The 143,710-nt window shown below is 37.4% G+C and overlaps 4 protein-coding genes across 5 annotated transcripts; 2 read left to right on the forward strand and 2 right to left on the reverse strand.

The window, feature by feature from the left end:
* The first annotated feature begins 6,038 nt into the window (after positions 1-6,038).
* On the forward strand, positions 6,039-16,951 carry LOC121420285 (zinc finger protein 37 homolog). The gene is made up of 4 exons (XM_041614862.1): positions 6,039-6,132; positions 9,302-10,652; positions 11,953-12,072; positions 14,519-16,951. The coding sequence occupies exons 2-4, from the start codon at positions 9,338-9,340 to the stop codon at positions 16,555-16,557; spliced, it is 3,474 nt and encodes a 1,157-aa protein (XP_041470796.1). The 5' UTR covers positions 6,039-6,132; positions 9,302-9,337; the 3' UTR covers positions 16,558-16,951.
* Positions 16,952-28,904: 11,953 nt separating this feature from the next.
* Positions 28,905-56,692, forward strand: LOC121420288 (fasciclin-2-like). Its single transcript, XM_041614863.1, has 17 exons — positions 28,905-29,345; positions 36,002-36,139; positions 37,239-37,412; positions 38,288-38,437; positions 39,442-39,576; positions 41,277-41,559; positions 42,491-42,695; positions 43,549-43,705; positions 44,746-44,939; positions 45,873-45,966; positions 47,528-47,695; positions 49,046-49,201; positions 50,030-50,152; positions 52,149-52,279; positions 53,625-53,832; positions 55,067-55,289; positions 56,121-56,692. Exons 1-17 carry the CDS (start codon positions 29,276-29,278, stop codon positions 56,182-56,184), a joined length of 2,673 nt encoding a protein of 890 aa, XP_041470797.1. The 5' UTR covers positions 28,905-29,275; the 3' UTR covers positions 56,185-56,692.
* Positions 56,693-61,097: 4,405 nt separating this feature from the next.
* On the reverse strand, positions 61,098-80,020 carry LOC121420289 (glutathione S-transferase alpha-4-like). 2 transcript variants are annotated; one of them, XM_041614864.1, is made up of 6 exons: positions 79,807-80,020; positions 73,982-74,033; positions 64,201-64,333; positions 63,120-63,276; positions 62,048-62,191; positions 61,098-61,390 (listed from the first exon to the last, which is right to left on the reverse strand). In XM_041614864.1, exons 1-6 carry the CDS (start codon positions 79,894-79,896, stop codon positions 61,262-61,264), a joined length of 705 nt encoding a protein of 234 aa, XP_041470798.1. In that variant the 5' UTR covers positions 79,897-80,020; the 3' UTR covers positions 61,098-61,261. The 2 variants fall into 2 exon arrangements, with proteins under 2 accessions (XP_041470798.1, XP_041470799.1); XM_041614865.1 differs by lacking the exon at positions 79,807-80,020 and adding an exon at positions 75,832-76,013.
* A 12,831-nt stretch (positions 80,021-92,851) lies between these two features.
* On the reverse strand, positions 92,852-100,281 carry LOC121419626 (cholecystokinin receptor-like). Its single transcript, XM_041614083.1, has 2 exons — positions 100,056-100,281; positions 92,852-94,023 (listed from the first exon to the last, which is right to left on the reverse strand). Exons 1-2 carry the CDS (start codon positions 100,279-100,281, stop codon positions 92,852-92,854), a joined length of 1,398 nt encoding a protein of 465 aa, XP_041470017.1.
* Positions 100,282-143,710: the final 43,429 nt, after the last annotated feature.

Here is a 143,710-nt window from a genome sequence, read left to right on the forward strand (position 1 = left end):
AGCCTGATAACTCCTTGGTCTAGTTACGGACAGTTCCCCTACCCAATAATGTATATGACAGCAATAATGAACAGAATCTCATGTTTCCGACGAAAAACACAGAAAAAATTTCCGCTCGCTTCGCTCGCTCCATTTTATTATATCTTTTATTTCCGCATGTCGCCGACATGATCACGGTATCGCCATTAACAAGGCCATACATGATTATCATGATGTATACTTATGAATACAAGTGAACCAAGACAAAGACATACGTTTTCTTACAAAATATGTTTTACCAATATGAAAACCAAAATGACGGAAAACGCTAAAATGTCGGTTAGCTCGCTCCGCTCGCTCGTAATAATTTATGAAATTCCATAAGTATCTAGTCTCCTGTTCAAGGCCGTATTATGAGTGTTACGAATAGAAGGACATGTAGCATCGACTAATACTTGATTTACTAACAAACTATTGACAAGAAATGTATGTTTTGACGGGAAAACGCGAAAATTTCGGCTCGCTCACTCCGCTCGCTCGTAATCATTTATGAAATTTCTTAAGTTTCTAGTCTCTTGATCAAGGCCATATCATGAGACTTACGAGCAGAAGGACATGTATCATCAACTAATATGTAATCATTACCAACAAGCTATTGAGAAGAATTGTATGTTTTGACGGAAAAACGCAAACATTTCGGCTCGCTTGCTCCGCTCGCTCGTAATTATTCATGACATTTCTCAAGTTTCTAGTGTTCTGATCAAGGCCATATCCAGGCGCGTCCCAAAAAAGAAAAAAAAGAAGGGAAAAAGGAGAGGAGAAAAGGAAAAGGGAAGGAAGGAAAGGGAAGAAAGGTAGCTTTGTGTTTTTTCTATTTATTCTTTATTTTTTTCTCAAAAGAGAAACTCCTTCACTCTTCTTGCTTTAAATTCATATATGAATTTTGCTTCCGCGCTGCGCGCGGTTAAATGACAATATTGAAGTTCTCCATTGTTCCCCCCACCTTTTCTCTAACCCTGTTTTTCCACCTCAGCTATGTGCTTCTTGCCAGTTAAAGTTAAAATTGTATACATTAGGGCATGAATTTGAGTAAGGTTAGGCCGAAGTAAATGTATGAAGTTATCTTTTTTTTTTCAATTGATCGCGCAACTTCTGGTCTGGTCGGCTCCGAGCGGGTAAAATCTTTATATCAGTTTCTGCCGTCACCTCCATAAAGTCAGCTTCTCCCGCTTTTCAGCTCATTACTATAAACAACCATAATTTGGGGGCAAACAGGTTCCTAATTTAAAAAGAGGAAGGTATGGAATTCATGTCGTATTAAATAAAAAAGTACAATATTTTTTTTATCAAATTGTATTAAACTTCATGTCATTTCCCTGTATACATTCATCTCCTGTCCTGTTTTGCGCCCTCAGTCTGAAATTTTGAATGACACTTAAGTTTCTTTATATTCAAAATGAAGCGCTTCAGGATAAGTCAAAAAATTAATCATCCTTTATTATATAGATAGATAATTTCAATAAATCACAGAAGTTTCAACTTTATGCGCACTATTTTCCTTGTAATGAAGTTCAATAATCTTAGAAAATCAATTGAATTAGAGACGACTGGGTATTAGAGATATCTACATTTGATGAAACGTCCGCCCTTTGAAATTTCAGAGTTTCATTGCTCATCGCGGGGAGGAATATCTTCCTCTACCAATCTTCTCCTCTGTTTTGCGAGTTAAAAATATGCACTGATGCTAAATTGTTTGTAATCAAATCTGATCTTTCCAAAGAAAGTTTCAATATATCTTTGAGAATACCCTTTTCTCGGGACCCTTTTTATGGCAAGAAAAATTGATAAATACCTTTAGCTTCCGCGCTTTGCGCGGAGTTATTATCATTTTAATTTCCTCCATTGTATACCTCTTTTGTGCGTTTACAATCACTTTTGAAAACAAGGTTCAAAATCGCAATATAGTCAACCGAATTGGAGGTACTAGAGACAAGAGAAACGGCTCCTTTTCATGTTAATTTATGAAACACTAAAAGCTTCGCGCTTCGCGCGGGAGGGGGAAACTCCCCCTCCCTGCACCCACCCCCTAGGGAGCGCGCTTCGCGCGCTCTGTAAGTGTTTGCACGCTTCGCGTGCATTTACCGCCCCCTCCAAAATGAAATCCTGGCTACGCGGTTGGCCATATCATCATGAGTGCTACGATCCGAAGGACATGTAGCATCGACTATGATAACAACAAACTATTGACAAAAGGTTATGTTTTCAACGCAAAAACGAGAACATTTCTGCTCGCTCGCGGGTCATGACCGCACTGTTACATACCCATCCCCACTTAAATGTTATTGTCTTATTTGCAGCGCTGAAAAAAAGAAGAAAAAAAAATCATCACTCCCCCCCGCTCATCACTTTTTTAGAGACTGGGCGGGAGATTTAAAAAAAAATCAGCTCGAAAACCCCCCCCTTTCAAAAATCCTGCGTACGCGCCTGAAACAAACTATAAATGAACAGGAAAAATGAAAAGAAAAAAATAGAAGAAATTGACAGGAAAAGGGGAAAAGGGAAGAAAAGATAATAATAGAAAAAAGGGAAAAGAAAATGAAAGAAAAAAGCCAAACAAAATGAAGTGAAAAGAAATTATTCAAACAATGCAAAAATTGTTTGTTGGATAGAGAGAATTTTATGTTTAAATAGATTGAAATCAATCCATGGAGGCACCAAAATAATAATCTTGAATAGTTCTCGGTGATTTCATCATGCACCATTTAAAAAATCATACTTACTTAGGAGCTAGGTTGTTCACGAATCATTTTTTGAACTAGGCGTCGCTACTATTACACTCATAAATAGATGTTATTTGGTATGTTTTGCAGATTTTTTATTTAATTAAAAAAGAATGTATGTAAAAGGGTTAATGTATGTAAAATAATTGGGTTCGTGACTACTTTGTTTTATATGAAGTAAAGGTTCCTTTTGATCTATGGAATAAAGTGAAAAAGAAGAAAACAGAATTAGAACCTTGGTAATAAAATCAGAAATTATTTTTCTTCAAATCTAATTCTATGTATCTGCATAGCTAAACTGATCTATAATCGTAAAAGATTGTAACTGAGTCATTCCGGTATTTTAATTTATTTAGTTCAACTGTCACTTTTTCCGTTTTTTTAAATGGGGGGGGGTCTAATTTCGTGTTCTTGTTGCATTTCAGTTCTCATGAATGACTAAAATATGAAAGTACGTACACTGTATGTCAAACAGGGGTGGACGGCTGGCGGCGTTTCTATTGACCAAATTAAAGAGAAGGTATCAGATCGTAATCAAACACGAACTACTTTCAGGATCCTAAAATAAGTTCAGTCAGGGGGCCAAAAGGAAATTGAAAACGTCCAAAACCTTAATACACCAGGGAGCTATATACAGGAGAGAGACTGGAGTGGGGAGGGTCAAGAAGAAGGAAGAGAGAGATCGAGAGAGCTCGTGGGATGGAGGGACCTACTTCTTGATGCTAGTTGATATCAAAGCTTATTACCCTGGGATTGCATCGGCTTCCCAACACATCCTTCAAGGTCAAGTCCACATCAGAAATTGTTGAGTTGAACGAATAGAGAAAAATCAAACAAGCACGACGCTGAAAATTTCATCAAAAAATCGGATGCAAAATAAGAAAGTTATGACATTTTAAAGTTTCGCTTGTTGTTTTACAAAACAGTTATCATGCACAACTCAGTGATATGCAAAAAAGAAAGTCGATGATGTTCCTCACTCAATATTGCATTAGTTTTTACTAGTGTGACCACCAACTTGTCTAAACCATAAAATGTTATAACAATGGTAATTCAACATGTTCAGTGAGAAATAAAACTTTGGTAGGACAATGAGGAAAAAACTAGAATATTTCATATAAATGCAAAAGAAATACTAGTATTTTTTTTTTTAATAATATCACACTTTGTTACCAATAATGCATACAGCATTTCCAATTATTTCAAAGCGGCAGGATAAAAGAGCATTGTAGATTAAATGCCTTGCTCATAGGCATAGGTGCCGCGGCCGGGGATCGAACCCCGGACTCAGCCAGGCGCCTTAGACCACACGGCCACGACACCTCCACCTCCAGTATTTTTTTTTTTTTAAACAAGTGCACACCTAGCTAGCAATAATGCATATAGCATTTCCATTTATTTGAAAGCAGGATAAAAGAGCATTGCAGATTAAATGCCTTGCTCCTAGGCATTGGTGCCATGGCCGGGGATCGAACCCCGGACTCCATGTATAGCCAGGCGCCTTAGACCACTCGGCCACGGCACCTCCATAAGTGACGTCATCAATCCCCACATTTGCATACCGAGCAGGATGTGCATAATTTATAACAGTGAGATTTTTTGGTAGAATTTTCTTAATTTCTTGTGTTTTAATCCTTAGACCCCGTGGAAAAACAGTACTAGCCTACTGTCCATGGGCAGAGCTGAACCGGGTGTCCTTCCGATTTCACTATTTCTCATGTCTATTTGATATTGTTGTTTGTTTGTTTATATATATATCTGTTCTTACTTGCTATTTTTTATATATATATATCTTGCTTTTATATTTTCCTTTGTACGCTTATGTTTTTAGTGTGAATTTCGGTAAATAGATAAACATAAATACAAATACAAATAACTGTTATGTAAATTTGAGCGAAACTTCAAAATATCATAGATTTCTTATTTTACATCCAGTTTTGATGAAATTTAATTGTCACGTTTATGCTTGTTGGATTTTCAGAATTTTTCATTCAAATTGACTTTCGTTGGGGTGGACTTGACCTTTAACTAAGTAACTTTATTCGTCGGATAAAAGCAGAGAGGAGAGGCACAAAAAAGAATTAAAAATAAGTTAAAGCCTGTGTATAGCTTTGGTAAAGGGTCAATAATGTGATTGATAATCGAATATCATCTAAGATGACAGTCTTACTGAAGCGTAGAGACCGTTAGATATTTTTCCAACTGCACTTCTCTGAGAAAATTTCAAATATTCAAATCTTGGATATATAGCGCCCTCTCTCGGCGATGCTTGTTTTGAATTTAAAAAATGGGCATTCAAGCACTTATCTTATAAATTTAGTGATTAGATATCCAAAAGTTACAGACAAAGAACATATCTTGAAAGTTTCAGCCCATTCCATGATTTGGAATAGGATTTAATTGAAAGACAAAAACACACAGATATTTTAATTTGATCGGGTGACCCGATCAAGTTAAATTTCCATGTAAAATCGCCAAATTTATCCTGTAAAACACATTTTCATTTCATATCCTCCACATCATAACTGTTATAGGGCATATCGATTCATATTAGCTAGCAATGAATTGGAATAGTGATAGGTGCATTTTGGTGGATTTACCAAAACTATATAGTGAGTGATTGTATTACCGACCGGCCTTGTATTACCGAACGCGCGCATCATATGCGTCAGAAAATAATCAAATACGCTCAAACCTTTGCAACTTCCTTCCAAAGGGAACTTAAATAGAAAAATGATGAAAAATTATCAAAAACACAATGTCGAAGTCTTTATATCCTCAAAACAATAAAATATGGTCAAAATAGCTAATCAGTGACTTTGTTGTTTTCCCAACTTTTCCCATAGAAAACACACGTTCGGTAATACGATACCTTTTCAAGTGACCAAAATATTTCACTTGCGAAGAGGGGTCCGATTGGAAGCTGATGTCGTAAAAATGAAAAACAATTTCGGCAAAATATCTGCATGTTTATATTTTGTAGGTATTTGTGTATTTATGGTGAAAGTTTTGTGAATTTTATTGGAATAATGTGTTTGATATGATCAAATTCATGAAAAGTGTTCGGTAATACGATCCACTACCATACACAAGCTTTAAGTCTATTTTACTGTACACTGTATTTCTCGACATACGATGGAGATATAATTTTTTTTTTAGAAGAATAAGAAGAAGAATAATAATAAGAAGAAGAATAAAAGTATGAGGAGAAGGAGGATCGGATTTTTTTTATTATTACTGATTCCAGTTGAAGCCCTCTACGACCGTTATTCAATAACAAACTTGCAAAGTGCTTCGACTTTTTGTCTTTACTTTAGTTTTAATGTCTTTATTCTGATTTATTGTGGCATGAATATGAATCGAGGAAAGTTAGGTAAGCTCAAATTGGATCAGTGTCATTTTTTAGTACAGGAAAAGCTCTTTTTGTCTCTTTTTCGAAGGGATTATTAAGATCATAGAATTACTAATGTACGCCCCACGTACTGGTTTTTATGTTGGATGTTCATGACGGGGTGTTTTCGGACGGGGGGGGGGGCGCTAGCCAGGAGGCTTCTAGAGAGTAAAAATCATTTACTAACGTAAATTACTCTCATACGAAGCTAACCCAGGGAACGCCCGCTATGCGGGCGGGAGCCCAGGACCTTACCAAGGCCATGTAATTGACCATACGCGAGACTAGCGTGAAGTATGGTCAAAATAATTCTCTGAATAAATAATTAAAGGGATAGTTCAGTCTGACAAAAAGTTTATTGTAAAAATAGCAGAAAAAATAATAAAAAATATTGCCAAAGGTTTGAGAAAAATTCATCATATAATTAAAAAAATATTAGAATTTCAATTATTTGATTTGTGACGTCATATGCGAGCAGCATTCCTACATAGCGAATGGTAAAAAAACAATAAAATGCCATTTTCTCAGAAAATTGAAAATAGTTTTCACTGTACCTTTTGTATATCAATAGACAAATCATTTCGCATCCGATCATGAAAAGAAAACAAAATTAAGTCATCAGGAACCATAAAAAAATTGAAATTCATACATTTTTTTTTACATAACACATGAGGCAGCTGCTCGTTTATGACGTCACAAATGCAAAATTTTGAACTCTAATAACTTTCTTACTCTTTAACGGATTTTCCTCAAACCTTCACTAATATTTTTTATTATTTTTTCTGCTATTTTTACAACAAAGTTTTCTTCAGGGTGAACTTCCCCTTTAAAACAGAAATCAAGCACTTACCATGAATGATTATATGGATGAAGGTCTAACGAGTGGCAGTTTCCTGACATCTAGGCACAAACTGGAACCTCAAAAAAACGAAAAGTTCTCTCCTACCCCAGTCTCGATCGGCCATTTTTGTTATGAATCGTAACAAAATGGCCGATGGAGACTGGGGTAGGACTAGGAGAGAACTTTTCGGTTTTTTGAGGTTCCAGTTTGTGCCTAGATGTCAGGAAACTGCCACTCATTAGACCTTCATCCATTTAATCGTGGTAAGTGCTTGATTTCTGTTTTAACTACTTATTCGGAGAATTATTTTGACCATACTTCACGCTATCCTAGTATGGTCAATGACACGGTAAGGTAGCTGGGCTCCCTCCCGCTATGTGGGCGGGAGTTCCCTGGGTTAATACACTCATTCAATGAACAAGGTTATAATATAACCTTGTTCTCAGTTATATCTCCATGTGTGGCAAAATAATGGTGGCAATGTTTGGCTTAATTTCTCTTTTTATATGGGACAAATGCTTGTTTTTCTTACACTGTCAGTTTTCATTACAGGCATTCATCATATAACTTGGCTCTTATGTAAATTTAATTCTTGAAATTATTTTTTTCTTAATTAAATATAGAGATTGAAAAATGAAAATTTTCTTGCCAATCGCCATATTACTTTCCACCACTAGAGGGCGTACACAAAAATATGCCCAAAATTCAAGTTTTTGAGCGCTCTGGTGAATACAAAAATTATTCCCAAGTTACTAATGAAAAATAAATTGCAACTGTATGGAAATCAGTAATTTTGGTCACAAAAGTGATATTTTAATGATTTTTCAAAGTGTGTGCTATGTACAGCATTGGCATACCATAGTCCTACCTGTAGATTCCCCACAGGCAGGATGGTTGCAGTGAACAAGTGGGTTAATACAAAGCCAGGGCTTCTATTCTATACATGTGCGTGTAGGCAGCCAAAACCTTAAACTTTCGCCCAAGAGATTTTTACTTTCTGAAAGATCCAGCCCTAAATCATGTACATTGGATACAACTTCATTTCCGACATTTCTATGCTATGGATTTTATTTTTAGACAAGAATTCATTAAAAATACGACAAAAATTCATGAAAAGAAGGAAGAGACTTGCTCGATGTTTACGCCGCCATCTTGTTTTCTATTGTTCTTCACCCACGTTACGCAACGCAAGCGTCTGTATCGTTTGTTCGTTATTATGGTCGTAGAAGGTTGATCAAGGTATCAAATTGCTCAGAATTATGTTATCAATGCAAATTTTTGAAATGCTTAAAATGACCTGAAACGTACCCACAAATTTTTATAGGCCATTTGGAGGAATTTTTAGCTTTGACGAGCACATCATGACCTTTGATGATATTGACAGTTGACCCTTGACCTGAAGTTAATGTGATGTAAATATTGTTAATTTTTGATAATTGATATTGAAGATATGATCAAATTAAGAATTTTACAAAATGGCGCGTAGATGACGTCATCATGATCATATGACCGTGAAAAGCTTCGTATGCCGTCTCTATGATATACTCTATAAATGACGAAAAAAATCAGCAAATTGATTGAGCCAATTCCGAGAAAAGTTGGCGACAAACATAGGTGCGAAAAATAAGTAATAAAGAAAATTCTGACGAAATTAAGAGGTGATCTGTCAAAGACATACCACCTAAAAAGAGGAAATTCCAAGTATTCTTTCTTGAAAGTGAGTGAAGTCCTGCTACTACTCAAACTATCGCTACTCAAGCCATATTCAGCTCATCTCATCTGGTTTACAGTCCTTTTCAGGACTTCACTCACTTTCAAGAAAGAATACTTCTAATTTTCTCTTTTCATCCTATCTTGTCTTTCCATTTCAATCTTTCTGCCTGTATTTCTTTCCCTTCTTCATACTACACATGGTGAACTGTAAACCTTCTCCATGTTAATTTACATTGTTTAAAAATAATGCATAACATATATGTACATTTATATGTTACAGAAATGTAAAAAAGTTCAGCACAACACTTTTGCAAAGCAACAGTATTGTGTATGGTTAGTTTTTTTTGGATGAGGATGCTTCATCCAAATAAGTTTCCAAATCCACTATCTTGTAAACATCAATAGACATCAATTTAGTTACATGTAGCATTAGAACTATCTCTTGTACTTGTTACATTTAAACCGGTGAAATGCCCTTGGGCTCATGTTTGATCTTTCAGATACTTTGTGTGGACAATGTACTCATGCTCTTCATGATGCTGTTACAAATAGAGAACACAACTTAACGAAAGATCTTATTTATCATTTTCTATGTAGGGCAACCTATCCAGATCCAGAGTTGAAGCGTATTCAATGGAGGGAACAGAATATACAGTGGAGCCCTCAGTTGAAGGTACCATGACAATGAGAAAGGCAGCATCACCATGCAACATTCCAGTGGATGAAAAAAAATCTTTAAGGAAAATGAAACCGTATGGATGCGTGATGTGCAAGAGAGCTTTTAGTAAAGCATTGAACTTACAGAAGCACATGATGGAGGCACACGGCGTAACAGAAGAGAGCGATGGTGACGATGATGATGATGAGGTGGTAGACGAGGACAAGGGTGATGCCAGCCATGCCCAAAATCAAGATGGGGACAGAATCAACGTCCTTGCAGATGCAGCTGCCAGTGTACTCGGTGAGTCGTGTCATATCTCTGGGGCAGACAGGGATACCAATGATCCCCTTTCATGTTCCAATCCAAGAGATGGCACTCAGGGGAATCCCTGGATGGATACTCACAAAGCAGCATCAAACTCTGATAGAGGGGGAACTAGTTCCACTGGGCAGGTCCAAACTGCAGTACTCATGAACCCCGGTGATATCATTGCGCAGGCTGCAGTAGGTGCCCAAATCATTGTCGATGCAAAGAATGTATGTAGGTCAGAAACAAAGCATTCAGGCAGAGAAGAACTGTCAACTGTAGAAGATGTTGCTTTTTCCGGCGATCATGATCATGTTGAAGTGGCAAGTGATGACGAATCAGTATTTTTTCCTGAAAATGCTACAGGTGTTGTTCGTACTGATGGAAAAGAACAGTGCAATGAGACAATATCACAAGTGCCTCCTGTGTTGTTGCACATAGACAAATCATCTTCAAAGATAGCAACTCCGGAACCAAGAAGATCACCACCTGTCAAGACTGCTGGTGCTTCCAAAGCAACTGGTACATGTCAGGAAGATTGTGTCTGTATCAATGTGGACGGGCAAAATGAAAAATTGAAGAAGAAGCAAATAACAACAGCAAAATCATCTACAAATAGATGCAGGAAGACATCTCATACCAAATGCTCCTTCATAAATAAAGAATCATCTGCAGCAGAGCCAAGACCCGGGAGTGGGGCACTTGAAGGAAGCTCACAGGAAGCTGATCATGCCAACCTACAGGACATCCAGAGAGTTCAAAGGCCCAGTCTCCGAAGGTCTACGAGGTGCTCAAAGAAAAGGGTAGACAGTGATTTCATCAGAGAAGGAGAGAGGAAGACGGAGATGAACAGATTGAAGAAGGTCGACCAAAGGAAGATGGAAAAGAAGAGGAAACAGGAAGATCGGAAGGGAGAGAAGGAGGGAAAGAGACAGGAAGAAACCGAAGAAGATCTGCCCCAAAGTCCTCAAGAATGTACAGGTGATAATTGATTTGCTAATATCGGTACCTACCTTATGAGGTTCATAGTGATAAGTGGCAGGAATTTTACAAGCAAATGTGGAAATCTTTCAAAAATCATATATTGGCTTTATTTCAAATATAGATTGAGGTTTTGGATTTTAACTCATCTGAAAGTAAACATTTTCACATTGGACCCCCAAAATATGCCAGAGTGGCTTCTTGTAGAAAAAATCAAACAGAATTAAACTTTTATTTTAAACTCATTTTCTATTCGACAACATATTTTTTAGAAAAAAATTGAGTTGAATATAAATTTGAAGGTCGTCATATTACATCAAATTAAAAGAAAATATCCAATCGCTGGTTTCACGGGGAAAAGTTTAAAAATGCTAAATTTGTGCTGTTGGACAAACTCCTGACTGACCGTAATGTGACTGACTATGCTCAAGGTTGCTTTTGATACCAAATTCATTTATTTATTTTAGACTTCTATGGGAAAGTTATATTTGGCTGGTGAAAAAAAAATTGAAGTTGTGTTTTGATGTGATTTTGATTTGATTTTGAAGCTATAAAGAATTATTTGGTCAATGTTTTATGTGTTCTTTTTTAGCTTATGAATGCAACTGACCAAATTTGCACACTAACCCTTGCCATAACCTACAAAATAAAATTCTCTGTGAAAAATAACCTCATAACAAATTCTAATTATGCATAAACTCAAAGTCTTATAAAAGGACCCCCCATATTTTGTTAATTCACAGTCTCCTTGTGAGATTCTGATTTAATGTACTTTATAAACAGCATCACATTTTTTAAATGTATTTTATTTATTGTACTATAAACTTTTTATTTATAAGCCTATTTTGTTTTTCAACTTTTTTTTGTCTTTTCAATGGAGATTGTCAGTGACTTTGTTCTGGTCATGAACACAAGAAAATTAAGGTGGTACTCTGGTAGCCATGGTTTAATAAAACATAAGAAATATATATTGTATATTTCTTATGTTTACTATTTTTTGTTCCTTTTGCTTTCTTAATGAAGAAAAATACTTCAGTTATCATTCCCAGACAATTATGAATGATTTGGGTGTCATATGAGTTAATAAATTGAATGTGTTAGGGATTTGTGCTCCAATTCGCTTTCCATAGTTAAACCACAAGTTTAAACCCGAGTTTTAATTAAACCAGACTTCACAATATGGGTCAAAGAGTTTAAGTAGAAGTAATAATACGTTAAATAATTTGGGTTAAAAACAATCAGCCCAGCTCACCCCCACCCCTAAATCTTATATACATTTCTCTTAATATTTTATGTTTAGCCAAAGGAACTAACAGGAAAAGGAAGACTTTAGAGGAGAAATTAGCTGAGCTTCACAGAGCCCATGAGGAGACAATGAAACTCAATGCCTTTGTTCAAAATATCATCTCTGATGGTTCAGGTAAGAGAAGAATTCCTGTTTTAAGAACAATGAAAAAAATAATTTTGAGCTTTTGTATCATTCTAAAAATGTTACATTTAGGAAGAATAATAATAAGGTAAGAAATTCCATTTCAATATTAGCCTACAGATATGCTCTTACATTCAAGTTGCTTGCATGACCTTTAATGGAGAATGAAATCTGAGCATGTTAGTGTAGATCAATAAAGGTTTGAGCACAATTGGACAAGCAATAGAAAGTTTTGAATGCCAAGATCATTAAACGCTATGGAGATCCTCCCATTGGCAATGCGACCAATATCTGTGATGTCACAGATGTAGAACTCTCCACTTTGGACACTGAAAATATACCCAAAAATATCTCTTTTTGTTCATTCAAATAAAGTGACAAACAATTCATCCTTGATTATGTTGTGATACCTCTCTTTAATGTAATGTGATAGAAAAAACACCTGATAGACCTTTTAACCCTAATACTAATACTGCTGCCAAACATGATTCAAATGTAGTCGCTATGCATTTTTCTTGAATTTCTTCTCCATTTACCTTCATCTTCTTAAAGGACAAGTCCACCCCAACAAAAACTTGATTTAAATGAAAAGAGAACAATTCAACATGCATAGCACTGAAAATTTCATCAAAATTGGATGTAAAATAAGAAAGTTATGGCATTTTAAAGTTTCGCTTCATTTCACAAAACAGTTATATGCACATCTCACTCGGTATGCAAATGAGGAACTGATGACATCACTCACTCACTATTTCTTTTGTATTTTATTATAATATATGAAATATTTTTATTTTCTCGTCATTGTCATGTGAAATGAATTTTCATTCCTTCCAGAACACATGGAATTCCATTATTTTAACATTTTGTGCTTCAGGTAAGGAGGTCCTAGTCGTCAAATTCGTAAAAATTGAAATATCGTATAATTCAAACAATAACAAACAAAAGAAATACGGTAGTGAGTGAGTGACATCATCGACTCTCTCATTTGGATGAAACTGGCTCGTTCATATGACTATTTTGTTAAAAATAAGCGAAACTTTGAAATGTCATAACTTTGTTATTTTACATCCGATTTTGATGAAATTTTCAGCATTGTGCTTGTCTGATTTTCTCTATTGATTCAAATCAACATTTTTCTGAGGTGGACTTGACCTTTAATAATAATAGAACACCATTTGTATACCACATTACACCTTACTGAGGTCTCAATGCGCGTTAGGAATAAGAAATAAGAAAGGATGAGGGAAAGCTGCTGGTAGTGCTCTGATGATATTATTATCAGTTAAATGAATACCGGTATGTTTTCAATGCAGATTTAAATTGCCCACTTGTATCAACTTGCCTTAAAGTTACTGTGTGGTATACTATTCCAGAGTTCTGGCACTGCGTGCGCAAACCCCCATTCAACATAAAACTTTGTCCTGAATTGAATTTATTGGATTTCCACAATCAAAATAAAAGTGTACAAAGTGAGCATTTTATAATACAGTGGAGCCCGAGGGGATAGCAAAAGTAAAGATACTTTGGCTAGTATTCTGATATCAGGTTTAACTTAAACTCAGGTTTAAAGTTGTGGTTTAAAGAGAAATGCCAGTAGTTGCAGTAAACACTGATTTCATGAGTAAGTCTGTAAAACCAGGCTTAATTGTCAGAATATCATCGAGGATCTAGATCTGGTACAGTTACATAAACTGAACTTTGTGTAATCTTGAAATCTACGCTGAAAAATGTCCACACCGAAGATCACCAACACAGATAGGCACACGTGGGACAGTGTATATTATATTGCTGGAATAAAGACCCGACGGAAGTGACCGAATCCGCGCTTATTTTGCTTATTTCTCAGCAATTACACAATTTCTTCCAGAATCCTTTGGCACATATTTTTTATTCATACAAACAGACACTTGGGTGGTCATATTATTAGATTCTGTCAAAAGTAATTTTGAGATCGTTACCAAAACTGGAATTTATCTTTAAGTATGGATAGCCCATTGTTACATAAATCACTAATGGTATAAGATATCATATTTCAGCTCATTTGGCTCTCGAATCATTCATAATTGCCTCGGAAGTGTAAATAGATTACTGTCTTCAACATCGATGAATCAGGAAAAAGCACAGTAAACATAAGAAACTTTATAAAAAATTTGATACTTTTGGCTTTCCATACTTAAACTGCAACTTTAAACCTGAGTTTAATTCAGTTAAACCTGACTTCAGAATACGGGCCATAATATCTAGGTTATCCCCTACATTAAGTACACATGCAATATAAAGTATAGTTAACCATTTCAAGGTAATAAGACAATAAATATCACTAGTAAATTTACAATTAAACATAATCATGTCTTAACAATAGGTACATTAAATAAATATTATAAATAAAGTAAAGTAATCTCTTACTTCTTTCCATTTCCACTCCCAATTCATTCAGATGCCAAGCTAGCATCGAACCAGAAATCCTCCACTAGCAGAAAGCGAAAATGTAACAAATCAAAGACATATGACTGTCTGAGCTGCCAGAAGAAGTTCCACGTGCTCTCTGAGTGCATAAACCACATGAAGAAGGCGCACCTGCCATTCAAGAAGCAGTGTCCAAGAGAAAGTGAAGGAGAACCTGCTTCGTTGGATGTCTCGCCCTCTCTTGAAGTGGAGGAAGATAGCGGCGTTGAGGAGGTGTTGGCGCCTCACCAGGAGAACAGTGCTCCCAAAAGGGAAAGAGACACAGGAAAAGTGCCAAAGATCCTTCAGAAGAGAAAGAGCTCTGGTACAGTTGGAGAATACGCGTGCGATTACTGCAGTGAGGTCAGCAAGACCTTAGAGGGACATCGGTTACACATGACCTCCCACTGCGGGCTTGTCGAGGAGAAATGCCACAAGTGCAAGGTGTACGAACCTCGACCCAGTGCGGCTCAGATTGAAGCGATCCAAAAGTCTGTTGAAAAAGTCAGAGAGCTGACGGAATCCAGTGGTTATGAGTTCAGGCATGGACGGCAGCTGATTGAGCAGTTTCTTCAGTGCGTCGTGTGCGGCAGCTGCTTTGCTGTGTACAATCATCTTCGGAATCATATGAGTCAACATAAAGCCATCGTGTGTCAGGTCTGCAGTAGTGTGTTTCCGAGCACAGAGGCCTTGGGGAAGCACCTCCCCCATCACAAGACGGGTCCCTTGACGTGCAAAACGTGTGGCCAGACTTTCTTCTCCTCTAAAACACTTCTGACGCACATACGCAGCCATAGCAACAAGTTCAGATGCAATGATTGTGGTGTGACATTCAGGAATCGAGGCAATCTATTGAAACATCAAAAGCAAAGCCAGGTACATGGGCATACGGGAGGAGTAAGGTTTATCACACAATCAAAGTATGATGGAAAATCAAAAGTAATGTGCACATTTTGCGAAAACCTGTTTTGCTCAGAGATGACCCTGAGACGTCATATTGAAGCTTTTCACCCTGAAAAGGTTGATGATCGAGGGAAGTATGTATGCGAGATCTGCGGGGCTGTCAAACACAATCATAAAACTCTCCAAGCTCACTTGATATGCCACAATGAACCCAAGCAAAAGTGTCATATGTGCGATAAAGTTTTCTTGCGACCAACCAATCTTAAGAATCACATCCAGCGCGTACACGAGCACAGAAGGGAATTCACCTGCCAGTACTGTGGCAAGTGTATCTCCTCGAATATGAGTTTGCGGGATCACGAAAGACTCCACACGGGCGAGAAACCATTTAAATGTGTAAAATGTGGCGAGAGTTTCCGTCTTCGGAAATCTTATCAAACCCATCTTCAGAGTAAACACTTCAAGGACAGGTCCTTCAGGTGCGATCAGTGCGGGAAGGGTTTCTTCACCCACCACGCGCTCTACAAACACAAGAGGATTCATACTCCAAACGTGTGGAGTGTGTGTCCTGAATGTGGGAAGCAGTTCAAGCGGAAAGATCTCTTGCAGTACCACGTGGTGCAGTATCACCGTGGTCATTTGCGGTGCTCGAAATGTACGCGACGCTTTAATTCCGAAATCTCCCTGAGGTACCACATGAACAAGAAGCACAAGATTAACCTTTACCTCAACAACAATGCTGAGCAGGATGATAGTGAATCCCAGTCACAGACATCACCTGCTGTCAAGGATGTTCCTTCTCCAACTGTTAGATCAGAGAACTCGCCTACTGCCCAAGCAATTTCTTCTCAATCTGATGCACCAGAAGACCCGTCTTACATCTCACATAGTTCTGCCAAGAATATTATCGCTGCCACCTTGATCGATGCCAACTCAAAAGATAGTTTTACAGATGTGGTTTTGAGCAGCAGTGTTGGTCTCCCATCCACATCTGTGACCCTTGAGACTTCTCATGCTTTACCAAGACCATATGCTACAGACCAAAGGCTGAGCGATCCTACAAACGTAGCCATCTCAACAATATTTTCACAACTCTTCGAAAGAAATATTGGCTCTGTTCCAGAATAGTGATTCAATTCTAATGATATTAATAATAATATGCAACATTTATATAGCGCTTAGTACAAATGTTTTAAAGCTCTGCATACCATTACCTCAGCTGTAGCACAGGTACCCTAATCGGGCACTCGAGCATTCAAGGAATTTCTTCCTACCTGGTACCCATTCACTACACCTTGGTGGAGATTCACAAATGTAGAGAAACGCCTTGTCAATGGACGCAAGTGCTTCGTTTGGGATTTGAACCCTGAACCTTGTGGTTCAAAGTCTGGAGACTTATCTATTAAGCCACAACAGCACTATGAGGTATTGTAGAATACTCAGTATTATCATCTCAATATTAAAGGAAACCAAAACCCAAGAAAAGAAGCAATCTTATTAGAAAGAGTAAAATGAGAGGAACAATCTAAAAAAAAGTTTCATCAAAATCGGTTATGAAATAAGCAAGTTATGGACATTTAAAAATCTTGTTGTACTTCCTTTGGGATCCTCAAATTGGCAAACTTCCTTAAAAATTGCTGATTTTGTGGACAATTCTCCATTTGTTTTGTACACAAATTTTCAGATTTTCCTCATTATCTTTCAAATTGCATCTTGCCTACTTCTGAGCACAACATATGTCATGGGAAAATATAATTCACATCACATATGTCAAGGTCAGTAGGAGATAATGTGAAATATTGAAAATAAAGGGGAAAATCTGAAAATTTGTGAACAAAACAAATGGTGAGTTGTCCACAAAATCAGCCATTTTGAAGCATGTTTGCCAATTTGAGGATCCCCATAGAAAGTAGAACAAGACTTTTTAAACGTCCGTAACTTGTTTGTTTCAAAACAAATTTTGATGAAACTTTTTTTTTATTGTTCCTCTCGTTTTAATCTTTCCAATAAGATTGCTTCTCTTCTTGGGCTTTGGTTTCCTTTATTCCACGAGGCTTGCTGTATGAAGAATGTACAGCCATTAAAGCAGCTTATATTGATTTGGATCGAAGTCCCAGACAATCCACATGTACTACCATAATGGCTCAACCCATCAGGGCCCTGTCTTACAAAGAGTTGTGATTGATCCAATCAATTACAACTATGGACGGCCAGCAACATCAACATGTGAAATGCAAATTTGTTCAAAGTGTATTCTAACTATGATGTATATTCATGCAGTCATTGCTTTCTTGAAAATTCAATGTGCTTCTCTTGGTAAACAAAGGACATTGTGCCAATCTCCTATAGAAAAAATTATGACACTGATGGATTTCCATAGAGTTACGATTGATCAAATCAATGGAAGCTCTTTGTAAGATGGGGGCCCTGAAATGCAAATTTGTTCAAGTATATTCTAGATATGATGTATATTCATACATTCATTCTTCTCTTGAAGATTCAGTCAGTGTGATCCTCTTTATTTACTAGAGAGATTGTGCAAATTTTATATAGAGAAAATTTATGGTATGGATGGATTTCCATACAGTTGTGATTGATTGGATCAATCGTAACTCTTTATAAGACAGGGTCCTGGTCTTTTATCACATTGGTTCTTAGTGCCATTTAGATTACACTACACTTGATCTAATACCCGCATAGTCTAATTCTTGTTGATCCCATCTAATCCCCAAATAGTGGAATTTCCACTTTGTCTACTATTGTTTTTTTTTTCATCTTTTTGACTGAATACTGAACTCATATGCTATACATCTAATGATCATATCTAGACAGAGCACTACATCAATTTGATATTAGACAAACTGGGTATAGCCTGACTTGGAATGAAACAAAATGTAATTTGGCCAAATTCATTACAAGTAGAAGAATTGGTTGTAGAGGAACAAGGATGAGACCAAATGGAAAGATGACGAAGAATTTACAATTGAAACTGCCAGAACTATTGAATATGTTCCTTGCCATCCGAAATATTTCCTTATTTTTCACAAAAAAATTACACAAGAGTCAACCTCATAAATTACAGGACACCAAAACCCAAGAAGAGAAGCAAGTAGTAGTACATCATGTCTTTATTAAAGATCAAGAATAACAAGAACCAGGCTCGGCAACCTATTAGGTTGGCTGGCAGGTCGAATTTACATTATTACATGTACATGATACAGAAATCACAGTACATTATACGTTATAATCATAATACATTCTTATATTACTTTTATTACTGTTATTGGAAAGAGTAAAATGAGAGGAACAATTCAAAACAAGTTTCATCAAAATCGGTTATGAAATAAGCAAAAAAATCTTGTACTTCTGTTGGGATTCTCAAATTGGCAAACATGCTTCAAAATGGATGAGTTTGTGAGCAACTCTCCATATGTTTTGAACACAAATTTTCAGATTTCTCTGTTTATTTTACATATTTCACATTATCTCCTCCTGACCTTGACATATGTGGCGTGAATTATATTTTCCCATGACATATGCTGTGCTCAGAAGGAGGCAAGATGCAATTTGAAAGATAATGAGGAAAATCTGAAAATTTGTGTCAAAAACAAATGGAGGGCTGTCCACAAAATTTTGAAGCACTTTTGCCAATTTGAGGATCCCCAAAGAGAGTATAACAATACTTTTTAAACGTCCATTTATAACTTGCTTATTTCATAACCGATTTTGATGAAACTTTTTTTAAATTGTACCTCTCATTTAATACTCTTTCCAATAAGATTGCTTCTTCTCTTGGGCTGTGGTTTCCTTTAACCATTTGCATGAATACCAACCGCTTTATTTGGAAAGGCTCATGCAGACATGATAGAATGGCAGTGCCCAAGAAAACTTTACACCATGTACATGATTCTATGTACATGTAGAGTCTCGGTAGAACAGGATGATTATAAGCTTTGCTCCTGAAGTGCATGTGGGTAATATGTGACCAGGGGGCCATTTCATAAAGCTGTTTGTAAGTTAAAGGGGAAGTTCACCCTGAAGAAAACTTTGTTGTAAAAATAGCAGAAAAAATAGTAAAAAATATTGGTGAAGGTTTGAGGAAAATCCGTTAAAGAATAAGAAAGTTATTGGAGTTCAAAGTTTTGGATTTGTGACGTCATAAACGAGCAGCTGCTTCATGTGTTATGTAATATAAAATGCATGAATTTCAAATTTTTTATGGTTCCTGATGACTTAATTATGTTTTCTATTCATGATCGGGTTTAAAAATGATTTGTCTATTGATATACAATAGGTACAGTGAAAACCATTTTTAATTTTCTGAGAAAATGACATTTCATTGATTTTTTACCATTCGCTATGTAGGAATGCTGCTCGCATATGACGTCACAAATCAAATAATTGAAATTCTAATAACTTTTTAATTATTTGATGAATTTTTCTCAAACCTTCGTCAATATTTTTTATTATTTTTTCTGCTATTTTTACAATAAACTTTTTGTCAGGGTGAACTTCCCCTTTAAGAGCGACTAAGAATGACTGGTGATCCTTTTTGTGGTAAATAATATTTTCATTGGCGATGGCTTGGCGCGTTAGAAAGGTTCACCAGTCGTTCTTTAAGTTGCTCTTAACTTAGAATAGCTTTATGAAACACTCACCTGGGAGCCATTTCATAAAGCTGATTCTTGGGGTAAATCTTATTGACCATTAAATGTTCATTGGTGATTATTTAGAGCGTAAGAGAGGTTTACCAGTCATTCTTAAAGTCGCTCATATCTTACAAAGAGCTTTATGAAACACCCGCCAGCAGTAGCGCACGATTTTTGAAAGGGGGGGTTCAACCCGAATGAAATGTTGACAACCAAATAAAAAGTCTTCACCACAAATTTTAGGTCATTTTCTACCAAAAAATAATTTGACAAGGAAAAAAGTCTTCAACATTTTTTTAGGGGGGTTGGGTATCAATCAAATAAAGGACGGGGTTAAGCACCTGTAACCCCCCCCCCCCCCTCCCCTCGCTTTTAACAGCACCCTTTGGTTGAACATCAGTTTGTAGCATATTTTTTTTTAATAGTACATTTATTCCCTGCCCCATGATAAGATTGATGTACGAAACGTACATGGTCAATTTTTTTTGCGGACGATTATGCCCCCCCCCCCCTTTGGAAAATCCTAGGTATGCTCCTGTTCAGTAGAGCCATATTATGTCCTTTTTTTATTATGTTGCAATGTGTACTTTTTCTTGAAAAGCAAACTATTCTCCTTCCTTGTAACTACAGTATAATAAACTATATAAGCTCTTGTGTTAATACTTCTTTATAATAAACAGGATGTGCCTAATTAGTTTGCCAACTTAGGAGCCGACTTGATGACTCTTTTAGGGAAACTTTATTGGTTTCTAATCCTCTTTTGTCACCTTAACACAGTATTAGGGTAATTGTGCTTCAATATGTTGACTTAAATCCCTCTTTCTCCAAAATAACATTCTATGGTGGTGAATATTCCTTTGTATTGAGGGTTAGACTCCTTGGCCCATATTCTGAAGTCAGGTTTGACTTAGACCATGGTCTAACTCTGTGCTATAGAATTATGGAAAGCCATAAGTGTCCAAATTTATATTAAGTTGTATGTTATGTTTACTGTGCTCTATCCTGATTCAACGATGGTGAAGACATTCATCTATTTATACTTCTAGATTTCAGAGTCAAATGAGCTGAAATATGATATCTCTTTTGTTACTGATTTTTGTAACAATTGGCTATCCATACTTAAACCACAACTTTAAACCCGACTTCAGAATACTGTAATATTGTGCGACTTTCATGTGGATATTTTCATGCCAGGTCATATATTTTGTTTAGCATGGCTGCAAGAATTGTTGATCAACCAAATTAAAGATAATAATGTTGACAATGCATTGCGTGAATTGGTATTTTTCAATAATGTGACAGAGTCCAAGGCGTAAGCACGGGGTGCTAACAGAGTTTTTCATAAACACTTGTCATCTACCTTTTTCTTCATTTTGATTGGCTGAGAAGTACTGTTACTATGGTAACTGTAGGATAATAGAGACTTTGTTGAGTAAATAATCTGACGGAAATTTTCTGCGTTTTGCTTCTTTTATTTATTTATTTTTTATTGGCTTAGACTTGGCCTTTTCGCTGGAGGGTGAGAGAAATATTTGGAGGAAGAAAGAGGAGAAAAGTGGGTATATAAAGGGAGAGGAAGAGAGAGAGAGAGAGAGCAGACAAGAGAAAAGGAAACGGACAAGTTGGCTACAAAGTGTGGATAATTAATTAGAGGGAGAAAAAAAAATAAAAGGTTAATAAGATGTTGAGTATTTAGGGGAGGATACAAGCGAGAAGAAGAGGCAGACAATTGCAAGTTGGCTACAGAGAGTGATGATAACGGAAGAAGAATAGATGGAAGTTAGAGGGAGGAAGAGAGAGAAAATAAGAGGTGAATTAAGGGTGGGACAGGAGAAAGAGGAGTGGAAAGTTGGCTGCAGAGTGAAGGTAATGATGGAAGAGGGGGAAAAAAATTTGAATGTTAAGGGGAGAGAGAGAGAGAAAAAAAAGACGGTGATATGGACAAGTTCGCGACAAAGTGAAGTTGATAATGGACGAAGGAGGGAAAGAAAGAAGTTTAGAGGAGAGAGACAAAAAATAAGAGGTTGAAATATTGAGGGAGAGAGAGAGAGTAAAAAGAAATAATAGCACAGGAAAAATAAAAAATCGCAAGTTATACCAGATTTCAAAAAGGGGGATAAAGAATTACCTTGAAATTATATACCTATATCGATTTTCGTACCCGCAATTAGCATAATTGAAAGAGTAGTGAATGCACGTTTGATGAAATTCATAGAAAAGAATAAAGTATTGTATAAACACCAATGTGGTTTTAGAAATGGATACAGTCCGAAACCTTCACTGATAAATCTGATTAATAAAATTACAAGATAGAAAAATGGTATGTTAACAAATTGCCAAAATTTTATGTTGAGATTATAAAATCATGAAACGAATCCACAAAAGAAAGATGATTTGTTACCGAACACACAGGGTATAATAAATATATTGTATATATCATTATCAACCATTTTTCTATAGAGATTGGTACGCTATAGCAAAACAATTTTTCTGAAAGATATTCGTATCGAAGGAAAACTTTGTATCTATTACGAAACTGAAAGAATATTTTGAATCCGAGAAAACAAAAGCAAGAGCCCTGTTTGAGTATTCTAAGCTACAAAGGGCGATACCGAAAATGTGGTTGAATGATTTAACAGATGGTTACAATGATAACGTTGGAAATTCCAAAAATACAACTGAAGGGAAAAGAAAAGCAATAAGTTCTGTACCAGCAAGCTATTTTACCACAATTTATTATCACATGACAAAACAAACGACGCTCCTATATTGGGATGACTTTGCCGATAATCCTATAAATCACAAATATGTCTTTCAGAGAAATTTGAAAAATATATGGGAAAACAAATTGAAACAATTCAATTTAAACTTGTTGTATCACTTAATTCCTACGAAGAGGATGTTGTTTTTATGGCAATTGGATAATGATGATAAATGTAAAGTTTGTAATATCAAAGAAGATATAATACATGCTTTTTTGTATGTGGTTTGGATGGGCATTTCTTTTATAATTTATTCATAATGATTAAACATGTGTATGACGTAGACCTTTGTTTTCATGTTGATATTTTGTTGAATAATTATAAAGAAAAGAAGATCGATGATAACATAGCACTTTGGACTATTTAAAAGATGTGAATTTTAAGAAACTTGCATAGAAAAGAAGAAAGAGAAAATAAATTATGGTTTACTTTTGTCAAAGAATTGAAAATAAGATTCAATAAGATTCTGAGGAAAAGAAGAAAGAAATGTATAATTTTCCTGTTGCTTTGGAAATGTATTAATGAGTTTTGTTTAAAAACGATGTGTATATGAAATGATTTTTTTAAATGTTTCGTTTAATATGTAATGTACTATTCCGTGTAATTGTACCTGACAGTAATATTTGGTAATACATTCGATTCCAGGGGTGGATCCAGCCTTCGCCAATGGGGGGGGGGGCGGAATTTTAGTTTCAGCCATATTTTCCCCGATCGGCTGCTCGAAGATTTTTTGGTTTCTTTGAAGGGGTAGTCCTAATAGTCACTTCTTAGCTTTATTCTTAAACAATTGAGCGCGAAGCGCGAGTGAAAAACTTCAAGATTTAGACCTACTGAACGAGACACTCTATATTCATGTTTTGTAAATCATGAAAAGGAAGAGTAATTGCAATTACATCAATAATGGGAGCACAAAGCGCGAGCAGATTTTTTTTATATTGTGATCTGCAACTGGATAGGCCTAAAGATTTGAAGAGAGATCAAGTTGAGTATCTGAATAAACATGCACGCGCGTGTAACTATGTTTAGACCTAGAATCTAGGCATTCGAAATGCATGTACATCTTTTATCATTAAAATCAAAAGCGGACGCAGAAAAAAGGTCAATTTCAGTTTTATATTTCTAGCACTTTGGGGGAAATTATGTGAGATGGATATGAATCGCACTTAAATAGCTGATACTTTTCTTACTTTGAGGTTTGGCATAGGACCGCGACATCCTTAGGGCATGTCATCAAATGAAAATGACGAATATCTTCCTATTCATCTTCCTAAGTGCAAGATGAAAGAAAATGGGCACTTTTAATTATTAAATTAATATCTTATTCATTAATGCCTAACTTGAGGGCACGAAATCTGATGATATGGCCTGAAAACTGAACATTTCAAGCACTTTTGTACAATGATTCAGTTAATATATTTTCAACCACTAATACGAGCGCAAATAGCGAGTCAAAACTGTTGATAAATTGTCATGGAAGGGGGATTTTAAAAGTAGTTTGCCCGTTATTGAGACACGTATCTCGTCAGTCAAAATACGAGCGTGCAGCTAGCGCTAGCTGATTCATTTTGACAATGGCCTGAACAGGAATATTTTGAAAACTTCAGTATGTACACTAAAATAATAGGTACCTGATAAATCAAAATTTGCGAGCGCGCAGAAAATGTTAATATTCAGACCATCAAACTGACATTTTTACAGAGCACTTTTTAAAAATAAATTTGTAAATCACACAAAATAATGAAAGTTCGATTTCCGAGATGAAATATGGTTTGCCGTGTATATTGACTTCCAAACTTGATATTTAAACTCCATATTGAACAAGATATGAGCATCACTTAACAGGCAATGCAAGTGCGGAGAGCGAGCGATATTTTTTGTAGTGACCTGAAATATTCTTTTTATTTTCGAAGTCTTCCCCTCATCTTATTTTATTCACTCGTCTTCCTCATTTCCCCTGCGCTCCTCCCCTTTTTCTTTTCTTTTTCTTTCTTTCCTTTTTTCTTTTTTTTTTGCTCCGCCAATAGGGGGCCCTGGGCCCGCCCCTGGATCGAATCCGCCTATGAATTCCATTCAATAATGCATTCCATTTCTAGAGCACTGGAACTCTGAGAGGACAGTCTAGATGGCCTTTTCCCCTTTGCCAAGTGGGAGGGGGGAGAGCGCTCCAGAGCGCCACGGCTCTCCTGCAGCTGGATTGGAGCCGCGCCCTCCTCTTCGAATTACTGGTGCGGTGGGGTGCTACCATTCTGATCCGGGGGGGGCACTTACATTGACGAGTGGATACCATGCGCGACCAAAAAAAAAAAAAAACGTAAAAAGGATGTCTTTTTCGCGATAGGGCACGTTACGTATGTAACGTGATAAGGGTGTCAAAAACACAAAAATAATGAAAATAGGGTATCTATTTTACTAGGAAAATTACGTGTATAGGGTCGAATTTGCGGGGATGATAAAACAAAATTAAAATGTTTTATAAAGGATGTCGTTTTTGCCCAAACACTTCGTGTTTAGAGTCCGATTTGCACGAGGTGTAGAATCGAAGGTGGGGTCGTACTAGACCAAATAAGGTAAAGCCGACGACCGAAGGACCCGTTACAATAAAACATTCCTGTACTTGTTTAGGGGTTCATTTCAAGGAATCATTTTGCCAAGAACGGTTTTGTTTCCAATATTTGTTAAGGGCAGTGGCGTACCGTGGGTCATGGGGGGCACCAGCAAAAATTTCGGGTCACTTAGGGAGCGCGCGAAGCGCGCTCAGTTGTCAGGTATACTGACCTAATAGAGATATTAGGTCATGCAGTGCCATTAAACAAATATGTATCTCACTGATTAAATAATGCGAGCGCGAAGCGCGAGCTGAAAATTTTTTGATATTGAGGGCTAAGAATTGACATTATAAACAAATTGTCTTGTAATCATGATACTTAACTGTCTCGCTAAACAAACAATGCGAGCGCGAAGCGCGATCTAAAATTTTTGTATATACTGACCCTAAACAAGGAAATTTTAAGGATTATATTTTAGAATCCATTAAGAGTATAAATATCTCACCATAGTCATCTAATGCTAGTGCCATCCTTTGCTGATTTTGTTAGAATTACATCTAAACATAGTCATGAAGCACCTTTTGTAGTCATGTAATCATGATTATCATACGCATCTTACTAATCAAATACTGCTAGCGCAAAAGCGCGAGCTGAAAATTTGGAAACATAGACCTGAAGAGGGGCATTCTAAGAATTGTTTGTAGGAATTCTCTAAGACCCTACGTATTTGACAAACCAAATGATGCGAGCGCGAACCGCGAGTTAAAATTTTTGACCCCAAACATGGATATTATAGTAGGAATCCATTAAGTCAGAGTATACATATCTCACCATAGTCATCTAATGCGAGTGCCAAGCGCTTGCTGATTTTGTTAGAATTACATCAAAACACATGGAGCACTTTTTGAAGTCATTGTAATCATGATTATCATACGCATCTCACTAATTGAATACTGCGAGCGCGAAGCGCGAGCTGAAAATCTAGGAAATTCAGACATGAAGAGGGGCATTCTAAGGCTTGTTTGTAGGAATTCACTAAGACCCCACGTATTTCACTAACCAAATGATGCGAGAGCAAAGCGCGAGCTAAAATGTTTTGATATTCAGATCAGAAAAATTGACATTTTAAGGACTGATTTTAGGAGTTCGTGAAGAGCAGAAATCTCACGAATCCACTAATGCGAACGTTAGCACGGACAGGAAATGTTTTATATTAAGGCCTTAAAATAGGGCAATAACTTTCAGTAGTCATGAAAAAGAAGAATGTATCACTACTTAAAACAATAATAACTCTAATTGGGAGGAAATATATTATTTTGTTGTATAATGATTTGAAAACGGGAGGCTTTAGTACAGCAGGTTTATATATCTCGTTAAACAGTCTATGCGAGCACCAGGAACAATGAAGACACAATTAAACAATAATGTTTCATAAAGTTATGAAAAAATGCTTCTTATGTTATAACATAATATAATATAACACTATAACAAACAACAATTTCTTCTTTCCCCCACTACGTTTCTCTTCCCTTTTCCCTCTTTTTCTCCTTTTCCCGTTTTTTTTTTTGGCCAGCCGATAGGGGGGGGGGGGGGAACGTCCCCCCATAGTTATACGCCACTGGTTAATGGTATGGTTTCACACGCCAATACTTGTTAAGGGGTGCATTTTCAGAATATGGAAATTACGTGTTTAGGGTGCTTTTCGAGACCTCATGGTCGCGCATGGTATCCACTCGTGAATGGAAGGCCCCCCCCCCCCCCCCGGGATTCTGATAGACTGCCGATTCCTGTTATTAATATTCATGCACGGCATTCATGCCAGGGGCTGGTCACATTGAAAGTCCTTTCTGATGGAATATGCTTTTGAGTTATACATGTATATATCCCGGATATGTATCGACATAATTGAAGACCGGAGAGCATTTTTTTCGCCCCCCCCCCCCAACCGCGTAGCCAGGATTTCATTTTGGAGGGGGCGGTAAATGCACGCGAAGCGTGCCAACACTCCCTAGGGGGTGCGTGGAGGGAGGGGGAGTTTCCCCCTCCCGCGTGAAGCGCGAAGCTTTTAGTGTTTCATAAATTAAAATGAAAAGGAGCCGTTTCTCTTGTCTCTAGTACCTCCAATTCGGTTGACTATATTGCGATTTTGAACCTTGTTTTCAAAAGTTATTGTGAACGCACAAAAGCGGTATACAATGGAGGAAATTAAAATGATATTAACTCCGCGCGAAGCGCGGAAGCTAAAGTGTTTTCTCAATTTTTCTTGCCATAAAAAGGGTCCCGAGAAAAGGGTATTCTCAAAGATATATTGAAACTTTCTTTGGAAAGATCAGATTTGATTACAATTTAGCATCAGTGCAAATTTTTAACTCGCAAAACAGAGGAGAAGATTGGTAGAGGAAGATATTCCTCCCCGCGCAGAGCAATGAAACTCTGAAATTTCAAAGGGCGGAGGCCATGTAGATATCTCTAATACCCAATCGTCTCTAATTCAATTGATTTTCTACGCCGATTCATTACAAGGAAAATAGTCCGCATAAAGTTGAAAATTCTGTGATTTATTGAAATTATCTATCTATATAATGAAGGATAATTTTTTTGACTTATCCTGAAGCGCTTCATTTTTAATATAAAGAAACTTAAGTGTCATTCAAAATTTCAAACTGAGGGCGCAAAACAGGACAGGAGATGAATGTATACAGGGAAATGACATGAAGTTTAATACAATTTGATAAAAAAAATATTGCACTTTTTTTTATTTAATACGACACGAATTCCATACCTTCCTCTTTTTAAATTAGGAACCTGTTTGCCCCAAAATTATGGTTGTTTATAGTAATGAGCTGAAAAGCTGACTTTATGGAGGTGACGGCAGAAACTGATATAAAGATTTTACCCGCTCGGAGCCGACCAGACCAGAAGTTGCGCGATCAATTGAAAAAAAAGATAACTTCATATATTTACTTCGGCCTAACCCAAATTCATGCCCTAATGTATACAATCTTAACTTTAACTGGCAAGAAGCACATAGCTGAGGTGGAAAAACGGGGTTAGAGAAAAGGTGGGGGAACAATGGAGAACTTCGATATTGTCATTTAACCGCACGCAGCGCGGAAGCAAAATTCATATATGAATTTAGAGCAAGAAGAGTGAAGGAGTTTCTCTTTTGAGAAAAAAAATAAAGAATAAAAAGAAAAAACACAAAGCTACCTTTCTTCCCTTTCCTCCCTTCCCTTTTCCTTTTCTCCTCTCTTTTTTTCCCTTCTTTTTTTCTTTTTGGGGACGTTTTTTTTTTCGGGGGGGGGGGGGCGACCGCGCCCCACCGCCCCCCTGGCTACGCGCCTGCCCCCCCCCCCCCGATCCTGTAGAAACAGGGTCTCATTTCGACGTTAAAATCAAGGAGCTTCAAACAGAAGCTCCTTGTTATAACCATGATAACCAAACAGATCGGAGGCATCCAGCAGCTGAGCTCCAGAAGGGTGGCCCTGGCATTACATTGGTATTGACGTTTCACCAAAACAATTGCTATCGCTACTGAATTAAATTATATTCTACCTGCCTGTACTAGTAAGCTATATTTTCCTATTTGGAGACAATTCAGGTTATATCACCCCGAACAAAATAATCGTCGCATGATTCATGGGGAAAGCTTTCGAGTTGTTTCTCCATTGTTACATTCCAGCGCACATGAACAATAGATAGAGCGAACGAAACCCCATCACAAAAGCCTTTCAAACCGTTTTTACTGCCGAACCGTACTATGCCGTGAATATCGCGATGACGAAAGAGCGAAACGGTTGATGACTGTCGTGTAACCAGCTGATGCGGCGAGAGAGTGGGGACATTTCCGGGATAGTATTGGACAGTTTCAACTCATCCTTTTATCCAAATGAGATGTAAACGAGTGAAGATGATTATAAGAACATTTCTGATTACGGCATTCCTTGCCAAATTAGGAGGTAAGTGCTGAATTCACCACGGTTTACATTTCCCAGTTCCACTTAATAGGCCTCTCATATTTTCTGGGGAAAGAGTTTCTTCAATGCAGTGTTACATGTATTTGGACTTGGAATGGCGAATATAAATAATGATTAGGAGGGGGGGGGGGGGTATACATGTATTCTCCCGGATCCCTATTCTCTTTTTTTTCTTGAAGTAGAAGATTTTTTTTATTTCTGTATCATTGATTCGAACCAAGGAGATACAGGTGATATCTCCTTGTTCGAACTACAGAAAGGCAAGGAAGAGTGTGTTGCTTGCAGTAGAGTAGAATAGAGTCTAGACATATTTTTCTCAATGTCTGTGCATTTTAATTTTTAAATGGATTGTAATTAGATCAACATCATTCTGTGAAGCTTGATAATCATAACATATTTTTTAATATTAGGTTTATAGATCTAGTTCAACCTTATCAATCCTGAATTGACTGAACCATTTAATCTTTGAAAATGGTAATTCCACATGATGCTGCGGGACGAATTAGTCTTTGTTTCACAGAAGAAGAAAATTAGAATATTGGATATTTCCTAATAAAATACAAAATAAGTATTGATTGGAATGTGGATTACATCATCAGTCTCCTCATCTGCATACTGATCAGGGGTGCATAACTGTTGATTAACTAACAGTGTTAAAGGGGAAGTTCACCCTGAAGAAAACTTTGTTGTAAAAATAGCAGAAAAAATAGTAAAAAATATTGGTGAAGGTTTGAGGAAAATCCGTTAAAGAGTAAGAAAGTTATTAGAGTTCAAAATTTTGGATTTGTGACGTCATAAACGAGCAGCTGCCCCATGTGTTATGTAATATAAAATGTATGAATTTCAAATTTTGTATGGTTCCTGATGACTTAATTTTGTTTTCTTTTCATGATCGGGTGTGAAATGATTTGTCTATTGATATACAAAAGTTACAGTGAAAACCATTTTCAATTTTCTGAGAAAATGACATTTCATTGATTTTTTACCATTCGCTATGTAGGAATGCTGCTCGCATATGACGTCACAAATCAAATAAATGAAATTCTAATAACTTTTTAATTATTTGATGAATTTTTCTCAAACCTTCGGCAATATTTTTTATTATTTTTTCTGCTATTTTTACAATAATCTTTTTGTCAGGGTGAACTTCCCCTTTAATCGTCTCAATAAAGACAATATCATCAAATGCAGAACCAGACTGAGGCTGTCTTACTGTTTTCATGACTTGAATTCATGCTGATTTCTGTTTCTTTGTTTTGTATAGGCCTATTTAATAACAACATATTTATGGGCCTACAAATTATAGGCTGTACAATACATATACCTCTGAAGGCCCATAATTACATGAAATCCTGCTGTTCTACGGTTTCTACGTAGCAAACAGTCCCTTTTGTCGTGTTTGCAGCACGTATAGATCTACATGTACAATGTAGTTCAAGCATGAATTATGTACAGTCACATGCATTGTACATGTATAGCAGTATGAAAATATGTAGGACTAGTTATAAAAATGTCATGTACCATTATAGCAATAAATATTTCTCAATTCTCATATAATTTTTATTATTGATGTTATTGTCATGATTATTATTATCATTATCATTGTATCATTATACATGTAGTAGTAGTATAGTAGTAGTAGTAGTAGTAGTAGTAGTAGTAGTAGTAGTAGTAGTAGTAGTAGTAGTAGTTAGTAGTAGTAGTAGTACTAGTAGTTCATGTAGTAGTAGTAGTAATAGTAGTAGTAGTTGTTGTTTATGATAATAAGCATTCAATTCAATTCATTTATTATCTCTTTCAATATTTTTACATTTACAACTATAGTTCAATAGACATATTTACAAAATATAATACATAAATCATTTCTATAATACAATAATGCTATGAAATCGAAAGAGAAGGAGACCAACTAAAAAGCAGAGCTTGTAGGGTGAAGGCCCCCTTTCATAAGTACATTTTATGAATAAAAATATGATAAAATAAAATAAAATAAGAAAATAAGAAAAGCATTAATTTATATAGCGCAGCTTTTATATGGATATTCAGCTGCGCTTGTTCAGAGCTCTTTTTACTTATTTTGGTCTACATATCATATTTTCTTAACTATTAAAAGAGATATGTTTTTAATTTTGATTTGAAGAGAGCCAAGGATGGAGAGCTTCTTATATCAATTGGTAGGCTATTCCCCCAGGGGGGGGCACTCAGTATATAATGCATAGTGGGTATGTGCCGCGGAGGGGACCCCCATTTTCACACTCAAATTTCCGTTCCAAGGCATAGCATTTTTGCCTTGTTGAGAAAAAGAACAAAGAAAGCCGCTCCAAGGCATAGCATTTTCTTCTTATCGAGAAAAAAGAAGAGAGAAATCCGCTCCAAAGCTTCGCATATTTTTCGTTACGCCGCTCCGATCGCATTGAATGGGCCGCAATTTTGGTGAAAAGCGGCCGCAGAGCTCCCCCGGCGGAGGCCGCGCTAGCTGCATCATGCAAACATGACCGTTCCATAGGGATGCATACGCACTCACACGCTGGCGATCCGTTCCAGGGACCCCCGTTTTCACAAAAAATTGTCGTTCCGAAGCCCGTTCCGAGGACCCTCCTTTTTACAATAAGCCCGCTCCAAGGCCCCCGTTTTTTGTCTCGCCCGCGGCACACCCCCACCACATTTTTGGTCGAGTGCCCCCCCCCCCCCCCGGGGCTATTCCATAGTTTGGGGGCAGCAAACTAAATGCACGATCACCAAGTGTGACTTTTGTTTTGTGAAATGGTATCTGAAACAATAATTTATCTGAATGATAATGATATTAAATAAAAATACTTCTGCTACTACTACTACATGTACTACTACTACAACAACTACTACTACTGCTACTACTACAGCTACTACTACTACTACTACTACTACTACTACTACTACTACTACTACTACTACTACTACTACTACTACTACTGCTACTACCACTACTACTACTACTACTACTACTACTACTACTACTACTACTACTACTACTACTACTACTACTACTACTACTACTACTACATGTACTACTACTACTACTACTGCTGCTACCACTACTACTACTACTACTACTACTAATACTACTACTACTACTACTACTACTACTACTTCTACTACTACATCTACTACTACTACTACTACTACTACTACTACTACTACTACTACTACTACTACTACTACAACTACTACTACTACTACTACTACTACAACTACTACTACTACTACTGCTACTACCACTACTACTACTACTACTACTACTACTACTACTACTACTGATGATAGTGAAAATAGTGAAAATAGTGATATTAATAAAATTATGAAAATGATTTATAATGGTGATCAAAGTTATTTCATTTCTAATAATAATCATAATGGTAGATAATGTACGGCCTTACAGGTTTAAGCTGTCTGTCCACTGGTAGCTTGCTTATTCATGCTTTCTTAGCAATCAGGTACAACCACCACCATTATGAGGTAGTCGTAGTAGTAATTAGTAAGACTATAAAGAAATTTAAAAAGGTGATGGAAAATTGATCCCAGTTTACCTTCATACAAGTAGGCCTAACTGTTAAAGACGTGTGTACACTTCCCTGAGGCAATTCTGTTTTTATAATGAAAATAATGGTTGCACACTCGAAAGAGCCCTGGAAAATAATTTTAAAAAGAGCCCACGAAAATGCCCATTCATTGCAGTGTTAAAGCTAATAATAATAGTAAGATACTTGTGAGAAGTGGCCCGGAAATAAAAAAAAAAGAGAGAAAAGATATACACTTAGGTTAGTACTGCACTGGAAGATCCAGAAGGGGGGGGGGTGCAGCCAGCCCTTGTCCCCATTTTGAGAAGCAAAATTTAAATTTGTGAATAAAAAATGCCATTAAAACAGAAGAGTGCCCTCCTTATGAAAGTGAAAACCTTTTTTTCCTCAGAAAAATACTGTAGTATGGTACTGGTAAAATGCAAATCCAGTAGAAAACCATGCTTTATTTGATGAAATGGCTCATTAATTGTAACTTGTAAGATTGGCAGATCTACACTGTAGGTAAAAACTAAAAAATGGCAGTCAATATGGCAGCTGGGTAAGAATCAACCACCAAATGTTGTACTTGTGCACCCCCCCCCCCCCACTTCCCCCTGCCATTTTATTTTTACCCTTGTCATTTTCACCTTTTTTCATGGCGTTGTCCACCTCAGATTTACAGTTGATGATGTAGTCTGCAGGCGCAGACCCTGATTGAAACTTTGATCAACAAGTTGGTCTTCGTGCAGTCAACACGAGCCCAATAAAAACCTTAACTTCAACCTGAAATTACGAGAGGGGCCTTCTGTGGATCTATGCATTTGTCCTACATACAGTCTGCACATCCAGACCGGCGACACGACATTTGCTCCTGCGACATGTGCGCCTTTGTTCTTAAAGGAGAATGAAACCATTGGAACAAGATAGCTTGTGTGAAAACAGAAAAATCAAAGAAACAGATCAACAAAAGTTTGAGAAAAATCGGACAAAAAATGAGAAAGTTATGAGCATTTGAATATTGCGATCACTAATGCTATGGAGATAGCAAATTGGCAATGCGACAAAGATGTGTGATGTCACTGATGAACAACTCTCCCCATTACTTTAGTATATATATTTCACTTGAATTGCCTCTTTTATCACATCTATCCATACATGTAGATCATGTGTTCTTTCTACATGAGGGCATGTAGTACATATTTTTTAAGAATACATCATGGATAAAGAGTTTGTATCATCATAAGAAAAAGCAAATAGAGACATTTTGAGGGCATTTTATAGTCCACCAAAGGGAAAGTTGTTCATCAGTGACATCATACATCCTTGTCGCATTGCCAATAGGAGGATCTCCATGGCATTAGTGATTGAAATATTCAAATGCTCATAACTTTCTCATTATTGTTCCGATTTTTCTCAAACTTTCTTTATTCTTATTCTTTGATTTTTATGTTTCTACATAAGCCTACTTGTTCCAAAGGTTTCATTCCCCTTTAATATCTCAGAGGGCATAGAGTTAGAGTTATAGGACTGTAATAGAGTTTTTGGTACAGAATGAATGATGAATGAATGAGTGAGTGAGTGAGTGAGAGAGAGAGAGAGTGAATTATGGAGGTTAGATATTTATGTTTGGCTTAACATGCAGATTTTCCATCGAAGTAATCGTCGCCGGAGCAAATGTCATGGAACCATCCAGACAACCTTTCCCTTGAGCAAGGGGTCTGTATAGCAAAATCATTACCCTTGTTCAACGGTAGCTGCTTCTGATCAAATATTGGACAGTCATATCATCATTTGGGTCGTGTGCAGCTTATTGAAATCAAACTTCACTTCGAGGACTTTTTGTTGACTTTGCAAGGAGATAAGAATGCTCTGTATTAGGCTCTTATCAACAATGATGTTTGCTCAAAATTGGTGGAGAAAAATGTAACATTGCAGTGCATATTGACTTACAGTTTTTTTTTAATCAACTATTTTCTCTGCACTTTTGATGAATGTTAAAGTTGAAAATTTGAGAAATTATTTATTTGGAGAAAACTCAGAAAGTCTTGTAGCCCACCTGTGCAAAAAAGCTTCATTAAAAAAAAGTGGTCTGAGTCCCAACCTACCAATGACTTGTGTTACAGGAGGCCAGTTTCAGCAAGTTTGTGCTAGTCTTGCATGAAGAGTGAAGACCCACTTGTTGATCAAACTTACTGTAAGTATTTTTAATCAGGATCTGTGCCTGCAGATAAATACGTTTGCCATGTTTCTCTAAAGTTTCTAAACCCTTCTCCATCTGTTTTCATCCAGACAAGTACAATACCAGTGTACAATTGCTGTGCATCTTTTACATTAACTCTTCATGGTGAATCCATCTAAGCTATTAGTATTTCTGACATACTGAGTGACAACTTTGTTACAAATGTTTAAAACTTGGCTACTGAACCCCTGTCCTATAACTTGTTTGACATACTGTACAAGTATTGATCACTTTACCATCCTTTAAATTTCAATCTGGCTCAGAGTATATTGCTAATTTGTCAATGCTCTACAAGCCATCTCTAGGGTACAGTACTTCAGATACTTTTACCAAATTGCATATTGTTTCTAAATCTACAAATTTCAAGAAGGATTCAGAGTATTCATGATCAGCAACAAAGATACTCTCTTCATTCTGCAGGTGCTCCTTCATATGTCATTCCAAAATCCAGAAAACAGGCCGGTTTCACCGAGCTATTCAATCTCTTGCCCCCCCCCCCCGTGCAACAAACTCCCTCCATCTCTTCGAAACCTCTCTTCTCTTGACCTCTTCAAAAAAAATCTCAAAACACAGTGCTTTGTTTCCTCCAGAAAAAGAGCTGTATAAATCCAATAATAATAATAATTATTGTTATTACTATTACTATTATTATTATTATTATTAATTATTAAAGTCCGAAGTTAAGTGCCTTCCAGTTGTTTCCATACATTGTCATTCAGTTTGTATCATACATTGTACATTGTAGACATACATGTAGTCCTGTCTACAGTGCCTAGCTGTAGTACAAGTTTGTTGATTTTGGGAATATAATTTTTTTTTAATACTACACCTGTAAATCATTATTTTTTCTATTTTCTGAACAGATTCACTGATTGTGACTCCAAGGGAATCCTATTCCAGGTTTGAAGGCGATAGTGGTTTCTTCTACAAATGTGAGAACCCTGATATCAATGGTCCGCAACCGAGGTGGGAAGATCAACAAAGCAATGCTATAACAGCCGGTAAAAATTTTCATTTTCATTTATTTTTCAAATTTGGTATCTTCTTAAATTCCTTTTCGTCATTTCCTTTTTACATGTACAATCAGGGATGGAACCAGGATTTTTCAAAAGGGGGGGGGGGCACATTTTCCCGTAGAAAAATTTGACAAGCAAAAAAAAAAGTCTTCACTTTCGTAAGTTGGGGGGGCACACTTATTTTAATGGCATTTTTACATTACAAATTTTTATTGTGCCTCTCAAAGGGGGGTATGGGCCGGCTGTGCCCCCCCCCCTGGTTCCGCCAGTGTGTATAATGATAATACATGTCTAGCATTTATGACGTGCCAATTACATGTATCTAGTTGGTGGTGCACTGTATTGGGTAATACTACTTTGTTATATTCATGTTTTATTGATTTTCAAGAATGCACAGTTATGCTCAGAAGATTATAGTGAACCCCTCCACGAAATGCACTCTGTCATGCTGTGAGTTGAATTCATGTAGACAACAACATTGCAATGTTCAGCATGCCCAGAGAAAGAAACTTTCTGGAATTATCATCTGACTTACTCAACAATGGAATATCTAAAACATGGCAGAATTAGAACACTTGAAGTATTTTCATTTTCTGGTGGGGTTCATTGTACATGTACATGTATATTTCAGGGGTGTGAGAGTTCAGATTTTTATCTGATTTCATATTTTTTGTTTTGATTTTCAGCTGAATTTCAGCTTATATTTGGCTTTCCTCTGTACAAAAAGTATGGGTGCTCTTTCTATTTCAGACTTTTTCAATACTCTTCAGCTTTTTTCATATCTTTTTATTTGTGACCAATCACACCCCTGATATTTACACGTCGTTGGCAGTGATTAATGAACAATCGGGATCCTAATTAAATGATTGGTTGAAATCTACATATTAGCTTACATTTACATATACATGTAATGTACATGCAGTCACATTTGCTGATATTTTACTATTGAGTAGGTTTATTGACCTATCACATTTGAATTTTATGCAGGACTTTAAATTACTCAAAGGCGCAAAGGGGGCCCGAAAAATGGCACGTGCCCCCTGGATCCGCACCTAATATTATCTTTTCATTTGTTTTTTTTCAGGGAGTGGTAGAGTGTACGTCACTGAGACAGAAAGCTCTACAGAATGTGCAACCCCGGACACGCTCTGTCGGTTCACCCGAATCCATTTTAGAAACGTTTTGAGTGGCGATGCGGGTCTCTATTCGTGCCAGGCACAAGGGCATCAAACGATAACAAGAAATGTTCAAATCTTCAGTGAGTATTTTTAATAAAGATACCAGGGGCCTGTTGCATTAAACTTTTGCCATAAAATCTGGCAAATAAACAAAAACTCAGGCAAACAAAATGATGCCATTGAAAATTGCACATTAAAAAACTCTGGCAAAAAAATTTGCCAAAAGTTTTTTTATGGCAAAAGTTTAATGCAGCGGGCCCCAGTTGTGGTAACGACTGCAAAATACATGTAAGTTTAAACAGAATCCAGTTAAATGACCACCAAGGTGTTTGCATACGTTCAAATAAAAAAATATGTGCCAAATTCCAGGATTGATGCCTCTGGTCAGCAATGCAGTGATTATTTCATGAAAACTCCAGTTCATCCAATGCTCGAGAATTGGTTTAATATAAAAAATAAGGTTTTATAGCAAAAGAAAAAAAAATTATCTTCACAGGGTACTACATGTTGATCAAATTAAATTTTCATGTGAGATCGCAGAATTTATTAATGCAAAGAGAGAGAGAAAAATACTTGGTTAATGTATGATAAATAGGCTTTCCACTTCTTGTCTTTACCTTGGGATGGGGGGCGTCGTGGTCTAGTGGTTACTCTGGTCTTTCAATCAGAGGGACGTGGGTTGGAATCCCAGCCGTGGCGCGTTTTTTTTTTAGCAAGAAATTTACCCACGTTGTGCTGCACTCAACCCAGGTGAGGTGAATGGGTACCCGGTAGGATTTATTCTCCTTGAATGCTTTTAGCGCCTATGTGGCGGCTCAGCTACAGCAGAGGTAATAATATGATACCAAGTATCAAACGCAGTAGAGTATATATGCAATTATAATAGCTGTGCTATATAAATGGACCATATTATTATTATTATATATCTTGAACCATTTTTTCTTTTCTTTTCCAGAAAACATTGAATTTCCTCTCTATGATGGCGATGAAGAGGAGCAGTCCCTTATCTACAATACGACCTCAACAATCTACTGCACAGCCAGGCCTCTCGATCAGGGAATGGAGATGTTTTGGACGAAAGATGCCGGCTCCGTCGGAAGTCCAAGTAAAATACCATGTTTTAGGCATCTCTTTCGACAAGCACTTTAAAAGGGATGCTCCGGTTGGAGATATTTATATTGCAATAAAAAAGTGTAAAATTCACAGAGAAAAATGCTGAAAATTTGATCAAAATATGATGGCAAATAATTAATTTATTGAATTATTATTCCGGTAAAAAAGTTATTGGCATGTCTTCATTAATATTAATTTAGGTGGGCTAGTGATGTCATATCCCGACTAGCTCTTTTGTATTTTTATTATATGAAAACCTTATTAAAAATTTTTCTACCAAGATGTTAAAACAATAGGATTGAAAACTGATCAAGGGCATAAGTTATTTCTTGTTGCAACTTATTTCATCATAATGGAGACACATCATTTGCACATGAAAAAAATGAAACAGTTATGATTTCTTGTAAAAATATAAGCAAAAGGAAAAAGGAGATGTAGAGTTGAGACTGATCCGATCAACCTCGACTATGGACGTTCAGCAACATCAACATGTAAAATGCAAATTTGTTCAAAATGTTTCTAAGTATTCAGTGTGTTTGTTTACATTTTGTGCAAATTTCCTGTAGAAAAAAAGTTATAGATGCATACAGTGGAGATTGATTGGATTAACTGTAACTCTTTGTAAGACGGGCCCTAATCTCTCATTACAACTACATGTATTTCACTCAAATCCAGCTAATCCTAACATCAGAGATGCCAAGTTCAAAGACCAGCTATGTGTGAGATTTTCTGTGAATCTGAGTGAGATCACAGACATTGTGTACAACGTATATGGGGATAGGCTGTGATAGTTGCGTGAGACAGAGATTTTTGGGGATGAACAAGAGTCCAAAATGCTTGAGTCTCACGCATATTGCGTGAGACTTGGTTGCTCTGTAACATGTCAGAACTTTATGCATTTATCATCCTATTCCGCTTTTTTTCTTTTTAGATTTTCCTCTTTCAATTCATAACACCTCAAATGAAATCTCCTCTCATTTCTCCCTTCTCTTGCAGCAAAATTCATTGAGGCGTTTGGCCAGCTCACTGTGAAAAATGTTGAAGTTGATGATGAAGGTGAATACGGCTGTACGGCCCATTATCCAGAAACAACTCTGAGTGTTGCTAAGTACATCACTGTACACGTACAAGGTAAGAAAATCTTGTTCTCTTTTGAAGGACAAGTCCATCCCAACAAAAAGTTGAGTTGAATAAAAAGGAAAAAATCCAACAAGCATAATTCTGAAAATTTCATCAAAATCGGATGTAGAAGAAGTTACGGCATTTTTAAGTTGCGCTTAATTTCACAAAACAGTTAAATGCATATCCAGGTTGGTATGCAAATGAGACTGATGACATCATCCACTCACTATCTCTTTTGTATTTCATTTATTTATTTTATAATATGAAATATGAAATATTCTAATTTCTCCTCATTGTCAAGTGAAACAACTATTAATTCGTCACTGAACATGTGGAATACCAGTAAGCACTGTTTAATACTAAATGGTACAGTCAAGTTGGCACTGTTCCTATGGTAACTGTCGGATAAAATGGGACTTGTCCAGGGATGCCACTTTTCCGTATTTATACGGAATTCTGTCTTTTTTCCTGCTGTCCGTCTTATTTCCTTATCTCCAACTTTTCCTGTTTTCTGTGTACTAAAAAACGTCGGAAAGTCCTCCTTTTTCCCCCTGCAACTATCACGATTGCGATACATGTCGATCGACCGAGTGAAAGATATTTCCCCGAGATATTTGCTTTTATACATTACATAATTTATAAATGCGTGCACTGCCCACTACGTTCATTGATTTATGCTTTTATCAAGGCTTTTCGATTGAAATCCTCAATATCCTGCCCAATCAATGCGAGCGACAAGTTCGGAATGCACGCACACATACAAGCGCAAAACAGCGGCACGAATCGCGATAAAATAGCGACTGGTAATATACGTCTGTAAAAATGATGACGTCATACAAGATGGCAACTTAAAATGACAAACGAAAGGATCGAGGATGAATATGTTTTGATCATAATTTGAAAGGAATTAGTGGTAACTGCTGTATAAGGTACGATATTTCTGAATTTTATATATTTTCTCGTGAATTTGGATGTGATTGTTTTTCCATAATGTGACATTTTATGTACCAAAAACGATCCAAAAATCGGTCTGCCGAATGTTGGATCTAACGTTACAGCTGCATGCTGATACGGTACGTATCCCAGGGAGCTCCGGCCCGCTTCGCTGGCCGGTGCTCCCTGGTACTGGGTTAGCTGATTGTCTTTATGTACAGGCCAACAACTCTTCAGTCTATGTATTGATGAGTGGAGCCAACGCAGTTCAGCGGAGGAACCAAAATACAGAGACTGAAGCTTTTACTAGTTTATCGTTCTGTTACTTTAGAAACACACAACTAACTACCGTCAGTTTTTTCAAACCTTGGCTTCAATGGTAAGAAGCCACTTGCCCCCCCCCCCCCACATTCTGAGGTGGGGGATACCCCCCCCCAAAAAAAAAAAAAATATATATATATATTTTTTTTTTATTTAATTTTTTTTGTTGTTGCTTGCTGGCTTGTCCAATTTTTTTACCTGTGTCCATCCCAAAATGTAAGGTGGACCCCCTAAATTTTTGGGCTTCCTCCGCCAATGCCCCGAATCACTGATCCTGGACACTGTCCCTGCCCGCGATAAGTTTCAGTATTTTTGGAGGACACCTAGTGGCATCCCTGTTGTCGGCTAAAATGTCGGACAAGTCCTTTCATGAAACGCTCCTTTGGTTTCCTTTTGTTCTTGGATGCACTGTAGTGACTGTACATGTATATTAATATTATTCTTGCTCCTCGTAGTTCCACCTAAATGGGCTGGTACCCTCCCAGCCCAACGGGATGTTGTCATCAACTCAGACGTGACCCTGGTGTGCGTGGCCACTGGACGACCCGACCCACAGGTCACATGGACACATGTGATGGGTAGCGACCGCGAAGAGATCACCAACATTCCAAATATGTACGAGTTGTCATCTGTTGGAAATAGGCAACTGAGGATTATAAATATTCAATTGCCGCAAGACGACAATGGAATCACGATCGAATGTACAGCAAGTAACGACCCTTTAGGAGCAAGGACAAGGTATGATATGTTCAGGCCTTGTTTGTACTTTTTTTTCATTGCTATGATAATGATATTGATTTAACCCGAAATAGACTGGGCTATTTCGACACCTACATGTAAGAATACCCTTATGATCTCGGCCGTCAATCGCGTGATCGCAACGAAACTTGGCACATGCGTTACCCATAGCATAATCTACAAAACTACAAGATCAAATTCTGCGAAAAATGTCATTGCTAATTTATGCATAAAATTTTGCTTTTATTAACTATATAATGCCCCTAACATGCTAATTTTTGGGTACACAGACACTTTATATGAATCTGATCAAATGTACTTCAAAAAAAATTCAAAATCACATTTATTTTCTTATGTATTTTATTGTTTTCTAAATTTCTTATGTATTTCTTTGTTTTTCAACTTTCTGTTTTTTATTGTTTTTCCAGTGGAAATTGTCAGGGACTTTATTTGGACCATTAATATAATGGAATTAATTGATTTCAGTCAGTAAAAGGAAAATAATGATACATTTATGAATTTTGGCTAAAAACTCTATTTGCATTGGATTTGTACACAAATTCACGTTTTTGTGCAATTTTTGGTCTGCATGCACTTTAATACGAAATGTTGCGTAATTTCGGAACCGTGTAGCGGGGGTCGCAAATTTGGTCTCGAAAGTTGCGCGAGACTTGAATGAAAACAGTCAGTGAGCGATGCGGTCAAAAAATTTCTCGCGGCGGATATATCACAAAAAATGTCTAGGGGGGGGGGCTGAATCAGCCCCCCAGTCCTTTTTAGGGTCAAGTTAACTAACTAATTTCCTGATCCGGATTCCAGTAAACAAGTTTTAAAGTGTAAAGTGAGAACGGGGTCTTGCTGTATTTTCATTAGTAGAAGTAGAATTCATTTCATCAAATTTCTTTCGTTAACTTATCTTTTCATCTTTCAGCACTGCAATCACGCACACCATCGAGCTCAATGTGCTCGTACCACCTGTCCTTACGCAACAACAGATATACACCGTTGATGAAACCGCTGAAGGAGGCAATACAAGATCTTTTGAATGTGCCATTACTAACTTCCGTTCGGAGGCTACCCTCTCGTTCAGACGTGGGGGGCTTACCGCCATGCATGAGCTGGAGCTAGGTTCTCAGGTATTAATAAGGCCTATTGAATCAAAAAATTTTATGTTGTTCTTATCTGTCTGACCGTCATATGCGAAAAACAGGGTTGCTCTATTTTTTTTTTTTTTTGCTTTCGTTTAGACCAAAAATATATAAATGTAATGGTTTTGTGAGAAAATGGTAGATTTTTGTGAATAATTTGCTCAAATTTATAACATGAAAAGGCACTGAAATACGCTATTCCTTTACATAAATAAATAATCCTGTTTCCCATGCATCATTTTCTTTCTGCCATACAGCAAAGGTATTAAAAAGAAAAAGAAAGAAAGAATATCAACATACCAACCCAACTTTCACATTTTGGGGCTCACAAGGGCAACATAACAATTTCGTAAATAGGCGTAACATAGGCTATTTGTATAGCACACATATCCACCGTGTTAGGTGCTTTAGGTGCTCCTATATTCTGAGCTAGGCTACTGATCCTGCTAGGGATAAACTAAGTGAACATAATGCCCTATAGTGACCCTAACCCTCTATCTTGGACAAAATAAAGCCCAGAGCAATTGTCGCAGGAGCAAATGTCATGTCACCTGAAAACCATGTGTACATGTAGATTAAGTACCGAAGTGTGACGTCAGTTGCTATGGTGTCATGGCAGGCTGGTTCTAAACAGAGTCGCAGCTGACGATCGTCTGTCCTCATTTGTGCTCTGAAAAATAGGTTGCAAGCGATCAAATTCTGACTGCAGCCATTTTCTCATCTGAGAAACACGCTTTCATTCAGCGGGTTCATTTGTTTAGAGCCAGGCCGCCATGACACCATGCCAACTGACGTCATCACTCCATACCTTCTACTGTATTTATTCTAACCTTTGACCCAGCCTGATGATTCCAGGGTGGTTGTGACGCAGAACAGCGCTACCGGGGCCCTGACTCTGACTATCACCAACATCCAACGAGAGCATGAAGGTACCTGGACGTGCTATGCTGAGAGCCCTGCTGGCGATGTCTATGTAGATCACATGCTCCTGGTTGAATGTAAGTGTTACAATCTTTATCACAAAGTTTTTACATAATTTTTGTACCGTAGATAAAGGACTCTGTCAACCATTGTATCAGGGAAAAAAGATATGAATAATGATAATGACTGTTCTCAATATGAAGAGCAATGCAGATGATTTTTGTGCAATTTTATTTTATTCAACTTACCCCAGGCTCGGTTATATAAGCTTCAGAATGCTGTGACTCACATTGTCGCTCTGTCAAGTAAATGCTCTCATATAACATCCATCTTTAATTCGCTGTATTGGCTCCCGATCAAATATTGGATAATGTTTTAGATTTTGTTGCTTGCTTTTCATAGCATTCATGGATCAGCACCACAATACAGTTCCTTTATCAATTACAGCAGACCATGTAGATCTTTATGCTCATCTAATTCTGGCCACCATGTTATTCCAAAAGTTTAAAAAACTTTTGGGGAAAGATCCTTTGCTTTAATATGCATGCCCCACTTAATGGAATAGCGTTCCTCAAGACATCAAAAAAGCACCTCTGTCAAGACTATAAAAATCTTCTAAAACTCTTATATTCGATTCTTAGCTCTTTATGCGCTGTGAGCACTCTACATGTACATAGTTTATTTGACACTTTAAGATACAGGGTATTTGTATAGCGCACCCATCCATCTTGTTTAGGTTGTCTGGCTTTACCTCAGAGAAAAGCGGTGGCCGAGCAAGGGCGGAATTAATTGTGAACTGTCGTAGAGGACGACATTACCCAAACATAAACTTAGTGGGGCAGGACATTGTGGATTGATTTCTTATTGAAGGAAGTTATGTTATGGCTATATTCAAACCAACGAACCTCTGATTCAAAGTCTATAGACTACATGTATTCCATTGGCCCACAAGGCTCCATAATTGATTACTTGATCATATTTTCAGACGAACCTATCATAAACCAGATGAGGACCACATTGAGCACTGTATAATGAGAAAGGAGATTGAAACACAATGATTACGGCCAATTTAAGGATCAAAGCTGATTTAGAATGTATTGCTTGATCACATTTTCAGACAAGCCTATCATAGACCAGACGAGGACCCCATTGACCACTGTATCGTGGGTAGGTAGACTGACGAACCTGACGTGCGTGTTCTTTGGCTACCCGCTTCCCACCGTCAAATGGACGAAGAATAATGTAGAACTCATTGATGGTTTAGATGTGACGGTCATTGACGGTCTACCTCCCGGAACTTCTATAATCCAGGTATGGTAGTGGCCTTGCTACACAGATGAAAAAGGAAACTATGAAAAACGATTCTTGAATTGCTATTACAAAATTATTTGTATATTTGCTTATCTGGATAGGAAATTATGAAAAGCCACCGTGATCCAAATCACTGATCCTCTTAGTCATCCCCTCCCCCCAATAAAGTTTGATAAGTTAGCTGACTCTCGGTGTGTGAATCTGCACATGATTTGAAAGTTTACAAATCTTGTTTTTTTTTCTATTTCACAATGCACAGTGCATAATTGTAAGGAAATAATGCCTTTCTATGTGCGTACCATACATGTCTTGATCCAGCTCTTTGAATTCGGGTCAAGCTCTTGTCCATGCAAGTTCTTGCCATTTGAAATGCATTTTCAACTTTATAATTCTCATTGTGGATAAATTCACCTAATATTAATCACTGATTTATTTCAAGAATAAATCTCATCGAAATTCCTCAGACCTCATAAGTCTTTTTCATTATTCTTCATCTGGCTTCTTGCCATATAAGTATTCTCATTTATCCTTGATTCCTTACACCCTGTAGAGCATTTTATCAACATTGTTGTCCAACAAGTATTTTGTATCTTACAATGTTTATATTTTTTTGATTGGCCAAGAGGCAAGAATTCTGTAGCAGCTGTTGAATGGATAAATCATTCTTTATTTGATAAGACGTACAACAATTCCTTTCACGAAACACTCCCTGATATTCTGTATGTAACTGCATTCCTTGTCCAATATATATGCACTTATCTTTTAATTCTGAACATTGATTTTCATTCTAAGTGCCTTGTGCACAGATAACGAAGTAGAGCATGAATAAAACTATTTAAGCCCTGCCCAGATCAGGCAGATGAGAACAACACTTTAAACAAGCAAAGAAGCACCTTTTTCTGCACAGTTAAAATTTTGTTTGTGAATGTTCAGATCACGCCAGAAGACGAGGATTTCGGAGCTTACTTTTGCAATGGCTCAAACACCAAGGGCTTCTTGAATCATCGACAGGAACTTACTAAAGCGGGTAAGTTCAAATTGAAATCTTAATATGACATCTTTGAAGCCTGACTAAAAGCCTTGATGCATGAATTACCTTTTTCCTTAAGCAATTCAGAAATGTATTCATTTTGTTCATGAATAATAAAGTAATTTGCAGAGCTACCAAGTCTCACGCATTATGCGTGAGACTCAAGCATTTTGGACTCTTGTTCATCCCCTCAAATCTCTGTCTCACGCAACTATCACAGCCTATCCCCACATTGTACACAATGTCTGTGATCTCACTCAGATTCACAGAAAATCTCATGCATAGCTGGTCTTTGAACTTGGCATCTCTGAATTTGATCTTTATTGAAAAATAGCTATGGCTGTAAAGATACTAAAATATTTTCTTTGTTATGGTGGTGGAGGTGATGATAGTGATGATAATTATGATAATGATTATGATAATAATAGTGATAATGATAATAATAACAATAATTATGATAGTAATAATAATGATATTAATGATGGTAATAATATTAGTATTAATAATGGTGCAGTAGTAAGATGGGGGGGGGGGGGTAATTCAGCCCCCCTCGAAAATGAAATTGATTTTTTACTTCCAAATCTCCCGCAAATTTTGACACCAAATTTTTGTAAGTGCATGTAATTCAGCCCCCATCAAAAATGTTTGCAATAGATCCACCGCGCAAATTATTTTTCCTCGTCGCTCACTTATTTTTTACTTCCAAATCGCCCGCAACTTTTGAGACCAAAATTACGCAACATTTTGTAAGTGCATGCAGACCCATAAGTACTTTTGACCGGAATGCTAAGAGTCTGTGAACAAAAATTTAGCATTTTAGGGGCATTATTTAGTTAGCTCATATTTTATGCATAAATTAGCATTTTAGATTAGAAATGAGATTTTTCGAAGAATTTGATCAAACAATTTGTAGATTATGCCATGGGCAACCACATGATGATTTTCGTTGCGATCACACGATCAGTGGCTAAGATCATGCACAACCAGTCAGCTATCTTTGATTCACCATTATCTGTCTTTACAGATAATTGTGAATCACAGAAAGTTGACTGGGAATGTAAGGAGGGCTCAATCAGCCTCCCCTCCCCCCCCCCTTGGTCTTCTTCGGTGTTGAAATAGCAGTCTCTTTAGGGTTAATAGGTGCATAACACCTACAAGTGATGATGATCTGGGGGCACATTCAGCCTGTGCCCCCCACCCCCTCTTGAGAGCCATTGTTAATTTTTGTAATTTAAATATGTCATTAATACATGAGCGTTCCCCCTGCCCCCCTTATGAGAGACATAGGAAACATTTTAAGGGGAACATGACGTTTTAGCAGAAATAAGGTGTTTTTCTGCTTAATTTTTTGTGGCTTTGTCAGATTTTATGGTGGACAAAACAACCTTTACTTTAGACTGAAAACCTTTTGTTTTGGCATGTCAAATTTTCCTGGAGAAAATGTTTCCCGCCCCTTTTGAAAATCCTGGATCTGCTCAGGACTGATGACGATAATGATATTGATAATAATGATCTAATAAAAAATGAAATGATAATATTGATAATCGATTCTTTACAGAGAGGCCATCTGCACCTGTAGGCCTACGCATCACAGACGTAACCTCGTCAACCATGTCCATTCAGTTCAGTCCACCTAATGACGACGGCTCGCTTCTCATCACTGGGTATACCATTGAATACAAAGTCCGCACGGATACAAGACCAACCATTCTTGAGTATGAAAGTTGTAAGTACATATACAAAGTTGTGTGGAAACCTGGGCCCAGTCTTACAAAGACTTTTGATTGATCTAATCAATCGTAACTCTATGGAAATCTATCAGTGTCATAATTTTTTCTACATAAAATTTTCAAAATGTCCTTTGCAAACAAAGGCGAACACACCAAGTTTTCAAGAAAATGTTCAATGAATTTATGTTATTTACATCATATCTAGAAAATATTTTGAACAAACATGCATGTTAGATGTTGACGTTGCTGGCCATCCATAGTTGTGATTGATCGGATCAATTGCAACTCTTTGTAAGACGGGGTCCCTGGGCCCAGCTTTACAAAGAGTTGTGATTGATCTGATCAACGGCAACTACATGTGTAGAGAGCCAGCATAGTCAACATTTGAAATGCATATTTGTTCAAAATATTTCCTAGATATGATGTTCATTACATTCATCATTGTCTTGAAGACTCAGTGTGATTCTCTTTGTTTCCTGAAGAAAAAAAACTATGGTATGGATGGATTTCTATACAAATGAGGTTCATTGGATCAATTGCAACTCTTTGTAAGACGGCGCCCATAACTTAGGACAGAATGAAAGTCCTAGTCATGATATGGCGAAAACTATGTACATGTATATCTCTCTTTTTAGCAGTTAAGATATATTTTCATTCAAAATTGAAATTTGATACTTGCTATTTTTATGCCTTTGTGATTTTAGGGATAAGTACTCTTTATACCCTACTGAAAATCTTTAACTTTTTTTTGGTCATAATGATCTGGCAAAACTATGTGTATTCTTAGTGGAAAAAGTACTTGTAATGGAACGTCAAGGTACTGCGATATGCATTTTGAATTTTGGGGTGATTTGCATGTGTGACTTTGGCACTTGCAGTTTGAAGCAATATTTACCTAGGTCCCTTTAACACAAAGGAGAGAGATTATTTATACACTTGATTTTAATGATTGATTGTACATTGTATTCTATGCAATCACACGTCAAAAACTGTTCTATGATCATTGCTAAGCTTTGTGTTAGAGACTCTTTTGACTATCATGCACTACATGTATATAGATTTGAAATAGTATTATTATTGAAAAAATAGTTGTAATGATGATAAAAAATGAAAAAATACAAGGTTAATGGTGGTAATAATGGTGATAATGGTGATGATGATAATAATGATGATGATGGTGATGATGATGGTGATGATGGTGATGATGATGATGATGACAATGGTGTTGGTGATGATGATGATGGTGATGATTCAGGCCATGGCTATGATACAAATGGTAATTATGATTATGAAAATAATGACAGTAACAAAATAAACTTGCTAAAAACAAATTATAATTTCCACAGCTGCATCAGATGAAATGACGTGCCGACGAATGATCCTTCCGATGTTGACCGGTGAAGAGTTACAATGTACCAACTACTGTGAGGACTCCCAGTTCTACATCTGTTGTCCGGTAGCAGATCGCAGCATTTGCCTTGATAGACCTATTTATGAGGGTGGTAAGTTAAAGTTCAAAGTTCGTCTTTATTTGTCCATATTGGAAATTTGTTTCATTCGCGATGAGTTGCAATGTATCGACTTTTGCGAGGGCCCTCAGTTCTATGTCTGTTGTGTGGAAGCGGATTGTAGCATCTGCTTTGATAGACCTCTATATGAGGGTGGTAAGTCAAAGTTCAGAGTTCATCTTTATTCATCCCTATCGGATATTTGTTTTGATCATAACTTCAAGTCGATTAACATCAAAATACCATATTAAAGATTGAAAGCAATTATTACATAAAATCGTATCAAGTGGATGTGAATACACACGTACATAATGACTACTAACCGTTAAGCCTCCATTTGATATTAGATGACAATACTTGAAAGTCACTGGAAAAAGCGAGTTCTAGTATAGAAATGAATAATCATTATTTTCAATACAAAGATTTTAGTATTTCACTCCAATAATGAATGCATTTAGTATAAACATATTAATTCAAAATTAATATTAATTATTTTGGAAAATATAATTCACAGCATATATGTCAAGGTCAGGAGGAGATAATCAGAAATTTGTAAAATTTAAGGGGGAATCTGAAAATTCTTTGTAATAAACAAGTGGAAGGTTGTCCACAAAATCATCTCTTTGAAGCATGTTTGCCGATTTGAGGACCTCATAAATTGTACAAGACTATTTAGCTTCCATAACTTTCTTGTTTTGTAACCGACTTTGATACAACTTGCTTTAAATTCTTTCTGATATGATCAATTATCCCATTGGGTTTTGATTGCTTTTTATAGTGTTACAATTGTCTCAGTAACGTTGCATCTCTTTTCCATGCCAGTTATCGTGGTCCATTTACGAGGACTGCGGGCTCAACAGACGTACGAGGTCCGTGTTGCAGCTAGAAACGAGCTCGGACCAGGAGATTTCTCAAACATAGAATCGCGCGGCACTGATCTTTTCTGTAAGTGGTTTTATTTCATTTAGTCCACAAACAATATGTGTACTCCTCAGAAAGTCTGATACCAAACAGGCAAAACCCTTTGGCACGTAATCTGTAGTCAGGTTTGAATTAACTCTTCATGCGTTACGTTCGCATTATTGCACAACCACACATTTCCCATAGACGTCCCCTGTCCCATTGTTTTTCGAACAATTGCACGCCCCGGAGCGTGGCTAGCTACAATGTATAGCCTGACGTTTTGTATACCTTACATGTGTACCGATTGATTGCGAGTGCGACATTAGTTTAGCGTTCGACGGATTATCGCAGTTTACAAATTACAAAATCGGTGACTTTTCCCAAAAAATCAATACATCCTGATCACAGCCAAGAAGTTCATTGAAAAAGGAGAGGATAAAATCAATAAAACCCTCCTCACAAGCAATACCATGGCCAGGTTTATTGTTAGGGGTCTGTGACTCATGGCACGATTTTGAATGAGACCCTAAAATAATGCAACACACAGGGGGTTTACAGGTGAACGCATGAAGAGTTAAACCCTGATTTTAAGTTGCGGTTTTAGTATGGAGAGTCATTTTGGGTATGAATCCCCACCAGTAATACATCCAATATATTAACTCATTTGACACTCACATTGTTCATATTGTCTGGGAGAGATAAACTTATGTATTTTTCTTCATTATGAAAGAAAAAAGGATAAAAATAGTAAACATAAGAAATATACAACATAAACAGAATTTTTAAATTTTGGCGCCCCATAATTTTAGCACAGAGTTAGAAAGTGGGTTAAGGTTAACATGACTTCAGAATGAAGGCCTTTCAGTCTCCGTTCAATTTAGTGTAATAGCTATTTGGTTTGCACTTCACTTTGCCTTCTACCAATGTATTCTAGTTGTCATTTTAATAGTCTGTATCCAATGCTCATATTGTTTAGTTTTCACTTTGTTACATATAAATGAAAATTTACCTTGAGCATACTTCACAAAGATTTAAATCATGGACCTATTAGAGATGGACATTTCATGCGATCGTTACCTTGATAAAAAAATCTGCCTCCTAGCGATTATGTGCATCTTAATGAGAACAAACAGGTGTTTTACAAAAGCGACTACCAAGGCCTATGACAAAGGGACGGTTTTCTTGGGTTCGGTATTTGTTGGCTGATGCCCCGAATCAGAATTTTTTTTCAGTCAACAAGCTTTAGATTTGGAGCAGCAAAATTGAGATATAAAATGCATTATTATTTTTATCAGCACGCACTAAATAACCTCAACAATTCAAGATAATCGATCTCTTCACGATATGACGCAGGTAATCAGAGTATTACCACTATCTTGAAATTTGCATACATGTTGCCAAATAAAACGGAACTAAGATTACCAGAGGGAACCAGCAAAATTGAGACATAAAATGCATTATTATTTTTATCAGCACGCACTAAATAACCTCAACAATTCAAGATAATCGATCTCTTCACGATATGACGCAGGTAATCAGAGTATTACCACTATCTTGAAATTTGCATACATGTTGCCAAATAAAACGGAACTAAGATTACCAAAGGGAAACCAGGACTTCACATCGATTTTCCAGGATTTATGTGACTTATCATCTTCTGCACATGCAGTTTTGTGCAATATTAATATTAATTACAAATATCTAATCACGAACTGCTTACCGGTATTTAAAATCATTGCCTAATTGATGGCGGAACACAGTAGGATCAAAGTAGACAAAGAATAATTTTCAGAGCACAATGATAGTCGCATGTTTCAAGTCTTTTTCAATTTTTACAATGACCCTATTCCATTTGATTTTTTTTTCTTTGTATGTAAAATCAATACCCTTATCATGTTTGTATTACTTGCATTGTTGGAAATGTAAATCTTGTACATGCGTAAATTTGAATGTACATTTGTATCTTATCGGATGGAATATTAAAATAAATCTTGAATCTATAATATTTTTTTATTTTTTATTTTCTTTTCCTTTTCAGCTGTGCCAGATCCTCCCATCATCATTTCCAGTAGAGAGTCTGACCGAAGAGATCGCTACATCCTTCGTTGGCGGCCTCCTTATGATGACGGAGGGTCAAAGGTCAACTATTATCATGTAAAATATTCCCAGGTCAGTAAGAAAACAGTGATATTTTGTATTTTGAATCTTTTTTATTATTATTATGTTCCAATACTCCAGGTGTTTCATAAAGCTGTTCATAAGTTAACAGTGACTTTAAGAATGAACTGTGAACCTTTCTTCCATGCTAAATAATCACCAATGAACATTATTATCATTAAAATTATTATTAACTTACAAACAGTTTTATGAAACAGCCCCCAGGTCAATGTTTTATGAAGATATCAGAAATAAGATGACAATATTCATATATTTATGTGTATCTACATGTATGTAAGGAAACCTGGTCAAAGGTTATTTAGATCATTTAGCTTAGATACGAGTCAATACTTTGTTTATTGTTTGAAATTCAAAGAAACTTAAATGGTTATTGGATATCATAAAAAGGATATGAGATAAATTTAAGCTCAAAGTCCATTTGAGGTCAACTTACAATTTTATTGTCTCGACTGCAGAGACTATAGGCGCCGCTCTTCCGATGGTAGTGTCAACATCAAATCTTAATCAAAGGTTAAGTTTTTGAAATGTCATCATAACTTAGAAAGTATATGGGCCTATGTCATGAAACTTGGCCATGATAGTTATCAAGTATTGCTGAACATCTTGCCAGAGTTTGAGGTAATGTGACCAAGGTCAAATGTCAAAGGTCATTTATGGTTGATGAACTTTGGCCATGTTGGGGGTATTTCTTGATTTCCATCATAACTTTGAAAGTTTATGGATCTGGTTCATGAAACTTGGACATTAAGTATCACTGAGACTAAAGCGACGTGATTGCACCAAGATCCGACTGCAACAAGTTTCCATTCCCATCTCAGTGCAATCCCATGGGTGTTTCATAAAGCTGTTCGTAAGTTAAGAGCAACTTTAAGAACGACTGGTGATCCTTTCTTGTGGTAAATGGTATATTCATTGGCGATGGTTCAGCCCGTAAGAAGGGTTCTCCAGTCGTTCTTAAAGTTGCTCTTAACTTACTAGCAGCTTTATGAAACAGCCCCCAGGGCACATATTGCAACGGCTCTCATGGCGCCTCTTCTTTATGTACATGTTTTCTGGGCTGCAGCAGTTCAGCAAATTGACCATGACGTCATCGTCTAGGACAAATCTGATTGGCTTAAATTAACAAAATCAGAGAAAGATTTGACACGTCAAATGTCTGAGATTTGGTCTGCGATCCTATTGCAGCAAAGTGGGTCACATTTGCAGCGCATTTTAGGTTTTAGCTGTTTTCAAAGGCACTGCTGGTGTATTGAATTGCGTAATGCAGGCGAGACTGCAAGTGGTGTTTCACTTGATTCACTTATGTTTATTTTATTCCTTATTTTGCATTTTGCAGTCTCGAGATAAGGATGTAACAGAACTGTCACCAAGACCAGTTAGTGTCCGCGTTGATGGGAACGCTACATCAGTACAACTAAGTCCTCTTAACCAAGGACAATATTACTTCATTGAGCTGACTGCCGAGAGTAACCTGGGTTTCAGCGATCCATCCTACTTTGTGATCGAGACAGCTGGAACATTCTTTTTCATGACGACTCCTCCAAGTACGTCCATTGCTTCACATTTTCATCTTGAATGAATTTGGGACCTTGCTTTTGTGTTATGATTCTCCTCACAATTTGTGTGTCTCATTAAACACCTGTGTAATTTGTGATATCACTCCTCCACTCTGGTCTTCAAGTTAGCTATTGAAATTGTAATTCTTGCATTAGTAACTCTATACGGGGTAAAACAACATTTGCTACCTGGTGGGTGTTTCATAAAGCTGTTCGTAAAGTTACGCACAACTTTATGCACGACTGGAACATGTTCTTAGGTCATAAATCTGTTGCATAGGGATATCACATAGCACAAGGATCACCAGTCGTTCGTAAAGTCATTTGTATCTTACGAACAGCTTTATGAAACACCCACCATGCTTTATTTTGTCTAAGATGTAGGGTTAGGGTTGCTAAAGGGATTTATGTTAGGTTTAGGATGAAGTTTAAGGTCGAGTATAGTTTAAATCCAGGATTGAAGAAAGTCATTCAACTAGTGTGTGGAATTTGTATCAGATTCAGAGCAATGTCACCTGAGCAAATAACATGGAACCTTGTGGGTTCTGATTGTATGCACATAAGAAAGCATTTTGTTATAATGTTTTCTTAAGTATTTCTTGTATTATGGAATTTATGATGTCTTTATTCGTTTTGTTTTTTATTGGAAATTTTCAGTGACACTTAAACAACATACTTGAAATTATTTCATTTGAATTAGTTAAGGAAAGATAATGATACACTTATTTGGCTTGAAACAGAATTTGTGTCATGGTCTAGTTCTGGCTCTTGCCTTTCAATCAGAGGGTCGTTTGTTCGAATCCCACCATGGCCTAGCGTCCTTTGGCAAGGCATTGATCTGCGCTTGGCACTCTCCACCCACCACCCAGGTTGTAATTGGGTACCTGGTATGATGCAAAATTTATTGTATGTTTGAATTTGCCAGCGCCATTATGAGGCTTCAAGGAGTGCTCCCCAGGGAGTGTAAAATGTGTACTTTCATGTGGGATGGAAATGAATCCAATGACCGGGGTAATAATATGTTGAAAAGCGCTTTGAGCCTTTAATGAGAAAAAGCGCAATATAAAACCTAGCTTTCATTACGATTTGATTTGAGCCATTGTCTGACATGCTGCATGATATAAAAACTGCCTACCCTGGCATCGCAAAATTTGATCTCCAAAGTGGTGCAAGGCACAAAAGAAAATTACTTAAATTTGTCTTTTCATCTGTCATTATATAGCACGACCAAGGAATGCAGGGTTTTGGGGTCTCTTCAACGAGAACACCACGGTCATTATCATCATCGTCATCGTCGTCCTCATCTTTGTCTTTATCATCGTCACCGACGTCTGCTGCTACTGTATCAATGACTGCGGCTTGCTGATGTTCATTTGTGTGACATGCTGCGGGAAGACAGCGCCCTCTACGAGACAAGAAATAGAGCTTGGCGAGAATGAATACGGGTATGAACGTTTTCATTGTTAGTAAATATTCTTTGTTTGTATGTATAATTAGCATCAAGACATTTGGGCAAGTGAGAACAAAAACTCCGGCAGTGAAGAGGCAGACCATGTACCATCACTATGCCTGCCCCATTGCCGGACTTTGCTTGTCCACATCACTGCACCAGACTTTTTTTTCTGGTAGAGATTGGTCTGTTCTATCATATTCAAAAACACAAATAGTTGTGGTCCTTTGACAAGCAAAGGATGAACATTTAAATTCAAATCAAATTTTAAATGACCATCTGTCAAAGAAATATTTCCACCTTTCTCTCATCTCCTATTAATGTTTTCTTATTTTGCTGTTTTGAGTGAATCCCATTTCTATAAGTTCTTGGGAGCTTGACTACCTTCCGTTGATCAGCAGCTAAACTCCTAGAGTACAACTATAGGTCCATGTCGCATATGCACAGTATTATACTCTATATCGTAGCCTCCTCCAGGTTGCATAATCTGGTGTAAAAATATTCAATCTTGGGTAAATATTTTAATAATAATACTAGGCATTTATACCCATTCACCTCACCTGGGTTGAGTGCAGCGCAATGTGGATAAATTTCTTGCTGAAGGAAATTACGCCATGGCTGGGATTCGAACCCACGACCCTGTTTCAAAGTCGGGAGACTAATCAACTGGGCCACAACGCTCCACAAATATTTGTCTTGCTAGAGGTTGGCTTGTAATATTATCTCTATTTCAAATGAAGAATGAATGAAGAGACTTTTACATTGTTTGTCCTGTGTTGTCACAACTTTTGTCAAGTTTTCTCTCATTTTATCATTTTTTTGGCAGAACTGAGAGTGTGCGAGATTGGGATAGTCTGGACGAGGAGAAGCATCGGTTTGAAGTCCGTTGACCGTCTAGAGAGGGACCCCGCCATATGTGAATGGACAAGAAAGGAATTCTCGCCATGTTATCAAGTTCCATAGTTCAAATAAGTATTTTCCAATTCTTAAACATGCCAATTTATATGAAAAAAATGTTCTTCATTTGTTGTTTGTGCATGATCAATTTTAAGTTTACAATCAGTAATGTATGATGTTTCATCGTTTTGCTAAATTATACTTGTTTGCAACAGATGAGGTAGAGGTTTGTGATTTTATATGAAATTTTATTCCAAAATGCCAGAATCAAGTCACAAGAGATATTTATAAGCACTTAGTAATAATACATCATGTTTTCTCCTCCTCTTTCTCAGATGAATTATAAAATGAAATTGAAAAAAAAAGGTGTTGTCCCTTGTAGTGGATGAGCCTTTCATGATTGAAATAATTTCACCATTCTGCATTGTGCATTGATTCTAAAGTGGTTATATTTCAAAAAGCTATTTGGTACCACAAAAACCAGTGCCAAATATAGACGTACACTACACTAAATATCAGATGCATCTGAGAATGAATCAACAATGGCACGCCAGGCTTTGCGATCTGACACGAGAGTTGGTTAATCATGTAACAAATTATGTTTAGACATGGTCAACAGATTTGACCTACATTTAATAATAACAGGCATTTATATAGCGCCATCTATCTAGAAATGTTCTATTCCGAGGCGCGTTGTTATTACCCCGGCTTTAGCTCGAGCTGCCTTTCAGCGCTCACGCATTCAAGGAATTAATCCTGCCGGGTACCCATTCACTTCACCTGGGTCGCGTCCAGCACAATGTAGATAAATTTCTTGCTGAAGGAAATAACGCCATGGCTGGGATTCGAACCCACGGCCCTCTGTTTCTAAGTCAGAAGACTTATCCACTGGGCCACAACGCTCCACTCTTCTTAAGAAAAAAAAATAGAATGAACAGGAGTTAAAAATCAAACAAAAAAAAGCATCTAGCTAAATTGAACAAATTGCGCAAACCAATTTCTGGCTCTAGTTGGCTATCAGACAATGATGATTATTGAAAAATCAAGAAAGAATTTTATATATTTAAGCTGCCTTGGTCTTCATAGCTGAAAACCCCTCAGTGGAATTAGGGATTTTATCATTACTTGAAAAATTAATCATGAAGAATTAAAAATGAGCAAAGTTTATTCATAGAGATTCATTTTCAAGTGATAATGACATTTTGTTTCCTTTGAAATATAACAAAATGCCACTCATCGTTTTTACTGCGAAACTCTTCATTTGAGCGTTAAGTAAATATCTGGGTTTTTTTTCAGTACTATTTTCCAAATCCATATTCTATGAGTACCTATCATGCTTTGTACTATTTTTTGCCTCATGCGTATACTCGTCTGTTAAGTATTCATGCTTACTGTATTCTAATATGAATAAACAGATTTTGCTTGTCTGTGGTTTTCAAGGTTCTGAAGTTTTTAGATAATGCAATATTTTATATGATCATAGTCTAAAAGTGAACAGGGTTTTTTTTGTAGGAAGATGTTCCTTGTACCACTTTGATTTTAGATATTAGAATCATAGGTACTTGTATAGAGATAATGAAAGAGAGAGAGAGAGAGAGGGGGGAGGGTTAGGGGGTGTTGAAAATATGAAGGAAATAGAAATGAGAGATATTTCTGTAGTTTTGTATCATTTTGAAGGCCTAATGTCGATACCAAAAAATGAAATGACGCATTCTTTGTTATGAAATTTTCTTTTATATTGTCAATGGAAGTGAGGTAGCTGCTTTTGAAAATTTGATATAGAACTTTTAAGGTACTTGTACATAATTTATACCAGCAATTTTCTGTACATAATATTTTCAAACAAACAAATGTCTGCTTTTATGTATTCCTGTATTTGTCATTTAATTTTGTATTCAGTGTGTGTATTTGTCTTTTGTGCTCATTCTTGAATCATGTGAGTGGTACTGTGGTACAACTCTGAAATTTACGTCAGTTTCCTGTCGTTAATTTTCTCATTCCTTTTTTTTACTTATACGCTGGATCATTGCTTCTTTCAACATAAGAATGATATCTACTTTGGGGATATGGTATGTGATATAAATGAGCATTGTTATTGTGAAAGTTAAACATCTTGTGTTGATAAAAGGAAATTTATTACTATATACATGTATTGATGAAAATGTGAGAAATATTCGTAGCGAGCATTTCATGAAACAAGTTGTCATCGATTTCCCTTATTTTTGTTACAAGCTACTGAAAGCCTTGCACCTGATTGGCTCAGAGCAAATATTATATTCATAAACGTAAGGACATTTCAAGTTTTCTCCCATAGTATTCATAGTCAAGAAGCTTAACTTAATAGACCGTTGGCACTATTTGCCATTGTATTCATAATGGAGAAACTTAACTATAAAAGACATTTTAACTTACATGTATTTCCCATTGAATTCATAATGGAGGAACTTAACTAAGTAGATCTTTGCAGTCATATGACATCATATCCATAAACTATAAAATTAGGAGAAGTTTTAGGTTATTTGCTATTGTATTCTGTACCTTGAAGTTGAAGTGCCTCTGTAAAAATGACTTTTATCATGTTTTTAGGTGCTCTTTTTGGGTAAATACTTGTGAAACATGTAGCTGTTTTTATTGAAATTTTATTTTAGGACACCATACCTCGCAATGATTGGAACAGGGTTTCTTGAATATTGAAGCTTATTTTTCAATTTAATGAAATAGAGAGTACAAGGCCTTATTTTTAATACCCATTTCATTTGTTTACTGACAGATTTTTATTTCATTCTTTGAGGGGGAGAGCAAGTTCCACATCATTTAATAATCCCTTGGAAGTTTATTTGAATACTAAATTTTCTTGGGAAAAATACATATTTTATATTCTGCACCTACATGTATTTATACCACAGAGGCTGAAAACAAACTTTGGTATTAAAGAACATGTATAGTATAGTTTCTTAATATTTTTTTTTATCAAACTGTGTAGGTGAGACATACCATGTTTATTTCGTGTACATGTAATCTATATCTCAATATGATATCAGAACTAAGCAGAATGTTTAAAACTTACATAAATGCGTACAAGCCAAACAACAAAATCACTGTCTAGAAGTGATAGATGACAACTTTTCCATAAGTTGATTATTTTATCTTCCATTTTGTCCCTTGTCATATCCATCAATTGTTTCATACTTTGTACACAAAGAGCTGTGAATAATATGCTTTTTCTATTGAATTTTTCTGGTGTATTTTGTAAATCTGTTCTATATTTCTTTGTCTCTTGTTATGTAATAGGAAGACCACTTTTTAAAGAGAAATAGGAGAAAAACTTTAGATGAAGTTTTGTCTATTAGTATCAGTTTGAATATTCAACATTAGATTTTCGTGATGTCACATGGAAGCTACTTTCCCTATTTAGTTGTGAAGCATACAATTCTTAAATTGCCTTTTTTTAAAATAAATATTCAATATACTTTGACGAGAAACAAGAATAGATGAATGACATGTCTTATGATATACTGAATGCATTAATGAAGTCATTTTTTTCTTCAAAAAAGGTATTTATTTACTGATTTTCATTATGAAAGGGAGTTGTTTCCGTGAAAGATGACAAAACAAAAGTAATTTCTTTATAGATAGATTTTAGCATAACCTTTATTTGTGTTTCTCAAATATTCTATAAAAAACAATTAATTTCAGAATTCCTTTTTAAGATATATCAGAATTTGCATAATGCAAGAGTATAAGAGGAGAGAAGAGAGGGAAAGAGGATAGACTGAGCGAGAGAGAGAGATGGAGGGAGGGACGGGGTCAGAAAAATACAGACTCAGCGCGACAGAGCTTTAAGATTTAAAGCATGAAGTTTATAGATGCAGTACTACTTTGTGCCACGCTTTAGAGACATTTTAGCATTCAACCCCAGTTTTCCGCGATGCTGAAAATTTCAGTTTCTCTATATACATGATACCAAGTTTAATGTCAGCCGATAAAACTGAATGATTATCGTAGCTTTATACTATCATGCAAACCTAAATTTGTTATTAATAAGTTTAATGGAACGGGCTCAATGCTGTACTTGGAAGATGAAAAAAAATTAAGTTCACACAAATTTATTGTCTATATAACGCCGAAGCCATTATATATTTTTGGCGGGAAGGGGGTTGCATATTTGAATGATTTACAACTCAAAAGCAGTTTAAGTAATGGAGTCAAACGGCCTTAAACTTAATTGGATTATCAATTGGTACTAACTTAATGTTCCTTTTTGTCAATTCGTCATATTCATTGTAATAACATATAGGGTAGTGTATTGGATAAGGTAATGAATGACAAAATAGTTCTAAGGCAACATCATTGGTGCAATATAGATATCTAGATTCAAAGAAACTATATATAAAAACAAATATTTTTATCCCCCAGAGTTGCAGCTTCAGCGTTGAAATAGGTATAAAAGAGTAAAAAGCGCCTGGATCATTTTCTATGATTTAAAATCCGCACCAATGATAAACATACCTGGGCCCCTTCTAACAAATAATTGCCATTGATTGATCCGATCGACCAAAACTGCACGGAACTCCATCAAAGTCATAATTTTTCCGACAGGAGATTTTGCGCAATGCACTTTTGTAAATAGCGAGGAGCATACTAAATTGTCATTCAAATGATGAATGTAGGAATATACTTCAAATCTAGAAAGCATTTTGAACAAAGGTACAATTTATATGTTGGCGTTGCTGCACAGCAAAAACTGTGGTGTTAACAGGTGTACATAGAGGACCACACCAGTTATTTTACACCGGTGTTAAATTGGTGGTGTTAGTTTTACACCTGTCGGTATTAGTTTAACACCTATAGGTGTTATTACAACACCTATGGTTGTTACATTTACACTCTATGGTGTTATGTTCAATCTCTAGGGTGTTATTTTAACACCTCAGGGTGTGGTCCTCTATTTACACCAACTGGTGTCAGTTTTAACACCACAGCTTTTACAGTGTGGCCTTTCACAGTTCTTGTTGATCAGATCAATCGTAGTTCTGTGTAAAATGGGGCCCTGGCTGTTCTATAGAAACCTTAAGATGGTAGCCAGCCCATTACCCGGGAGGCATAAGCAGCTTGTTCAAGGTCAATAACAGTATGTCGCCTCTCACTAGTAAGGTATTCCTTAAGCCTCGGTTGGTTGGAGAAGTGATCAATGAACGCCTGAAAAAAATACATATGATAACAACAAAAGGGTCACAAACACAAGATTCGATTGAAAGGGGGTAAAATGGAGTGATAGATTAAAAAAAGATGAGACGGATATGAAATAAGATTTGGAATCAGCGATCGAAATGATGATACAATAATGAAGGGTAGTACATGGAAGAGAACTCAGGGAAGGGGGCATATGCAATCATGATCTCACATTGGCGGCGGAAGGCCCCCAAAATAGGGGGGGGGGGCACCAATATATTTTGACAAGCAAAAAAAAAATAAAAGGTTATCAACGTAAATTTTAGGGGGGACGCAGGAAACGAAATTGACAAGCAAAAAAAAAAAAAAATGTTATTAACAACAAATTTAGGAGGGGGGGAGTCGTCCCCAACTCAAAGTTAGGGGGGACAGGTCCCCCCGCTTCCACCGCCTATGTGATGTCATGGTGATGGCTGTAATAACAACTACAAATAGCCTACTACCATCACCACATTATCTGCAATCGTTTTTTTTTTTTACATTATTCAAGAAATCACATGGAAATAAAAAGTAAAAGGGAACCAAACAACAAAAATCATGTCTGATTCGCAACTATAACACTTACGAAATAAAGGAATCACTAAAATTCGAAGAAAAAACAAAAGGCCCAACCGGATAACCTACCACACAGAGCGGGTACTCGTCCATTAGTCGGATTTCTTTAAATTCGGGTATCTCGTTGACGCAGCTCAGCGCATCGAATAGCACGATATCAGCCATTGTAAGGGAATCACCAACAAAGAAACCAGATTTACTCTCCGACAATACCTGTAAAATGACAGTAAATCAATAGAAAGAGAGGTGGAGGGAGGGTATAGAAAGAGAGAGAGATGGGGAGAGAGAAGGGTCAATTTCTTCTGGTGGTGAATGTTGACCTAGCTCCTTGTTAGAAGATTTGGAACATCATTACCCCTCCTCCTCCACATAAGCATACACTTATCGATCCACCTTAGGTTCAACTGCACTTTATGACGTCCCTTCATCATTCTAAAAAGTGTCCTAGCTTTACAAATGTGAAGCCTTCCCTTGGTCGTGTAGGGTGGCTACTGGAGTTAGAGTTAGGGTTCACTACACAGGTGTTAACTAGTGTCATAAATTACACAGAAAAGTTTCTCTATTCAAGGCTAGGGTCGAACTACCCGAGAGCACATGGCCCACTTTATTTCTGCCTTCTTTCCAAAACTATAGTCATCCAATTAACATAAACATCAACCAATCAAAAGGTAGTGTGTCCTCTGGGTGGACACACTCTATCTATAATACATGAAACATAGGATAGATCAGATAACCAATCAGGAAGTAGTGCATGCAACATAAAAGAAATCAATAGCCAATCAGCAAGAGGTGTGTATAGTGTATCAATGTGTGTGTAACCGAACATACAGAGAATCAATGAACTGAAGCACATAATCCAGGTCAACTCCATGTCTGGCTAAACAAAGAAGTGATATTTACAAACACTGAGCAGATGTATTGAATTGCATCTCACATTCCAACTTGTTTATAGAAAGTTCTCTGACCTATAGTATACTGAAATGAATCTAACCTGTACATGAAAGTTCTCTGATCTATGGAAATAAGGCTCTACAGTCGTGTATAATTTTTGCACCATTGCTACCCGGATAATAATATCCGGAGGACAATACTGATCACCCAATTCTGAATGTTAACTAAAAGGGGGCATTTAAGTATTTACCTTCTCAAAAACCGGGAGGTATCGGTTCTTGCATTCCTTGATGGCGGTTCGGATATCTTCTTCGGCTTTCTCCTTTGATATCAGGATTTCGTGAAACCGGGAATATATGACGTTCTGGAACACCATGTCCTTCGCTCCCATTGCAAGCATGTCGATTCTGACATAGCACCATGGGTGGGGAACGGCGGGATATAGAACATGAGATGCATAGAGAATGGTCAGTCGGATTAAAGGATCGAATAGAGAGTTTGATTGGGTTAAAATGTACTAGAATTAAGTTTTGAGGAATATATACACATTAATTTTGTTTGTTTTCGCCTGAATTTTCTAACTGAAACTTTCAGCTAGAAAATTCAACTTATTGCTCACCAATTACTAAAAGGCGAAAACAAACAAAATTAATGTGTATATATCCTGTAAAACTTAATTCTACTACATTTTAACCCAATCAAACTATAATATGCCATTTATATTTTGTGAAACTATTTATCAGTAATTCAGTATGTCTTGACCATGCATATAGTCTGGTCTGTTAGCGTAAAATACCCCATTGGTGGACATTGTGGACAAAAGTATGACATTTTTTTTCATTAGACCTATGTGTATGTATAAGAATTGAAAATATGGTATGGTCCAAGAAATCTGACTGAGAAACAGTGAAAGAATGGGTCAAAATTTATGAATTTAAAGTGGTCTGATATAAATTATGGACTAGTGCCAGTGCAAAACAATAGCAGTGCATAATTTTGGTCAAATGCCCATTTCATTTTCATTCATTTCGCCCAATTAACACTTAGTCCAATTTGACCGAATGGTATATGGACTAAATGGCTATAGGACCAACTGCTAATAAGACAAAATGGTGAGTGGGCAAATGGTATCAAACCAAGTGTATATTAGTGAACGAACTGATGGTAGACCAAATGATAAGTTAGCCGGGTTGGTTATTGGACGAATTGGTAGTATACCAATTGAAAATAACCCCTAATTTTCTCTTTGTAATTTTTTTTTTGGGGGGGATCTAAGGAGAGGGCGCGGTCGCCGCTTGCCCCCCCCCCTCCATAACTCCAAACTTGCTTACTTCACTTTTTCTTCGTCTGTTTTTCCATCGAGGCCACCTTTGCGGCAAACATAGCGGAGGATAGCTTCAGATCCAATAAGATTTAATCCGTCGATCTCCAACAGAGGGACCTGCTTGAACATCAATTTTCCACCTAAAACCAATAGAATAGATGAAGAAATTCTCATGTTACGAACTTCCCCTCTTCTTAAAGCTATTCAATCTGTTTTCTTTCTTTTTCATTTTATCTCATCGCCCTTTATATCTTTTTTTTTGTTATTAACAAGACATAAAAAAATAAGATTTTTTTATGATCTACACTGTTCTTCTTTATTTATTTATTTTATTATTTTATTTTTTTACTTTTTTAATTCTGGATGATTATCAGCCTTCGCTCTCCACTTATTACCCCATTTGATACGAGAACCCATAGGCGGAAATCCCAGGGAGGGGGCGTGGGACGCGTCCCCCTACCATTTTGGAAAGGGGGGGACATAATATCAAATGTCCCCCCTACTATTTGTGGTCTTTTATTATGGAAAAATACATAATACAAAATCGAAATTATACACATGGGCATTTTCACGGTAACTGACGTTACTGATGGGAGTTTTGTTTTAAGCAAACCATATTTCGAAATATATATATAAACAGATAGCTTTTGTTAAGAACTTGGATAGGAAAAAAGGCATACCGGCCCGATTATTCTCGAACTCGCATCTAGCCCTATATGCAAGCCAAAGAGTGATGACATTGATGGCCATGATCAATTTCATAACTAATAAAAATGACGAAAAAAGAAAATCACCTCTGGATACTTATAAGTACATTTAGTGCATAGATAGAAGACGAGAATGTTCCATACCCCGTAGGAACATACCTTTGTTAAACCAATTCATTTTCCTTTTATTCCACATTTACTTGGAATGTAAGAATGTTTTCATTGTTCGCGTACTCAGTAAAAAGAATAGTTTTAATGAGTTATGATGAATCCTTCGCTATGAGTTTGAACTATATTTAATTCTCCAAATTTGTTTTTAAATACTCAAAATAGTTATATGAACGAGCCAGTTACATCCAAATGAGAGAGTCGATGACATCACTCACTCACTAATTCTTTTGTATTTTATTATATGAAATATGAAATATTTGTATTTTCTCGTCATTGTCATGTGTAATAAAGTTTCATTCCTCCCGAACACGTGGAATTCCATTATTTTAACATTTTGTGCTTCAGGCAAGGAGGTCCTAATCGTCAAATTCGTAAAAATTGAAATATTGTATAATTCAAACAATAAAAACAAAAGAAATAGTGAGTGAGTGACATCATCGACTCTCTCATTTGGATGTAACTGGCTCGTTCATATAACTATTTTGTTGAAAATAAGCTTAACTTTGGAACGTCATAACTTTCATATTTTACATCCGATTTTGATGAAATTTTCAGCATTGTGCTTGTCTGATTTTTCTCTATTGATTCAAATCAACATTTTTCTGAGGTGGACTTGACCTTTAAGTATAAAATTTCTAACAGTGTAAAAAACGGCGGAGTTGAAAACGGCAAAGGTAAAGATTGCAGAGGCAAAAATGAAAGAGATATGGGGTGCCGGTTTGTTAAAAAGCCGAGAAAATTTTTTTAACTCCAAAATGAAAGGGGATTTGGTTAAGGGGGACAATGACACAAAAAATTATTTCAACTAAATGAAGTTCTTTTAGGTCAGAAAAAGAATTACAACAAAAATAATAACAATTTGATAATAAACAATGTTTTTTCTTCTGTTTGAAATTTGTATCAAATCTCTACATTTTAGCATACCAAGCTAATTACCAAGAGGGTGCTGCTATTGGTGTACAAAATACCCAACAGCACTTCCGCGTCCAAGGGTTATGACCATCAAGCCGTTTATATCATATTGGATGCAGTGGTAAAGGTTCAGGGTCTTCTTTTATGCAAAGAATCTGAACCAGACGGTTCCCCTCGATCGACCCCAAATTGGTTTACCAGTCAAAAGAAGATCATTATTGATTTTCATAATCAGTTACATATTCAGTGCCAAGCCTGGGAACGCATGCTTAATATTCTCATTCAAATATTCGAAAAGAATAGTACAGACGACATTACAAATAAGGACATAACATTTAACCACAATTATTCGTGACAATTTCATCGTCTAAGCTTTCCCCGTTATGTTCTCTATGTTTTCCCCACCCCCTAACCCTCTCTGTCTCTCCACCTCTCTTATGTCTACTCTTCCTCCTTTTTGTATCGGTAAACCTGGCAAAACTTTAGATATAAAAAACAGCCAGACAAAACGGAATGTTATTAAATGATGAATGAGAATAGTGCAGTTCCCTTTTGCTTCTGATAAATTGAATGAAAAAATATCTGTCGTTTGATTTCTTTTTAAAAAGCGTTCACGGTACACCTCCAACGAATTCGTAAATAGCATTGTTAGGCCGATGAAGACATAATGATATGATGAAATGCCTAACCGTGACATGCAGTTCTAATTTGATCTATGTACATGCGGGGGCTTTTTGACAATTCATTTCATGGGGGTTTAAGACTGGCCATATTTTACCTAGGGCTGTCATTTTTACCTCTCCCATTATAACCCCTGCCATTTTTACCTCTGCCATTTTTACCGCGGCCATTTTTACCTCTGCCATTATAACCCTTGCCATTTTTACCTCTGCCATTTTACCTCTGCCGTTATTACCTCTACAATTTTTACATCAGCCATTTTTACCTCTGCCATTTTTACCTCTGTCATTTTTACATCTGCCATTTTTACCTCTGCCATTTTTAACTCTGCCATTTTTACTTCTGCCATTTTTACCTCTATCATTTTTACACCGAGCCGTTTCTTAAGACCTAGGAATGTCTAGTATTTAGATTGGAAAATCAAAAACTTTCATCTCGCGCTTCGCGCCCTCATTAATTGTTTAGAATCCTATCCTGTTCTTTTTTTAAGTACTGAGAATGTTTAGTATTTAGGTTTGAAAATCAAAAACTCTCAGCTCACGCTTCGCGCTCCCATTAACTGATTAGATTCCTATCCTTTTCATATTCTTTTTAAGGTGCTATGAATGTCCAGTTGTTAGGTTGGAAAAAAAACAAACTTTCTGCTCGCACTTCGCGATCGCATTCAATGTTTAGATTACTATTCCGTTCATTATTAAGTTCTATAAGAATGCCCAGTTTTAAGGTTGAAAAATCAAAAACTTTCAGCTCGCGCTTCGCGCTCGCATTAATGGTTGATGTTTAGGTTCGAATCTAGTTCATGATCTCAAAAATGTTCAGAATGTTCAATTTCCAGGTCACAATTTCTGAAATATTGAAATATCAACATACTTGGGCTAGCGCTCCGCGCTCGCATTATTTATTGAGGCCTTTTATCTTTAGTTAGGAATACCTCCCCTCTTCGAAATATGTACTGTGTACAGTGGCGTAACTACGGGGGGGGGGGGGCGTGCCCCCCCCCCCATTCGGCTGACCAAAAAAAAAAAGAAACGGGGAAAAGGAGAAAGAGGGAGAAAGGAAGATAAAAGGAAAAAAAAATATATTATTGTTCATTATAATGTTATATTATATCGTAATTATGTTATGTCATATTACAAAATAATTTTTTTTTATTACTTTGCGAAACATAATTTGCTCAGGGCCTATGTCTTCATTGTTCCTGGTGCTCGCATTGTCAGTTTAACGAGATATATAGCCCTGTTATACTAAATCCTCCCGTTTTCAAGTCAATATACAACGTACTGCCAAATATATTTCCTCGCACTTCGAGTTATTATTGTTTTATGTACAATAGTATGCTTCTTTTTCATGACTACTTAAAGTGATTGTCCCATTTCAAGGTCTTAATATAAAACATTTCCCTCGCAGTAGTGGATTGGTGAAATATGTCTGCTCTCCGTGAATTTCTAGAATCGGTCCTTAAAATGTCCCTTTTGCTGATCTGAATATCAAAAATTTTCTGCTCGCGCTTCGCTCTCGCATCATATGGTAAGTGAACTACGTATGGTCTTCGTGAATTCCTACAAACAATGCCCCTCTTCGGGTCTGAATTTCCTAAATTTTCAGCTCGCGCTTCGCGTTTGCAAGATTTGATTAGTGAGATGGGTATGTTAATCATGATTACAAGTGCATTATGTGCATGTTTAGATGTAATTCTAACAAAACCAGCATGCGCTTATTGGCACTCGCATTAGATGACTATGGTGAGATGTGATTCCTAAAATATAGTCCTTAAAATCTTCCTGTTTGGGGTCAATATTTACAAAAATTTCAGTTCGCACTTCGCGCTCGCATTATTTAGTGAGACAGGTACATATCATGATTACAAAAGATTAATTATAGTGTCCCTTTTTAGGTCTGAATATTAAAAATTTTAAGCTCGCGCTTCACGATCGCATTATTTGACCAATGGAATACATATCCGTTTGATGGCACTGTCCTTAAAGTGACTCTATTAGGTCAGTATACCTGGCAACTGGGCGCCCTTCGCTCACTAGTGACTCAAAATTTTTGCTGGTGCCCCCCCCCCATGCCATGACCCACGGTACGCCACTGACTGTGTGTGTATATATATATATATATATATATATATATAGTGTGTGTGTCCCCCTACATTCAAGGAGAGATTTCCGCCCATGCTAGAACTTGTGGGTAATTGTTTTTTTCACCAGCTCTGTCAGGCTTTCTTGGCGGCCATTTTTCACAACTAGTCAGTTACCAAACCCGGCCTTCGGGCTCGTTTCATAATGACTTTCATCAGCCAAGATTTTGCGCGGAAAACCAACCCAAGGGGCGGACAGAAGGACGAATCGTTTTGCAAGGAAATCGCATAATAGTATCCCGTAATTAGTAACCATCTGGAATAAAATTATTGGAAATGGTTTTTTGACTGATTTGAGTAGGTATGGGTGTCAACATTTACCAAAAAAAGTTAGGAGGAATACGGGTTGGGGAAAGTGCTTTTTTTCAAGGTCAAAGGTCAATGACCTTTTCATATATACTGTATAATGGTATCTCTGAGATGGAAAGGCGCAGGTTGGTGATAATGGTGTCAAAATGCACAAATTCTTACCACAATATCAAATAAAATGAAATTAGGTACCAGAATGCACATTATACGAAAATTTTCAAGGTCAAAGCCTTTCAAAGGTCATTGACCTTTTTTACATTATATACCATATACGATATAATGGTATCTCTGAGATGGAAAGGCGCAGGTTGATGATCTTGGTGTCAAAATGCACGGATTCTTACAAGAAGATCAAATAAAATCAAATCAAGTACATAAAATGCTCATTCACCAATGAAATTCAAGGTCAAAACCTTTCAAAGGTCAATGACCTTTTTTACATTATATACCATATACGGTATAATGGTATCTCTGAGATGAAAAGGCGCAGGTTAGTGATCTTGGTGTCAAAATGCAGAGTTTCTTACAGGAAGATCAAATAAAATGAAATTAAGTACCCAAAATACATATTAATCCATAAAGTTCATGGTAAAAGGTCAATGACCTTTTACATAGGTTATATATCGTATAATGGTATCTCTGAGATAAAACGCTGCATGTTGGTGATTTTGGTGTCAAAAAGCAATTTTTGCAAGAAGATAAAAAGGCACAAAATAATATTAAAGAATTATCCTTCACCTTTGATATCCATTATCAAAGGTCAAAAGTCAATAAATATTGATATATCCATTTATTATTCCCCCCCCCAAAAGAAATTAATCCATTATATTCACATTTTTTGTGAATAATAGAAAGAAAGATGGCTATTTGTAATGAAAACTTGGATGTTTAATAATTTCACTTTGAAATAAGGATAAATAATGGCCATGAAAAATATATTTAGGGGTTAGAGGTCAATGAACTATGTCAAAAACTGCTGGAAATTTAAGTAAATATGTCGATAACTTGATTGTGGCATGTAGGTATATAGTGATTTTGATGGGAAAAAGACTCACCTGCGTGGAAAATGAACAGAAATTTAATAGTTGATTCCTGGACCAATGATGATGTCAAAATACAAGTTCGAGGTGGAATTGAAATCAAATAGCACTCTTTAATATATACTGTAGTAATGCATTGCCAAAAGTGTAAAAAAAATCATGTATGAAATAATTTTAAATGGTGAAGTTGTCTAAAGTAGCAGCATTTAGATATGCATTTTATAAATCTAAATCAAGGTACTAATTTCTCTGTAGCAATATTCACTAACCTCAAATGCTACAATCAATACTATATACTATAACTTAATCTGTAAATGGAAAAGATAGGCATCATCCAAGAACATTTTCATATAGCCAGGGACAATGATGAAGAATTTAAATAAGGCAATCATTAGAGCGGCAGATTTTGTCATAGCATGGAGCTATTACAATAGCTCTATGGTCATAGTAAATGAAGTTAAGTGTCTCAACTTCAGCAAAGAGTAATCAAACTCTTGGAAACCTTCTGACATTTTCAGGACTTTGATCTGGCCCATTCAATGAAAGCCTAATGTTCTGTCAAGGGATAACATACCAGGATCTATATTATTACTGATATGTTGCACAGCTTGATCCTCAAGAACTAGAAGTGGTGCTGTAGGAGTGTTGTCAATGGGTGTGTACTTGTAAGCTATTATCTCCTTTTGAATTTCATTACTATGCATGATAACAATCAGTTGTTCGGGACCAAATACATTATCCTTGTACAAACTGATAGAAATAGCATCATGGGTGACCTACGGCAGCTAGAGAGCAGGTATGAAGTTTTGTCATGCTGCATTAGCATCTCAAGAATTTCTGGCAGCTCGCAATGAGAGGTAATTAATAATAATACAGGAATTCATCTTTGTTAAAGTTGAGATACATGCCATTTACTATGACAAAAGCTGCAGCTCTAATGATGGCCTTCATTTCATCGTCATCCCTCTGCTGTTTGGAAATGCTCTAAGATGATGCAAGCTGTGACATGAGATTTAGACCTATCCTATCCATTTTCAGAAGATTAAGCTAATGAGATGAATGGACTATCGCTGGAGAGAAAAAGACATGACAACCTTGATTTAGATAGGTTTCAAATTGTATAATCCATTTCATTTTTTTTCATTGCTTTTGGAAATGCATCGCAGTATATGAAGAAGTGTTATTTGGTTATCACCTTTTTAAAACAATTTCCACTGATATTTTGGAAAGAGTTATTGACCTCTGAACCCTAAATACATTCTCCATGACCTTACTTCAGACTGAAATTATGAAACCTCCATATTTTCATTACAAATTAGCCATCTTTATTTACATTATCACAAATATGAACACATAGGATAAATGTTTTGTTATTTTTTTTATTTCATACAGATTATACACACACACACATATATATGTATGTATGTATGTATGTATGTATGTATATATATATATATATATATATATATATATATATATATGTATGTATATATTATTTCATCTGAACTTGGAATTCAAGGGTGAAACAATATTCTGTATACTGATTTTGTTGTTGTTTAATCTACTGGTACAAATCTTTCCATTTTGGCACCAAGATTACGAACCTGTGATGTTTTATCTCAGAGATACCATTATCATTATCTTATGTTAAAAAGGGACATTGACCTTTGTCCTTGAATTTTAAAGGTGAATGTAAGTTCTTGATGCTTAATTTTATTTCATTCAATCTTCCTGTAAGAATCTGTGTATTTTGACACCAAGAACACCAACCTTCGCCGTTTCATCTTAGAGATACCATTATATAATATGGTATATAATGTATAAAAGGTCATTGACCTTTGGCCTTAAATTTTAAGGGTGAATGTGTATTCTAGGTACTTAATTTTATTTCATTTGGTCTTCTGGTCAGAATCTGTGCATTTTGACACCATGATCACCAACCTGTGCCTTTTCATCCCAGAGATACCATTATACAGTATGGTATATATAATGTAAAAAGGTCATTGACCTTTTAAAACCTTTGATCTTAAATTTCATTGGTGAATGTCAATTCTAAGTACTTGAATTTTTTCTATTTTATCTTCTTGTAAGAATCTGTACATTTTGACACCATGATCGCCAGCCTGTACCTTATAATCTCAGAGATACCATTATGCAATATGGTATATAATGTAAAAAGGGTCATTGACCTTTGAAAGGCTTTGACCTTGAATTTTATCGGTGAATGTGCATTCTGGGTACTTAATTTTATTTTATTTGATATTCTGGTAAGAATTTGTGCATTTTGACACCATTATCACCAACCTGCACCTTTCCATCTCAGAGATACCACTATACAGTATATATGAAAAGGTCATTGACCTTTGACCTTGAAAAAAAGCACTTTCCCCAACCCGTATTCCTCCTAACTTTTTTTGGTAAATGTTGACACCCATACCTACTCAAATCAGTCAAAAAACCATTTCCAATAATTTTATTCCAGATTGGCTACTTTGGGGTCTAATTTAGGGATACTATAAATTTAAATTAAAAAAACATGAAATAAAAGAGAAAAATCATAGGCCTACTGAGAGAGGCAGGGGTCTGTGAACGATTTTCTCAGGAGGGGTGCTGTCAAAGCCCTGGGAAGCGTGGATGCGGCATGTATTATTCTCCATTGGCAGCACCCTCTGCAATTCTGGCAAGTGTGGCAAATTGGAGAAATGTAAGTGAAATTACCAACGATTTGCGTTGAAACCTTTTTTTATTTTTTCTTGTCAAATTTCTCTGAAGCAAAACGACCTTTATTTGATTATGATCCCTCTTTTATTTTGTTTTGTTTGTTTTGTTTCCGTCAAATTAACTTCAGCACTGCCAGATTAAAAGATTGGTTCCCAGGAGGCCTACTACCAATGACCCCCCGCCCCCCCCCCCCCCCCCAAAAAAAAAGGCACTCCCAGCAGTTCCTTCGTGGCCATGGGCAAGGCACTACAGAGGCGAAACAAGGTACGTTGTGTACACATTACATAAAAACGACTAAACATCGTCAGGAAAAGTTTGTTCTTGTTAATTGGTATGAAATTTTAACATGTTATTGGAACAAACCCATTTATAACTCACTAATCTATGAAACAAGAAAAACAGACTCTACGAGTAGAAAGTGGCCGGAAGCTACAGAAATATATATATATTTTTTCTAAATGCATTTTAGGAGGCGCGATAGCGAGCTCAGTCGGTAAAGCGGGGGTTTCGGATTCCGGTGACCCGGGTTCGATTCCCAAGTGGTGCGCTAATGCCCCTTGGTAAGGCATTTATCCTCATTACCAGGTCCATCGGAGAGGAACTTAAACCGTCGGTCCCATGATTGATTCCTCACAGGCATTCGTGCTTTCTTAGCAGTCAGGTAAAAAACCTCGGTATAAAATAAAAGTAACTATCATATCTACTGACGTAAATTGATGTCTAAGGGGAAAGTCATTTTCTCCGAAAATTGAATAATTTTTACTGTACAGTCAGCATGGTCAGTATATCATAGTCAATTCTTTCACACCCGCTCCCGGAAGTAATAAAAACATGAGTCATCACGAACCATCATTTTTTTCAATTTATACATTTGATATTGCCTAACAAATGGGGCAGCTGTTTATATATGACATCACAAATAAAAGACCTTAAATTCTAATACCCTTGTAAACCTTTGATGGATTTTACACAAATCTTTACCAGTATTTTTTCTGCTACGTTTACTTTTTTTTTTGTCAGGGTGAACTCCCCCTTTCACTTTATGTTCATTATATTCTACCCGTGTAACTTAATATAAGCTTGTGCCCCGAAAATAAATATGATTACCTTCCACTAATTTGACCATGTCTTCTCTGGTCCTCAGGTAATTATCGGTATACTGCAAGGAAAAGAAGAAATAAAGATTAATGGTAAATGGGAAGGATCGTGCATGACAATTGTTTGATTACCCCCCCCCCCCCCCGTAAAACACGCAACAACAAATCTATTTTTATAAAAAAAAACCCAGGGATTACGTAAAATAAAAAAGAAAATGCGACTTAAATTCAATCAATAACCCAATGACTACTAACGGAAAGGGTGATTCAATCGTGGACATCGCATACACATAGGAGCATAGATAGACATAATCACAATTAATCGCTGATATGAAAGACCGATTCTGATTGGTTCCTCGTCCTTCTACTAATGAAAATAGGCATACAACGATGATCTTGATACATAGGCCAGTTCATTTAGCGAATAATCGCTAACCTTTGTGTTGCGGGACCCTAGGAAGCGTTTCATCAACATTTCCATCCTACAAGTTGTCAGATCTGACAACTTTCCCTGATTTTGATTGGCTGAGGAGTACTGTTACTATGGCAACTGTTGGATAAAACAGGACCTATCGGATGAAACGCCCGACATGTCCTTTCATGAAACGCTCCCCTTGTTAGTGCTATCTAGTGAATTCGTTCAAATTATTTAGGCGATTTGGCTAAGAAACAGGAAAACAATATTCTCATTTTATATGCTACTACTTATGAAGAAATTTTTTTTAAAGAATAATCATACGTGCCTTAAATTTTACGAGTAATGTGAGTGAGGTAGATAAGTTTTTTTTTGTACGATAGTGCCCTTTTCGAAAGAAAAGGTGCACTTTTTCCCTGTGTCCCCCCCACTTTCAATTTTCATTTCAGAAATAAAATAGAACATGTCTGAAAACGTATCTCGTGACGCGATCTCTTTCATCGTCTGAAACAATGTAATATCCTTAATTTTTCCGACAGTCATTACTATCAAAATGCATAAGATAATTCTTTCCAAAGGGCAAAGGAATTTTCAGTGATAACCCTAAGAATCAGATATAACAAAACATATGCATACATTTTCGTCAATTTGCTAGATGAAATTTTGATTGAAAATATCTTGAGAATGGGTTGGGTCGAATGATTTATTTTGTTTTGTTTGAAATTAGGCACGTGAAACCTATACGTTCAACTATCGTCATTCCCAGATTCGTTCCAGGGGCAAATCCATGCCTCCATTTTCAGAACTGAGGTTTATCTGCAAACTTGCGGACCATTTTTTTTTAAGAAAATGTAAATTTACCTATCATGCAGGTTATTGCTTATTGCCCAGAGATCCGTACAACACCGTGGTCCTGACCCTTGGAATCTTCTCCCAGAATCAATTTAATCATCTTGCTCCATACACTCATTTAAAGCAGGAGTCATGTTACTATCGGAACATGCATGGTAAACTTTCTGTGTCATGATCATTTCCTATATTGCTTTTCCCCCATACCACCATCACCACCACCATTACCGCCATCTTCATTATTTTCATCGTCATCATCATCACCATCACTTTCACCACTACCACCACCATCATCATCATCATCACCATCATCATCATCATCATCACCATCATCATCATCATCATCATTACCATTATCATCCCCATCATCATCATCATCATCATCATCACCACCATCATCATCATCATCATCACCATCATCATAATCATCATCATCACCATCATTTTAATCATCACCGTTTTTTCTTCATGGTTATATGTATTATAGCAAGTGTTCTTGTGTAGTGTTATCTTGTTATGTAGAAAGAAAATAAATCGTTCAAATCAAATCATCATTATTGCATCATTATCAATGATAAAATAATCAAATGAATTACCTCTATACCAGATACAACCAGTGCGAGTCGAATAGGTTCCGCTAGTCCACGGGTAGCGGAATATGTCAACAGAATATTACCTACTGCCATTGTTATTTCAACGAGGTTGGCATATCAAAGGAACATTACATTCCCCTTTCTACGTGATATACGTGGAAAACATCTGTATGTAATGGTTGTTTTATGTCATTGCCACGGTCTGTACTGACACCCTTAACTGACCTTCAACTCAAGGACGCAACCATTTTTTTGTTGAGAGGGGTTATGTATTGTTTACCATAAACGACAAACCGAATAAAAATCCGTTTCTCTTTATACAAAAGGGTCTATTAACATGATGGTGATCATTGTCGGTCATGTAAATACCTGGTCCTGCCTACTAGCTCTTATATAGTGTTCCCATTTGTGCAAATAGTAGAATGTTCCCGTGTCCTCCCTCCTTGGTAATGCGTTAGAGGTATCAAAGTCCTCTTGAACCAAAGGCTGAGTTTGTTTATGTTTTTTCACCAGGTATTATTATATTCACAGTAACAAAAATAGCGTTACAGATGGTCGCATTTCATTATTGGGTATGCAAATAGGGTAGCAGATGAACATATTTTCACGCAGTGCCGTGGATAAATCGTAGCTACATCCATAGGCGGCGGAAGCGGGGGGGGAGGGGGGACGTGTCCCCCCTAAATTTGTTGTTGATGACCTTTTTTTTTTTTTTTTTTTTGATTGTCAATTTATTTTCCTACAACTGTACTATAGGCTAAAATATTACGATAAGTTAGATCAATACAACATTAGCAATAAAAGAGTGCAGTAGTAAAGAGCAGTTTAAAGGGCGGCGGAGCCGGTGGACGCGGTGAATGGTAATAGTTGAAATGTGTTGCTTAACTCCTGATTTAAAACATTTTGTGCGTTAAATGTCACTACCTAAACAACACAAAGTTCAATTACTATAAAAAAACAAACTCACTTTTGGATTATATACAGTTAAATTTTTAATGATCTGCCTCAGTAATATATCCGATTAAGTAAGAAATGTTGGCCAAAATATACGTTCAAAATCCTTTTTTCTTAATTTCTTTTAATTTCATTACAGATTGGGTCTACTTTTACTAAAGAATTATTTACAACTATGGACATCGCTTTTTAAGTTGATGTACATTCACAAAGAAGATATAAGCGTGCAGGTAAATAAAATTAACTAGAAATAAATTGAAATTTAAACATGTATTATGTCATGACATACTCTATTATGTTTATTGACTGTCAGCCTCATATTTCTAGTCAGTTTAATTGCAAAGAACAACTAGATTTTATTTAAATTTGACAATTTTAAAAAAAAAGCAAGAATTGGATTCAGGTGCATGTTAGCTCCAATCTGCAACCTATTTAATTATTAATTGTTTGGGGAAAACTGTTAATTAAATAATTTTTTGCTTCATTTATAGTATTTTAAAGTCTGTTTCTGTTTCTGTTTGTGGTAACTCCCGTAGGAACTCTGCAGGACAGCATTTTGCTGGTAAACGCCATGCTGGTATAAAACCAATTACCTATGAAACATTTTACGTCTAGGTTAATCAGTCATAGTGGCTGACGTTATAGACGTCATTCCATAACATTCTTTTTTTCTATTCATGGTGTGGTGAAAGAAGCACGCTAGTGCCAGGCATGTAAGGGTGACAGTCATTTTTTTTTGGTCATGGATGTAAGCATTGATGTTCCAAAAATAGAACTTCATAATACTATAGGGTGAGCCAAAGTAGCATTGCTTTTTACACCATTTTATGTGCAGCAGGTCCAATTTTAGAAAAGCGCATTTGAAAAATCAAATCTACTTTGACGTCAATGCATTAATCAAATATAAATTAGTCATTTCAAGCAAAAGCAAAGTATTTTAGGATGAACTCCTCCTTCATTACTAGAATGGTAATACCTATAACATGTTAAAAAATAACTTCTTTGACCATTTTTACCCTGTTCGTGAAATTGGACCACCTTGTGACATGCAACCAGATACATTTAGTATAGCAACTAAGCACAAGACAAGCGCAGAGTTACTTGCATATTGTGGTTAAGTAATTCACTTGAATATAACATAGTTTGAAATAAAGCTTTCATTGTAATAAAAACCAAACAAGGTTTTTGTTTTTGACAAAATTTAAATGAAATAAGTTAAAATTATAACAGTCCGAGAAAAAATAAACATTGTTCGCATCTTTTGAATATAAACACATTTTTATTCACATCAATGTTTATAATGAGTAAGTAAAAAGCTTTTTTTGGAGGGGGGGGGGAGTTGGGGATAGTCGCTTAATTCAAATGGAGATGACGTATAATTACAGTTAAACATTAAAAAGCAGTAGTTGTTTCTTTCCAGCTCTCCGTTAGTTGTCTCTCTTCTTAGAACACAGACTTTTCGCATCGCGACGCAGAACGAACCCGAGAACGCAGTAAATATATTGAAAATGCCCGGGAAATGACAATGAATAGCTAAGGGGTCTATGTCGAAAACTGTATTCAGAACCAGAGTTTCGTTGTAAGTTTCAGAGCTAACGAAAAATTTACAAGTATGTCGTCTGCCTAGACTGCAGGACAAAACTATTGCTCTGATTCACTAATTTCGACAAAGACTTTAGTTGGTCGCTCTTTGTCATAAAGGGTATTAGACTATACACAATTTATGTTCTTGAATCCGTTATGTTCCCTAATCCACAAAAGGCGAGTATTAGGAATTGGTTCGAACGCGACGCCACTGAACAATGCTGAAACTGGAAATCCTCTATTTTATGGGTGTAAATTGTAGCTCGATCCGTTAATGTGTTTCTTAAGAATAGGATACCTATATAGCGACAAAAAGGCAACAAATGTACATTGTGTAGTACAAAAGCTTTCTTCTCCGTTTGGTATTGCATATATTTTAGGAAAGAGACGACTATATAGTCATATGTTGATACTTTCAAGTGTTGTTAATGTTTGGTGCGTGCACAACCTCGAAGACGGACAGTCAACCTGCCCGAAACGTCGAGTCTACTCTCCTGCTCCTGCTACCACTCTTTTCGCCGACTCAAGCCAGCCTTCTCTCACCTACTCAAGCCTTCTACTCAAGCCTGCCTACTACTCAGCATTACACCCCTTCTGGTTGACAGTCATTTTAAGGACTACACTTATTTCGAAAAGAATATTAATTCAAACATCCAATTTCTCGCCTTTCCAATTCACCGGCAATTGACCTCCAACTCTATCCCCTTTTCTTATCTCACCTCTTACGCATATTGCTCAAACCTTCATGCAAACCTTAGCTTCAAACATCATCTGGTCTCTATATTGATGCATTGTGGAGTTTTGTGGAAACGCATTAAGTAACAAAGCAATATTTCAAACTTTAGGAACATTATACTCCCATTTTTCGTATAATCCCGCTTTGTTGTACGTACTAAAGCTTTTAATTGAGAAAGCAGAGAAAAGCAAACACCGCCTAATTTCCGATGGGCAAATATTTCATTCATCTCATGATTTCCCCTCTTATCGTTTTAGACTAAGAATGCCTGCGGACAGCCTTCCGGAGATGAGGAAAGAAATCATATTAATTGATTCCTCAAAGATAATTGGGGATTTTTCGCACCAAGACGCATAACGGATTCAAGAACATACTACCAGCTTTGTCCTTCTTGGACTCTGGACGAACGACATGTTTTGCAGCTTTTCTTCAGCTCCGAAACTGCTGTTCTGGCCCACCAATTTTCGACAAAGATTTCCAGGCTCTTTATCGTCATTTGACGGGCAATTTTCAATACATTTACTGTGTTCTTGAATTAGTTCGGTGTGCGAAAACTGCCTAATATCACATTAGCACATCTTCCCCCATTCCCTTATCTTATCCATAAGCAATTCTATTGCCAATAGATTTGTTCAGTTATTTTGAACACTTCAGTGACATGAACCCGAGACTTCCATTTGTGAATTGATCTGAAACACACTCACTTCAATACCAGATGCAACCAATGCGAGTCGAATTGGTTCTCCAAGTCCTCTTGAAGCCGGATATGATAGACGAACTATATCTGCTGCCATCGTTTAACAAGAGAAGTTAACATGGATCGCCAAACCTCGCTTGTCCGGAGTCAAATCGCCTTTGAAATTATCTGCAGTTGGTCACTCCGTTCTTATTTAACGGAGTAAGGATAATAGTCGATAATAAGACCCCGTAATAAAGTTATAAATAGAGCGAGATATTAAGCCCTAAAAAGACCAATGCAAGTGCAGCCATCCGTGGACAACATAATCAGGGTAGTATCAAGGAATGTTCAGGGTCTAGCTGTAAACAACATTAATTGGGTCCCGGTATCTGGGGGTTATCTTTTGATGCACAATGGTGACTGTAGGATATAAAGAGTAATTGCATGGGGCTGAGTATTGACATTTTTTCAAGATACATGTACAAATACACACACACACACCCTCACACACCCCCACGCACACACACACATACATATATATATATATATAACAAAATATGCTGAAGATAATGCTTTCATTGCCAATAAAAACATTATTGCAATGAAAGCATTATCTTCAGCATTATCTCAAGCCTACCTACTACCATGGAGCTACTCAGCCTTCCACTCCGTCTGGTTAACAGTCATCATGGTCATTTTAAGGACTACGCTCATTTCGAAAAGAATATTTATTCAAACATCCACTTTCTTGTCTTTCCAATTCACCTCCATTTCTATCCCCTTCTCTTACCTCACCCTCTTCCGCAATTGCTCAAACCTCCATGCAAACCTTCAAACATCATCTGGTCTCGATATTGATGCATTGTGGAGTTTTGTGGAAACGCATTAAGTAACAGACCAACAATTAAAACATTAGGAACATTATACTCCCATTTTTCGTATAATCCCTCTTTGTTGTACGTACTAAAGCTTTTAATTGAGAAAGCAGAGAAAAGCAGAAAACCGCCTTATTTTCGACATGTCCGATGGGCAAATATTTAATTCATCTCATGATTCCCCCTTTGATCATTTTAGACAGCAACACTAAGAATGCCAGCGGATAGCCTTCCGGAGTTGAGAAAGGAAAAACATGTCGATTTGATTCATCAAAAATAATTAGGGATTTTTTTGCACAGAGACGCATAATGGATTCAAGAACATATAGATAGGCCCGTATACTGTATGGTTAAACATCCTTCATGACAAAGAATTGATTGGGATTTGAATTTGGTCTTGGTGTTACCTTAGTCTTAGAGATAGAGATCAATTCATAAGCCAATAAAGAAAAATCACTGAATTATTAAAGTCACCATCAATCAAGGGACGACAGAAAAAGAAGGAGGATCAGGTCTCTTTGCTCAAATCTTATGTGTCCCTGATCTAAAAAAAAATGTACATAGTTGTCAGGGGGGAGACATGGACAGCTTTTTCTGCCATGAGAACCATCCATATATCCTCCTCTTTCTGACAGGGGAAAACTCTACTTGGGAAAGAAATCTGACCTCTTGAATTGCTTTGAAAAGAAAGATGAAATACTGTTTATCTTTTCCATATGATTTCGTTTTTTTTTAATTGTGAAAGGGGTAAGCACAGGATTTATAATTTGCATAAATTTGCATTTTAAACATGATGCTCTCCTCTGGTCGCATGGAAAGTCACCATAATGAATGATTTGTGTAACAGTGTCTCATATGCATAGTGTTGTGCTTGTCCCTCGGTTTAAAACCTCAAAATAGGATAGTTGATGAGTTTTACACATATTTGCATAAATTTTGCATAAATTTGCATTAACATTGAAAATTGATTCTTATTCAGGAGCTGTACAGAAATCAATCTAGATTTGTTGCCCTGTCAAAATAAATCCCAAATACCCCCACCCCCCGAAAAAAAAGAAAAGAAATAGGCTTCTATAGAAAAGTTTAGGTCTGTACTATACATATACATTAATTCACGGTGAATAGTGTGATGTTGCATAATTTTGCATAAATTAGCCCTATGAAAAAGGATTCCAGTCATTGATATTGAGGCATCCTATCAAGAATTAATGCTTTTGGTACCAGTGACACATGTGGAAAAAATTGTGATTTTGACAATTCTATTTGTCGATATATGGTAATACATGTGTTTTTACATGTGATTTGCATATAATTTGCATAAATTAACCTTAAAAATTGATTCATGCTCACCAATTTTTATAAAAAAATCGACCTGCAGTTAAATGCTTAGCAAAAGAAAACCCAAATACACACAAATTGGGCAATTGAAAATTATTTTTAGTGAGATATGGTGAATTATGAGTTTTTAGCATAAAATTTGCATAAATTAGCATTTTAAAATAGGGTGCCCTTCACCGATTTCAGGGCACCCTATCTAGAATTAATGCTTTTGATACCAGGGACCCACATGCAAAAAATGGCGCTTTCGTAAATCCTGTCCCCAAAATTTTGCTAAAGCCCCTGACTACTATATCTAGATCTAACGTTGGATCTACGCAAAAAAAAAACATTTTGATGTTCTGAGTCTGTCCCCGTTATGCCGTCGGAGTATCAGTTAGGCCTAGTCTAGCTTCATTTTTTTCTACCTTTACATCTAACGTTATATTTCTAGATTTAGATAAATTAGAATGTAAGTTAGTCTTGCATTTCAGATCACACACATTAAGTTATCTAGAATCTAGAGTTCTAAGTAACATTAGCAACAGTTAGGTCTATACAGTTCTAGTGTAACTGTCAATATTTGTATGACAAATTTAAATTTGTGCATGCCATGACAACTTTGTTGTCAGCGACATGAACGATTCGTTATGCAGTGGGTTTCCGTGCAATGCTACACGACAAACTAATTTTCGTGCATGACAAAATATTTGTCGTACATTACGAATCAATCTCCATGCATGGCAAACTCATTTCTTAGCATGACGAATCAAAATCAAAATTCGTCAAATAAGACCACTTTTCATTACGAATTAAAATTGTCAAGGCAATCTGCTTGCATGACAAATTTATTAGACAAATTCAAAATTTGTCAAATAACATCATGTTTTGACGATTTTTCTTTTTGTCAATTGACTAGGTATTTTTAAGAGTGAAGGAGAATGTTATGATTCACTTATGATCAACTGTATCAAATGTGTATTCGAAGACTTGTCAAAAGCTTTGGCAACTGTTTGAACTAAAGATAGTGTTGCATGGGAGGTGCTACTCTTTTCTAGTCTGCAGGCACAGACCCTCATTGGAACTTTGATCAACAAGTGTGCCTCCACGCAAAGACTAGCACATACAAAACTGAGAGGGCCTTCAGTACAAAAGGCATGAATAGGCTGCACATTCAGACCCTTATTTCGAGTGAAGGGGTTTGCCCAGCAGACTAACTATTTTCCCGGAAACAAATTGAGTATCGGATAGGATGTTGTGCTTAAAAAAACATATGGCTCGTTTTAAGAGTTTTAGAAAGTTTGTAAGCAATGAAATGGGTAGTTACTTGCCAAAGAACTATTACCCTTTTTGAAGACTGGTATTATCTTAGAAATTTTTATTTTTATTGTGGAATATTTCCCGATAACAATGACAAATTGAATATATAAATAAGAGGGTCAAATATATCATTCATAGTTTTCTGTAGAAGGTTGTTTTCAACTATCAAATCCTGCACTTTTATTCAATGTTAGGCTAGATATAATTTTAATTATCTCCTGTGTGTTCGTAGGAGAGAAAAACATAGAACTTTGATTTCTATGATGAGTAGAAGCAGTAGAGACTCGACGTCGAGTCTCAACTGCTTCATCATCTCTACTCGCCGACTCAAGCCAGCATCTCCTCATCCGTCTTACTACTCAAGCTCTTTGTTTTAATTCATCAATCTCTTCTGGTTTATAGTCCTTTTCAGGACTATGTTAAAGAAAATGACACTCTACTCTCAACTCTCCACTTTCTCGCCTATCTATTTCTTTTTCTTCTTCTATCAACTGTTTCTAAAAAAATCCATAATTTATTGTTCGAAATAGACATGAAATGAAATACTCCGAAATTGGCTTTGTCCAATTGATCGTGGCTCGACGAGGCTCTATCCCTTTTATCGTTGAACGCCAAACAGGGTAGCAGCAACGCCCATCCTTTAACGTATTTTGGTCTGACGCGGCCGGGGTTTGAACCCCCGACCTCCCGGTTGTGAAATGGACGCTCTACCAACTGAGCAAGCACACCAACACTTCACATGGTGTACCGTAAACCACATCAGCGACCATAAGAACTTGTATCTCACCTTCTTTCTCTCGTCATTCGCCTTATTTAGGTGAGACTTCTTAGCTGGGGCTAGATTTTCGTTGAGGAATACCTTTCCTTCATCTCTTGAGAATCAAAGGTTGAAAGCGTGCCTTCCCTGGGAATGGTACCCGGGTCCCTGGCTCTGAATGCAAATGCCTTAACCACTAGACCACAGAGGCGGTCCAGCAGTTAGGCGAGACAGAGTTCAATTAACAGGCAGACATTTTTTTTACTTTTTTTTTATAGATTTTTTGTCTTTTTGTGCAGATGATTTAATGAACAATGAGTAGTCGGATGCCGGCATTTGCATGACTAGTTCCCCTTTCTTGCGCTATGATATATTGAAATGCGATGCCTATGTAATTGACGTAGCACTAAATAAATTTGTCGGCGTTCATCCGAACCGTCGCGACTGAAGTATTATGTCCTCATTATATAGGGATGATCCAGACCCGTTAAAAGGTCGAAAACATAATAAATAGTCGAGAGTACAATCAGTCTTAGCAACTCGTAGCCATGATGTTTATTGCTCTCCCAATATTCGTTCGCGCCGCATCACATCTTGCGCGTAGTAATGATATAGATCTTGGATATATCACAACATCCCCCTCCTTTTAACAAAGGTATGACCAAAATGATTTCTACAACACTAACAAGGTGCATCCTCAAAATTAAACTCCTGTATCAACAATGATGCCTAAAACCATTGAACAGTTTTTATAAACACTAACATTAAGTATTTCCTAACAACTTTTGCTGTTGGTTTAACAAGTTTGAACATGTAGTATCATCTATCAATTTCTAAGATTGAACTTATTTTCCAATATAAAATTGAAAATTTTGAGTAACACTTTGCACATTACTAGAAATGCATCTCTGTAAACATACTATGATGATTGTAATGTGCAATAATCATTTTGAGTTCCATGCTAATGCAAATGCTTTGCTATGTTGAAATCTAAATAAATGATCAAAAATGACTTTTGTTTTCCTTGTACATTTGTCAATTTCTCTCAAATGCTAATCAATTATTGAATATTAACTTCAATTGTATGTATTTAAAAACAAAACCTAACATTAAAACCATGCACTTAACCATTTCAACATTCAGCCTTCTCATCACAAACTTAATCAATTCTTAGAGAAAATATTTGATCTAAATTAATTTAATTAATTATTTCTTAACTGTGCATATTTTGTTTTATTTGATTTTTTTTGGTTATTTATTTTCTAATGTGTGTAACTTCTGTAGCGAACTGGATTTGGCGACCATACCGTGTGGTGTATGTATGTCTATCAGACTGAGAGTTTGGAGTTCTGTCTGAAATGTGTGTGTGTGATGTTTGGTTACCGGTTTCTTTTGCCTCTTCATCCTCAAGGTCTAGTCTCAGTGGATCAAGACTAGCTGACGAGGTGTCACTTATTGGCTGGCTTGTGAATATCTGTCTGAGGTGTGACCGGTTTCGTCTTAATGTCCTTCCATTGGGAGTGGTGACTTCGTATGATCTTGGTGCTTCACACACTCGAGACACTGTGGCTGGAATCCATGTGTTATCATTTATATCCAGCATCCTAACTATCTGACCTTGGGTAGTTCTTTACCAGCATGTTTGTCGTGGTCAAGCTTCATTTTCTCCCTTCTTTGTTGGACTTGGTCGTGCATATCGTTGTGGGGATATCCGTAGCTGCGGCCTGGGAGCGTTGTTTTACTTTTCGTCCGTTCATTAGTTCAGCAGGAGATGGTAAGTCTCCTTGCGGCGTTGCACGAAGATGCAAGAGTGCTTCCAGGAGATCCTGTCCTGTTTGTCTGCATTTCTTGATCATTGATTTCACCATGCGTACCATTCTCTCCGCAAGATCATTCGAACGAGGATATCGTGGCGATGAAGTTGTGTGCTTAATGTTCCATTATGCACACATCTCTTGGAATGGTTTGCCACTGAACTGAGGGCCGTTGTCCGAGACAACTCCTACATGCAGGTACAATAAACATGCTGAACGCTTCTTTCATCACTGTAGTGACTGCAGTGCTAGTCGTTCTGTGCATCCTTCTGATTACAGGAAATTTGGAGTGGTAGTCAGTGATGAGGAGAAAGTCTGTACCATCTACGTGAAACAGATCTGCAGCAAGCTTTGTCCATGGAGTTGAAGGAACCTCATGTGGTTCGAGTGGCTCTTTCTGCTATTGATCCGGATTCTCTTGACATGCTTGGCAGGTTTGACAATGTTTTCTATGTCCTTGTTATTTCCTGGCCAATACACATAATCTCTGCGAGCCGCCTGATCTTCTCAATACCCATGTGACTGGTATGCAGTTGTCTCAGGATGTCTTCTTGGAGTGCCTTGGGTATGACTACTTGTCGTCCCTTGAAGACAATACCATTGACGGTGCCTAGTTCGTCTCTTTATGACCAAAAGGTTCTCAGGCAGTTTGGTACCTGCCTGAACTCATCCGGCCATCCGTCTTTAATGATCCAGGCCAACATGGTCATTACCAGTTCAACTGCAGTTTCTTTTAGTAATTGTGTTCGCTTGTCCTCAGAGAACACAGAAAAATCATCTTCGCTATCAGGGATTGTTAACATTTCATCGACATGTAGATTGATTTGTACGTCTTCTTTGGGTTGGGAAGTCTCCTAAGTGTATCTGGGAAGACTAACTGACTACCTGGACGATACACCACGTTACAGTTATATCCTTGGATCTTGACTAATAGTCTCTGGAGCCTCGGTGGGGCACTCCTCAGGGGCTTGCGGCAAATGATTTCCAACGGTTTATGATCTGTGTGGACAGTGAAACTGCTGTCAAACAAGTAAGTGTGGAAACGTGTGATGCCAAATACCAAAGCGAGTGTCTCTCGTTCAATGTTTGAGTAGTTTGATTGTGCTTCCGAGAGGCTCTTAGATGCAAAATCTACAGGCTTTCCATCTTGAAGTAGGCATGCTCCAAGTCCCTTGCCTGATGGATCCACCTCCAATACTGTCTGGGCATTAGTTTTGTAGTACTGGAGACAAGCTCCCTTTAATACTTCAGCCTTGAGGGACTGGAACACCTCTTCGTAGTCATCTTGCCACTAGAATGGCACATCTTTCTTGAGAAGCTCTCGGAGGATTGCTGCTTTCTCTGAGTATCTGGGTATGTACGGTGAAAGGTATGTCATCATGCCAATGGCCCTCTGCAGCTCATCCTTGCTTCGTGGAGAAGGCATGTCCTTGACGTCTTCCAGCTTACTCGGATCAGGTAGAATACCTTGGTTTGTGTACAACGATCCTAAGAAGTTGATACTCTGTGTCTTTATTACACACTTTGCTCTGTTAAAAACAAGCCCTTCTTTCTGTGCGACCTCTAGTAGTTTCCAAAGATTAGCATCGTGCTCTTGTTCTGTTTTGCCAAAGACTGCAACATCATCTGCAGTTCCAACACAGCCTGGCACCTGTGCGATGATTGAGTCCATCCTCTGCTGAAAGATGTCTTGACTTACTGAAAGTCCGAAAGGCAGTCTGCGAAAACAGTGTCTCCCGAAAGGTGATCTGAATGTTGTAAGCTCTTGAGATGCTTCATCCAGATGTACGGACCAATATCCTGCCTTGGCGTTGAGCTTTGAGAAGTACTTGGCTTCAGAAAACGCAGGATTGAGTTCCTCAAGTGTCGGCACTTTGTGAGGGCACCGCTTCAGACTTTGGTTCAGCTTTCGGGGATCCAGGCAAATTCTAAGTGAACCATCTTTTTTCAAGGCGGTGGTGAGTGAGCTACACCAATCTGTGTGGTGATCCACTCTTCCGATGATGCCATTGCTTTCCATCTGATCCAACTCTTGTTTGAGTTTCTCTTGCATGTGCACACTGCACTTTTTCGGCGGGTCAATTGATGGAGTAGCATCATCCTTAAGGTGAAGCGTTGCTGTCCCCTTGAAATTTCCAATCTTGTCAAACTGCTCAGGGAAAGCTTCCTGTAAGTCCCGCACTGACTGTATACGGGGTCGTTCAGTCTTCTCCCTCACAGATTCTCGCATCTCATTGATGGTGACAATACCAAGCTTTGTGCATGTTGGGAGTCCAACAATGATTGGACCATTGACGTCTACGACATACCAAGTCTGTTTATCCCATCGTGAGTCTTTGAATTGACCTGAGATGACTATTGTACCAAGACAAGGAAGTTGAGCTTCGCCGTATGCTGTCAATTGCGCATCAGTGGGAGAGAGCATTTCTTTCCATTAGCTTCCATAAAGCTCCTTCAATGTCCTCAGTGGCAGTATGTTCCCGCCGGCTCCCGTGTCTATCTTTGCTCGAAGACGGGCTTGTCCTCTGCGACGTGGAGATTTAACCTTTAGGCTAGCAAATGCTTCTGTCTGCATGGAATCTATCGAGTTGATCAGAATCTCTATCGTGTGCAACTCTTTTTCCTCAATTTTGTTCTTGTTCGATCTCTAAGTCCAGTTCATCAACTCGCTGTCTGCTTGTCTTGTTCGGCTGAGTGTGCCTTGATCGAGTGCTGAAACTTGGGGTTTCCTTGCCGGTCTTGAAAATGACCCTTCGGCTTTGACTCTGGATATCTGGACTGCCTTCCTTGGCGACCCCGGAAATTATCCTGTCTGGTGGTGGTCGTCCCTGTTAATGCTTCCTCTGTTGAGGCTTTGCACTCCTCGCCTTTGTCTTTGAACACATCTTTGACCAGTTTCCTAGTTTCCAACAAGCATGACATGTATCCCTGTAGGCTGGACATTGTCTTGGGGGGTGGCTGAGTCCACAATTTCTGCAATGCCCATAGTCCTTCCGGATGGCATCACCTTGGGTGCTCTGTAATGTCTGCAAGCAGTGCTTGCTTGCCAAGATCGCTTCGTACCTGCGTCCTGTATCGACTAGATCCTCGACCTTGAAGCCTTTTGGTCTGTCAAACAAGTCCTTCTGAAATGATTCAATAGGTGTGGAGGCTATGGCAAGCTCTACTAGGTGTTCGCATAACTCTTCCGGGCCGAATTCACATTCCCTGGCCTTGGTGCGACACCTTTTCACAAAATCATCTATGGTTTCATCTGACCTCTGCTTGTATCTCATAAGTTCCAAGCGATGTATTCTGAAGTTCAACTTGACCTTCAGCTGATCCTCGAATAAGCTCCACAACTTATCAGGCTTATCTTGCTCCTCTGGAGATAGACCTGAGGCATTTATCTTTCTGAGGCCTTTGTTACCTAGAGCTATCTTAATTTTAGTTGCTTGTTTCATAGGATCTTCTATGTTATTATCTAACAAACGTATCTCGGTTCTCTGTTTGAACAGTTTAAATTCTTTAGCTACATTGCTGACACTCCAGTTCATTTCTGGAAATCTGGCCATGATTGCTTTGTATTAAGGCCAACAAAATATGAAGATGTATTGCGTAGTTTGACTGTTAACATTAGCAAAATGCAAGGTAATGTGATCTGTAACCATGAATGTTTTACATCAATATAAAATCATGCAAAATTTACATTTACACATATTATATACATTAATTAAATGTACAATTAAAACGATCATGTAGTTGCAAAAACTATCACAATAACACATATTCATATACAATATGACTTGACTTAGACCTGGAACTGAAATATATTCAGAGAACAAATATAAAATGTGCTTTTAGACAATGCTCTCTAAATGCCTCTTGGACCTGCAGATTGGTCCTATTACTTAGCCCTATTCTAGCTTGGACTAGTCTAGATTTAATCTAGGCTAGGTCTAGTTTCTTCCTAGCCGATTGGCCTAACAATTGGCCTAGTTCTTGCCAAAAAAACATGCTTGAAAACATTGAAACATCAAATCGGTCCTGGTTCTGATTTATAGACCCATTAGTCTACATATCTAGATCTAGGCTTAGAATAAACCTTCACTGGTTCTGCAGTCTCACTTTTAACCTTCTAACCTAGTGGTCACGCTTAGACAAAGCGTTGAACAGCTATAACATACTTAACGCTCTAGTCTAGAACTGGTCCTGGTCCTGTTCAGTTTTGGACCTTATCATCATTTTTTGAAGAGTTCTTCTAGTAGCGTTAGATTCTAATGTAGGTCATTTAGATCTCTGGAAATCTAGATCAGACTGATTGACAATAAACATAGCACAATTGGATCTGATTGGATCGATCATAACATACAATAATTTTGTGAAAGGGAAGAAGAAACGTATGAACATTTATTTTATACTTGTGAATTTTCAAAATCACTTTGGGATCTATGTGCAAGAAGTTTAAATTTTGAAATAGATAAATTTAGTTGGCAGGGAAATTCTTTTCGGGAAGCAGGAGAAAAGTAAAGGTAAATATCAATTAATTAATCATGTCTTGATTTTAGTTAAATATCTTATTTACAAAAACCGAGAATTAAAAAAACCTCCTTCATTGATTGAAATAAAAAATAGTATTAGGGGGGGATCAAAGAGAAGAAAAGAAATTAGCAACAAAGAGGGGGACTCTTACAATCCATTTCTGTAAATGGGAAAACTTAAATATTAGACCATATACTGGAGCCCAGAGCCAGTTCTCCACCGGATAGGGGATGGGGGTGTTCAAGGGAGGGTGGGGGGGGGGGAATGACAAGGGCTGAGAAAAAAAAATCATAATCCTTTTTTCTTTTATCCTTTTTTCTCTCTGATCATGTCATATATTTTGTTAATATTTCATTTTGTAATTGCTGAAACGCATTAGTATATTAACTTCTAGTATTTTTGAAGTTTGATGTATAAGTTGTATAATTATATTGTAATGGATTTATTGTGTAATTTATAATTATGTTTCAAATAGTTTGTACAAAGTATGTATGTTGATTTGAGAGAATATAATAAAACATCCTTAAAAAAATAATCACAACAAAAATGTCAACAGCCATCAAGAATTGGTATCGATTGAACAATGCAACGTCAACGATATTGATACATAAAATGGCATGAAAATGTGATTTATGATTGAGTCCAATGTAGAACTGAGTTCAGGATTTAAAATTCAAATTTTCCATATGATCTGTTCGTCAATGTCAGTTGATTGATCTAAGTTCTCATCTCTTTCTCTCTCTGACGATATGTTCTGCATTCATTTCAACTTCAAGTTCGAGTTCAGTGTATAAAACTTCATCACGATCACGTTGACAACCTTGTACTATCGCGATGATCGATCGTTGATCGGCGCGGCGCTGTCACCCGTTTTGATCCTTCCGGTCACGTTAGCAACGCACCAGCAACTGTTCTGTTTTGTCCCAGCCAAGTAACAGTTCTGAACTCCTGGTCCCGGTCCTGTCGACACTCGACAACATTATCAATGACAGTGGTGATCTAATGTGTACCCCTAACTTCCTAAGCGTTCATAAAACTCCGAATATTCACCCATTCAGTAGCAAAACAAACGACCCAGCAATAAATGTGTGCCGCTCGAGCGTTTATATATCTCACACATATTGCCGTACCGGTACTCCTATCATCTGCGCTGCATCGCAGGTTCCGAATCCGAATGTTGATCGTTCAACCAAAATTAACGTCGAGAGTAAACGACCGTAGCGATGTATGCTCCTAAGCTAGCGTCCATAAAACTTACACATTGCTCACTTTCCCGTTCCAAGGATTGACCAAAACATCGACAGCATGACCGCTGCCACCATGAAGCATTATGTCATCATTATATAGGGATGATCCAGACTCGTTAAGCGGTCGAAGACATAATAAATAGTCGAGAGTAGCACCTCGAGAGTTGCTAAGATGTTTATTGCTCTCCCAATATTCGTTCGCACCGCATCACATCTTGCGCGTAGTAATAATATAGATTTTGGATATATCACAACAGCGACAGCTCAGATGAACGCCGACGATTTTATTTACTGATACGACGCGTCGTATCAGTCATTTTTTTTTCTTTTTTCAAAAATCGATTTTGAGATTTTTGCAGAAAATAAATGTACAAGTCCTATTCTGTTTATGATTTTATTTCTAGGCAGCAATATATTTTAGTGTCTGAGATATATACAAATTTTTTTATAAAATGCACAAATCCCATTGGAAACGTGTACTGTAGCAGAGCGATACGACGTTTTGACTGATCGCGATTTCAGTGCGCGCGGTCAACAAAACTGTCGTATCGGCCATCTGCACTGCATTGACTATGCACGTGAAAAGCGATATACGTTTTCACTGACCGCGCGCATTTAAAATCTCGGTCAGGGTTGTTGTATTCCCTATGGCGTTTTTTTGTACAGGGGAAATCTAATCCGCTCAAACCGAAATTACAAGCACGGAGCTCTTTTGCGATATTTTCTATGATCCTAGGTTTTGTGTAAAAATAAGGATACCATTGTCAAGCAATTAATTGTCTTGGTCTTTCCAACCATGTATTTTTTTATAGTAATGAATATGTTGTAAGGCTGGAGAACCAAGTGTAAAAATTATAGTAAACTGTGAAGTCAATTTTCTCTGAAATGGAATTTCACCGTCTTATGTGTGATACGACGGTACGGTGACCGCCGATGAAATGTTAGAAACCTAGAATCATGTGTAAATTCATATGTAAGTTTACGAATAGCTTCATGCAACAACAAGAGACACATCTTAAACACATATCACACAATCCCAATTAAAAACATGTTTTTCAAAAGATATTATTCATTTTCTCGCGATTGCTAGTCTCCTAAACTGAGTTGTTGCAGGAGCATTTCGAGACAACAGTCGTCAGGTTAACAAAAATTCTATCATGATTCCTTTCTGAATTACAAAAGTATTTTCATGGCTTGCGTTACTTGATTCATTGCCAAATTATTCATCAAATCTGTAAAATTTAAAAGATTCCTTAACATCATTTCTGAAGCTATTGTTGACAAGATAATACACAAAGAAGTTAACGATGTGGTTGAGAAACACGAGATCTAGCAGAATGTTGATGACGATCGAGGTTCCACACTCAAACAATAGGCCTAGGCCTGGTAAATGAGGGATGATAAGTTTAGGGGTCCACGTTACGAAGAAGAAAGCTGTTATGATGAGAAGCATGCGAGTAGTTTTCCGTCCATGATCAGAATAGTATTTGTTCTTGATCGGTTTTCGTGGAGCAGCAACAGGAATAGGTTGCTGTAAAGATAAACCAAGTGGTGGGGAAGATAGTAGGTTAGTGTTTCTTGCATTCAAGAAAAACCTCTCACCATCATCGTGGCCCTCGTCGGCTATTTCCGGAAACGGTGTTACTGTACTTGTCCGAGAATGGTCGTTTCTATCAAAGACATCATGGGCGTTGTCTCGAGTATTTGCACGTTTCATTACGGTTTCTTCGACAAGGATGTCAATGTCTCTGCCTGGTGGTTCCGTCGCACGGCCTGTCGAAAAAGTACGGATACCTACATCTTGACTGACCGTAGGAAGACCATGTCTATTGTTGACGAGGTCGGCATGAATCTTAGCCCTCTTCCGCAAAGAATGGTATACGAGGCCGTACATGACAGATATTGTTACAAAGGACAAGAAAAACGAGCTAAGGTGTAAAACCTCGAAAGAGAAATGCACGTAACTCGGAACCAATGATGCGCACGTGGTGCTTCCGTTGAGCGTTTTGTCTCTGATTTCACTGAATGTGACAAATGGGATGTTTGTGACGATGGAGACAAGAATGCATACTGCTACGATGAAACACGACGCTCGTACCGTGATCCGACGTCGTAATGGACGACAGACAGCCATGTAGCGATCGATACTGATTGCAGAGGTTAGCAAGAGCGAAGCAAGAGCGTACATTTCTTTTAAGAACAAACCGAGAGCTGCTATCCGACAGAAAAGATCGGCGTTCCGCTCCAGAACTATCAGCAAAACATTGCCTACAGGTGCGAACGTGCTAGCAAATAAGTCGACTACCGCTTGGCCGATGATGAGGATATCCGTGCTCGTCTTCCTTTTCTTCCATGTATAAGCACGGGTGATGACGACGTTGCCTGGCACTCCTAAGATTAATACAATTATATGGAAAATCAAATCAGCAATTTTGTTGATGTTGGTTTGTGTGTCGTACTGGCAAGCATCATTTGATACTGTATTATACGCTGCAAGCAAGTCTTGAGACTCATCCATTGCAAATCCGTTGATGACAACTCTTGAGTAAAATGGTTTTTAAAATTCTCGAATATGTATTTATACTGCCAACTGTGTAGCTGTTGTAGCATTCGAGTTAGCCTAACAAACGCTGTGACATAAAACGAGCATTTATGCCTCAATTGAACAAGAATGAATAATCGGGGAAAGGCTATACAGTATGTAATGTTGAAAGACATATGTCGTCTTGTCTTTACAGTTGATTAAAGTGAAAATAAGGGTAAGTGACATTTTCTTGGTGGCAACTCACTTCAAAGCAAATACAAATATCGCGTGGATGTATCATCCATGTCTCCGACTATTAAGAAGCTGAACAAGCATTGACGGGAAACACTAATTACATACGCAGAATGAATGGAAGAAACCATTAAAGAAAGACTGGGAAAATTAACAGTTGACGACCAGACAGATAGAGATAGAGAGAGAGAGAGGGAGATGGAGAAAACGAGGGTATGGATGATAGAGAGATGCATATGGAAAATGTTACTACTATGACTTATTTAATATGACAGTTTATAAAAAAATAATCATAAGGGATTCAACAAATCTCACAGATTCTAAACAATTCACGACTTTGAATATGTATATAATCCCCCTCCCATTTTCTCTTTCCCTCCACGCATTGGTTTAAAAGGTTCGTATTGATGTATATAGGTCAAAGTGGTGTATAAGGTTCGTATTGGTGTATAAGATTCGTATTGGGGTATAAGGGTCGTCTTGGTATATAAGGTTGTATTAGGGTATTAGTGTAATGGTTGAAATCTCATTCTTTTCCATTCACGATTTGCCATTTTCTTTCGGTTGAAATGACCAACAACACATTATAGAGAGGGGTGATGAATATCAAAACCAGGGGAGGGCTGGTTTATAAATGTGATGTCTTGGTAAATAAAACACATGATTGCATAGAGGAGACTGAAGGAAAGGCTAGATATGTTGATGGAACATTTTAATTGTTTGATATAATGAAAACTGACAATGACTTGAAGAATACAATAAGGAGATAAAGGCTTAAATGTCATTAAATGGATGATTAATGGAGGAAAAATATAGACTTCTAATTAACAAATATACATGATGGACAGTCACTAATGATTTTAAAAGCTCTCCCCAAGATAATTTACCTTTTCTCGTTTTATTCAAATATTGATCTTGCCTTAGATTTGTGTTATGGGAAAACATCATGTAACTTAATGTGACATTGCCAAGATTACAATGCCATTAATATTTTAATAAGTCACAGAAAACTTACAATAGCTTATCGAACAGACTTGCCCTACATACGTGTATATACTCCTTAACTACTTAATATCTTGCCGACATGTCACCTTTCTGTCCTATTTAATCCTCTCCGTCTGTATTACCCTCTTCAAGCTGGCCAAAAACACCGCTACAGTAAAAAGGTGAAACATGTATGATTTCATGTAATAACATAAAAAAACATCATCAGCCCACGTAATTAATATTCATGACGATGTGCATATAACCGTTTTAAAAAAACATCTAGAGACTTTAAAATAACTTTATATTATTTATCATCCGATTTTGATGAAATTTTCAGCATTTTGTTCTTTAAATTTTACTCTATTTATTTAGATATGAATATTCTCAGCCTGCGATATCACCTTCAAATAGAGGGGGAGTTGTAAATATTTCGTTCGGAAAGCTACCTGTTTCGGTCAAATTTCCACTTGTTAAGCGTAGGTTTACTTACACCTATACTCGTAAAGGCTGCATTTTCAGAATATGTGGGAAAACTTGATTGGGGGCTTTTCGAAAACCCATGGTCATCATTGTCGTGCCTTGGTACCCACTGGTCAATGGAAGCCCCCCCCCTCCAGGACTTTGAAATATAAACCCCTTCCCCCCCCCCCCCCCCATTTCGCCCGAAATGGGGGGGGGAGTTAAACATAATGCCCCCATATATGTTCTTCACATTGTGTGCGAGGTGGCTTCCTATTGTGTATGAGGAACCAGCCAAAGAAACGAAAAACAAATCAAGATCGTTTTCAGACAGATTTGCTGCGCAGATATCGCATACGAAATGGTTTAGCAGGAGAAGTGAATATGACTAACGGATTTGATTGCCAGCGATCCACAAATAAGCCAAGTTAGATGCAATATCGATTCGATTGTCTGTAATGATATGTAAAAGCTAAGCTTTAATTTAGTAATTTTTTCCTCACTTAATTTTGTACTCGATATGTTTGGAAAACCACTTTCTTACATTATCCATGTCATAAATAAACCATGTGCACTATGTGTTTCTCATGATGTCCCCAGCCCGGCGTCCGCTACAGTCCCGGTATCAGGCGTGCATGCTGTGATGAGCAGTGGTACGCACATGAAAGCGCGGAATTTTCTATTTTCACAACTTTAATTGCTTGCACGGTGTCGCATGAAAGAATTCTGCACACGAAACGCAGATCTAGGGCCCGTAACACAAAACCTAGCAATGATTGAAGAAATTTTAAAAAAAAATCAATTCCATTGTATACATTGTACAATCTATTGTGAAAATCGAGTGAGCGATTGACCGCTAATCCTTGTGGTACGGGAACCTATATAATGTTACCATCCCCGAGGTTTGCGAAAGGTGGCTAGTGTGAAGGCACAATTAACGCTACAACACCGGGAGAAACCCCTTGTGAAATGTTAACTATAATTTGAGGGCGTCGTGGTCTAGTGGCTATAATTATCATTTTTTTTCTCTCTAAAGCCTAAAGGACGTGGGCTCGATTCCCCGCCGTCAAATATTTCCAGTATATCGATATCAGAGAAGGGTCACTCATGGAGTTACTAGCCTACACGTACGTGTTTTGATACGGAGGTAATGAAAATCACTTGCTGTAGTGTAAATGCCTTTGGGTACATGAAATTTATCCTGGGACTGTGCCGGCATAGATTTCACACCGTGAATGCATTTATAGCGGGTTTGGAGCCACCTGGATAAATTTGGAAACCAGTGTATAAGGGGTAATAAGATATTGACATCCCTTTTCAGTGGTCTGCCCATTTCTCTGTTAAATATATATTTTTTTTTAAGTTGTAATTTATGTTCACATCATTTGTATTTTTTTTACTGGAGTAGCAGCCTCAGTATGTCTAATAGCTTTGACATTATGTTATTGTAATATTGATGAATCAATCATGTCCCGAAATCAATAATATATATATATTTATATAAATTAAAGAGTTCTGCGTCGGCGTCATAATTGGGACCTTTCGCAATCTTCACCGACGCTAATATTGGGGTCCCCTTACACAAAAGTTAACGCTTAATCATACACTTGATTTTTAAGATTGATTGTACATTATAGTCAATAGAATCAAACGTAGAAAACTGCTGTACGATCAATGCTAAACTTTGTGTTACAGGGGGGTTACAGGCCCTACAGATCTGCTTTTCGTGTGCAAAATCCTTTCCCGCGACACCCGCACTATGCATACATGTATATTATGACTGATGGCTGGAGATATTCGAAATGCAGGACCTAAAATAGATTATGACATGGATAAGAAAGTGGTTTTTCAAACAGATCGAGTACATATTGAATGAGGAAAAACTTACTGAATGAACGCTTAGATATAGATCATTACAGTCCATCGAATCGATATTGCATTTAATGTGGATTATTGGTGGATCACTGGCAATTGATTTCATGGGTCAGATCAACCTCTCTAGCCAAAACCATTTCTGTACACAGCATATACATGTACAATACGTTTAAGCACGGACCCTATAGGGTCCATGGTTTGAGCTAACGGGTTTCTTTGTTCTATTGTGTACGCCTTCTACACAAACGGTATGCCTCGAGCACACGATGTGAGGGGCATTATGTTTTACATTCCCCAGAAATGGGGATTAGATTCAAATTCCGGGGGGACCACTTCCATTGATAAGTGGATACCAGGCGTGACAATGGAGTTTCGAAAAGCACCCTAAACAATGGAAGTAAGTCTTTTTCATATTATGAAAATGCATCTCTTAATTAGTATTTGGATTGTGACACCCTACAATTATTGGATATGTCAGTATCCCTTTTTCAGCATTTTAAACATCGTTTTGACACCCTTATAACGCTACATAGGTCTATACGTAATGTACTTCCCACTCTGTCCCCTTTTACGCGTGGTTGCTCTTGGTATCCACTAATCAATGGAAGTGGGCCCCCGGGCGGCCTCTCGAGCTCTAGGAGGAGTCAAATGTGGCTTTGGAAAGTCGTCCTCAATCGGATATATCGCTGTTACCATAGTAGCAACCAGAATTTTGCACACGAAACGCATATTGAACGTTTCCGTCGCAGATGCGAAACGAAAAAAAAAATCTCATGTCACACAATTTGCATTGCCGGCTAGAGTTTTACGACGGGCCCAAAAAGTCTCTTCCAAAATCAACTACCGTTGTAATTAGCGTCCGCGTCCTCAAACGAAAGGTCGGGAATGTAGAAACAAAGAAGACTTAATAGAAACGCCGTGGGGAGAAATAACATAGACATGTATATATATATATATATATATATAAATATATAGTTTGGAAATCTGACTTTGATCCACATTTCCTCCTTGGTTTTCGTGAAAATTAATATGTGATTGAGACCAATGAATAGAGCTCCTTATTCATTTCTCCCCGTATTTATAGCCAAATTCTGGTACCGCTCCGACACCTCCGCACCAACGCTAAACCAAGGTTCATTACCGCAATGGATCGCTACTTTAACGCCCAGCACCGTTCCAGCGATCCCGTGTCCGCTCGGAAAACGCTTACATTCGCTCCACCAAAGTTTGTGAACCGTTTAATCACCGGCCGGTGAAGCAGCGGTTGGCCTAGCGGACCCAAGCGTCCACGAACTTTCGTCTACCGGTGCCAAACTTTGACTGGGAGTTGTTAGAGCGGTAGTCAAACTGCTGGAGCGGAAAATTGCCCGCTCCTCACCGCTCGCAATATTTTGAGCAGCTCAAAACTTTCGGAGCGGTAGGAGGGACCATCAGCGGTGGCCGAGCGTATTCGGCGTTGCCTTAACGGAGGCCAACTTTGGTTAAACGGTGGTGAACGGTAGCGAGCGGTGATGATTTTTTTCTCTCCGCTCCACGACCGCTCCAACAACGCTCGGGCGATGTGACCAGGCCTCACTAGACCACGGAGGCAGTCCAGCGGTTAGGCGAGACCGAGTTCAATTAACCGGCGGACAAACTTTCAACCTTTTTTTAATTGATTCTTTGTATTTTTATTGCAGATGAGTTCATAATTAAAACGAGTCGTGTGTAACGTCCTATGTAACTTTACGATTAGCTTTATGCAACACCAACAAAACACACATTTAAAACACATGTCAACACAATCAAAAGATATTGTTCATTTTCTCGCAATTGCTAGTCTCCTAAATGAAGTTGTTGAAGGAGAATTCCGAGACTAGAGTCGTCAGGTTGAATAGGATTACCTCCAGATTCCTTTCTGAATAATTACAAAAGTATTTTCATGGCTGGCGTAACTTGATTCATTGCCAAAATTATTTAGCAAATCTACAAAATCTAAAAGATTCCTTAACATCATTTCTGAAACTGTTGTTGACAAGATAATACACGAAAAAGTTAACCATGTGGTTGAGAAGCACGAGATCTAGGAGAATGTTGATGGCGATCGGGGCTCGACACTCAAACAATGTTGGTAATGGAGGGATAATAAGTTTAGGGGTCCACGTTACGAAGAGGAAAGCTGTTATGATGAGAAGCATGCGAGTAGTTTTCCGTCCATGATCAGAAAAGTTTTTGTTCTTGATTGACTTTGGTGGAGCAGCAACAGGAATAGGTAGCTGTAAAGATACACCTATTGGTGAGGAAGATAGAAGGTTGGTGTCTCGTGCATTTAAGGAAAGTCTCTTACCATCACCGTGGCCCTCGTCTGGTAATTTCGGAAACGAAGTTACCGGACTTGTCAGAGAATGATCGTTTCTATCAAAGACAAGGGAGTTATCTCGAGTGTTTGCATCTTTAATTACAGTTTCTTCTTCAAGGATATCAGCGTCTCTGCCCGGTGCTACCGTCTCACTTCCTGTCGAAGTAGTACCAAATACCTCCATCTTGACTGACCGTAGGAAGACCATGTCCATTGTTGATCAGGTCGGCGTGAATCTTAGCCCTCTTCCGCAATGAGTGGTACACGAGACCGCACATCACAGAAACTGTTGCAAAAGAAAGGAAAAATAGGCCCAGGTACAAAACAAGGAATGAGAGAGTCACTTTATTCGGTGCCGATGATACGCACGTGATGCTTCCGTAGGAATTTATGTCTCGGACTATACGGAATGTGACGAATGGGATATTCGTGACGATGCCGACCAAAAAACACACCGCTACCATGAAACCCGACGCTCGTACCGTGATCCGACGTCTATATCGACGACAGACAGCCATGTAGCGGTCGATACTTATTGCCAAGGTGAGCAAGATCGAAGCAAGAGCGTAAACTTCTCCCAAGAACAAACCAAGAGCTACCATGCGACACATGAGATCGGCATTGAACTCTAGAACTCTCAGCAGAAAAATGCATGCAGGTGTGGATGTGCTGGCGACCAAGTCGACTACCGCTTGGCCAGTAATGAGGATGTCCGTGCTTGTTTTCCATTTCTTCCAGGTATAAACGCGAATGATGACGGCGTTGCCTGGCATTCCTAAAGTTAATATAATCGTATGGAAAATCCAATCAGCAATTTGTTAGTTTTATTAATGCCGCTGTGTGTGTCGTACTGGCATACACCATTTGATGCTGAATTATTGCCTGCAAGCAAGTCCAATTGAAGATCATCCATTGCAGATCAGTTGATGACAAATCCTTGATTAAAATGGTTTCAAGATTCTTGAATACTTGTGTATATATACTGCCAACGGTTTAACTGTTGTATCATTCGAGTCAGCCTAATTAACAAACACTTGGCCTTAAAACGTGCATTTATATCTCAATAAACATGATAAACAGAAGTATGAATAATCGCGGGAGGATTATATATTAAGTTAAAAGTAATTCTTATAACGCTGTCGCCTTGCGTCTACAGTTATTTAAAGTGTAAGTAAAGTTTGGTGACATTTCCTTGATGGGCAACTCATTTCACATTTCAAAGCAAATGAAGACATCGTGTGGATGTACCTGTCATGCCCGCATAGTATTATGAAGGTTAACAAGAATGGACGAGAAACACCAATTCTATGTACGACATGAATAGAAGCCACTGTCAAAGAAATACATTGAATTTTAACAGTTGACGAGCAGAGAGAGGGGGGGGGGGGGTGACAGAGAGGGAGAGAGAGAGAGAAGGCGAGAGAGAGAGGGTGTAGGAGGAGGGAGACATGCATATGGAAATTTCATTGCGTATAGCTTTTTAGGGTATATACGTGTATTGGTGTAAAAAGGTAGTATTGGTGTATTCGGTTCATAATCGGGTATAAGGGTCGTATTGGTGTATAAGAGTCGTATCCGTGTATAAGGGTCGTATTGGTATATTCGGTTCATAATCGGGTATAAGGGTCGTATCGGTGTATAAGGGTCGTATCCGTGTGTAAGTGTCGTATTGGTGTATTCGGTTCCTAACGGGGTATAAGGGTCGTATCGGTGTATAAGGGTCGTATCCGTGTATAAGGGTCGCATCGGTGTATAAGGGTCGTATCCGTGTATAAGGGTCGTATCGGTGTATAAGGGTCATATTGGTGTATTCGGTTCATAATGGGGAAAAAGGGTCGTATTGGTGTATTCGTTTCATAATGGGGTATAAGTGTCGTATATATATATATATATATATATATATATATATATATGGATTCATTCCTTTCTCTCCAACAGATCTCAGCGAGTTTTGTTTTTAGGCTCTTCATGAGACTGGGCTGATGTCCCAAGCGGCGTCCCCCAAGGGAGTGTCCTAGGCCCCACACTTTTAACTTGTTTATCAATAACATCTCCCATAATGCTCCTCGTGTTCTGTTTGCAGATGATGTTCTTATTTTTAGGAACATCTATTCATCTGCCGATGAACATCAACTTAAATCAGATCTTGTTACTTTGAATTCTTGGTGTGCAATAAATGGAATGACTTTTAATACCTCAAAGACAAAGGTGATGCATATCGCAAGAAGTAGACAAGTTAACCCATCTACCTACACTGTTAGAAAATTTATCCTTAAACTAAAAGAAGTTCCTGCAGCAGAGTCTCGAGAACACCTGTAATCTTACCAGATTGCGTAATCTTACAGGAAATTGGTATTTGGTGTGTGTAATCTTACAAATTTCCTTAAATAAAACACTCTTTTCCCCTTTTTCTAACAGACCTGTTCTGTTAAATTGCAGAAAAATTCCTGTTTCATGAATTTAAAGAATGATTCTGGTATTGCTTTCTGCAAAATCTTCTTTTATTTTTCTGTAAAATCAGGGTTTTTTTAACAGTGTATTATTCAAACAAAACTGCTTTAAGTTCTGATTCTTCAATCAGATACCTGGGACTGATCCTCTCTTCCGATCTCTCCTGGAAAACCCACATTGACTCTGTTGTATCACGTGCTAATCGTCTATTGGGATTCATAATAAGACTGGTGGCACGTGGTGCTTCTGCAGCCTCCATATTCTGCTTATACAAGTCAATAGTATTACCGAGTATGGTGTGCCTGCATGGCATCCCACAACCTCAAAGCAGGTGGATAAGCTTGAGCGTGTTCAGATGACAGCCACTAGACTTGCCCTAAAACAGCGTCGTGGTGAAATGTCCTATGAAGATAGACTCCAACTTCTCGACTGGTCCTCACTTGTCTCCCGACGAGATTATCTCCTGTGTTCCTTTGCATTTAAGTGTCTTCATGGAATTTTTAACTGTGAACAGCTCAGTGCAAATATCTATATCAATTCCCGCCATCCTGAAACACTTTCTTTCCGTCATCTGCCCTCCAGAACTCAGTCTTTTTTCTATTCACCCTCTAGGCGCCTTCCAAGACTTTGGGACACTCTTCCTCTAAGTGTAAGAGATAACGCTTTCTCATTTCTTTCTTATTTCTTTTTAGTTATTATTACTACGCAGTTCTTAATTTCTCTTTTCTTCATCAAGGATGCGAGTTTCCTGTAAGTTTCCTGTAATTTTAATATTTGTTGTCTCTATGACTCTATGTGTTAGGTGCTGGAGCCTGCCGAGTACACATGTCGTTTAATGTGGAGGCATGCTCTTTCTGTTGTTTAGGGCATTCCTCCTTATTTCATTCCATTGTTGCTCAACGCTTTCTCATTTCTTTCTTATTTCTTTTTAGTTATTATTACTACGCAGTTCTTAATTTCTCTTTTCTTCATCAAGGATGCGAGTTTCCTGTAAGTTTCCTGTAATTTTAATATTTGTTGTCTCTATGTGTTAGGTGCTGGAGCCTGCCGAGTACACATGTCGTTTAATGTGGAGGCATGCTCTTTCTGTTGTTTAGGGCATTCCTCCTTATTTCATTCCATTGTTGCTCTAGGCTCTAGCACCTCACACAAATCTAAGTTATTTTTGTTCTATGTTATGTTAAGCATTGCACACATTCAGTCCGGCATGGGTATTCATATTCTTCCCAATACCCCTATTTATTTCTTTTATCTTGCCTGGCGTTACATACTTATTTTCAATAATATTTGTCAATGTTTTTTATTTGAATTTTAATAATGTGTAATTTTATATATTGAATGTGCAATATTCTCTCAACGGTTTTTCCATGAGGGCTCGCATGCCTCTGGGCAATAGTACTGAATTTTACTTCTGCGAGCCCTGGCCCATGGAAAAACCGTTTTCTTACTCTTTTCTTCTTCTCTTTCATTTCTATTTATCCATATTTAATTATTCAATTTCAAATTGTATTTATGCAATTACATTGTAAAATTTTTGCATGTTTTTATGGCCAAATGAATAATAATATATATATATATATATATTATTATTTATTTCACACATTTATATATATATATACATACATATATATATATGTATATATATAAATATGTGAAATTATGCATATACAACAGCCTTTATGTAAATATGTATATGTATGTGAGAAAGTGTACATGTACAATGTAAAAAAAAAATCAATGAAGAAAACAATGTTAAGCGTAGCCTAAATCAAGGTTCCCCAGAGCTACCTACCCTTTTGGACAATTGGTGATGCCGAAAAACTGTCTCTGCCGGGAATAGAACCCAACCCCTAGCTTGGAACGCCGGTGCCTTTACCACTAGACTACAGAGACTTTGATCCAGTTGGGGCATGTCGGCTGTCATTTTTGAAAACCCACCTACACCCGACAAATTAAGGAAATTGACATATTTATAGTGTCGAAAATCTGTTTATCTGACGGTCAGTCGAATCGGGGTCGCCCTAGTCACTAACCCTTCTCTGTAGTATATATATATATATATATATATATATACACCTCTATTTTGCTTTTTGCTCTTTCTCTCTTTACTCTCACTCAATCTCATGAGATGGAGAAGGAGGTAATTGGATTAATTGACACACCAACATGGAAAATATTCCTGCTCACAAATGAGAAATGTATTCTTGCTTTTACAGAGTATATGTGCTGTTCATATCATAAGTATCAATTGGTCTTTAAATTATTTTTTACACAATTACAGAGTATATGTGCAGTTCGTATCATCATTTCCGACTGATATTAAAAATTATTTTTGCAAAGAATATGTGCAATTCATGTCATCATTACTGGCTGATAAAAATCAGTCGCTCATTTTAAAATTACCAATACTAATGAATGTAACTTCTCTATATATATCACATATCATCAGAATATCATCAGTACCAACTGATTTCGAAATTTATTTTACATAGTATATGTTCAGTTCGTATCATCAGATCCGACTGATCTTAAAAGTTATTTTTACAAAGTATATGTGCAATTCATGTCATCATTACTGGCTGATAAAAATCAGTCGCTCAATTTTAAAATTACCAATACTAATGAATGTAACTTCTCTATATACATCACATATCATCAGAATATCATCAATACCAACTGATCTCGAAATATTTTACATAGTATATTACGTTACGTACGCAACGTGACCTATCGTGAAAAGGACGTCCTTTTTACGTGTTTTGGGGGTCGCGCATGGTATCCACTCGTCAATTTAAGTGCCCCCCTCCCCCGGGGGTTACAGTAAACAAATCAAAACGAGTCTGCAAATATCAAGAGAAATATTAGTTGGGAGCAAGACATACATTTTCTAGGGAGGTTGTGAAAATCTGCCCTAAAAAAGGAAAAGATATAATTTTCTGAATATTATGTTGAAATTTATCTACAAAATAGATTTTAGTATTAAAAAGGTCAAAATATTTGCTCGCTATGATCTTTTAATAAGTTTTTGCTCCACCTGCCATATCTGACCGCCTCAAAGTGTTTGTTCGTGATGCCAGTGATTGAAATAGTTTTCTTCCTGATATCTTGGAAGTGCTTTGAAATCGCTATATCAGCGCAGTCATGAAGTGAATTGTTGATAAGTGAAGGAAAAGGGAAACATTATTACATTCTAGTTTACATGGTCATTACGACCGCGTGATTCAACTGCACCCAACCCTTCATAAATCATGTTCATTATGCGCATTGGCAACTGCCACATTTTGAACACATTTTTGGCGTTTGATTATATTTTTCGGATGATTTTATAAATGTTTAAATCATTTGTAAATATCCCGTTTGTGTGATCATTAAGAAATCCGCTGCATAACCTTTAAAAGACAATTAAAGGAACTCGGTCACAGAATCTTTTGACAGTTAGAAAAGACTGTAATTATACTTTTGAAGTTTACTTGTACCGCTTTATAAAACATTTTACTGGCATATGACAGTTGTTTGAATAAAACCACTGCGACATTTTAAAAGAACGATAATGATAATTGTTTATCGCATTTACAAATGAAATTACACCGATGGGCTATTAACGCTTTAAAGAACATTTGAAGATATCCATATAGTATTATGATCACATTTCGTACTTACTGGTATTATCATGATTATAGGCCTACCTATGTAAATGAACATATAATATACAACGTGGAGCGTTGTGGCTCAGTGGATTAGTCTCCGGACTCTGAAACAGAGGGTCGTGGGTTCGAATCCCAGCCATGGCGTAATTTCCTTCAGCAAGAAATTGATCCACAATGTGCTGCACTCAACCCAGGTGAGGTAAATGGGTACCTGGCAGGAATTTATTCCTTGAAACGCAGCGCGCGTAACAGCTGCACTGCTAAAGCCAGGGTAATTACGCTGCATATACTGTAGAGCGCTTAGAGACTTCTGACAAAGTAATTATTAAGCGCTTTATCAGCAAGTATAATTATAATGACGAGGACGACGACGAGGACGACGATGATGATCAGTGTGACGATAATCCTTATAACACACTGTAAAAATCTGACACCGTTCCGACGTAAAACTGGAATGAAATGACTGTTATATACTCCTCTATGTATATTATACAAGACCACTGTCAACCGCGGCTTTAGATTTTGTTTTGCTCTCAGTCACAAATGAACAGCAATGTGTCTCCAAAAATAATAAATAAATATGTAAATAAAATAAAATAAAAAGGCCATCATTCACAAATAAAGACATTTTATGATTCTTCTCCTTTCTATCTGTCTTTTTTGGATTGCAATTGTACAGGTTGTGCCCACACCTCCCAACCCCCCCCCCCCCCGATCTGCGTTATAGGATTAACATGTAATATCAATGACAAAGAAAATATTACCTACAACTCTATACATAATGATAATGATTCCTGTAACGACGATAACTAGGAGATATTATAGCCATCGTGTACCCAATAGTGTCAATCATGCTGGATGTTCTCAGCATTATAATGTGTGATTGGCATTGGAATCATGTATAATCTCTTAATTTGGAAATTAGGACCATTTTTGCGCCCAATATCTGCTCGCTTTCTCCGAATGCGCCTCATCTCCCACCGTCGTTCGAGTCACTCCGACCCACATCCTCCCACATCTAGCTTAATCCAAAGCTCCATTTGCCATGGTCAGCAGAAGAAGCTTCTCATCTTGATGAGATGATGCCACTGCATGGCCTTCACAACACGCTTACATTCATCTTTAAAGCGAACGATAGGTCTTCTAAAGCACTTGTTACAGAGGCCAGTTCGCCGTATTTGATGTCTTTTGACATGCGAGTGTCATCCATTGGACTTACATGACCAAGCCATCAGAGGTCGTTTTATTCAAGATGATCTGCAGCGGAATATGGACCTGACGAGTAATCGTCCTTCTTTGCGATAATTCTTATTCGTTCGCGCGAAGATTAAGGCGTTGCTCCAAAAGCCAACCATTGTCATCTGCATCAGAATAAATGCAAACCAGCTATGCTTCAGCGACTCACCGTAGACGGGGTAAAAGAAAAATGCCGCCGACGAAAACCACGAGAAACCATTTACGATACTTATGAGAAGGACCGTCCTGACTCCTTTGTAGTCAACAGGTGGATTTGCGATTCTGCCAAGATCGACTGCTCTTCGCTCAGCGGCTATGGCACGCGCCTGACGGATGGAAATCCGCATGGAACCAAAATTTAGAACGGCTCCAAATACTGTCGGAACAGCGACCAAAGAAACCACTAGAATTGCAGCATTTGCACTTGGCGAGACATGATATTCCTTTCTCTCCTTTAGACTATTACATGAATATTCTGCCAAATTATGCAAAGTAGTGCCCGGAATGAAACCAAACACAAAGACCAAAATTGGCATGAGCAGTAGCATACAGAAACATATTGCAGTCCGTCTAGGAGTGACCAACGTGTAATAACGTAGGGGTTTACTGATAGCAATGTATCGATCTATGCTGATACAAGTAAGTGCTAATAAAGAGGTTTGAACCAAACAGGGAAAAGTCCAGGTGAGCAGTTTACATGATATAAAACCCAGAGTCCACTTCTGGTTGAGCCAAACGACATAGTAATCAATGCAACCTGTAAGGCCTCCACTCAAATCGGCAACTGTTAAAATTTGATACAGGTGTCTTGAGCATTCTCCAAACACGTTCTGTTGCCGTCGAATGATGATAATTGAGCAAATGTTACTCAATAACACTGCGACAGAAGTCACAATCAAAGATAACCCCTGAAGAATACTTGAGATCCTAAGGGGTTCCCGTTCTTGGTTGTAACCGAGGTTGGTCGTGTTGAAATATGAGACGTCGGTCGTTATTCCTCCTGTATTCATGGTTATATTTCACCAACGGATACTTATCAAAATCTGAAAGAACTTTTATAGAACAAGAATATATGTACATTGAACTCTTGATGAATGCATTATAAGCAAAGGATGCCTTTGTCAAGTACTTAAGAATGAAACTGAAAGAAAAAGCATTTCACTCGTTCGTCGATTGCTTCCTAGAAATGATAAAGTCGTCAATGACGGCTTTACAGAACTCTGTTGAAAGTGATATGATTCCAAATTCAGTCAAAAATATTCAAGTATCCGTTGCCGTACGCTAATAGAAATGATCGAAATTTATTTCATTCAAGTTCTATCATATCCATAATCGTTAAACTATCACATCACAAGAAGATCCAAAAATTATAGCCCCACACGATTGCTATTTTCACAAAGCAATTCGGATAACACCAACTATCTGTGACCAAAGTTGAAATGTTTTACAGTAATGTACAAGTCTATTTCCTTGGTGCTAAATATCATATTTACAAAGCATACATCACTTCATTTTTGCAAGATAATTTGTCACCCCGGCACAAATTGCCATCCGCGACAATATGAGCTGTCATCTCTCTGATGATATATTTTGAAAAGAAAAAGAAGCATTATTACCATTAGCGATCAAAACAGAATACTTTGATGTGATGTTTAATTTTGATGCGATTTGCAGTACCACAAACCAGGGACGACCGCTGCCCTTTATTTGTTAAGAAGACGGAAAAAGTGGGGGGGGGGGACTGAAAAACGAGGGTCGAAAGAGGAAAAAAGAATGAAGCAGATAAAGGATAAATGGGTCAGAAAGAACTATTTGTTCGTCTACCACCCTACCCCACCCCCTCCTATTAATATATCCTGTAATCACCCCTGAGGATATGTCAGGGTGGAGTGGGTGATTTAATGAAACTCCCAGCAGGATGGTCCAATACAATTGTGTCACAATTTGCTAATCATAATTAAACCAGAGTTTAAATCAACCCCGACTTCAGAATACGGATCATATAGTGCTTGCCCGTTTGCTGTGTGAGCGAATTTCCTGTTTAAGGATATTAACCACTTTTTTTTATTATTATTGAACACAATGTTTTGAAATAGGGTTATTTGGTGCTAATACGCATTTGTATAAAATAGACGTGGGTGGTAGTACTATCATATTATCAAGCCCAGATCAAGCAATTAAGTCATAAGAAAAACTACGATCTGGGACTACATGTACGATCCTCACCGTGCTGACCGCGTAAGTTTTGTTGAATCTGAAGTGGAAAGATAGGAGGGTGGGTGGGTGTGTTTGTGTATGTGTGGAAACGTGCAGTCGTAGGTGAAAGCAAATGGTGTGAGGGTAAAAGTGTGTGTCGGTTCTGTGTGCATGCGTGAGGTAGAGGGTTGGTGAGCTATATAGGGCTGTGCGTTTGTGTGTGTGGGGGGGGGGGGTATTTTGTGTCTTTGGATAGGAGGTTGTGTCGGTATTTGTGTGCTTGACTGCGTGAGGGTGTGGGTTCGCGCGCGCGCGTGTGTTTGTATGTGTATTAATGGTGTTATACACCGTTCATGTGTCAACCTTTATATTGCCGAGTGTATGCCGTATATTTCAGAAAAAATAATCAATAAGGTAAAGTCAGATCTATTTTAAGGAAAACCTCGGTGTTTTGCTTCTCAAGACCTTGGCCTTAATTGTTCTTAGCCTTGGACATATTGTCCTTGGCCTTGTGGCCTCGGATTTTTCGGCCTAAATGCGCAGAACACTGGCTACTATGATATCTGCGCAGGTTGGTCAGGGATAGGCCATTCCCAGCTGTGATACCACCTCCTTCTGGAAATCATAAAATATCCCCTTTAGCATGTTAGGGGAGTGTTGAATGTTTGCCTTGCTTCTCAGGTTTTCAGGGGGGGGGGATGATCGGTTCACTGACTGACATCTCACCATCCCGGTTAACACCCTTTCACAATATTGGTGGTGCTTACAAGCGTTGCGGTTCTGTATACACTATACACTGTGACCAAAATGATTGCAAACGATCGTACGAGCGATTTTGAAAGCCCCATAATTTGTGCAAATTTGTCCCTTTCTTGCAAGAAAATTCTATCATCAATTCTCCATGGAAATAATCAACGATTAGCAGAATTGTCATACTAGTAACTTGTATGTACTTGAACTCGAATAAAAAAAAACACACCACAAGTTTATGGTTACACGTTATTCCGAAGGTTCGTAATTCCGAAGGTTCTTTATTTCGAAGTTTCGTTATTCCGAAACCCATAAATTGCCCATACCTCCATGTTCGTTAATGCGAAAACGTAAAAGGGTTCGTTAATCCGAACATTTGTGGCGTTATTCCGAAGGTTCGATAATCCGAAAACGAAATAAGGTTCGATGTTCCGAAGCACAGTGGGACGGGGTGAAACAAAAGTGCGCCAAAAGTCATTTTAGGCAATTTCAGATTTTTAATTTTTGTCATGCCCAGCTGAAAGATGGCACTTTCAAGAATACTTCAGCAAAATAACTAATTCCGGAATTTGCATAAAGGTTGTTGATTTCCTACCTCAAATCGTAAAATGTGACATATTGCGAAATGTCGCGTATATGACAACCTAGTTGAAAAACAGGCAATTTCACCAAAGGTTTTTCATTTAGGAATCTGAAATGGCTCCCACATAATCCTGATATATTCTTTCTTCGTGTGCAAGGTTTCAGAGTAGATAAAAGACACCTTCCAGGAGGTTTATAGGATGATCTTTCCTCGAAATAGGCTGAAAATCCACATTTTTTTTCATTTATATTATAAAAGTTTAGATTTCCGTGGATTTTCGTCTACATTTTATAAGCACCATTTTCTCCGATGTCTAAGCTTTAAGCCGATACCAAATTTAGCTGCCCGTTTTTGCCCGTTTTCATGAAAGAGCCGATTTAACTTGACACAACACCCCGAAAACCTGTCCAAAAACGGTCATTTTTATACCGCGGAATCATCGTAGCGCACCGTATGGGTGTACATTAATTGCCGTTCGCTTTTGCACGTCGAGGACGATTCCCCTTCCATTCCATGAAAATGACATGAATTCCAGGCATAATATAAACAAAATAAAGGTTGCTAACGCAAACAAGGGCTATACCAACAATTCTTCCAGAGATACATGTAAAACTTACTTGTAGAATAATTTCAGCCAAAAGACCTCCTCATATTGATACATTCGTGGTGTTATATACTCTGCGTTTTACACAAGTCAACACAGCCTGATAAAGCACGGTTAATATTTTTTCAGATTTTTTTTATAAATCTAATTAATGATCATTTTGATGCCATAAAAATATTTGTGGCATCTCATCCACACTTTTAGGCATGTGAGAAACAAAAACCAACATTCACTCTGGTCAATCTTAAAGTAGCACATTACACAAATTTCATATGCTACACATAGTTTAGCGTAATTTGTCCATTGCCAATCAAAATTTGGTATCAAGGTTATGTCATATCGGCTTTAAATTATTTTCAGTCGATTCTACGCCCAAAATTACCCATAATCAACATGTTAAAGTAAAAATCTAACACGGACTGTAATTTTGGCGCACTTTCAACTCATTCTGGCCCACTGTGCGAAGGTTCGTTAGTCCGAAAACGAAATAAGGTTCGTTAATCATTTCGTTTTTGAACTAAGGAACCATAGGAATCACGAACGTCATTTCGTTTTCGGAATAACGAACCTTCGGAATATAAGAACCTTCGGAATAACGAAGCTTCGGAATTACGAATGTATGCGCAAGTATATATGCCCTTTAATTGCTTCAGAAAGGAGCATTGGAGCCTTAGGTGCTATACATGCCTAAAATCTAGCAGAGATGGTAAATAATACTAATAACTAAAATAATAATCTGGTTAAATAAGATATATATACATTGTACGTATCTAAACGCTTACAGATTAATCGTTAGCCCGGTAATCGGATTCCAAAAGTCCTCCTCGCACACAATATATGAACGTCTTTCACTCCCTGGGGAGTATTCCAGATTAGACAGGGAGTCGTAACTGATGTCGTTATTGTGAACGATTCAATAATTCCTTTTTCTTTAAATCAATGTCTAGTGGTTTAGTATATATCATTATGGTGTTGAGATGGGAATGAGTGTTGAAATCATGGAGAGTTGTGATCATTACTTACAGTCCGAATTACAATTGCCCATGACTGAATTAACCTTTTTAATACATGTTACTGGTATTCACATAAAAAAATGTCAAACCCAATTTATTTTGATGAAATTTGTTAGGAGGCTGCTCTCTACAAGGTCCGCTTTCAGAATAATATATAGTAGAATTTCATGCTTTTATTGAGACTTGGAATCATCTTACTGTGTAATGTTCTAAATCATCGTGCGAATACCTATTTTCAAATCTGTGACTATGCTATCACCTTTCTTAGAATAAAAGCGAATGTAATATATGACGCCATATCAGTCGTACGATTGGCTACGATTAATAAAAGTGGCCTTTACTCCAAAATAAGGTTTGCAGTCTCTTATGATGGTAATATTAGTATTCCTTAATTTTAACCTCAAATAAAATGATATGATCAATTCACATTTCCAGAAAATGAGCAAAGTGCTATTTGCTCCAAAATCAGATCGCGAACAGTCGTAAGGTGTGCGGAGGCCTTATATAAGATTTATTTTACGTATGCTGCGTGTGTCGTAGGCAGCATCTCATAAAGCTAAATAGCGGGGCCCTAATAGCACGGCCCGCTGGTAGAACAGTTTTTGAACCTGAAGTGGCTACCCTGTGTAAATATACCTATATTATTATAATTATTAAAGAGCTAAGATATAACAAAAATCACCCTTATTTTTTGTAGTGAAACCTTTTTTTTTTGCTTATCATTCCCTCTTTGATCAAAACCACCTTTATTCTTATCGAAAGCCTTTTTTTGCTTGTCAAAGTTCTCGTGACCAAACTTACCTTCTAGTGTATCATTTTTTTGTAGTGTAAACCTCTTTTTCTGCTTGTCAAATTTCAAACCAAGTGAACTCCTTTTGTTGAAATAATCTCAGGGCCCTGGTTCGTCATATATGTCTTTCGCTGATACATTCGATGTCTCAGTACATCTTAATTACGCATTCAATGCTTCAGTTTCAAAAAGAACATTTGACATCGCTCGTTACATTTAATAATTACGGTCTTATAATTAAACTGTCAAATTAGTCCTTCGGGGTCTCGTTTCATAAGATTTGCGTTATTAAAACGAAGAATCAAACGCAAGTCTGGAATACATGCTTTTGTCTGCTTGAAAATCAAGGTTTTTTGTGTGTTTGATTTGCATAGAGATAACGTGATAACAAGAATTTAAGTTCGTGAAGCGCAGTGATTGTTTATTTCTAAGGATAAACCTACATTTCGTTGATTATATTGAGCACAATTTTGACATAAAAGTGTAAATTTATCTTGAGACGTTTGAATTACAGGCGGCCTTTTGTTTTTACTATCATGGGCCAGAACTTACTTTAATCGTAAATTAACTATAAAAGTAACTGTTCATGGTGGAATGATAGATTTTGATTGGCTTTTAACTACATATGACGTGATTCTCAGAATCAAATCAAAAGTCGATGTTAATTCAAGAGTTACAATAATGTTATATCTGATCATAGTGTTATAAGTTTTGCAATGGTCAAATGAGCATGTTATCGATCACGGTGTTGACCGTATGTAGATGTACTTTTTTTCATTTTATAGGCCCGAGGGGGTGTGTGTGAGGATGTGTGTGTAACGCAAGGTGTAAGGGTGGGTGTGGGCGGATCGTGGGTGTGAATTCGAAAGTGTGTGTGCTCGCGTATCTAAAGGTGGGTTCAGGGTGAGGGTATGTGTGTGTATTATCAAGATTTCAACGTGAAGAGGTATCTCCCTAATATCGTGTAAACCTACTTATGCCAGTGTGTATGTGAATGAGGGTTTTGCAATGTAGGTCATGTAGAGTTATCATGCAGATCCAGTTGTGCCAACAACGAATGTAATGTAATGTAATGTAATGAATTACATGTATTCATATTTACAGCTGCAGATACCCTTACAAAGGACCCGTCTACTATTTCACTGGCATACGATCAATTCTGTCAAAATACTTTAAGTCATGCTTAAACGTCGCAATCGTGAACAGCAATATAATAGACGGGTCTTCTTTCTTTCTTTCTTTTATGTCTTGTTTTGTCCTCCTTGTCTTGTCTAGTAACCTGTGTGCCCCTGTTCTTTGTAACGTTCTCTGTTTTCGTCATTGTCCAGTTTTTGTTAACTTTCTCCGAGCTCAGCTCTATTTTTTCTATAATTATTTGTAGCTATCAATGTTTACACATAATTATTTGTTAAGGGCCTATTCACAACAAGCTTTTGCTTTACTTTAGGTCCATCCACTTAGAATCTGCTTTTATATTGTAATTATGCATGGGCCTACTATTTCGGAATGAGTTGTATGTTTTTCTTTGTATTTTGATTGATTTGTGGAAAAATAAATGAAAATAAATGAAATGATGATCAGTGTGACGATAATCTCTGTACTACACTGCACAAATCTGACACCGGTTGTTGTTCCTATTTACGCGTCCATATCACGGAAATGAATATATCCGTGGACTATATCCCAATCGGTGCTAAAATTACAATTTACAGATTGAACATAATTAAAAAGATATTAGTAACGGCCAAAGATATTGTAACACCCATAAGTTTTGAACTGACGGCAAAATGTAACAGAATAAGATGACTGATATAGTCCTTTACGTACACTATTTAAGACCACTTTAAGACACGGCTCCAGGTTTTGATTTGTTTTAACTCACAAATGAATAGCAATATGTCCAAAAAAAAATAATGATAATAGAATAGAGTTAATATGCCATCATTCACAAATGAAGCAATTTTATGATTCTTCTCCTTTCTATCTGTCTATTTGGGGTTGCAATTTTTCGGCTGTGCTCGTACTTACCGCTCCCTACTCCACCTCTCGATCTGCGTTATATGTTTGAAATGTAATATCGATGACAAAGAGAATATTAACTACAACTCTATACATAATGATATTGATTCCTGTAACGACGATAATTAGGCGATATTTTAGCCATCGTGATCCTAATAGTAAGGATGTCAATCATGGTGGATGTTCTCAGCATTGTAATGTGTGATTGGCATTGGAATCATGTATGATATCGCTTATGTTGTATTTTAAGACCATATTTGCGCCCAATAACTGTTCGCTTGCTCCGAACGCGCCTCTTCTCCCACCGTCGTTCGAGTCACTCTGAATCACATCCCCTCTCACCTAGCTTAATCCAAAGCTCCATTTGCCTCGGTCAGCAGAAGAGGCTTCTCATCTTGATGAGATGATGCCACTGCATGGCCTTCATAACACGCTTACATTCATCTTTAAAGCGAAGGATAAGACTTGTCCTCTAAAGCTTTTGTTCCAGAGGCAAGTTCGCCGTATATGATGTCTTTTGGCAGGCGAGTGCCATCCATTGGACTTACATGACCAAGCCATCAGAGGTCGTTGCTTAAAGAGAGCGAAGATGGCCATATTCCTGTTTTCCTGAGGATGTCGTTATTTGGAGTGCGATCCTTCCATTTGATTCGAAGAATCTGTCTCAGGCACCGTAGATGGAAGGAGCTTAAAAGGCGCTTTTGACGTGCAAATGAAGTACATGCCTCACTGCCATACAGAGAACAATCGCTTAGTAGATTTGGATTTCTTTACGTTTATATGGTTAGTATTGTGTTCTCCCATGCACACTTGGTGAGTCTATCCATGGTTGGTGATGGCTTGCTGAAGGTGGTGTTAAGCTCAACATCTCGGGAGATATTGCTGGATATGGTTAAGCCAAGATAGGTACAGTTCTCAACAACTAATGGGGTGCGATTTGCAATACATTGGATACAACTTGTCCCATATAATGTCGGTCTTGTTGATAGTATAGCCAAAGTCTTCGCAATGTCATGCATGTAGCCATAAAATCAGTCGATCAGCATCTGCAGTGCTTCTTCTGATGGCGAGGCAAGATCAACATCATCTGCTAATAGAACACCTCTCCGATAAGGACGTTCCGCCCTTTGGCCCTTGCCCGGAGGAGACGTGCGAGGGTATAATAGCTTCCGGTCGCGTCCTTTGTGGAAGAAAATACCATCGTGAGATGATTTCATTCGTATAGGTCATAAAAGTTTCGTAAATATACCTTTGCACGAAACTGTAAAAATCCTAATCTCGGAATTTCATTTTAGAACGCGTGTGGTTTATTCAAGATGATCTGCAGCGTAATATGGACCTAACGAGTAATCGTCCTTCTCTGCGATAATTCTTATTCGTTCGCGCGAAAATTAAGGCGTTGCTCCAAGAGCCAACCATTGTCAGCTGAACCAGAATAAATGCAAACCAGCCATTCGTTATATACCTACCGTAGACGGGGTAAAAGAAAAGTGCCGCGCCCGAAAACCACGAGAAACCATTCACGATACTTATGAGAAGGACCGCCCTGACTCCTTTGTAGTCAACAGGTGGATTTGCGATTCTGCCAAGATCGACTGCTCTTCGCTCAGCGGCTATGGCCCGCGCCTGACGGATGGAAATCCGCATGGAACCAAAATTCAGAACGGCCCCAAACACTGTCGGAACAGCGACTAAAGAGATCACTAGAATTGCCGCATTTGCATTTGACGTGACATAGTATTCCATTGTCTCCTCTTGAGAGTAACATGAATATTCTGCCAAATTATGCAAACTTGTGCCCGGAATGAAACCAAACACAAAGACCAAAATTGGCATGAGCAGTAGCATACAGAAACACATTGCAGTCCGTCTAGGAGTGACCAATGTGTGATAACGTAGGGGTTTACAGATAGCGATGTATCGATCTATGCTGATACAAGTAAGTGCTATCATAGAGGTTTCAACCAAACAGGGAAAAGTCCAGGTGAGCAGTTTACATGACATAAAATCAAGAGTCCACTTCTGGTTGAGCCAAACGACATAGTAATCAATGCAACCTGTAAGGCCTCCACACAAATCGGCAACTGTTAAAATTTGATACAGGTGTCTTGAGCATTCTCCAAACACATTTTGTTGCCGTCGAATGATGATAATTGAGCAAATGTTACTCAATAACACTGCGACAGAAGTCACAATCAAAGATAACCCCTGAAGAATACTTGAGATCCTAAGGGGTTCCCGCTCTTGGTTGTAACCGAGGTTGGTCGTGTTGAAATATGAGACGTCGGTCGTTATTCCTCCTGTATTCATGGTTATATGTCACCAACTGATACTTGCCAAAATCTCGAAAGAACTGTTAGAACAAATATTCACTAGCGAATATATGTGCATTGAACTCTTGATGAATGCATAATAAACAATGGATGCCTTTGCCAAGTACTTAGAATGAACTGATAGAAAAAGCATTTCACTCGCTCGTCAATTGCTTCCTAGAAATGATGAAGTCTTCAATGGCGGCTTTATTAAACTCTGTTGAAAAATGATATGATTCCAAATCCAGTCAAGAATATTTAAGCGTCCGTTGCCGTACGATAATAGAAATTAACGAAATTTACTTCATTCACGTTATATCATATCCATAATCGTTAAATTATCAGATCTCAATCATATCTTGAAATTATAGCCCCATACGATTGCTATTTTCACAAAGCCATTCGGATAACACCAACTATCAATGTACTAGCCTATTTCCTTGATGCTAAATATTATATTTACAAAGCATACATCACTTCATTTTTGCAAGATAAGGCATGATGATACCCATTTCCTTAAGAACCATCAATGCTGTTGTACCGCAAAATGACACCCCGGCACAAATTGCCAACCCGCGACAATATGAGCTGTCATCTCTCTGATGAAATCACATTTTGAAAAGAAATAGAAACATTATTACCATTAGCGATCAAAAAAGAATGCAGTGCCACAAACCTAGGACGACCGCTGCCATTTATTTGTTAAGAAAACGGAAAAAGTGGGGGAAACTGAAAAACGAAGGTCGAAAGAGGAAAAAAGAATGAAGCAGATAAAGGATATAAGGGGGATTGCTGATCCTTGTAACAATACTCTTAAAATGCAATTCAGAAAGAAAGTTGTGATATCACTATTTGTACGTCTACTACCCCCACCCCTCCCCTATTAATATATCCTGTAGTCACCCCTGTGTATGTTCATAAAAGAGAACAATGGGAACTATGATATCTCCGCAGGTTGGTCAGGGATTGGCCATTCATAACTGTGACACCACCTCCTTCTGGAAATCATAAGATATCCGCCTTAGGTGAGCGTTGAATGTTTGCCTTTCTTCTCAGGTTTTCAGGGGGGGGGGGGGCGATTGGTGCACTGACTGACATCTCACCACCCCTGTTAACTACCATTCACAATATTGGTGGTGCTTACAAGCGTTGCGATTCTGTATACACTATACACTGACCAAAATGATTGCAAACGATCGTACGAGCGATTTTGAAAGCCCCATAATTTGTGCAAATTGGTCCCTTTCTTGCAAGAAAAACCTATCATCAATTCTCCATGGAAATAATCAACGATTAGCAGAGTTGTCATACCAGTAACTTGCGTGTACTTGAACTCGAATAAAAAAAAACACCACAAGTTTATGGTTGCACGTAATTCCGAAGGTTCGTAATTCCGAAGGTTCTTTATTTCGAAGGTTCGGAATTCCGAAACCCATAAATTGCCTATACCTCGATGTTCGTTAATCCGAAAACGTAAAAGGGTTCGTTAATCCGAATATTTGTGGCGTTATTCCGAAGGTTCGATAATCCGAAAACGAAATAAGGTTCGATGTTCCGAAGGTTCGTTAGTCCGAAAACGAAATAAGGTTCGTTAATCATTTCGTTTTCGAACTAACGAACCTTCGGAATCACGAACATCATTTCGTTTTCGGATCAACGAACCTTCGGAATTACGAACCTCACTTCGTTTTCGGACTAAGAAACCTTCGGAATTACGAATCTCATTTCGTTTTCGGATTAACGAACCTTCGGAATTACGAACCTCATTTCGTTTTCGGACTAACAAACCTTCGGAATTACGAACCTCATTTCGTTTTCGGACTAACGAACCTTCGGAACTACGAGCCTTCGGAATAGCGAATGTATGCGCAAGTATATATATACCCTTTAATTGCTTCAGAAAGGAGCATTGCCTGTGTAATGAATCCCATTCAAGAGGGTTAAATGACACTAATATATAACCAATATATATATAATATACAATATATCCAGTTCTGATATCAATTTGCACACATTTTTTTAGCTCGCACATCAAGCTTTCATTATTTTGTTTGATTTACACAAATTGATAATGTGTATCAAAATGTTCAGCTCGCGCTGCGCGCTCGCATCGTTTGATTTGTGAGAAACCTATGCTCTTTGGAAATTCTTACCAAAATTTGTCAAAATGCTCCTTTATCATGTCAGTTTATCAAAAAATTAAGCTCATGCTTCGCGCTCGCATTTAATTGTTTGAGACACACAGCTTGTTTATTTAAATAAAAACGCGCTTAGACTGTTCATTTTTTTCAGGTCGGAATATCAGAAATGTTGAACTCGCGCTTCGCACTCTCATTATTTAATTGGTGATACTTGTATCCTCTTCATTAATCACTAAAAACAGTCCTAATTGAGTCACTTTTCACGTTACTATATGATAAAATTTCGGCTCGCGCTTCGCGCTCGAATTGTTTTGGTGGATACTTAGCTTTGTTCATGATTATAAAAACCGCTCTGAATCTTCAGTTCTAAGGACATAAAATATCAAAGATTTTTAGCTCGCGCTTCGCGCTCGCATTATATATTAAGACCACATGAGATACCGTATATTGTTTATAGCAATAAAAATTAACATTATTCATACTTAAAACTTCAGTCTTTAGTTAGGACTACCCCTGAAAAAACAACCAAAAAAAGCCAGATTGTAGCGGCCAATCGAGAAAAATGTTGATCAAAATATTTTTCGGCCCCCCCCCCTATTGGCGAAAGCTGGATCCGCCCCTCTAAGGTGTGCAGAGGCCTTAAGATATACATATGCTGCCTGTGTCATAGGCAGCATCCCCTAAAGCTAAATAGCGGGGCCCTAATAGCAGGGCCCGCTGGTAGAACAGTTTTCGAAACTGAAGTGGTGCCCTGGGTAAATATACAGGTTTATTATTATTATTACTACTACTATTATCAAAGAGCTAAGATATAACAAAAATCACCCTTATTTGTTGTAGTGAAACTTTGTAGTGAAACTTTTTTTTTTTGCTTGTCATTTCTTTTTGATCAAAACCACCTTTATTCTGATCGAAAGCCTATTTTTTTCTTGCTTGTCAAAATTCTCGTGACCAAACTTACCTTCTAGTCTATCATTTTTTTGTAGTGTAAACCTTTTTTTCTGCTTGTCAAATTTCAAAACAAGTGAACTCCTTTTGTTGAAATAATCTCAGGGCCCTTGTTCGTCATATATGTCTTTCGCTGATACGTTCGATGTCTCAGTACATCTTAATAACGCATTTAATACTTCAGTTTCAAAAGGAACATTTGACATCGCTCGTTACATTTAATAATTACGGTCTTATAATTAAACTGTCAAATTAGTCCTTCGGGGTCTCGTTTCATAAGATTTGCGTTATTAAAACGAAGAATCAAACGCAAGTCTGGAATACATGCTTTTGTCTGCTTGAAAATCAAGTTTTTTTGTGTGTTTGATTTGCATAGAGATAACGTGATAACAAGAATTTAAGTTCGTGAAGCGCAGTGATTGTTTATTTCTAAGGATAAACCTACATTTCGTTGATTATATTGAGCACAATTTTGACATAAAAGTGTAAATTTATCTTGAGACGTTTGAATTACAGGCGGCCTTTTGTTTTTACTATCATGGGCCAGAACTTACTTTAATCGTAAATTAACTATCAAAGTAACTGTTCATGGTGGAATGATAGATTTTGATTGGCTTTTAACTACATATGACGTGTTTCTCAGTATCAAATCAAAAGTCGATGTTAATTCAAGAGTTACAATAATGTTATATCTGATCATAGTGTTATAAGTTTTGCAATGGTCAAATGAGCATGTTATCGATCACGGTGTTGACCGTATGTAGATGTACTTTTTTTCATTTTATAGGCCCGAGGGGGTGTGTGTGAGGATGTGTGTGTAACGCAAGGTGTAAGGGTGGGTGTGGGCGGATCGTGGGTGTGAATTCGAAAGTGTGTGTGCTCGCGTATCTAAAGGTGGGTTCAGGGTGAGGGTATGTGTGTATTATCAAGATTTCAACGTGAAGAGGTATCTCCCTAATATCGTGTAAACCTACTTATGCCATTGTGTATGTGCATGAGGGTTTTGCAATGTACATGTAGGTCATGTAGAGTTATCATGCAGATCCAGTTGTGCCAACAACGAATGTAAACGGAACACCGTGCCAACTGTTGTTGGCTGCCAACAACGTTATTATCGTTGTTTTCCCGAATTACCTCTCACCAAACCAGTCTCCAACGGTGTGCCATATCCAACATTCATACTAAACAGTTTCAAACCTGGCCAGCCTCATCGCTGGATGTTGTCCAACCACTCTCAGTTAACGTCGCCAACATCGCGAATCATTCTTGGTTGTCCAACAACTTTCCACTAAGTCAGACTCAACGTGTCCTCGTAACCTGTCAATGGAACCAGTTTCCGATCTTGTCCCAACGTTGACACAACTAACTCCCAACATCCGATGAGCTGAGTTTTGAGTTTTCCAATGTTGATCCAATATGCAAGCATGTTACCTGCTACTGCGGCTGTGAATTAAGACCTTAAAAAAATCAGGTCTTACAGGGAGGGCGAATAAAAGAGATACCAACTCTCTTGCTTTCGGCGGGAAAACTCCTGCCGAAAGCCCACTTTCTTTCGTAAAATCTCCCGTTCTCTCGCTTGAGATTTAATATCTCCCGCCCAGGCCCTGTGTCTCCCGCTTAAGTGATTCGCTCAAACACCTTTTAAAAGAAAACCTACAATTGAATTTTCATATTCAAGCCAACATTCAGGTTAAGGCCATATGATTGAATAGAATTATGAATCATTAGAATTTCAAAAATGGGGAGATTTCTTCATGGTTTCTGGGAATAGGTTAGAGAAAGCAATTAAATTGCTGATGACCAACGTGGACATGTTGGAGCAAACTTACTCCAGAGATCATCATGTTCAAGTAGACAAGATGGATATGGATGAGTCAATTTTAAGGTAAGGTAATTGCCAATAAACAAACGCCGATCTGTGGAAAAGGGTAAGATATAATGTTTGCCCTTTAATCACCGAATAAATAATTTAAATGATGCATTAAAGAGATCAAACTCATGATATGGAAATGAAGACGGTTAGTGCCTCATCATGGACAGGTATAAAGAATTAAAGAACAAATCATTTTCCGAGGAAGGCAAAAAAAAATTCTCAGATTGATACGAGTTAAGAGAATAGTAAAAAAAAACAACTGATGATGAAGGAATAAGTTGCCTTTTTTTAATTGCAAAATATGTAATGGTTGATTCTTTAACTTGTCTCATGAATAAATCAATTACAACATGTGCCAAAGATTTTAAAAAGGCAAGGGTAATTCAGATGTACGGGACTTGTGATATGTCGACTCCAAATAAGACCCATTATCGGTGTAACCCGTAGTAAGCAAGATTCTGGAAAAAGCTGTACAGTGACATTTATGTGATTTTCTTGACAGAAATGAAGTAATGCATCCTAGTCAATCAGGTTTTCGTCCTCTTCACTCAACAGCAACAGCTCTAATGAAGCTAGTTAACCAGTGGTCATTGAATATTGAAAATAACAAATTAACACTTGTTGCTTTTATCGATTTGAGGAAGGCATTCAATTGTGTTGACCATAGTATTTTCTTACAAAAATTGAAACGTATTGTCTGTTCTGATAGCAGTATCCAATGGTTTGTATCACATTTTTCTAATCGAGGGCAGATGGCTTATTTTTTTAAAGGGGCTACTTCAAATTCGTCAAAAGTGAGAATGTGTGTCCCACAAGGTTTCATTCCTGGATCACTTCTTTTTTCTATCTATATTAATAGTTTACCAAAATGTATTTACAATTGCTTTTTTGATATGTACGCTGACGACACAACTCTTACAGTCAGCGGAAATAATGCTATAGAAGTAGATCAAAAGCTAACCAAAAGTATGAAAAGTGTATTGTCATTGGTAAGTAAAAACCGTCTAGTTCTCAATGCTGATAAGACGAATATGATGCTTAGAGATAAAGGTCAAGTCCACCTCAGAAATATGTTGATTTGAATCATTAGAGAAAAATCAGACAAGCACAATGCTGAAAATTTCATCAAAACCGGATGTAAAATAAGAAAGTTATGAAATTTCAAAGTTTCGTTTATCTTTAACAAAATAGTTATATGAACGAGCCAGTTACATCCAAATGAGAGTCGATGATGTCACTCACTCACTATTTCTTTTGTTTTTTATTGTTTGAATTATACAATATTTCAATTCTTAGGAATTTGACGATTAGGACCTCCTTGCCTGAACCACAAAATGTTAAACTAATGGAATTCCATGTGCTCAGGGAGGAATGAAACTTCATTTCACATGACAATGACGAAAAAAAATCAAAATTTTCATATTTCATTATAATAAAATACAAAAGAAATAGTGAGTGAGTGATGTCATCAGTTCCCGCATTTGCATATCGACCGAGATGTGCATATAACTGTTTTGTGAAAGAAATCGAAACTTTAAAATGTCATAGCTTTTTTATTTTACTTCCGATTTTGATGAATTTTTCAGTGTTATGCTTGTTGAATTTTTCCCTTTTTATTCAAATCAAGTTTTTGATGGGGGGGGGGGACTTGTCCTGTAAAGAGGTCATGAGTGCTACACTGTTAAAAATACCCTGATTTTACAGAAAAATAAAGACTATTTTGCAAAGAGCAATCACAGAATCATTCTGTAAATTCATAAAACAGGATTTTTTCTGCAATTTAACAGATCAGGTCTGTTTAAAAAGGGGGAAAAGGGTGTTTTATTAAAGGAAATTTGTAAGGTTCCATACACCCAATACCAATTTCCTGTAAGATTACGCAATTTGGTAAGATTACAGGTGTTCTCGAGACTCTGCTGCAGGAACTTCTTTTATTTTAAGGACAAATTTTCTAACAGTGTATGGTGTTATTATTGATGCGGAGTTGCGATGGACAGAACATGTGGAAAAGGTTATCAAAACTGTCAAAAAAATCTAAAGCATATGAAAGTGTTATAAAACGAGCAAGGAGTTACGTTCCAACAAGATCTCTGAAACTCCTTTACACCATCATCGTTCTTTCATATTTTGACAGTTTAGTCTGAGAGCTTTCAAAGACAAACTATCAACTTACAAAAGGTCAAAAAACGGGCTGCACTTATAGTTTTGGGAGAAGGATTTGATTTTCCTTCAAAAGACATGTTTAGTAGCTTAGGTTGGATGCCTACTCAGACACGTTCCCAGTTTGGACGTGCAGTGATGATGTATACATCAATGCATGACAGGGCACCAACATACTTAAAGGGGAATCCAACCCAAATAAAACTTGTTTTTATAAGGAAAAGAAAAATCAGACAAGTTGATGGGTGAAAGTTTGAACAAAATTGGACAAACAACAAGAAAGCTATGAATTTTTAAAAGTTGTAAATATTGGTAATCACTATACCCATTGAGACTTCAAATTGGCCGCATATGGGATGTCATAGTGATGTAAGGCAAGGACTACTCTTCCATGTACTCCAATACATATTATGGCTAAAATGTCATTTTTCCCAAAAGTTTTATTTCAAATTATATTTTTCTTTCATGAGGACATACTACAATATACTACCTGGATTATATTTAGATTACTGCCCCAGGGTAATGGGTACTTAGGAGAAAACCACAAATCCCTGATAATAAAGTACATGGCCTATGAGAAAGTTGTCCTTGCCCCTTGTCATAATTTACGTACATAGTTGCCAATTTGAAATCTACATAGTAGTAGTGATCTCAATTTTAAAGCAGCTATAACTTTCTCATTGCTTGTCCGATTTCTTTCAAACTTTCACCATTCTGTTTAGTTTATTTTTCTCCTTCCCAACATAACATTTTATGGTCAAGGCTGGATTCCCCTTTAAAGAATAATATTATAAAGCAGGTCGGCTCGCTACATGATCACTGTACAAGACATGTTGTAAAGGATACATTGCGAAAACATAAAGTTAGGACAGATACGCACAAACATGATCTCTTAATTTCACGAATTACAGTATAGAACCAACTAGAAAATAAAAATGTCACCCACTTTGAAAAGTTTTAAATACAATCTGAAATCTTTGTTATCTGCAGATGAGGTGTAAATTAATTCCAAGGATATAAGCATAATTATGTAAATTTTTAAGAAACTATACTTATGCATATCTTATTTTTAGACATGGTCCTTGTCAATGCTACAATTTTCAGCGGTCTTATGAGCAATCAAAATGTAGTGAAAATGTAAATATGAGAAATAATTGGTATCAGTATTGAGTGATAATCCTTCTTTGTAATTTCTTATTCATTCTGATTTATTGCTGTGTTATTTTATGATTTAACTTCAAAATTTGAATTCACAAACTTGATTCAATTTGTCGAAATTGATTATCAAATGAACATAATTCAGAAGGATATCAATGATTTTTTTTTAATAACACGTTTACATATTTTTTGTGTCTGTACATATTATTTATTGCTGTATTCTTGGTTACCATCTGCCTAATATATTGATATCATATGTTCTTTTAATAACAGGGCCACGTGGATGACCACCATATTAGTGATATGTGCCACCCTGTATAAGTATCATAAATAAATGAAAAGTATTCAATATGTCTTGAACTGGTTGATATAATACGAGTAAGTGTATCGCAAATATGTATGGCTTTGTAGATGCTTATCAATTTCATTTGCATGCATGATGAATAATGATATGTGAAAAAAGGCTTTATTAAGCCAAATGTATGACTTGATTCATTGCATTGTTATTTATTTAGTGCCATCATGAAAGATTATAGCCTGAGTGAGATAGCCTGACAGAGCATATAGACTTCTAGAGTTTCTAAGCTGGCCCCGGACCCCGACTTTAGGGACTTCACGCTCGTGCACATCACGTTGGAGTCTCAGTTTGCAAGGGGATCGGGATGGGAGAATCTCTAGGGTTCCGTAACACAAAGATTATTGATCAATCGCTAAATGAACTGACCAATCAAGGACAATGTTACATGCACATTTTGCGCAAAATACTAACCAGGAACCAATCAGAAGTTTTATTTCATATTAGCTATTCATCAGAAGGTGTTTGGGGATGGAGTCCTGGACAATTGTTCAATCACGCAAAAGGCAATTTGCATGCAGCCAAATTGTCGGTATAGGCACTACTTATGTTCTAGAGCAGAGCACTGATCGAAAGCTGTCCCGAGCCGCTCGGCGATAGGCAGCATTGGTCCAAGCAAACACGTAAGCATTGCTCCAGGAATTCACGAGTGTTAAAAATCGAAGAAAGACGTTAAGAGTGTTTGGAATTTCAGAGGACCTCTGTGCAATCGTAAGGACCATTCGTATAATGGCTGGTACCCAAGAAATCAAATTTACAATGCTGATGATCAAAACAGTCTTGACCCCTTTGAGTTTAGCCCTACGAGGTCCAACCACTCTAATGCCAACATTTCCAGGAGGAACGGCTTGTGCAGCAATGGCTCGAGCTTGCCGAGTAGCTATAACCATTGTTTTTATACTCAACGTTATCCCAATGTATATTGGTAAGAGACACAGGGCCAAAATCGAACCGATTATTACTATTTCCGAAGAGGAAAAGTTTAAACTCGATAAGGTCTCATTGTTGCACGTGTCGATTCCGGTAGACAACTTGTAGACGGTGGTTCCAGGTACCAAGCCGAATATTAGGAAGAATAAGGCGACACATACAGCTAAACCGAAACAGAATGAGGCAGAACGGATGTTCGCGATCGACCGATAACGTAGTGGTTTGGCTATTGCGATATATCGGTCGACATTGAGACCAGAAATTGCAATGGCAGATAATAATATCCCAAAATGGAATGTTAGGAGTAGGACTAGCTCCAGCTCGATGGAAAGAGGACAGCCATTTCCAACACTCTTTAGAATTTGATACGTGCATCCTGACAGCCCGCTTAATAAGTCCACTATTCCAATACATCGGTAAAGAAATCGTGGGACATCTTCAAATATGTTCCAATGTTTTTGAAGGATAACGAGAGAACAGACATTTGTCGATAAGACGAGAAAACCGGTGAAAACAAATACGGAACATATAAAGATGTCGATGGCCATCATCTTTAATGGTTGTTAATTGACTATAAGTTTGAGGTAAAAACTCCTTGAGATATTGGCAGGTCTGGCAAAACAGTGGCATCCACGAATTCGTAGTTTATATTCTATGTATATATCTGGATCTACCAAATGCTCTGAGATCATTTCGACATCTTCTTGAAAAAATATACTAAGCGGGGAAAATAACAAAAGCAAGACTCCAAACGCAGACTCTAAATTATTACAGGAAGTAATAAGTGCATCATTTTAGTGGATCGTTGCCCAAAGCTTTACAATCAAATGCAACTCTAGTAAATAACTTTCAACATGATTTTTAAACATACGAGAATCGTCAATTCTTGACTTGCCATAGTTTCATTTAAACACAACTCTTTCTGTAATGAGCCTATAAACTAATTTGACAGGTTTATTACGACTGCAATTATATTTGACATGCTACCACAGCAACATCATCTTTGAACTGAAACAGGCCGTCAAAGCCTCAACAGTTATGAATGCTTTGAAAATGACATCGCTTTTAAGTGCTCACAAAATTAACGGAAGAATATCGGAGTATAACGGGGATGCGTGTCGTATTTTTAGACATGGTCCTTGTCGATGTATTGATTTACAGCGATCTTGTGAGCAATCGAAATCTAGTGCAAAATGTAAATTTCTTTCATGTAAACTGTTTCATTCTAATTTATTGTATTGTTTTTACTTTATCCTTTACCTTCAAAATTCAAGTTCACAAATTTGATCCAAACTGTCTAAATTGATTATCAAATGAACATAATTCCAAAGGATACCAATATTTTCTTAATCACATTTTACATACATTCAGTGTCTGTAGATATTATTTATTACTGTATCTTGTTCATTACTTGCTAATATTTTCATTACTGATATCATTTGTTGTTCTTTTGTTAACAGGGCCACATGGATGACCACCAAATTGATTATAGGTGCCATCCTGTATATATATCAGAAATAAATAGTTTCAATATGTCTTTACTGGTTGATATGATACCGGTAAGTGTATCGCAAAAATGTATGGCTTTGTAGATGCTTATCAATTTCATTAGCATGCATAATGAATAGCGACATGAAAAGAAGCTTTATTAAGTCAAATGTACACTGTTAAAGCCCCTGATTTTTTACATTAAAGAAAAGATTTTGCAGAAAGCAATAACAGAATCATTCTGTAAATTCATAAAACAGGAATATTTTTATATTTTAACAGAACAGGTCTGCTTAAAACGGGGGAAATTGTGTTTTATTTAAGGAAATTTGTAAGGTTCCATACACCAAATACCAATTTCATTTAATTTTAAATGATATAATGTGAGATTACGTAATCTGGTAAGATTGAAGGTGTTCTCGAGACTCTGCTGCAGGAACTTTTTATTCTACGGATGAATTTTCTAACAGCATATGACTTCATCATTGTATCGTTATTTACTTAGTGCCTCCGTAAAATAAAGCCTCAGTGAGAAAGCAAGAGAGAGCACATAGAACTCTAAACCTTCTAACAGGCCCTGGACCCCGACTTCGGGGACTTCTCGCTCAACCACATCAACTTGGAGTCTCAGTTTGCTAGGGGATCGTGGTGGGAGAATCTCCAGGGTTCCGTAACACAAAGATTAGCGATCAATCGCTTAATGAACTGACCAATCAAGATCAATGTTACATGCACATTTGGCGCAAAATACTGACCAGGAACCAATCAGAAGTTTTCTTTTATATTAGCTATTCATCGCTCATCATTATGTTACGGGCCTAGATCAGAAGGCCTTTGGGATGGAGTCTCTGGTCAATTGTTCATTCATGCAAAAGGAAAGTTGCATGCAGCCAAACCGTTAGTATAGGCACTGTCCTTATGTTTTAGAGCAGAGCACTGATCGAAAGCTGTCTCGAGCCGCTCGGCGATAGGCAGCATTGGTCCAAGCAAACACGTAAGCATTGCTCCAGGAATTCACGAGTGTTAAAAATCGAAGAAAAACGATTAGAGTGTTTGGAACTTCAGAGGACTTCTTTGCAATCGTAAGGAACATTCGTACAATGGTTGGTACCCAAGAAATCAAATTCACAACGCTGATGATCAAAACAGTCTTAACCCCTTTGAGTTTAGCTCTACGAGGTCCTGCACCATTGTTATCAATCCCACGAGGAACGGCTTGGGCGGCAATGGCTCGAGCTTGCCGAGTAGCTATAATCATTGTTTTTATACTCAACGTTATACCAATGTATATTGGTAAGAGACACAGGGCATATAATGAGCCGAATATTACTGTTTCCGAAGAGGTGAAGTTTAAACTCGATAAGGTCTCATTGTTGCATGTTTTAATTATGGCAGACATCTTGTAGACGGGGGTTCCGGGTACCACGCCAAAGATTAGTAAGATTAAGGTAACACATGTAGCTAAACCGAAACAGAATGAGGCAGATCGGATGTTCACGATCGACCGATAACGTAGTGGTTTGGCTATTGCGATATATCGGTCGACATTGAGACCAGAAATTGCAATGGCAGATAATAATATCCCAAAATGGAATGTTAGGAGTAGGACTAGCTCCAGCTCGATGGAAAGAGGACAGCCATTTCCAACACTCTCTAGAATTTGATGCGTGCATCCTGACAGCCCGCTTAACAAGTCCACTACTCCAATACATCGGTAAAGAAATCGTGGGACATCTTCAAATATATTCCAATGTTTTTGAAGGATAACGAGAGAACAGACATTTGTCGACAAGACGAGAAAACCGGTGAAAACAAATACGAAACATATAAAGATGTCGATGGCCATCATCTTTAATGGTTGTTAATTGACTATAAGTTTGAGGTAAAAACACCTTGAGATATCGGCAGGTCTGGCAAAACAGTGGCATCCAATTCGTAGTTTAAATTCTATGTACATGTGAGGATCGACCAAATGCTCTGAGATCATTTCGACATTGAAAAAAGTATACTCAGCGGGGAAAGTAACAAAAGCAGAGCTCCGAACGCAGACTCTACATTATTACAGGAAGTAATAAGTGCATCATTTTAGTGGATCGTTGCCTGAAGCTTTACGATGAAATGGAACTCTTCTAAATCACTTTCAACATGATTTTTAACATACGAGAATCGTCATTTCTTGACTTGCCATAATTTCATTTAAACACAACTCTTTCTGTAATGAGCCTATAAACTAATTTGACAGGTTTATTACGACTGCAATTATATTTGACATGCTACCGCGGCAACATCATTCTTTAAAATAAAACAGGCCGTCAAAGCCTTAACAGTTATGAATGCTTTTAAAAGGACATTGCTTTTAAGTGCTCACAAAATTAACGGAAGAATATCGGAGTATAACGGGGATGCGTGTCGTATCTTTAGACATGGTCCATGTCGATGTATTGATTTTCAGCGATCTTGTGAGCAATCGAAATGTAGTGGAAAGTGTAAATTTCTTTCATGTTAACTGTTTCATTCTAATTTATTGTTGTTATTTTATCCTTTACCTTCAAAATACAAATTTACAAATTTGATCCAAATTATCAAAATTAATTATCAAATGAACATAATTCCAAAGGATACCAATAATATCTTAATCACCTTTTCCATATATTCAGTGTCTGTAGATATCATTTATTACTGTATTACATCTTGTTCATTACTTGCTTAAAATTTTCATTACTGATATCATTTGTTCTACTTTTGTTAACAGGGCCAAATGGATGACCACCAAATTGGTGATAGGTGCCATCCTGTCTATATATATCAGAAATAAAGCAGCTGGGGTCAGTAAATGAACACCACTGCTCGATGATTAGAATTATGTAAATAAATAGGGGGGGTTGACAAACTCACCTGGCAAAATAGGACTTCTAAGGAGCGTTGTCGAAGTTCAAATTCTGCTAGTCAGCCATATCAGTCAAATCCGCCGCAGCATGGCCGGTGACGTCACAAGTAGACATTTGAGGGTGGGGTAGGGAAATAAGTCGCTACTACAGGCCCCCCCCTCCCCCCGTTTTGAAACATTTTGGTCATATTTTCCAAAATAATTAAAAATGTGGACAAAATTCGGCCACCCAATTAGGAGCGACTATTTCCCGTCGTACCCTCCATAAATTTCCACTGGAGAGCACTAAAAAAACAATTTGTTTTTAATTTTTTTTAGAGAAAAACCTTCCCCCAAGAACACAGGGTCCAAAAACTTAAAACAAATGTGGATCAAAACGATCCAATAGGCCATATAACATTAAATTTGAACACCAAAACAACACCAATTTAGTATCCAAAAATGGCCAAAACACATTGGGAATTTGGCGAATATTATTTCCGCCTAAACATTCCCTCGTAGAAGGGAGAATTTTCTAATGGGCAATATTTAATCGACCGCCAGAAACCAAAAATCTAACTTTATCTAGGCGGTTGCCCTAATGACCAGATCACAACACCTGATAGCGTTGCTCCGAGTCTCCCGGACAATACCGGGTATTTGCCTCAGAGATAATCTATCACTGAAGCAATCCCTGATCCATGTCAGGGTTGCCCAAGGATTTCATCTTGGGAAAACTGCTAATTCCAGGTTCCCATAGCTTCCTTTGCTGGGTATCAGACAGTGCCTCTGACTGTCCCTTCCTGGAAGGGAATCCTGCTGAAATGCAGGACGAATGCATATTGGCTATAGCAGTATGGGCTGATCCTGGATTACAGAATTCTAGCTGTATCAATGGGTGTGCTTGACCTAACAGCTACAAAGCCATTTTCCTATGCTTAATGAGCCGCCTATCCTGGGAAACCGCATCCAGGTTTTGTGGGGCGGACACAGGAGTTTCTGGGCTAAGCATACAGCTTTGTTCCTGCCCTACATTATTAGGCAGGCTTAGAGGAAATTCCTCTAAATCTTCACTTCCGAATTCTCCGGAATGGCCTCCTGATGACATAGGTATAGAGGCCATGGAACTGGTATTAAGGCGGCAGACAATTATTTCTTCTAGATCCGCCTCCAGTTCATTCTCTGTCGGAATCGCCAAAGATTCACCGGCTTGTATACTCTGATAAAGAGTAACTGTTGGGATTGATTCGAGAACTGTTGAGAGATCCATTAGATCACCAAGATCTGTATTGAGATCTATGAGATCGTTCAGATCTGTTTGGAGATCTATGAGGTCTCCAGGATCTGTCTCAAAGTCTATGGGATCTCCCAGATCTGTCTCGAGATCAATTAAGTCGCCGGCAAGCGTCTGTTCAGGATTGCCGGGGCTTGCGCACCATATTGATACTTCAGCCACAGCATCTATACCCTGTTCGTCGCTTGCTGATGTAGCCGGATCTATTCTTGACCCGGATTGGCCGATCGGTTGCTGGGTCGAGATTCTGCCATTATTCCCGACCCCACATCGTTTCCCTCGAGGTCAAGGAAAGAGACTGAAGGCGTTTTATTTCTCAGTGAATGGTCTCCGGAAAGACTCGTCTTCATTGCCTCGATAGATTCGCATATCTTGGCCACACTACTGGAGATCATATCCAGTCGGCCTTCATGCCCATCCAGTCGTTCGACCAGATCCCCCATGCCGATGGGGTTGAACTGGTTGGATCTTGTACCAGTACAGGTAGATTTTGGGAGGGCATTCCCTGTATTGCTCTGCGGACGGTTAGGAATTGGATGGACCTGGTTTACTATCCGCTTACAGGGATTATCTGCACGAGCTGCGGCCACTCTTGCAGATTTTGTTCGGCCAAACACAGCCTTATGCGAGTGCTGGGCCCAACGGATTGCCTCAGCTGCCGACTCCACCGACTTTGGTCGGTGATTCAGGGCTTGGTACCCCGCATGGTGATCATGCGCTCCTTGGCACATGCGAAGTACAAGCTGCTGCTGGAGAAAACTCTCCGGACTACCCGGGAACACGCGAACCAAAAGATCTTGAAGGCGATCCATCCATTCCTCCAAAGACTCACTGGCCTCCTGTTTGGCAGCCATAAATTCTAATTGGGAGGACTCAGGTAGTTCTGAAAAGTTGAACCGAGCAGCCATCTTCCGGATAGCCACAGTGAAATCCATAGCTGGATTCTGTGCAGCTAATCTATCATAATAAGCAAGAGCTTTACCCTCAAGGCACCAACACAGATAGGCCAAGCTTTCCTGGCCATCCCATTCTTTGTCCGCTGCTAGAAGTGAGAACTTCCGAAAGAATTGGTCTCATTTTGTATTGCCGTCAAAAGAAAGGCCTTTCGGCAATTCTTGAAAGAATATGCCTGCCCATGAGCGAAATCTAGCACATGCTGGTTGGGGCATGCGCCCAAAGACTGGGACACTTGGAGGCACCGCTCGAATATCCAGATAAGGCGATGAATGCCCCGAATTAGCATAGTGGGGGAGATCTTCCACTGGAGGAAGATCAGGCATCTCATTCTGAGGTACTGACGAACTCTGCATGGATCCGAAGTTGTCACCTGAAAAGGGATTGTCCCGCCTCAGGAAGGAGCTCAGCCTTGTGCTGGCCCGTAAAGCATCAGCAGCTATGGCACTGTTGAAACTTGATAGATTACCACCTCTAGTATGTTCAGGAGGTGAGTGTAAGTCAAATGGAAGTGCCTGCTGATTGGAGGATCCACTAGGAGTACTAGCTACTACCGGATTAGGTTCCGGGATAGTTTGAAACCCTGCCGAACTTTCAGCCGGAATGGCTCCGCTTGTAACTGTGGTCGGCACAACTGGAATGGAAAAATCAAACCTTTCCATCTGGACATTTCCCAGGCTTGGCACAGAAGCAAATAGGTCTGGGGTAATTACCCCATCATGCGTCCGGGTTTCTGAAATGACTGCGAGACCCGCTGTAGTCATACCGGGCACGGTCGCTCTCTCCAAAAGAGAGCATGAATTAATCGGTATATGGCCCAATTCAGCCATGTTGTGGGCTACTGCAAAGCCCACGAAATTTAACCCCAAAAATCAATTAACAGTGATCACTGCAAAGTCAACCGAATTTACCCAAAGAAAAGCAATTAACAGCAACCACTATTGTTGGAGTAGAAGGTACACCGATGCTTGAATCACCTCCTGTCTATTAAGAACTCCAGCACGGTATGCTCGTAACAGAATCCTTAATATCCGTAACCTGCCCTGTACTTCAATAAAAAAAACTGTTGGTTAAGATCATCATTCATTCATTAAAACAATTAAATAATTATGCAGGTTTAAATTTGCTATCTATAAAATTCCAAACTTAGCGAGTTACTCGGGCTTGGATACCCGACAATAAATTACCGGTTGTCCAGCCGTAAACAGAAGGCTCAAACCGTGAATCGGTTATCCCTCTGATATACACAAACCCTTGATTTAATTCCCCAAAATTATTACTCAAAAAATGTCCAGTAAATATTCCTAAAGCCTTGGGCCTAAACTAGCAAATTGTAATGTGAAATATTAATACCCAAAAGGCACTAGTTCAGCCCTGTAAATATTTTGTCCAAGTAATTGAAGCAATATCTCAATTGATAGAATAATTATTTTAAACCGGATTAATAATTGTTTCAATTATAAATCCCCAAGCCTAAATCAAGGCTAACACTGGCCTGATTATACCTTTTGGTTTGCCTGTTAATTGCAACAATGTCGCTATGTGTTGGTTGAACACTATTAGTAATAATTCAATCAATAAAACAATTGTTAATAAATTATCAAGCCTTTATCAGGGCTAGTACTGGCCTGATTTAATGTTCAGCTTACCAGTTGATTTAAATGTTGCTAAACGCGTAGGTAGTTTTGACGTGATTTTTTTTTCTGATCAGACTATTTTAATTTAAGTAACGATTGCACGGCGCAGCTTTGGAAGACTAGCCGACGCTAGTCTTCTGTCATATAGTTTTCACCCAAGCCTACACACAATCACCTTTAATAAAACACACCGCAAAATAAAAGAAGAGCCAATAAATAAACTAACACCCTAAATTAGAAACTAACTAGACCCAGATCTAATTATTCCGAAGGAAAACTGTCACAATACTGACAAAGATTCACCGCATCAGAAGTAGGTTGCTCCTGGTCACACCGTCCGACGTGAACACAACCTAAAACTTTAGCCACCAACAAATAATCAGTGAAACAACGACGATAACTCTGCTGGCCTCAGTCCAGTCTAAACCACTTCTGGGTCCCTACCCATCGGAAGTAATTCACACCACTGCCAGGCCACAGAGTCGCGCAAGAAACACCGATAATTCCTTCCGAAAAAGGCAATGTCAATATTCTATAATTCTTCAGTTTTACCAGATCTAAATCTAAGTTAAGTGTACTAAAATATATTGTATTAAATAAATAATAAAGTCTAAAACCAAGACTAAACAAACACACTAGTCTAATCACTCTGCAAACACACTTTGATTAATTTAAGTAGACCAATAAAAGACCTTAAAAACCCTAAATAGTACCCAAATTTAATATTTGAATCCCGATTAATAATTGATTGGGGTCTGCGGTGAAGACTAAGCCCAAAAATCTTGGTCACCGATTCCGATATCGGTCTTACCTAAAGGAATTCGAGACACCGCAATAAGACCTAAAATTATAAAAGCTGTATTAATTTCCAAAATTATATTTCAAAACACTAAAGTTGATGACGATAGTCACCCCTCCCCTCTTCTAAATTGACAGGAGATAATCTGCAGTTAAAAACAATCACACTCACTCACAAAACAATCACCACAAAATCAAAAAAGATCAATGCAATCTTCAACAAAATTGCACTAAAAACAAAGGCTCTATACAATATAGACTCCAAACTTTAAAATTATAAACACAATAATATAAATCACCAAAAAAGAATCTAAAAATAAAACTTCAAAACTTACTCTAAAACCAACCCGAGAGGTCTCCAATGCCGGCAAGTCCGGATGCCCTCGGTTGAACGGCCCGCGCGGATCCCTACCGCACGGCGCAATCCTCCCTGTCTCCGGCCTACTTGCAGTGATGCAGTGAAGCACTCAACATGCTCAAAACCCAATTTGGGTCCCCGAAAATAATTGCAAAAATTACGAATTGTCCATGACGCCAATTGATTGATTGATTGATAACGAATTTATTCATTCCAAAATTTTAACAAAGTTACAAAGTAAAGCAAAATATAATATAACATTTTGAAATGAAATAGGAACCTTCTGGAAAGCAAAGCTTGTTATCGAAGGTTTCCTTCAATAAATAAGACATATTAATGCAAAAAACAATATATATCTATATATGATATACAAATCATATCGTTCTTGTTGAAGTTCAAAATATATATATTATACAAGTCATCATATCTTTCTTGTAAAAATTATATGTAAATCCTTGTTAAATATGTATATTTTTTACATATTCTTTCAAGTAGAAGATAAACAAGGCTGGATTATATTACAAGATATGAAGAAAAGTGAAAAGGACACACAAGACAAAATCGTTGCGAAAACAGGACGTGACAGAACGGTACAAGAACAAGACATGACAAAAAGTTATACCAAAACAAGACAGACGAAATATCACAAGAACAGACAAAAAATAAAAAAAGACAACAACAACAAAGGACAAAAACGAGTAAAAGAAAAACAAAAAAACAAATCTGCACAGGTAGAGCGAATGAAAGGAGACAGGAAAAGAAACGAAATAAAGGCAGGAGGTGGGGGGGGGGGGAACAGAAGATCCATAAGATATCCTAAGTATGATGAATGATGTGAGTGTTATAGTTATTGGTTAGATTTTTTTTAAGTGCTCTATTGAAGCTATGAATAGTTGGCTTATTTCGTAAAGTTTGCGGAAGTGAATTCCAAAGTTTGATACCAGAAGATATGAACAGTTTGTTTGTTAATAATGTCCTTGTTCTAGGTAAATGGAAAAGTCCAGCAGATCTTGTAGGGTAGTGATGTACATTTATATTTCGTGTGAACATAGAATAAAATACGTCTGGTAGTTCATCTTTACTAAGGTTGAACATAAAAGATCCAAGATTATAATGGTAAAGATCATGTATCTTAAGAATTCCATGAGTTTTAAAAAGCACATTCGTATGTGCCCGATAATGAGAATGGCAAATAACGCGCAAAGCTTTTTTCTGAAGTAGTAAAAGTACAAAAGTTCAAATGCGGGAGTATCAGCGTAGAGTATAAGTTTAATAATATACGAGTCGGGAAATAGAATTTAACTTTATTTATAATTCCAATATTTCTTGAAATTATTTTGCATGTGTTATCTATATGTTCTTTCCATGACAGTCTGTCGTCGATAGTTACTCCTAGAAATTTCGTACTTAATACTCTTTGAATATTAATATTATCAAAAGTAATGTTACCTGGGAGTTCATCAATGATATTGCTGAAGAGCATGTAATTTGTTTTAGTGAGATTAAGCGATAATTTGTTGGCTTTGATCCACTCTGAGACTAGTTTTAATTCTTTATTGAGTGTGTCAAGTAAATGTTTGGGGTCCTTATGGGAAAAAAATATATTTGAGTCGTCGGCAAAAAGAATGAATGATAAAGTACTTGATGATTTATAAAAATCATTGATGTAGACCAAAAAAAGAAGCGGACCCAAGATTGAGCCTTGAGGGACTCCACATGAGATAGATTTTGGAGGAGAATTTACATTTGCTATGGAAACATATTGCTGCCTACTGCTGAGGTAGTTCCTGAACCACTCCAAGGCTATCCCTCTGATTCCATAATAATTAAGCTTGTATAAAAGGATATCATGGTTGATTGTGTCGAAAGCCTTGGAGAAGTCCAGGAACACCCCAACAGTATGCTCATACTTGTCAATTCCATTGGCAATCTTATTAATCATTGCCAACAGGGCATGAGAAGTACTATGTTTTTCGCGAAAACCAAACTGCAGGGGATAAAACAATTTATGTATATTAAGAAACTTTGTCGTGCGTATAAAAAATACTTTTTCCAAAACCTTAGAAAGGCATGTCAATAATGATATGGGACGATAATTTCCCAACACGGTGTTGTCGCCTTTTTTAAAAACAGGGATTACTCGGGCTTGCTTCAATGATGAAGGTACAACTCCTGTAGAAAGAGACAGATTAAAGATATAAGTCAAAGGTTTAATAATATGTATCAGGTTTCTTTTCAGGAGAATGTTACTTATATCGTCACATCCTGAACTCATTTTATTCTTTAGTCCAGAAATTATATCAGCTAGTTCATTTACGTCTGTTGGTGTGAAATATATCGAATTTGGATTAGGGACATTAAGAAAAGATGTGAAGTGTTTAGAAGAGGCAGGGATAGTGCTGGCAAGATTTTGGCCTACGGATGCAAAATAGTCATTAAAAACATTTGCCAAGGCAAGGGGATCCTCTACCAGTTCACCATCAACATTTATTTTCGCGGGCGTAGACATTTTGAAGCTACCTTGTATAACGTTTTTTTATAACTTTCCATGTATTTTTGACATCGTTTCTATAGAGGTCAACTTGATTATGAAAATAATTCTTTTTACATCTTCTTAGTATACCTGTCAGAATATTTTTGTAGTCAGTGTACTTTTTTCTATTACTGTCGCAAGGCTTTGAAATAGTTTTTAAGTAAAGGTTGTTCTTTCTGTTTATTGAGCGCAAAATGCTAGGTGTGATCCATGGAGACCTTGGAACCTTTTTGTAATTAGAGCGTTTGAATCGCACCACGGGAAAAGAGCTATTCATTAATTGATTCATTTTATTCATAAAAGTGCAAATGCATCCTCGACATTTTGAATACTGTAAATTCCTGACCAGTCAACATTTTCTATCTCTTCATTGAACAGATTCATATTATTTTCAGAAAAATCACGTCGAGTATTATGATCAACTTTGTGTTCAGTGGCGTTGGTATCTAGTTTAAAATGCGAAAATATGGGTAAATGGTCCGACAAATCAGAAAGAATTATTCCCGTAGAGAGGGTACTTCTGGTATTTGTAAATATATTGTCGATGAGAGTGGCCGATGTACCTGTAATTCGAGTTGGCTTGGTTATCAAAGGAAGGAAACCTGCTTTCATTATTACATCCGAAAAAGTTTGAACAAAAGTATCAGTATCGTATTTTAGTAAGTCAATATTGAAATCGCCGAGTAAAAAACATGTTTTATTGACCATCTCATGGAGTGCCAATAAGCCATGGAATGTATTTAAAAAGTCATCATGGGAGGAGTAAGGCGGTCTGTAAATCGTTCCAACAAGAATATTTTTGTCGTTGGGCATAACAATTTCAACAAAAAGTGTTTCAATAGCATCATTCATTAAAGTAAGATCAGGCCTTAACCTGTAATCGAATTGTTGGGATACGAGAAGAGCAACGCCTCCACCTGATTTCCCTATTCTATTATTTGTGACCAAATTATAACCTGGCAGCGTATAAAAGGATAGTTGAGTACAGTGGGAAAACCACGTTTCTGATAAACCTATCACAGAACAAAAGAGCTTAGAATTCAATAAAAGGGAACGAAGTGATTCAAAATTTTTGTTGGCACTGCGAATGTTGCAATGTAGCATTAGAAAGTTACTGTTGTCAAGTTGTTTCGACGCTATCTGTTTATCAGTAAAATAGAGCGAGGGGGTATGCTGATACGTATTATCATTAGGATCAGAAAGAGAATCAAGATTAGCTTGTGCATTCAGAGTTTGAGCTACGGAGTCATGAAAAACAGAATGTTTACATTCATCAAACTTCGAATTAGAGGCAGCCTGGAAAGTATCGTGTAATTCATCATTATCTATATCAGAAAATGGGAAATTTGTGTTTACAGCCATCACAAAGGATGTCTAGGGGATCTCCTGAGATAGGGAGGAGTATGCAGATCAGCTAGACGAAATAACACAAGACATGATATTACGAGAACATATGACAGATACGAATACAGACAAATAACGACAAACACAAAAACAAACAACAAGAAAATAAATATACAGTAGCACTTAAATCCTAGGAACCTTCAAATTATAAAAGAGGGAGAATATTAAGAGCTGACTATATAACAGGAACGAAATAAGCAAAGTATATTAGGCAATTACAGACATTAACCCTTCGAGGGAAGACGTAAAATGTGTCTATATTTTCCATGTATATACCATTTCATGAGGTGAAAGACGAACCAACAAGCAACAGCAATAACGAGAAAATTGAAAGGTTATTGGAGGAACATGCAAGTCCTTTAAATCGCAAAGCATAGCAAATGAACTAATAATAGGCATTACGATAAGATACTTCGATATAAAAAGATTGGGACAGCAATCAAAATAAATAAAGCAAAAGAATGAGAAACATCTGATACAGTACTGTGCTTGGATATGTGTCAAAAAGTCCAATATGTAAATAATGTTGGTGGTGCATGCTCCCCCACAAACCCCCCAAGATCACACCAGATTAAAACGGCAGATATAATTAAAAGGAATATTGTAGAAACAACAGCAAGGATGAGACAGAATGACCAATTGTCGTATATAAAAAAAAACATATAGACAAATACCCATAATGATAAAGAAACATGTAACGATCGTATAAACTGCGAAGAGGGTAACAATCATGTATTTGTCACAAGGGGTTGCAAGTGAAAGAGCGAGACCAACAAAAATTAGAAACATGACTAGCGCCCCGTAACCACAGAGACTGACGACCGATCGATCGCAGGCAAATTTATACAATTGAATTTGAACAGCATATGCAAGTGAATCGAGGGAAGCGTTATGCGCTCGGTCGAAATCACTGTAAAAACGGGACAGAAATCGGCATACTTCCATTGATTAGCGAAAGGGTAATTTTGAGGAACATTTGGACTCGCATGTTGTTAAAGACTTACAACTGATGTGAAGAGTGCACCTACATCTCCAATTGTGCACAAAAAACAACTAAAAACTAGGGGAAGAAAATTACGAACATAATATTGTGCGACCAAACTTCTGAAAATGAACCAGTCCCTCAAAAGACTGGATGGAGGGGCTTCTGTTGCATACTGGCATTTCAAGACCCCAGAGTGAAAGGAATAATTCAATAGTTATCCAACATGTCTAACGTTGATTTAATCTTTACTTTATGTATTTTGTTAGGAGTATAATTTTCAATGTTGTACCAGAGTAGACAATGGAGCGGATTATGGGTGATATGTCAAAAAGAAACATACAACATACAATAACAACGATCTAGAAGGTTCATCACAAAAGGGTCACCAAACACCAGTCTTCACGGAATAATGGTATAGATCATCTTATTTGATGGAGGATATAAAGTAATTACACTTTGTTGTGCATGACAATTGTTAATAGTATAAAACCTAAGAATACCAACATGTGGCGGTGTAATTAAAAGCCAGATTACGTGAAGTGTAATCGATGATAGTATTAATTCGAAAAACTCTTCACATCAATTTTAGATAAAAACAAACACATATACACACGTATATATCTACAAATAGAGAGTAGATCTCACTCTTAGAACGCAAACCCGTGTATAGATACTCTCTCTATCATGCCTAGCTGGTAAACCAAGTCAATGCAAAGGAATACAAAACCATTAAGCACATGAAATTTCAGCTTTAAATAGCAAGCAAAAAAAGTTTTTTTTTTAAAACACCACTCAGCGACCTATTAAATAATTTTGAACACATGACCGTTCGAGCATGCGGGTAGTCAGAGAGCCTAAATCTGTAAGATATCTATTGGAGGTCAAAAGTAAAAACAATAAGATATCAATACCACATAGCTATAAGAGACAGGCCTACCGGCTTAAAATGTATACATGTATGTGTATATAAAATATCTGTAGTAAATTTCCTTCAAGATAACTTTTGCCGTATAGCCCTTCTAGTCCGAAATTCATGCTAACTCAACATTGTGATCTAGCGGCCAACCACTGTAGGGCTCCTTGATAATGAATCTATTTTCAATCAGGTAGGAAAATATATCTCAATTAGAAGAAAAAAAACACAACATATGTATCAATGCCAAGCGTAAACGGTATCCTTCGAATATCTCAATTACAAAGAAAAGGAGGGGGAAATGGTCGGCAGTTTCATCGAATCTACAGAACGTTTACCTACATGTAATACGCATATTTAGACTGCCACACAGCAATGGTGATACGATCAAGGTAAATGGCAAAAGTTCGGTGAGAACAATGTTTATCAAGATTTTCAGCACTGTATACGTCTTTGTCATAGAGTATATAGGGTAAATAATCTATTTTATGAAGACTCATCTTGTAAAGTTGTAAAATATTCATATCTTTCTTACATACTTTGTGGTATCTAATCTTTGAATTGAGGGGAAATGAGTAGGGCTGTCATATCAAACACCTATTTGTAAAGATCGAATTATACTATTATATACCTATATACAAAAGTACGAGAGGCAAGGAAACCAAAAGCCTATTCTTGATTTGAAAAAAAGGTCGAAACACTATTATGCCCCAAAAAACCAGTGGCAGAAAAGGTACAATAAAGGCACAAAGATCGATAAAAATTGATGTAGAATATCCTAATCAATGAACTACATGACTTTATAATAATGGTATATAGAGCCTGTTGTGCCAGGAAGGCGCGAGACCGTTGAAAAGTGACTGATTTTCTTGCCTCTTTACAAAACAAAGTATAATTTTTTACATATAGGTTGGCATTTCAAAGTACTTAAGTTAGACTTAAGTTAGACATGCTCGGCAAGTTCCAGATTAAAAAACAAATCCAAATATACATAACAATCGATAGCCGTCACTGAATTTAGTCACTCTCCGAGCTTCTAAACCATTTCAGAAATCTTTTTTTTGCGCATCATATGCTATAGTATAATGTACAAGATCAGGAGGGTACATATTTTAAACCCTTTATTGATAAACAAATAAAGACGTTCTAGTAACCTGGAAAGCGACTGCATCCCAACACATCAAATTGTTAAATTTTCACATTTTTATTGTAGAGATCCAAACTTAAAGGGGAATCCAGCCTTGGCC

The sequence above is a fragment of the Lytechinus variegatus genome, chromosome 8 (assembly GCF_018143015.1).
Source record: "Lytechinus variegatus isolate NC3 chromosome 8, Lvar_3.0, whole genome shotgun sequence".
Classification (NCBI taxonomy): Eukaryota; Metazoa; Echinodermata; class Echinoidea; order Temnopleuroida; family Toxopneustidae; genus Lytechinus; species Lytechinus variegatus.

What these genes read in the sequence shown, in the direction of transcription:
- LOC121420285 (XM_041614862.1), top strand. Translation starts at nt 9,338, where the DNA reads ATGGAGGGAACAGAATATACAGTGGAGCCCTCAGTTGAAGGTACCATG. An exon ending in AAGTCCTCAAGAATGTACAG is followed by an intron (nt 10,653 to 11,952) that starts GTGATAATTGAT and finishes TTTTATGTTTAG; the next exon opens with CCAAAGGAACTAACAGGAAA. An exon ending in TATCATCTCTGATGGTTCAG is followed by an intron (nt 12,073 to 14,518) that starts GTAAGAGAAGAA and finishes CAATTCATTCAG; the next exon opens with ATGCCAAGCTAGCATCGAAC.
- LOC121420289 (XM_041614864.1), bottom strand. Translation starts at nt 79,896, where the DNA reads ATGGCAGCAGATATAGTTCGTCTATCATATCCGGCTTCAAGAGGACTT. An exon ending in ACCTCCCGGTTTTTGAGAAG is followed by an intron (nt 62,192 to 63,119) that starts GTAAATACTTAA and finishes GTCATTTTACAG; the next exon opens with GTATTGTCGGAGAGTAAATC. An exon ending in ACGAGTACCCGCTCTGTGTG is followed by an intron (nt 61,391 to 62,047) that starts GTAGGTTATCCG and finishes TATTTTTTTCAG; the next exon opens with GCGTTCATTGATCACTTCTC.
- LOC121419626 (XM_041614083.1), bottom strand. Translation starts at nt 100,281, where the DNA reads ATGGACATGGTCTTCCTACGGTCAGTCAAGATGGAGGTATTTGGTACT. An exon ending in AGACGAGGGCCACGGTGATG is followed by an intron (nt 94,024 to 100,055) that starts GTAAGAGACTTT and finishes TATTAATCTTAG; the next exon opens with GAGTGCCAGGCAACGTCGTC.
- LOC121420288 (XM_041614863.1), top strand. Translation starts at nt 29,276, where the DNA reads ATGAGATGTAAACGAGTGAAGATGATTATAAGAACATTTCTGATTACG. An exon ending in AAGCAATGCTATAACAGCCG is followed by an intron (nt 36,140 to 37,238) that starts GTAAAAATTTTC and finishes GTTTTTTTTCAG; the next exon opens with GGAGTGGTAGAGTGTACGTC. An exon ending in CCTTTAGGAGCAAGGACAAG is followed by an intron (nt 41,560 to 42,490) that starts GTATGATATGTT and finishes TTCATCTTTCAG; the next exon opens with CACTGCAATCACGCACACCA.